The sequence below is a fragment of the Haemaphysalis longicornis genome, unplaced genomic scaffold (assembly GCF_048455015.1).
Source record: "Haemaphysalis longicornis isolate Haplotype H1 unplaced genomic scaffold, Haemaphysalis longicornis Haplotype H1 scaffold_6, whole genome shotgun sequence".
NCBI lineage: Eukaryota > Metazoa > Arthropoda > Arachnida > Ixodida > Ixodidae > Haemaphysalis > Haemaphysalis longicornis.
In genome coordinates, this window is record NW_027526407.1 from 143274677 (window position 1) to 143418855 (window position 144179).

General features: G+C 47.1%; 3 protein-coding genes across 8 annotated transcripts; 1 reads left to right on the forward strand and 2 right to left on the reverse strand.

Annotated features, from left to right (window-relative positions):
* Positions 1–1360: 1360 nt before the first annotated feature.
* On the reverse strand, positions 1361–30684 carry Taldo (transaldolase). The gene is made up of 8 exons (XM_077672719.1): positions 30493–30684; positions 29020–29143; positions 22412–22519; positions 20561–20692; positions 15013–15073; positions 8863–9107; positions 3481–3548; positions 1361–1811 (listed from the first exon to the last, which is right to left on the reverse strand). Exons 1-8 carry the CDS (start codon positions 30587–30589, stop codon positions 1651–1653), a joined length of 996 nt encoding a protein of 331 aa, XP_077528845.1. The 5' UTR covers positions 30590–30684; the 3' UTR covers positions 1361–1650.
* Positions 30685–31017: 333 nt separating this feature from the next.
* Positions 31018–79957, forward strand: LOC144141165 (E3 ubiquitin-protein ligase Mdm2-like). 6 transcript variants are annotated; one of them, XM_077672713.1, is made up of 11 exons: positions 31018–31251; positions 36637–36670; positions 38476–38553; positions 43074–43207; positions 48653–48708; positions 55640–55833; positions 57055–57318; positions 57740–57841; positions 58510–58653; positions 62249–62587; positions 74474–79957. In XM_077672713.1, the coding sequence occupies exons 2-11, from the start codon at positions 36647–36649 to the stop codon at positions 74816–74818; spliced, it is 1680 nt and encodes a 559-aa protein (XP_077528839.1). In that variant the 5' UTR covers positions 31018–31251; positions 36637–36646; the 3' UTR covers positions 74819–79957. The 6 variants fall into 6 exon arrangements, with proteins under 6 accessions (XP_077528839.1, XP_077528842.1, XP_077528843.1 ...); XM_077672714.1 differs by lacking the exon at positions 31018–31251 and adding an exon at positions 31275–31921; XM_077672716.1 differs by lacking the exon at positions 36637–36670.
* A 30469-nt stretch (positions 79958–110426) lies between these two features.
* LOC144141970 (uncharacterized) lies at positions 110427–118248 on the reverse strand. The gene is made up of 2 exons (XM_077673403.1): positions 118000–118248; positions 110427–112730 (listed from the first exon to the last, which is right to left on the reverse strand). The coding sequence occupies exons 1-2, from the start codon at positions 118117–118119 to the stop codon at positions 110757–110759; spliced, it is 2094 nt and encodes a 697-aa protein (XP_077529529.1). The 5' UTR covers positions 118120–118248; the 3' UTR covers positions 110427–110756.
* Between the last annotated feature and the right edge of the window lie 25931 nt (positions 118249–144179).

A 144179-nucleotide genomic window follows, 5' to 3' on the forward strand; every position in this document is an offset into this window, starting at 1 on the left:
AAATGAGCCCGTCATGTGCCAATCACCGCAAAAGTAATGGATGCATACAGTCAGAAGTAAATGGAACACAGCTTTATAAATTATACTTCCTCCACCATGCAGCTATGCATACTATGCGTCTGCAGGTCTTCGATTAAAAAGAGTGTTAAATAAAAAAAAAACGTTAGAGGTTATGACTAATTTGGGACATTTAAGTCAGTCACTTGGACGTGGCAAGTAAAACTTTTTTTTTACTTAAGAACCAAATTGAATCAAATTAGGAGCATTCATCTAACCAACCGTTGTACCTACAAAACTGAAATCTGTTTAAGAAAACCTTCCATACTTTTTAAGTTACAAGACTAATTACTTGGAAGCTGTTTTCAGCATAATTAATTAGGCAAGAACTCAACAAGATGTTTATGTCAGTGTAATCAGAAATGTATATTCTATGCAAGGAAGCTATTAGATTATTGCTTTATATCCTTTAGGTATAAAAAAAAATAAGAAAAGTTTAACCTTCCTTTCATAATCAGAAGTAGTTGCATGTTAAAAAGAACGTGAAACGTTTTCCTGATACCCTAAGGAAATAAAGCAAGAATCTAACAGCTTCCTTGCACAAATATCTTTCTGATCACACTAACATAAAAATCTTTAATTCTCGCTCAATTAGTTCGTCTCGGGGCAACTTTTTGACTAATTATTCTGGTAACTCGAGAGGTAAAGACATACTAAAACATATTTCAGTTTTGTTGCTGGGATAGGGGACTACATAGATTCTTCGAATTCGATTGTTTAGTCCATAAATAACAAAAACAGTTTTACTTGCCACGTCCCCCCTTAAAATGGACACCACACAGGCGACTAAATTGAACGCAAAGCTGTACCAGCTCCTCAGTGGGAAGAGAAAGGTCCTTAGTTTTAGAAATTTATCCGGCTGGGATTCATCTTGTTACATCTGAATTTGAATACTACAAATTGGAACTTCGAAGAAAAAAGTTTTTCCGCTCGCAGGTTAATCTGAATATTAAGAAAATGCGGTTTAACATACCGAAGCACATTTGGGCTACTAGGCACATCGTAGTGGACACTCCGGATTAATTTTGACTACCTGGGCACCTTTAACGTACACCGAAATCTGGACACAGGCTTTGATTTCTGCCTCTGAGAAATGGGCATCGTAGCTGGGAATTGAACCCACAGCCTCCAACTCAGCTGCGCAACACCTTAGCCAAACTGGAAATATGCAGATAGCCGTCCTCAGTACAGCAGCTCTCCACGACATCACACTTACAGGGACCTCAATATTATTCACTTTCCCCGTCACCTTGAAATGCAAAGACCCTAGTTTTACCCTCTGGGAAAAAGAAAAGCCAACAAAGCAACACACAAAAAATTCTTTATTCTTTGCAAACAAGATAACATCGTAATATATATTGCCACTGGGGAGGATTTCCATTTCCCGCGCCCTAAATCCTTTGTACATCAAAAAATAGTGTTCGACAAATTGGCCTGTCTTCATGTTTTGCAGTTATTACACTGTGCGAGATACATTAAGACCTCACACGATAGACAAATCTTCACCAATTCCGCAGAGAAGTGGAGTGCTGAAGTCGCCGGCACTGAGACTTTTCGTGGACGCAAGAGTCCAGAGTGCGACAGAGGAGGCCGTCACTTGAGCTTCTCGCGGAGTATGTTCTCCAGCTTCAAGGCGTCGGCGGCAAACTTGCGGATTCCGTCCGAGAGCTTGTCGGTCGCCATCTGGTCTTCGTTGAGCTCCCAGCGGAAGGTCGCTTCGTTGACCTCAACCTTTGGAAGGTCCAGCTTCTTGGCTGAAAAAGGAAAAAAAAAAAAAAAAAAAAAAAAAAAAAAAAAAAAAAAGGCAATCATTACAATCGCACTGAGTGATGAAGCCCTGTACCATAGGCCTGTTATGCCAGCTTGGTCCACACAAATTTCTTGCCTCCTCCAAACATTCCCGATGTTCACTGCCAATGGCTTGTTACTCCGGCCTGTGGTTTAAAGATTGGTCTTGTCAATATTATCCAACTATATACTCTCCACAAACTCTTATGCAAGCAGTATTCGTGCATGGGCAACACTTCCGTCATTTACTGCTTGGCTAACCGAGGAAGGATTACGGAAGGCGACAAGAAGTGTTGCAAGCAGCCGGAACGTGCGAACCTCTTCAGTGGTTACAGCAACCACAAGTGGCTAGAATTAGTTGCAACTAAGGAGGGGAGGGGTTAAGAACACCAATGAGGATTCATTATGCCAGTAGTAGAAATAGTAACAGGAATGGTCAATGTGGAGACATTATAGACTGAGAAGTTTTCAAAATCAACTGTAGTTGGTATAGAGTAAACCGACTTCTATTTACACAGCACCTAAGGTAAGCCGAATAAGTGAGGGCAGGTATGTTTTCCTATAACACCTACATTTTGTCCAGTCTTGGCGACATCGTTACGTTGCAAAGTTTCTGGACACTGGTACATTTATAGTAAACTTTTCTTGCTGCTGCAACTAGCAATTCAAGTTGACGAAATTTTAGTATGTACAGTCGCCAGCAAAACTGCATCGCTGCGCCATCTGCAGCCAGCGAGCGCCGGGTCGAGGCTCATGGAACTGGTGTGCTAGGAATGCGTTGCGCATGCCTGCCGTTTATTTGTTACCGGGCATCTCTGATCCCTCGCTTGCCCGTGACATACTTTCGATATTCGCGGCAGGCGTGACCATCGCCGTCGTTCTGCTATCACTGTGCTACAAAATACGCAGCCCACGGCTGCCGCGCAACATTGAATAAGTGTGATCCTCCAAGTGATGTAGTGCTCGACGACTCAATTTATTTTACAGGAGCTATTTAGGCTACCTGTTGGAAACTGCGTCCTTCGACGGGGTGCGCAGAAAAAAGTCGCGTCGCCAAATTTAATCTTGCGGCAAAGCAAATTTTCTGGTGAACAATCTAGCGCTCAGTTTTTTGTGGTCATCATGTGAAACATCATACTGAAATTGGCCGCGAGGACGACGTTAGCATTACGCAGAATCACATTTACTTGCATATGTAGTTTTTAGGGAAGCTGTAAACCATTCCCGTCTGCTGTCAATACATGGCAGCCTAACGAGGAGGTATGGTTACAGAAAACAGTTGTAAGGCCGGCTTCAGCCTGTAGCCGCAACTGTCATAATAACTCTGAAGAATGACGTTAATTCATGTCTCAGCCAACCCAGAACAGTGTGACACTCAGTTTTTACGTCCATAGATCACGATATGGCTTTTGCATTGGTACTCTAAACATAGTCTCTCTCTCTCTCATTTGGCCGATCTGATCAACCTCTTCCAAGACTGCACTGAGGAGTAGTCTTATCACCACTGCTCAAACATCTGTAGCAAAGGTGGACAAAAGTGGTAGTACTACTGAGGTACCTCTAGGTACCTTTGCACCTCCTCCCCATTGAGCCAAACAAAAGACAGCTGGTGACAGAAGACAGAGGCTTACTCACCCTTAGCCTCGGACAGGTGGTGGACAATGGGCTCTGTAGAGTTGGCCAGCTCAGACAGCAGGGCAGGGCTGAAAAGGCAGGGGAAAGAAGGGCTGGTGAGAACAGGTCCCTCTCTCTCTACTCAAAATCGGAAAACAAAAATGCGGTTAAAGAGAGCAAAACAATCCAAGAAATTGGCCACACAGACAAGGGGTGGCACAATGCACCACACCATGAAGCAGACTGTGCGGCCCACACGTACATTGTACCCCTCGCACAAATCCACTACAGTTGAACCTCACTATAACGAACACTGATAGAGCGAATTATCGGCTATAGTGAACTAAATGTGAACTTTGGTTGGTCACGCTTCATTTCAATGACACTTGTTCCTTTTATAACCACAGCGAAATTGTGATAGCCGCGCGCGATATCCGATACAACGAAGAACTCTTTGGTCCATGATGAAAAAGCCACCAGACGATTATCAGACCCTCCTTCAAATAAATACGAACGCAAGCCTGTTTTGCCAAACGAAAGTTGTTCTGCTGTAATTTCTCGTTCCTACGGTTCGCCCCATTTAGTTTGAAATGCTACCAGGAGAGAGGTAAGGATCACGTCGCTTAAAGTGGGTTTGAAGCCTCCAATAACGAGTTTTTGTATTTAGGATTTGAGCGACCCAGATTGCCGATTTGTTACGAGCCGATTTTCACTTGTACTGTTACAACGAACATCGGATATAACAAACTAATTTACTGCCCCGATGCTACTTTGCTATAACGAGGTTAGTTTGTAGTACTTCTGAACCCATTTTTCGTGACAAGTGTCTGGAACTCAGCTGGAGGGATTGACCCATAAACTACAACAGCGACACTAGCCCTTTCAGTCTCAAATTATTATATTCACTGCACAAAAATTCCACACTTGCAGGTTTAGCAGTGTCAGGTGTCTAGAGGTCAGAAAAAAAAGGTTCAGTCTCTCTAGAATGCTTATTATACAAATGGCGTCGCGTCCTCATACAGAGACACCATTACTCAATCTTGCTTTTCCCTATAAAAAAAAACGACAGTTAAACAAGGAGGTGAAATAATTTCTGCACATGAAAGAGGTGTTTTTTAGCCTTTAGAAATGATTTACGCCGCCGTAAAAGAACTTAGGACGGCAACACACCGGAGCTCCCACAAAACTTGGTGGCGTCCATTTTGAAACGACGTTTGTGAGTGCGGTTCCGCCATTCCACATCACACGGTGCTACCTTTCACTTCCGCAGGTTTCGAACATCAGCCGCACCGCTCTGCAGCATGAACTCGTTTCATTTTCATGAGGAAAATGACGAAGAAAGTCGTGTCTCCATATGGAGACACGGTGACTGAAAGGGCTGGACAACGGAAGGGAGTCAACACTGCTTGCAGCGGCACCTATTCGTTTGTCAAATTTTCAAAGTTTGGGAAGCCAGCACACTGAACCGACACTTGGGCCATGAGGCGCGCTGTAGTGGAGGGCTCCGGATCAATTTTGACCACCGGGGGATCATTAAAGTGGCGATATTTCGGCGCACCAGCATAGCTGGAATATGTCTGCAAAGGCAGACGACTGAACAAAAACAGAGGGGAGGGGTCCCAAGCACATCATATTCAGACATAAGAGCGCTTACACCCACCCTTTTTTTTCAGACAAACGTCTCGCCAGCAATGCATGTATGTGCGGTAGTGAAGCAGACTAAGCGATGAAATGGATAGTTCAGCATGCTGGTGGGTATTCATGTTTGAAATGTAACAGCGCAAAAAAGGACATGGCACCAATGAGCGTGCACTGCTGAGCATGTGGTTTCATGCAGCGTTTTGATGGATGCGACATTTTGTTTACCCACAAGGATGAGCTTACATGAGAAGTTGGTGAAGCTTATCATATAAACAAGAATATATGGGGAGGAAAAGGCACTTTTGGATACGACCTAGCCGTGTGAGCGGTTCCGATGCCTTTAGTCTGGTTTTATCTGATGTTTCCATTTTGTGTTTGCTTCCACCAAACCAGATTGTATGCGTCGGTTACATATGCGTGCTCCTTTCCAATAAAATATTAGTTGCGAGTCAGCGCCCGTCTTGTGCATTCTTCTGCATCCCTCGTCCTTTTTGCGCTGTTAGAACACCCCAACTGTAAAGGCGGGTTCAATATTCGGTAACGGTGAAATCACAAGGGAGAGAGAGCTACAGAAAAAGAACCCTGTGTACAATGCCCCAGAAAGTGATGGTCACAAATTCGAGATTAGAGTGGCCTCAAAGAGACTCCCAGTGAAGCGTAGCAATTTTGCAAGTTCGATAATGCACATGCGTGCAAGACGAATAAAAGGCATGCGCCAGCCACAACCGGTCCGCTAGGCAGTGGTTTCCCCAGGCATCGAATCAAGGGGGGGTGCCTCAACGGCTCTGGGGGGGGAGGGGGGGGTTCATAAACTAGAAAAGCTGTTTTTTTATCCCACTAGTTAAATAATAGACGTCTGTTAACCAAACGCTAATCCCTGTGACGTACGTTTTTCATTTTCTATATATATACACACACACCTGAGAGGCGGTGCTTTCTATTCAATCTAAGAAAAAAACAAATTTAGAGAAATTCATTTTTTACCATGTATTCAGTTTTTTTTTTTAATTTCTGGCCATTTTTCAGCTTGTTACCAGGGCCAGTGACGAAATTTGAGTTCTTGAAACAATGTTTAGGTAGTACACGAATTATGCAGCACTTATAAATCAGGCACCGATTGTACGCTCCCGATTTATTAAAACGCCAGGATTAGCTTCCGTAGCGCTTCGCCTCGCCAAATTGCCAATTTTAAATGTACATGCTGAAAGAGCTTCTGCAAAGATTACGGTTGTAAACAAAGAACGGCATCGAATCAATGAAGAAAGTAAATTATATGCTTGTTTACTGCCCTTAGTTCAAGTCAAAGGCGGCCTCAGTCGAAGTAATTTTGGGTGAGTGCTTGTAGATATATGCTTTGCTCGTACCTCCTCACTGGCTTGTTCTTGCTCTGTACCAGTGAAAATCGATACTGAAAAAGGTCCATACAAGGACTGACAAGAAAGAAATTTGGGGATTCAAGGGGGGGGTGTCCAGAAAAACTAGGGGGGGGTCTACACACCCCCTAAGGGGGGTGTAGGGAAATCACTGCCGCTAGGCCTTCTCTCGACTAGCCACACTCCGACTAACATGTAGCAATAAACGTCCATCGCCCCTGGACACATGCGTGCTCCTTTGCACGAACCATGTAACATGACGAAACCAATTTAAATGGCTGTTACAAAGGCCTCTTGCGTCGCAAGAGAAGGAAGAGGAAGTTAAAAAAAAAAAAGGAAATCAGTGTTGCTTTGGAAAGGGGATGGTAGCCAGGCAAGAGAGTACAGTCTAACAAACTTGGACAATACTAAAATACCACTAAAAAAGTCACTATAACTGTTATAGGCAAGCGAGGCAGGAAAATATATCGTTCTAATCATTACGTTTTTTTTCCCCCCAGCATTTAGTGAACGAAAAACATAACCGCGCGGTTGCCCAGACAAAGCAGTTTACGCACCAACAGGCTCAACAGTTGAAGCTGGCTGAAGCTGTCGCATCCAATTGTTATAACCAATAACTCAGAAAATTAGCAATGCGATAAGAGATTCATTTTACCATGCAAAACGTGAGGCGAAGTTGATGGTGCCGCAACTGCTCAGTGCTGTATCCGGTACATTGTTGCGGCCAGCATTGTTAGAAGTTGGTCGCACTCCGCAGTCGAACCTGACTACATCGAACCCGTTTACATCGAATTATCCTTTATATCGAACTATTTCTGGACACAGTACATTTACAATGAGAATATGCAGCAAAAGCTACACATATATCGAACAAAAATACCAGCGACAACAGATATATTGAACGAGAAATGCCGCAAAAGTACCCTTCCCTCCCCACAACGCTCTCCCTATAGATGACTTAGGTTCCAGTTAGACGTCTCCTGCCCTCCGATATGCCGGCGGCTATCAGGCGCGCGCGTGTGTTCATTTGTCACAAGGCGCTTACCCGTCAGATAAACGCCTAGTAGGGTCAACCATTGTTTGTTATGGAATTCCTGATGCACGAGCATTTTTTCACCCACTAAAAAACGATCAACAACAAGCACACGCGCGTTGAAAGACAACGGCACATGGGAGGCCAGGAGAGCTCCCGAACCAGAAGTGGCGGCACTCCGTGGCAGAAAAAAAGTGTACCCATGAGCCTTTGCGCTTTTTTTATCGGTCACCTATTGTTACTGCACCATATAGCTAAGGGTGAGTGATTGACACCACCCCGCTTGCAAAAAAATGATCCCGGCCCACCTGCAATGCCTTTTTTTCGTTCATTGTGTTTCTGTCGTTCGCGCTTTGTGCGCTTTTTCGAAAGTGTCGCTGTGGTGGCTAGCGCTCGCGTCACTAACTGAAGGCATATCCAGCGGCTCTAGCTAGCGTGAAGCGGCCAAATGTCCCTTCCGCCGTGGAGCTGGCAATTGTAAATCGAGTCGAACTTGGTGAGAAGTCAGAAGCCCTCATAAGGCGCTAGATTCCCGAGAATGTCTTGAAGTAGGTTCTAGGCGGATGTTACTAAAGAAGCCACCCAAAATTGCTTCAAATCTACAAGCTGGCAGATCTGAAGCAATTTTCGGTGGCTTCTTTAGTAACATCTGCCCAGAACCCAGTGCCGGTAATCACTTCAAATCATGAGGAGTGCAACAAAGCCACCACCAGTGCCGCCAAGTGTGGAGCGGGCTGTCGGAATTTCCAAATGACATTGCCGGATCAGTGGTCGGCGAGTTTGCGAGTGTGGATCATGGTGTCGCAGCCACGGGAGAGTTTGGAAAACTACACTGCCAACATCACACCAAGCGCTGGTGAAAGCAGGTGCAACGAGGAAAGCAACGACGAGCCTTTGCCCACAACCTCGGAAATGATTGGTGCACTTGCACCGTGGAGAAGTCTATACTCTTTCGGACATTGAGGTTCTCCAAGCAGAAGAAGATACAGGACCATTTCACATGAAAGTAAGGCAGTGTCACCAATACCGTGTCCATTAACGCCATGTGCTTTTACGACCTCCAGTTTCTTAACTTGCTTATATTGAATTATCCCCTACATCAAACTCCTAGCTGTTTCTTTGCAAGTTCAGTATAACTGGGCTTGACTGAAGTAGGTATGCAACAGAGTAGGTGCTGGGCAGGACAGTCGGTAGGCAACAGAGGAGGACAGTAGGCAAGGAAGACTGGCAATACCGAATTAGAAAAGGAAGTCTGTACGCAACAGAGGAGGACAGACAGGCAAGGGAGAAGGGCAATAGAGCAGCCACAAGGAAAGGCAGTTGGTAGACACCCCCCCCGGTGGTGGTTCCACCCACCTGATGGTGAGCAGGTCGCAGCCGGCCAGGGCGCGCACCTGCCCCTGGTTGCGGAAGGAGGCGCCCATGACGACGGTGGCGTAGCCGTGCCGCTTGTAGTAGTCGTAGATGCGGCGCACGCTCTTCACGCCGGGGTCCTCCAGGGGCTCGAAGCTCTTCTGGCCCGAGTGGGCCACGTGCCAGTCCAGGATGCGGCCCACAAAGGGCGAGATCAGGGTCACCCCGGCCTCGGCACACGCCACCGCCTAAGGGGTGGGCGAGGAAAAGGAGGCTCAAGCATCCAAACACCCATATCCCGACGTATAGTATTAGAGGAAATTCTGGCGCTAGAGCAGAGGCGAGACACGCTTCTGCGAGCGTGCTGTCATGTTCCGCAGAGAAGCATTCAACTTGTCCCAAAAAGTACAGGGGGAAAACTACCGCATATTCGCGCGTATAACCCGCACCGAAAATGAAAATTTCAGTGGGGAAGTAGGGGTGTGGATAATACGCTGGGTTTTACCTTTAGTGCAACTTCACAGCAATGCGTGTTGTGCCGTAAAGCTCCCACACACTAACACTGACTAAGCCTTCCATGGCAGTGACTGGAAGTTAAAGATGAGAGCAGTGAGACTGCAAAGCGAAAGTCACAATTCACTCTGTGTTCTACTTGCTAAATATACACTGTTTCAGACATCATAGTATGTGATGTGTTGCTTGAGCAGTAGCCTTGGTGCAGCCTTTCCTGTATCTTCTTTTCCGGCGGACTGAAAGTGGGGGTGCGGATTATGTGCAGAGGCTTGTTATACGCGCGAAAATTTAGTTAACAGACAAAGACAGAGGCAGGACGATGAGCACTCAGGGTAATTGTTTTGGCAACACATTATTATTCTGTGCACCATTACATCTTCAAATTTTCCTACGTAAATGTGCCAGCGCATTACAATCACGCAAATACAGTACACACCAAAAGTTTGCATATTGCGATTGAGCAATAACCTGGGCTAACCCGAACCACAAAAAATGTAAAACCATGCTGGCACTAGCAGTTGCTTCTCTAGTTTAGAGAGAGATCCCTGAATGGGTTTTGAGTTTATGCACAAAACACAGCGTAGTTAAAGACTTGCACTTACCAAAACGATTTCATCACTACTGGTCGGTTAGCTATAGCGAGGCTACACTGCTCTTACTGCATTGCGAGTAGCAAAATAAAAATACTGTAATGCGATGCCGCTGTTTTGAGAAAGCCAGGTAGACCTCACTTTCTGTCTTGCCCTTTAAAGATGTAATAAATCACTCGCACCTCTGCCACATCCAAAATGTGCAACTGCAACACAACAGGCACAGCTCAACAGTACTGTCTGGGTTACCAAAACCATCAACAAACAGTTGTGGATAAGAAGAAGAAGAAGAAAAAAGAACGGAAAGGCCGGGAGGTCAACCAGGTGTAGAGCCCGGTTTGCTACCCTGCACTGGGGGAATGGGGTTCAGGGAATAAAAAGGGGGGGAGAAGAGGAAGAGATAGGAGTGGGAAAGCGCGCACTCTAGTCCCGTTTCGGGCACTATAGTCTTTCAAGCAAGTTCGTTTCACTCAAGAAACGTAAAAGGGCTTTCGTCGCCTTCTGCGAGGTCGATGGTGAAGACCGATGACTTAAAATAGTTTCCACCGTAAATGGTCGATTGTCCAATCGGCTCAGCGCGGTGGCAAGCATGCTCCTCTCCGACGAGTATTCGGGGCAGCGACACAGCACATGTTCTATAGTCTCTTCCGCCCCGCAGGCGTCACAGTGTGCGCTGCTGGCCATCCCGATGAGGAAGGAGTAGGCTTTCGTGAAGGTCACTCCCAACCACAGTCTACAAAGTAAAGTTGACTGGGGTCGAGACAGCCCATACGGAATACGGCGCCGAAGAAGGGGATCCTGAATATACAGTCGGGGATTCGAAAAGTCCGGTGTATTCCATTGCTGCATGGTAATCTTGCGTGCAAGGGAGCGAAGCGTCCTGGCGGCATTGGTTCTTGAAAGCGGAAGTAGAATGGTGCGGTCGCTCTCATGGCCTGTACGGGCAGCTTCATCCGCCAGCACGTTACCGATGACTCCGCAGTGACCTGGAAGCCACTGGAAAATTACGTCATGGCCGGCTGTGATGGCTTGATGGAATTTTTCTCTTATCTCTGTCACCAGTTGGTGTAGGGGGCCGTAGCGCAGGGCTGCGCGTAAGCTCTGTAAGGCAGCCTTGGAATCTGAAAAGATCGCCCAATTTTGAGGAGTAGCTCCGATGATATGGTCAAGAGCCTCACGAATGGCTGCAAGTTCTGTAGCTGTCGAGCTCGTGGTATGGCCAATACGGAATCGAATTGTTGCAAAATCTGCTGGCACAAACACTGCACCTGCCGAACTGGATGACATTACGGAGCCATCTGTGTACACATGTTTTCGGTCGTTGTACCGTTCATGCAGTAACAGCAGCGTAAGCTGTTGAAGGGCCAATGATGACAAGTCGGCTTTTTTTCGAATTCCCGGAACACTGAGACGAATCTCAGGTTGTGCCAGGCACCACAACGGGGAGGTCGGTGTTGCCGCAGGGGCGTACCTTGAAGGGATTTCAGCCCTGTGCGCTGTGATAATGGCTGAAAAAGTAGATCGTGGTCTACTTTGAGGAAGCTGCGCCAGATGGTGAGAAGGTAGCCTCGTGAGGAGCCTGATGTACAGGCGTAGTGTTTCAGTAGCCACGTACGTTGCTATTGGGTGTTCCTGTGCGATGCAAATGGTGCCCACTGTTGATGCACAACGCGGCAAACCAAGACACGTGCGCAGAGCCTGCGCTTGGACGCTCTGTATTACCTGCAGGTTAGTGGTACAAGTGTTGGAAATTGCTGGCAAGCTGTAACGCAAGGCGCCTAAAAAAAAGTGCGGAGTACAGTTGCAGCATTCCTCTTACCGATGTTCCCCACGTCTTTCCAGCAAGAAATCTGAATATCTGGGCAATGGTGGCAAGTTTCTTCTTAAGGAAAGAAACATGTGCGCTCCAGGAAATGTCCCTGTCGATGATTACACCAAGAAATTTGTGATGCCTGGAGTAGGGAACCAACCTCCCATCGATCTTGATGGAATATCGAAACATGGGCTTGCGGGTAAATGCAACCAGCGCGCACTTGTCACCCGAGATACTCAGACCTTGTTGCCGCAGGTAAGATCGCGTTACATTGGCCGCCTTTTGAAGTCGTGCCCGTAGCTGTGGTCGGTTGACCCCCGAAGCCCAAAGGCAAATGTCGTCGGCATAAATGGAGACGCAGACATTCTTGGGGAGAGCGTGCACAAGTCTGACGATCGCTAGGTTGAAAAGCGTTGGACTTAGCACCGCACCTTGAGGAACACCACGGTGAACAAAGTGCTGTGATGTCGGGCCATCCTCCGTCATGACATAAAAAGATCTTCCGGACAAGAAGCTTTCTATCCATCGGTAAACTCGCCCACCAAGTCCGAAGTGCTCCAGGGCGTCTAGAATAGCCTCATGAACGACGTTGTCATAGGCGCCCTTAACGTCAAGGAAGAGGGCTGCTGAAATGCGTTTGCAACTTTTTTCTTGCTGTGCAAACGTTACCAAGTCCACCACGCAGTCTATGGAGGAACGCCCACGCCGAAAACCAGCCATAACTTCAGGGTATATATTGTTATGTTCGAGGTACCACTGCAGCCGCGCGAGTATCATTCTTTCCATAAGCTTGCATAGGCAGCTGGCCAGGGCAATTGGACGGTATGATGGAAGGTCGAGCGGAGATTTGCCAGGCTTGAGTAAGGGTACCAGATGGCTTACTTTCCACTCCGGTGGAACGATGCCATCCATCCACGCCTTGTTAAAGATGTCCAAAAGCGTTTGACGTGCTTGAGGACCAAGGTGACATAGTGTGGAGTAGGAGATTTCATCAGGACCTGGAGATGAGCTACGCCGGCAGGATGCCAGAGCCGCCTCTAACTCTTCCATGGAGAAGAGCACGTCCATTCGTTGATCGCGTGACAAGGGGACTTCACGGATCCTTGCAGATCGATAGCCATCAGTTCTAGAGGCAATCTTCATGCAGAAATCTTCTGCGACTTCTATCTCCGGACGGTTTTCATATAGTGCCAAAGCCTTGAATGGGTAGCGCTGCTGCACAGGTGTCGCCAGGCCACGCATTACTCTCCATATAGAAGACAAAGGCTTCCGAGGGTCGAGGGACTCGCAAAATGATTTCCACCGTTGTGCCTGAACCTGAGCGATGCGGCGCTGTATCTTCTTCTGTGTGCTTCTGGCTACCCTTAGGTCGTGTACAGCTTTTGTACGCCGGTACCGTCGCTCCGCTCGCCGTCGAATTGCCCGGAGGCGTTCGGTATCAAACTCTGTCACTTTGGGCGGCATTGTGACAGTACGCGTGGAAGCCTGGGTTGCACTGCCGATAGCAGTTTCAAAGCTTGTGGAAAGGCCCTCACAGCAGGCGTCCTCCATAAGAGATTCAAATTTCGTCCAGTCAGTATGTTTGGACACGTTGGGAGATATAGGGTGCTGGAATCCCTTAATTTTGATGTTGGAATGTGATCACTGCCGCGGGTTTCAATGTCCGTAAACCATTGGAGATGTCTTGCGAATTGCCTTGAAGCGAAGGTCAGATCCAGGCAGCTCGCATAGGTCGGGCCGCGGAGAAATGTAGGACTTCCATCATTCAGTACACAGAGCCCATATTCTGACGCGAATGATACAAGTCTTCGACCCCTGAGGTTCATCTTGGAGCTTCCCCAAAGCGGGTGGTGGGCATTAAAATCACCGGTGAGGATCCAAGGGCCTGGTGTTGTTTCGAAGATATGCTTTAGTCTCTGTCGATCAAGGATAGCTGATGGGGATATGTAGGCTCCTAGGAGCGTGAAAGAGAGCTGTCTGTCGTTTTTTTAACAGTTAAGCATACGTATTGGTTGGTGTCGTGCGGGCGTATCGAATGAACAGTATATGTGAGTTCCCGGCGTATGAATATCATGACTTTGCTACTGGTCCCACCAGTAGATGACTCGATGCCTTCATAGCCGGACAGTCTTACTGCAGTTGGTAGGTTCTGTTCGCAGATCACGAGAATCGGGAACGGATTATTGAATACAAACTGGCGAATATCAGAAATTCGTGGTTTTAAACCTCTGGCCTTCCACTGAAAAATGGACGCTCCACAGACTTCCTGGCGGAATGATGCGGTAGCACGGGCCATGATATTACGCGAGGCCTGCCAGTAGTGGACCCAGGGCATCCAGAACTTCCAGGGCGCTCAAAGCGGTCGGCGTTTTTAAGGTATTCAAAAGCGTACGAATGGCGTTGATCAACGCCCTGAGAACCGCGACAATCTTTACGTCATCCTTCAACAACGCAGTCGGAGTCTGGTTAGACCTCGAATCTGCCCGTCGGGGCTCCACCGGAGTGAGGGGCGGCAGCCTTGGCCACGGTTCCACTGGTGGCAATGACTTCCTGGCTTCGTTGATCTTTGCAGATGAAGCAGTGGCCGCGCTGTTTGTTGATTCTGCTGGTAGTTCTGGTGGTGGTCGTGGAGGCGGGTCTACCAGCGGTGGTGGAGGCAGTGCCTGTGAAGCCGTGGGATTCCCACATGAGTGGTCCTGGCTGTCTTTGACACCAACAGCATTCGACGATCTTCGCCGTCGCAATCGTCAGCGGCGTCGAACTTTCGCAGATGCGTCTTTAAATGACGAGTGATCCTTGACCATCTGTTGCAGAACCTTTCGTTCCTGTATGATGCGAGGACAGGTCTTCGATGAGGCGTCGTGTGCGCCTCGACAGTTGGCACATTTTAGCACACCTTCGTTGCAGTCTTTGGCATCATGGGACCCAGCGCATTTGGAGCATACAGTACCTCGTCCGCAAACGCTGCTAACATGTCCGATCCTTAGACACTTGCGACACTGGAGTGGTTTCGGAACGAAAGGTCGCAAGACAGCTTTGATGAAAAGCTTTGAGCAATTCTGCATTGCCAGGTGTTCAGTTCTTATCCATAGGCATGCTGCCTGGGCTTAGTGTTGTCATAGAAGCATATGCAACAGTCAAGAGATGACCCATACTCTCTCTCTCTCTCTCTCTCTCTCTCTCTCAATTACAAACACACGAGTTCCACTCAGAGATTAGCCTCCCTTTTGCACATACCTGGGTGAAGTTGAACAATAGGGTCATGTTGCAGTGGACACCATGCTCAGATTCCAGCACTCTGTAGAGAGGGAGAGAAAAATAGAGGTTGGGGGAGGAGCAGAAGCTCAAGGATAGGAATGCAAACACACATGCCAAAAATAAAAGAAGGCACGAGTTAAGCAGTACACTTAATTTCATAACCAAAGAACATCCACGCAAACATTTCCCACTCACCACTCGCGAGTGCACTCGCACCATTTTCAGGGCTTAAAGCACTGAGCGCCACTATTGCGTTTCTACTCACTGTTGGCTGTTCGTCGCAGGAGACGCTCGCTGTGATGCCTGTACATGGCGGGATTGCTTTTAGCTTCGGAAATATGTCGTCGCCGAGCTCCTGCTATGGGGCACCCTAAAATTATTTCTCTGGTGGCGTGTTAATTTAGGAATACTGGCACGAACCATGCATTGAATTTGCTTGTTTTTGCTTTTACCACCTGGCTGCACCCGGCTGCGTTATCTGTGTTCCACTCATGCCGTACAGATCATCTCATTTGATAGGGAGAATGTTTCGTCCCAACGCCACTAGCCTAGAATAGCCTTCGAGCTACAGTGTTCTCGATGTAAATCAACGGTTCAAGAAACACCTGTGCCAAAAGATAAATGCTCACACAGCAGATTCTGTGGCATTCGATTCACCGACACTCTCCTGCACACGTCACCTTGTTGACTGCTGCTTTGCCGCCTGTGTATTCATTGAGTGGTGAGGGGAGCACAAGTTCGCTCTAATAAACTTGCTTTTCCTTCAAGACAATTGCGTCGTCTTTCGCTACGCGATAATACGATTTGGATGGCCTTCTGATGCTGTGGACAGATACTGTTCAGTTTCACGACTCATGGGAGGATCTGTTGCAGACACTCGCGTGCGAGGGGAGACGACGACTGGCGAGCGCGACTGGGTGCGAGTGGTGGAGGGCGAATAGTGAGCACGAGTGTGAGCGAGTGCACGAGCACAAATACATTTTTCCAAGCAAGTGCGAGTGAGTGGCGCCAAGTTTTGCCGAGGTATGCCCAAACCGATTAAGCAATGAATTTATCGAATAACGCCACCCAATTATTCAGATTAAAATTTTTAATAGACGCCCAGCCGTAAATTGGACATTAAGCATGGGCAAGATGACGAGTTACCTTGTTAGATCAAAGGCTACTCAGCTTGTGTCATTCCCAAACCTTTGTAACTGCCCACACAGTGCGCACTCACCACACCCAATTTCGCAGACCTGCCAAAACAAACATGCTCGTGCATCTGTGTCTCAAGCTAACAAAGCTAACGCAATTCAGAAACTGCATCCAATGAAACTAAAAGAAACTACTAAAAAACTGCACCCAACGCAATTAACAAGGCCTACCCATTAGAACAGACGGCAAAGGATCTGTGCAAACATGGCATTAACATACCTGCCAGGTTCGCCAAGATGGCATAAGGGAGACCTGATCGGGGGGCGGGCTATAAAATTAGCAGCAACGGAATGGAATAACTTACACGCATTTTTAATTTAGTTAGAATATAGCAGGAACTGAACTGTCTCGTCCAAACTACTAAAAAGCTACACCACTTGCGAGTCGACGTTGCTGACGCCACCTTTTTCAGGAAGTCCTGGGAATACTGTGAAGTGTAAAAAATGTTTACTCCTACGTCACTTCCCCGAAAGATCGCGAGCGACGGTTGTGTCAGACATGGATGCTCTGAACTGGGCGCACTTTTTTTTTTTTAACTATGGTGAACTGCCTCTTGCATTCATCGTTTCTGTGGTACTAACCAGTCCAACTTACGCGCATGGCCCACTATGCCTTTTAAGCTCTTTACTGATAACAATGTCAATGGGTGCACGATTGAATTGTAGCTCGAATTGTAGCAATGTGGACAGACTGGGATGAAGGTACAGCCAAACATGGAAGCGTATTCGGGAGATTTGAGTCGTTCGTACACTCGTACAACAAAGCTACCAAAATTCGGGAAACCTGGCAGGCATGCAGTAACCTGATAAGTTGATAAAGAACCGTATAAATAAACTATAAATAACGAGTGCAGTACATCAGCGAGCGAATTCAGGAGGACGATATCCTAGCTCGTAGTGGAGTTGGGCTCGATATGCAAGGCAGAGAACGGACAACTGGAGGCCAAGACGGTCCTAGGAGAAGGCGATGGCTGAAAACTATGCAGGGACAGGATAAGGAAATTTGGTGGCAAACAATGGATTTGGACAGCGCGTGATAGGGGCCGTTGGCAGTCAGTGAAAGAGGCCTTTACCTTGCAGTGGACATAACTCTACGAATAACTGAAAGATAACAGGCCATGAAGACAAAATACAACCTTGTTTCATTTGAAAGGACTAGTCTTTGGAATGGAGCTGAGTGGGTTGCAAGCCACAAAAGACATTTTTAACTGAAGCAAGCATTAAAAGCACAGTTACCAGTGGGTTAACTGGGCATTGGCAATAGAGTGATCTGACCAAACAGAACCGGAGGTCCCCCCAGCAGGGTGTCTACCAATTCTAGATTTTAAAATTCCGACTTTTCCAGGTTTTCCCTTACAATTCTAAGCGTAATCCCTGACTGATATGCTTGCTCAACAAACACTCTAAATACAGATAGCGAGCCATCCAGTGATAAAAAAAAGGACAGGGCACTTGCATAAACCGTAGAACACACTACTTGATTACAAACCGTTGCTTGTAAGGATCCTTTAGCAGAAAATACAGTATTAAAAAGGCACAACAACTGATGTGCAATAACAAATGGAACACCTTTCAATCTTTCAGAGACTTGATTTCTCGCTGCAGCAAAAGTCTGAAGTTCTGCATTTTTCATGAGCTTTTGCATTTTCAATGCAAGTTCTCTTACAAGAGCAGCGGTTCTCTTCTTTCTTCACAGTCCCACAAATACAACCATTCCTTCATCACCACCGCCATCATCATCATCAACAACAGCCCATTTAGGTCCACTGCAGGACAAAGGCCTCTCCCATTGACCTCCACCCACTCCTGTCCTGCGCTGCCCAAGTTCATCCTTTTCCCCCGAATTTCCTCATTTCATCCATCCACCGTGTTATTGCCCTTCCCCTTCTTGTAGCCCCGTCTCTGGGTACCCATTCTGTTAACCTCTTGGCCCACTTTTTCTTTATTTTAAGCGACACCTTCTGCTCGAGTTTGCTCCCTGATCTAGGATGCGAAGTGTTCCTCTGTCATTACCCTGTCCAGGAGACTAAGTGTTACTCGTATGATTATTCGCTTCATGGCCCGTTGGACAGCATTCAGTTTGACATCGCCAGTAGAGCGCATTTGTTAAACTTCCTTTTTAGGGATAGAGGTAGCTTACTTTCATTATCTGTGAGTGCTTGCTGAGCGCACCTCAACCCATTCCTATTCTGCACCGGATTTATTTTTTATGGCTGGAATCAGCACTGGAATCAGTAGTTATATTCTTCAATTTGTTCAGTTGTTTCGTTACCTAGGCTGAGTAGGGCGCATTCAGCATGTTTGTTACATCGTTACTTCAGATTCATTCATATTTATTTTTTGTTTGACAGCCCCACTTTCCGATTGTAGTTCGAGCATTTTTGCCTGTGTTCTGCAGACTCATTGAGTAAGACCTTGTGGTCTGCAAACCTGAAATGGCTCAAGTATTCCCCGCTTTATTCATAGACCTGCATTTTCCCAGTCATGCTTCCTAAATAGCCCCTCCAGACATGCTGTGAATAATTCTGGTGAGATGGGATCTCCCTGTCATAGTTCTTTTTAGGTTCGGGAACCTGTTGGTTTGCTTGTGAGGGACTATCTTGCCTGTACATCCCTCATATTTCGTCTAGGAGCCTTACGTTGGTTTCCTCCATTTCTTGGTTCTTTAATGCTTCCAATACTGCTGTGGTGTCTATTGACTCAAATGCTTTTTCATAGAATATAAATGTCAAGTCAACAGGTTTATTATACTGTGGATTTTTCTATTACTAGATTGATGACATGATGTGATTCATTGTAGGGTATCCTTTTCTAAACCCAGCCTGAGCCTTGGGTTGTTGGAAATCTAGGCTGTCACTTATGCACTTAACTATTACTTTGGTAAACAGCTTGTATACAACTGACAGGCTGCTTGGTCTGCAATTCTCAAGGTCTTTGGTGTCCGCCTTTTTGTGAATCAGAACTATGTTGGCGTTTTTCCAGGCTATGGGCAATCTTTAAACATTCAGAGATTAGTTTAGCAAGCTTCTCCACAACGACATCATCTCCCTCCTCTAAAAGGCAAATGGTTATGTCGTTGTCACCTGCAGCTTTTCCTCTTTTCATGCTCTTGAGAGCCTTTCCAATTTCGTCTTTGGTTATTAGTGGGACTTTGTGAGCGAAGCCTGTACTCGTAGTCGTTTCCCCTGGTGTAACGTCACATGAATATGGCCTGGTGTAGAATCATTCCACTACTTTTATTATCTCTTAAATGTTGTGTAATGCTACCCTACTCATCTTTCAGTGCGTACATTGACTTTGCTGATAGCTAGCTTCCTCTTAGTTGCTCTTCAGCTTCCTCCTATTTCCAGTGCTTCCTCGATCACTACCATGTTGTACGCACAAATGTTTGTTTTACATCTGCTAATTTCGACAGCCCTGCTAATTCAATTTGACCCACTGTACTCACAATTTCATGTTCTTACATTTGGAAATAAGTTCCTTTGTTTTCGGTGTTGGTTTTCCAGTTTGTTTCCTGCATGCTGCTTCTCCCACAGCTACTGCAGGGTTCGTGACTGCTGTTGTTAGATTGTCATTTAGCATGTCAACATTGTCTTTGCTCTCATCAATTAAAAGCGCGAATTGGTTCTGAAGGATTATTTTGGCTCCTGCATCCTGGCTCTACCCGACTCCATGGTGGGTTTACTACGTTCCGCTAGTGTCCCCTCCTTCTCTTTTGAGATTCCGCCTTATACACCGAACCATCCTATGATTGCTGCTCCGAATCTTGGCGAGTACCTCCATGTCCTGACTTCCTGTTCAATTCATTCTTCCATCTTCTGTTAGCACTACGGACAATAGGTCCTTTGACCATCCAGAGAATTTGTAGCATCATCTAGCTTGCGCGTAGGGCTGTGCCAGCAGTTGGCAGTCAGCTGGGAGATAGAAGTAATTAACCGTCTCAGTTTCCATGACCGAGCCATGTTTTTGAAGAATTTCCCGACAATTCCATGAATTTTCCCAAATGTGCCCGGATTCCCTGACAATTCCAGGTTTTCTTTGCTTTCCAGGTTGGTATACACCCTGCCCAGTTATGTTTCTAGGCGGTGGCTTTGGTCAACAGCCAGCAATCTCTCAAACAGGTATCTGAAATCACAGAAATCGTCGGAAAGGGGCTGGTGCAGTCAGCACTGCTTCCTGTTTTCTTTAATATCTCAATTATTCGTTTGAAGTTTGTGATAAAATTGGTATCATTACCGAACCAAAGCACCCTCTTTCTGGCGAGTCAGACTTGTGTCTGGTGTTCGTGGCCCCTAAGAGGCGAGTGGACCCTTCCCTCCCGTCCCCCTCACCTGGCGGCCTGGATGCCCTCCCAGGTGGAGGCGAGCTTGATGAGGATGCGCTTCTTGTCAATGCCGTGCTCTTTGTACAGGCTGATCAGGTGAAGGGCCTTGGCAATGGACGCCTCCTTGTTGAACGACAGCCTGCGACGCATCAACACAAGGCCTCGTTGGGACCACAACTCTGCTATGCTTAAGGGGGGGGAACACTGCTCCTAAAACAGCTTCCTGTAATTGTCAAGTAAACTCTGTGAAACTTGTCAGTCTTGCTGCTTTTTCCCCACTGATTTCAAATATGCCATTATTTTTTTGCGTCAGAAGTTACCAGGACAATTAGAGATTAGCCATTTTTTGGAGGAACAATAGACAAAACAGTTTTAGCCATGAAACTAATCTTTACATTACATGAACCCTGGTGAGTGCAATACGAGAATCTTTTTTGATGCACCGCTTGGAACCAATTTTACAGCTCATTAAATCATTGGTGTTCGAAATGGACATTTAAAATGGTCCCTTGCCACCCACTGGTGCCACCAAAGTTTAACGAGCTATCAAATTCGTTTCAAGTAGTGCATCAAAAAAAAAAAAAAAAAAAAGATTCTCTTATTGCACTCACAGGGTTCCTGGTATTGGAAAATGTAAAGATTACAGTGCTATGGCCAACACTGTTTTGCCTATTGTCATTCAAAAATGCGTAATTATCTCCAATTGCCTTGGTAACTAACTGACTGACTCCAAAAACAATGGCATATTTGAAAAGAGTGGCGAAAAAGCAGCAAGACTGACAAGTTTCAGAGAGTTTACGTCACAATTACAGGAAGCTGTTTCAGGAGCAGTGTCCCTCCCCCCTTAATAAAGAAGCCGGAACTGCTGCTTCGATAGCTGCGAGATATGCACAGACAGCGGACGTGTCTGAATCAGATTTTTATGCACACAAAAGAAACACTGGAGACACCCAGCACTGTTAGCAGGGAAAAAACTGCCCGGTGTTTCGCAACAGAGGGGTTAACTCCGTCTGTTACGACAAAACTAATCGGCTACGACCAAAGACCGACAACGGAAGTTGCCCCTTGTGCCTGATCACCCCAGCCAGCTGTTTCTCTGAGAATCACAAAGAGTGCATTACGAGTATTTTGAATGCAACACGAGTCATGCCTGCAATGTTTCGCACTTATAAATTACAGCAGCGATTACAAACAGACTAGGTGAGAAGAAGCAGACAACATCACACTTTAAGCGTAATCTCTTTTCAAAAGCAAGCACACGCACAGACGCACAGGTTGTTCACTTTTGGCATTATCTGACCACATGACACAGCTTCCTATAAAGTGGGAGTTTTAGTGCAGCAAAGCTGACAGCATCACAGACGAGAAAACCAGTCTCAAAGCAACAGCCTGCTGCGTTGGCTAAAGCACTGCCCTATACACAAGGCCTGCCCGAAATGAAATCACACAAACGTTCGCTTCAATACTTGGCTATTCTACGCAAGCAATCGCAATGTTATTGTTCAATTAAATTTCACATTTCTGCCAGTGAAGGTGACGGGCCAGTTTTCAGTGCATAATACTTAGAACTACTCGATGCTTGAACGCTTCCATGCCACACTGTCCCAACACTGCAGTATTGAAAGGGAAACAACAACAACAACAACAACAACAACAACAACAACAACAACAGCAAAACCATCTTTGACATTTACTTCCAAATGCTTTTGTTTAACCTATCCTGGATTAAACTAAGTAACTAGTACAAGTAATGAACTAACTGGTACAAGGATCTCTAAATGGCACTAGGCACTGAAATGTATGCTACCATATAGCACCCCCAATACCTTGCAACCTCCAACCCATCTGCCCTCCTCACCTGGCATCAACCTCGGTCGAGACGCGGCCTGGGATGATCTTGAGGATCTCCGTGCCGAACAGGACCACCAGCTTGTCAAGGGCGTGGGTCACCTGCTCCTCGGGGTTCCTGGGGTGGGAAGAGAGAGGGGAACCACCCCAAATCGATCAGCTATTGATTTTTCCCCGTTAAAATCGCTAAGGAAAGACAAGAACACGCAACAGAATTAACGCCTGCTCAAGTCTCGCAAGGAACTCCAAGAATATGATCTCAGCGATTCCCCACGAGATGCTTCCAGACACTTGCACTACATATCTGAATGGATATACACAAAAGAGCGGATGCACTTCACCATTGGGGGTTTGCCGACCGTCCGAATAGGGTCATTTCTCCGTGACGTACCGGCAACTGTTTGGAGGACGTTGGAGCCGGAGATGAGAAAGCAGAGTCTACGGCTTTTTGCCAACGCTGCCTGCAATGAACAACTACGCCAGGGAATGTGAGAAGCCTGGAAGCCGTCTTGAGAGGCCGCACCCCATGAAATGGGATGAAGGAGAACTTCTCCAATAGCATCAACGCCACTGACACACCACCCTTACCCAAGAGGGTAAACTCTTGGGGGCTGGCTGCTCACATGAGTGATAGCCATGATAATCCACCTTCAAAGATGAAGTGCAGTGTGGTATAGACGTTTGAGCCGCCATGGCCAATTAGCACATACATCACACAACTAACATCATTTGTATCGCTTGCTGGGCCACAACGTACCACATATTAGTCATGATATATGTGAAATCTGAAATCCTGGGCTCTGGGCATGACACAATAAAAAAAAAAAAAGAACAAGAAAGATCACAAAAGAGAAGTCAGTCATGGTAATTGGAGAGCCACAAGTAAGAGCGAACAGTTCTCCAGCACCCACCACATCAAGCCATTGCTGCTCACTACTACACCAACCATCATCTGAAGATGACACTTTCTTTTACGATTAACTGATGGCATATTTCAAAGAGGGTATTGAATTACCAGAAAAGATCTACCTCGTTTCCTGCTGGATAGACAAAAGCTTCATTGAACACAGGATGGCGAGGATGAATCAGCTGTTTCGGTCAAAGCAGCCACTCATAGCCCCAACGACGTGGGCAGTCAGTTTCCATTGCTAGAGAGACTCGCCACAGAACGCGGGCCTGGCCTTCACGTTAAGGGACGACGGGGAAATTGCCGACAGTGTGCACGCGAGTCGGCCTCGTAAAATGAGTCACAGGTCACGGACTTATTCGGCAGTTTTTTTTTTTTTTTTTCAGCGACCATCCGAAGAAACTGCCGAGTCACTGCAGCGACCAGAGAGGACCCTCAAAGCCGCGATAATCTTCGTGAAGAAATAAATACAGCAAGCGACCGTCAAGCACTGCTTACGCGGAACTAAGCCCACGGGCCTAGGTTCAAAATTTATACCAGCCAGCCAGCGCTATCGCGAGAAAAGTAAACCATTAACTGCGTTTTTTTTTTTCTTTTTACACTGGAGTGCCACGAAATCGCGTCATAGAGTGAATGGCTTGCCGGCGCAGCAACGAGCGGCGAAACCGAAACCAGACGCGCCAAGCCGCCGCGCGTAGCGGAAGGCGTCGAAGCGCGGACACCGACCCCACTGCCCAGCCAAAGGTAAAAAAAAAAAATAATGAAAGAAACTAAATAAGCAGGCAAGGCAGCAGGAAACCGCAGGCAGCAGCGAACACCGTGACATTCAAGGAAACCACGCAGCCAGAAAACGAGGGACGGGAAGGGGGGGGGGGGGGGGGGGGGGACAGGCGCAGGCATGCCCTCCGGAACAATGGCTGCCCGGAATAAAGACCGGCGAAAAAAAAAAAAAAAACGAAAAAGAAAGGTGGCTGACTGCGCTTGGGAAACGACGTTGACGACGTCAGACGGCGAGGGGGCGGCGTCGGTCAAGCCTGCAGAAAGACCGAGGGCTTGTTTTACGAAACCAAGGACGCATCCGCGTTCGACGTTAGCGCTGGCACCACGCTCGCGCTTTCGTCGTCGTGCGCGGTCAAAGCCGGTCTCGAGACGCACGGCGGGACTGAAGGGCCTTAGCGCGTGTTTTTTCGTTTCGTTTTGCGCGGAAAAGTCAGCAGAAAGCGTCCGGGAGAAAAGTAGAGGTTTCGCTACAAGGTCACGCGTGCAGCACGCGTTCGGTATTGGAATTGAAAGGCGTTGAATTTTTTTTTTGTTGTTGTTGTAAGCGGTGCGCGGAAGTAATCAAAGGCTATCTCCCGATCACCAACACGCCGCAAATCGGGTGAGGCCGGCGTCGAAAAACGGAAAGTGGAGCGTGGTCAAACTCGGCACGTTTAACCGCTCCTTTACCAAGGAGAAAAAAAACAGGCGGTTAGCTGACCTGCAAGCTTTATAACTAGTTCGAACTTCGCAGCCGCACGTTTAGCAACGCGTCTGTGCGGACAATTGGCTCACTGTTTCTAATAAACAAACCCGCCGTAGTTTCGGAAGGAGAGGGCGGGGATATAGCCTTGGTGCAGCGCCAATAGACCTGCCCGTTCTCTGCGCAGTAAGAACGCTCGTTATCAAAAAAGGTCGGGTTAAAGAAAAAAAGAAATGCAAATATATAGCGTCCTACTGGTTCAGCAGAAATTGCCATGCAATCTAGGTGTTTCTTATTTGTTCCATTGTCGAAGTATTTATGCGCGAAGGAACATGCCGTCAAGCATGACAAAGTGTCTTGCCCAGGGCATGACTGCACGTCGCCCACGACGGTGACTCACACAGCGACCCTTGGGGACTTTCTATCTTAACTGGTGTGAGCCAGCAACTTTGACAAGGCAAATCTTATCCGAAGAAAAGTTTGTCGGCCTGGAGCTCCTTGGGAGACGTTTGGGCATGCACATATCTCAACCACCCCTCCCCCGAGATATCCTTTACTAGTAGCCCAACGGCCCAACGCACATATTCCGCGAAGACAGCACCGACTCGAGGGGAAAGCTAAATGACTGCGATTTTTTTTAAATAAGTAAAGTACATAAGTATTACTCATTTTTTTACTAACTGGTTTTAATGACGAGAGCTTCGAGTGGAAAGAAATTCTACGATTGCTCCAAATTTCCCCAACAAAAACCTTTTGTAACAACAGAGGACACCGTATAAGCGGTACCTAAAAGATCAGAAAAAAAAAAAATCTGCTCCATTTAGCAGTTGTATTTAAATCTGAAAAGTGGAACAAACCTTTCCAAACTGCCGAATATAGCCGCTGTACCCCAAAACAGATATTTAGTTTAAATGATGTCTATTTGCACACATTCTAGTGTAAAAAAAAAAAAAAAAAAAAAGCACTGCAAGTCGCTCACTCCTGCTGGCACCTTGAGAGAATTTTGGATTTATTTTCGAATACTACTTCGGATGCGATAACTGAAGCGCATGGCTAAAGCACTTCAAAGTGCTCAGCTCCAGTTTCAGCCACTCAGTAGACTGGAAACTGCAGAAATTCAAAGCCAAGACATAATAACCCGTTCCTAAACAGTGTGGTCAAAAATCAAAGTGACTTGACTCTGCATTTGTGCTGTCATCCTCTCTACCAGTGTCGAGGCCAAAAGCTACTCTAAGTTAACCGCTGTATTGTGGTTCAATAGAATCGCAACAGCAGACAACTGGTCATTGGAGAAACATTACACCAAGAACATGCAGCTACATTTTAAGTGCAGAGCACTTTAAGCGTTCGCCTTGTCATCCTAGCTCGCTCGCTCAACTGAAGTATATAGAGCACCAAGACGGCGTCCCGGGGTAACGCTGTTGTTCGCGGCGTACCCCAGAGGCTTCGAAAGCCAAGCAGTTTATATGGTCATAAGCGTTCGAAACTCGTGAAACGTTGGGGCTTGCCATACATCTTCCCGTTGTTTAGTGCAAAGAAAACTATAGGTACACTGGAGGAAAAAATATACGTAATTACCCGGCAGCGCCCGCGTTCCTGTAGACAAGGACGCCCGTTGGGTTGGTTTTTACCATAGTACACGCAAAATGTGGCAGTGCAGCGCCGGCACGTACGGGAGGAAAAGCAAGCACAAAGAGAACAGAACTCCCGCTGGCACAGTTTTAGGCGGGGGGCGCGCGAGCACTGCGAAGGTGGGAAATTTGAATTGCGTGGGGTGGTAGCAGTAAGCGGATAACGGCGGTACAGCCCATCATGGCGAATCACTGCTCTGCACTTCCGACAGCTTTCACATTGAGTGGAATGGCTTTAATTTTTGTATTCTGCTTCAGTGTCACACTGCATACACGTACACCGACCAGATGCGAATGTAAAGTAAATGTACACCTCAGCAGCTGCAAGTGCCTGCCAGAAAGCCAGGGAAAAAAAATTGCACCACTGAGCAACAGAATGACGATAAATCACATTGACAGGGGCTCAACAAAACCCAATGGCCGAGAACTGAACGAAAGAATGCAGATCTAACCTACTTTATGCCACAAAGCCATTGAATATGCTACCGTATTTTCGCGCGTATAACCCGCACCAAAAATGAAAATTTCAGCGGTAAAGTAGGGGTGCGGATAATACGCGGGGTTTTTTCTTTTAATGCACCTTCACGGCAATGCGCGTTTTGCCGTGAAGCCCCTACACAGTAGCACTGACTAAGCCTTCCACGGCAGCGATTGTGGAAAACATACAAGGACCAGGAAGAAAAAACAAGGATGAGCGCACTCCGGATTGAATTGAACTGAACTGTACTGTACTGAATTGTATTAGTGAACTGCGACTTTCGCCTTGCAATCAGCGTATTCTACTTGCTAAATATAAGCTTCTTCTGTCTACATAGTATGCGATGTGTTGCTTGAGCAATAGGTTTGGTGCAGCCTTTCCCGTATCAAATGTGCGGGAAATACGAGAGGATTTTTTTTTTCTTTCCCGGCGGGCTGAAAGTGGGGTGCGGATTATACGCAGAGGCGGGTTATACGCGTGAAAATACAGTATGTGCAGTACAATCTGAAACAACCGAACATTCCGCTGCTTCTATGTGCAGGTGTGAATGAGTGAGAGAGATTTAAATAGAAAGTGGAAAAGAAGTGGACTGGGGATATTCCGAACTCATGGGGTAGTTCACCTGTATTACTCGAAGCCACAGGCAAGAAACTGAGGATTAGAAACAGAGTTCGAGAGCTAAACCATGCTGCTTCAGTTCTTTTAAATATTCCATAGCGTCACAGCGATTTCAAAATTCTTGCCCTGAGATTACTCAAACGAGTGGATGTGTCAACAAAAGTGGGGAAAAAAAAAAAAAAAAAAGAGAAAGAGGGGGAGGGGATACCAGTAAGAACAGAATCCATGCCGGTTTTTTATATGACCAAAATTCAAGGACTTCAACGGCTCCCTCTTCGGGTATTGAAGGGCAACACTGCCAGTTCAAAAGTTTAAAAAGACTGAATTGAAGGATTAAAAATAGCAGAAAAATAAGAACATTGCTGGAGAACACGGTTCAACAAAGGGACATGTCTCCAGGCAAGACCCCCTTGTTGAAATAATGGCTCCAACCAAATTTTCTTTCTTGATTTCTAATCTAAAGCTAAAGCTGTAATCACTTTCAGTGCGTTATTAAATGCAAACTTGCATATGCTAAACAAGATCAAAAAGCAATAAACATTCACTTGGGTCTCCCTTATCCTTACGTTGCTTGCATGCCGATTAAAAGGAAAATTCAAGAAAGTCACGGATTTTCAAGGTTCTATAAAGACTCTAGGACGATTTTCAAGGCCTTAGAAACAAGCTTTTCAAAATCAAGGGGTATCAATTTTTTCAAGGACACACATGAGTACTGAAACATTGCCTTGGGCTCAGTCAAATGCGTACGCTGCCAAAACTAGGGATAGCACGGGATCGACATTACGTATAAAGCGAATAGGGGCTGGGACAAGCATAGCATGCTAAAGGACAGGCAAGAACAGGAGAAAAATGCAGATAATTGAAGTTTCCCCAAGGTGCTAGAAGAAAATGAGAACCTTTAAAACCTTTTTAGAAGTTCAAACATTTTTTTATGTGAACTGCTTATGTGTCTGGGGTTGAACCTTGCTCAAAAATCACATTTGCTGCTCTATTTTTGTCAAACACCAACTGCTGCCAACGTGGCTTACCTGGTTGCTTAGAAGTCAAATAAAAACACAGAACTGGCCATCACGACCACCGTGGAACCGCACCGTGCCACCAATCTTACCCAAAACGGAACACCTCACAAAAGGCTACAAGTCACTCTGGATGAGACTGCTGGGGGCCACAATGCCACAGTGGTCATGTTTCCATCACAGCAGCCACGGCAGAAGTATTCATTCTTTCTTGAAAAAAAAAAAAAAAGTTTAATTGTTGATAATTGGAGTGACAAAAATGAACCATTTGCCCCACATGTAACTATGCAGCGCACTCTTTCAAGCATTAAAGATGAACGGATTTCTGAAGGATGACACGTAAGTGTGTCACATTTAAAAACATGCATCCACACAATGACGTGGAGATTAAAATCGTGACTACAGCTCATGATGCCTGAATTAGGTTTCACACTGCCTCCGGAAGGAGGTTGCTCCTCCAACCAACGGGCAAAAATGTCGAAAAACGAAACACGGCCGCAACTCACTTTCCGTGGCTCTTGCCGTACTTGACGGCCTCGTCGACCAGGTGCGCATACTGGGGAAGCTTGGAGGCGGCAAGGATCAGTGAAGGATTGGTCGTGGCGTCCGTGGGCTTGTACTGCTTCATCACTGAATGCGGGAACAGAGGTCAAAGGTCGCAACATGCCGAACACCTCCTCTGCCGTGTTGTTGGCAAAGCAGAGCTGCCCAGTAGCAATATTATTTTGAGTTGCACATTCGTCAAATGGCAGACATTTGTGCTGACACACCACAATCAACCATCTAATCTAGTCCTCGCAACACATTCGCAAAGAATGTCACCTGAAATTCTCTAAGGCTAGCACAATATGAAGACGGGACATGCAGCAACTGAAGCAACAAGCACCTTGACAGGAAGCACTTGTAGGTTTCCACCCAAAGTTGGAAGAAACTCGAGAATCGCAACTTTGACCAAGTTCACCAGTGGAAGGTAGTGAAGTCACAACAGGAAGGCAAAATTCGTAAGTAATAAAGCTTACCTGCCTACACAACAGACTTGAAATTAAGGCTGGGAAATTTGAAGCTATATTGAACTATATTTAGTTTGCTCTGACAACCTGTAGTGCCCCATATAAAACGTTTCAAGCTTAGTAATGCCAGTGACCTGAAGTGCTAGTTCTAAGTTTGTGTGATTTTTTTTTTCTCTCTTTTTTTTTTTTTGAAACCGTGAAAGAAGTTAGGCAAAGGTGACTTATTTGGAAGCGTTCTTTCAGGACTACCCATCTAGCAGAGCACAATGATTTCGGCACAGCTGCAAACATCACGGTTTACGAAATAAAATTAAGGGGGGCGGGGTGTCATGCCAAGCGCCAACATTTCGGAAAAGCTGCCAGGCTCGAACAGGTGTCATATGTGAACTACGAAGTAAGTTTAATTGCATGCAAGGCAACAGTAATAACAATATAATTAGTGAGCGGAGTTGAATAGCCCAGCCCACTCATCGCAATCAATATTTAGCCACGCAGATGAGTCTCTTGTGTTTCAAATTAGGATTAAAGGTGTCCCGGCAAGACCACGCCTTTCGACGAGACAGTCACGTGATCGCAACCGCAGATAATCAAAACGCCGGCCTGAGCAAGCTCCTCATATTCGGTCACACAAAAATATAAAAAAAAGGAATCGCCGGCAGCGTACAGGCTGCGAAAGGACGCAGGCTTTTCCGCCAGGAATTCCCAAGCGGATACGGAGCTACCGAGGAAACTGCAGCGGGTATCGCATGCAGTTATCTACGGACGAAACCACAAATTCGAGACGCTCTATGCACGCTACCAACTTTGATGGCGTAAGACACTAAATAATTACGCTTTAACTACGTCCAGATCCAAACGAAGCGAAAGAAAAAACGACCCGGTTTAAGTGCAGCGCAAGCTATGCAAAAGCCGGGAGGGGAGATTGAGGGCACGTGGTGGGATTAGTTTCTAGGTGTTGGCACAACGCACCTTCGAAGTCCCCCGTGTCGGCGACCACGGTGGTGATCTCTTTTAGCTGATCGAGAGACGACGACATCTTTGCTCGTTTGATGCTGTCACCGGTCATCACAAGTCACGGTGGACGCGAGTTTTTATACCGGTACGGCGAGGCGTGCGCACGGAGCTTCCTTCTTCCCCCACCAAGCGTTTCTATGGTTGCGTGGAAACGAAAACACTAAGTAACGCCACTCCACGCTACCCGAACAGAGCCTAGGTCGCGGAGTGTGATTGGTTGAGAGGATCGCGCCATTTCGAATTCGAGAAATTTCATTGGCCCAATTTGGTGTGCTCACTGCGCTGCTTCACTTCAAAGTTGTGCTTGATCTGAATGTTTGGATTACTAACTAGCGTTTACAATATGTAGTTCTTTTTTAATTTGAAAGAAACAAATGCAGCGCCTAACTTCTGAAAGTAATGCCTGGTAGTTTTTTGTTTATAGGAAAGCACACACAACAAAACTATTTCGTCTCATTTTTGTGCACCTGGAACACAGAACCAACGAAGCGACCTACACAAAAAGTGTTTAACTAGCAGTTTAACGCATCAGTAAATATTTTCAAGGACAAAATTTGGCATATTTACCGTTTTGCCCCGAAAAAACATCAGTTTCCGCGCTAAAATAAACACCAGGAGCCAGGAACTATGTGCCTAGTGGCAGGAATACGAACTACTTGAAACTTTGGAACAAAAACAAAGGCAGTCTACGAGCCCTACCCTGAAAAATTGCTGGTAAGCGAAATTTGCTAGTTGGTTACTTTTCTTCTTATCAAATATTCGGCCCGAAGATCCTATGAGATCTTTCCAAGAAATTTGTACCGCGTTAACATTTTCAAACGCCTGCGAAAATCTTCGGTACACCGGACGGCAGTTGGAAGCCATCGCGATTACGGCATTTGTACACGTTTCCTTCGTAGATTCCGCGTAAATCGCGTTGACGAACAGTTACTAACGTGAAAATCGAACGTTATCGGGCGCATGGTTCGCAAAATAAAAAGCTGCCACCGTCTGAATAAAGTTATACGCCTGCGTAAACTTCCTCTCACAACTGCGGCGCGTGATGAGCCAACCTGAGGGGCGAGACGGAGTTTGAATTTTCAAATTCGAACGTTTAAAATTTCGAAAAAGTCGAGCCCGTACATGTCAGTGACGGCGCTGTGAATCACGGCTCTTGTTAACACAAGCCGGAAAGGAGGTCTGGATATTGCGAGGTAGATGGTCAATCCCGACAAGAATGCGAGCACTCGCGGCGTAGCGTACGAGCGCGTCCGGGCATGTTCCGACAAGAGGGCATAGTAAATAGGCCCGCGGCCTCCCTCCTTTCACGAGCCCTGGCTGGCGCTGGCTCTCACTCCGTCGCGGACTGCCGTCTTGGTTAATGCAAGCCCGGATTGCCGTGAACGTAAGTTTTCGAGCTTGGATTTAAGGTTTTTATTAGTAAAAGGTCGAGACAGTGGACTTGAACTCTGTTTGTGGTGTGTTGTGTCACGGACTTCGCGCGTGGCACGCTGTTGGCTCAAGTCGGGCGTCCTTTGTTGTCATGACGCCGGTCGGAACGTCTAAAACTTCGCATTTGTTTATGTATTCGTTTATATTTCAGGCCGTGGATGACTGCCGTGATGATTTTTTTCAAACGACTTGCTAATTTGATTTTTTCAGCGTTAGCTGTTTTCTCGCGCGCGCGTTGGAGGCGATTTGACGCGGCCCGTCGCTAAGTTCGCGATTGCGCTTTGAAGCGTGGTCGCTGCTGTTTTGTTTTTTCTTTTGCCCCAATCGCACTCAAGTGTAATTTCGCGCATGCGCGAGTTAAAAGAGCGTGTACAAAAGTGAGTGGAGCCATTCGACTCCGCCCACGCGTGCCTCACTATGCAATTTGCCGCGCTTTTTTCTTTCGCTGAGGGGTGGGGACAAAATGGTCATCGTTTAGACGAACTTACTTGCGCATGTGAACTCGTTGCGTCCGCTAATTTGAGAACTGCCGTTATTATGCGTTCAACGTCCATGCCGATAGTCTCCTTGTGGTGTCAAAAGTCGCGCCGTTCTTCAGGTTCAGGTCCGGCAAAAGCTTTACGGTGCGAGTAGCAAGAAATCGAAAAGGCTGTTTTGTTGCTCAGTAAGATGAGTCTGCTTATATAGTGGCTCGTAAGCCCACGTATTTAGGTGCAATAACAAGGACCTTGACTTGGGAGACCTTCCTGTCCACATAAATAACAGGGTTCAAATGCAAATGGTCCTCTCGTTTTTTCGCTAATGAATTGCTCTACGCTGATTGTGGTGCCTTTTTAATTGGGTTTGAAGTACCCGCCACGGCGCCTTAGTGGCTAAGGTTTTGTGCAACCGAGCACATAGTTGTGGCTTCAATTTTTACGGCGGTTCTTCAGGCGGTGGTGACAGAGAATAACAGCCATATCTAAATTTCGGTGCACATTAAAAGAACTCTTCGTGGTATAAATCAATCGGTAGTCATCGAGTCTGACGCACCATGTAGCCTTGGTATAGGTTTGGTGCCTAAAGCATGAAGTAAATTCTTTCCAATTAAGCTGTAAGCTTTATAGTTGCCTCCTCTGATACATATACGCTCTATAAATTGTGTGTTCCCTGCTGAAAAAACGAACCATTAACGTGTACAGTCATGCATAGTTTCTGAGTCACTTGCTTTCATTGCCTGTTCAAACTCGCCGCGGTAGGGCACCCTCTGTAGCCATTTGGAAGTTTGCACAATTTTTATGCCAACTCCCGTTGCTTTTTCTCGCCCTAAAACTCGTACACACAGGTGCACTCTTTGAGGCGTCATGTCTTAAGTTTACTGAGAGGAAATCTCTGCATAAAAACAAAACTTTCTCAGAGTTACCTCATAAGAACGTAACAGAGAAAAAGATTGTTACACAGAATGTGTCCCAAGAAAATCTTCTTTGACAATGTTGACAAAAGCAGTAATGCTTTATTAATCACACAAGGCAGGCCAATGTGGCTGCTAAATTGTCATTTCGTTTGATTACCTTCGCCAGCACCCAGCCTTGGGAAGTGAGGTTTTTGGGTAGTGTAGCTCTCTTTCATACGAAGGTAAGTCATGCAAACAAAGTGGAAAAAAAAGAAAAAGCCATCACCGTGCTTTAAGCATCTGCAGTAGCCAAGGCAAACGAATAAGATACAACGGATGCATTGGCTCTTCGCCTGGTTTTAATTACCTCGTTTGTGGAAGGTCATTGAAGTCCAGCAACTTCAGAGTCAGCTTACTAGCAATATTAGAGGGACACTGGACGCAGGCAATTACTTGGTGTGTATCGGTGGATATTAACACACCAGTAAAACAGTTTCGTAAAACCCACAAGAAAAGGCTAGTTTTGCCCCCAATGTTCCCGACATTGAAACCCTGTAGGAGTTGATTGTTGAAGCTCCTTTAAAGGCATTAATTAGTAGACATCCCTACCATCTTTTGAATGGTGAATCTCAATATTGTTTGCAGTTAAAATTACTGGGCCACTGCAAGTGTGGCAGAACAAGCTCGTTTCAGTGTCCCTTTTTAAGGTGCAAGGTTATCCCGTACATTCTGGGTGCTGAGATATACCCTGAGGCCTGTTTCGTTCTTCTTAAGGCTGTGATTTCCGTCCACATAAGGGCAGTCTTTCATATTCAATGCCACTCGATCAAAAAAAAAAAAGGTCTTCCCCGTCGTTTGACGTGGGTCGATGCATGGTGAGAGTGCGAAACCGTGCACACGTGCAGCAACTGTTTCTAGACGGGCAAATGTGAAGGCCGGCTGTTGGGACAACGTGCGAGACATCTGAGAGCAGTCTCAAAACTCGGCGAGGACAGACGATTTCTCTCACCCATTTATTTCAAAGCCCTACTGGTAGTGTTTCAAGGAATTGCCTTGAAACACTGGCATACATTGAAAGGCAAGGTAGCTTGAAAAAAATAGAAAATCTGGAACAAATGATTGGAAATTAAAAAAGAAATCGGGGCAATGAAAGTAGTTTGGTAGGCCGAGTCCTCTTCCTGTATTCTAAGACACTGAAGATATTCGAAGGAAAGGTGCCTAAGGGGGTTGTTGACGGTACTTGTCTAAAGCCAGAAAGGGATTGCAGTCTTGTGGACGTTTGTTATTTCAGTTACACCCAACGCACAACTCAAGGACCATTTGCGGTGTCTCAATTTAGCAGCCTGCCTGACTTGCTTGCTTAGTCACTACCCACACCTATTGGAAAAGGAACGTTTTCAAAATTGAAAACAGATTGGTGTGTGTGATACCAAGGCCGTCTTTGGGCCATGGCGATGGTTCCCTTTTGTCTGGAAACGTTGGCTGCACGAGTGTTCAGTGTGAGAGTGGCTGTGATTGGTCTGTGGGCCATTGCTTTTACCATTTCAATTCTTCACTTGCATTACTCAGTGCTTGCACTGCCTTGTCGGCTGTTGGTGCGAGCACGTTGGAGCGGTTGAAAAAGCCAGTGCCACTGCCCTTGAAAGGAGTACAGACAATAAACTTCGTACCCGCAAGAGGGGTGCCGAGTGCTTCATTTCCTGCGACCTTAAAGGCCTTTTAAAAAGCCTGCGGTCAGAAGCAGACCTGCATCAACTGTACTTTATTTCTAGTTTGGAGTCACTGTAGCAAGGCACCCTGTGTCTTGCGACATGGTCGTTTTTGATGTTTGCTGTATTTGCAAAAAAAATAATAAAAAGAGAGGCCTTAAGAAATCTTATTGTCAAAGGTAAGTGGACCAAACCTGGCCACTTGGTGGCCAATGGCCGGTAGCCAAAACTATCCGGTAAAAGCCTGTTTATAATGAGCTGCAGCTTAGGACGCGTGTGCCTTCTTCATGAACAGTTGCAGTGCAGTAATGCAAAACCTCTTGTTGCAAATTCCTCTTACCAAGAACAGCGTTTGCACGGTAACGGGGTTCATTAAAAGTAAGCTAAGTAATACCGAGGTAAAGTATTAATGCTTTGGCATCTTCTTGAAATTATACTGATTAGTGTATTATGCTGTTACAGAAAAAAACAACACGCGACGGTCTGGTGTCTGTACTCCTTTGAGTGTTGTGTGGCCATTAAAAAAAAAAAAAAGTGAAGTTCGGTGTATGGTAATTGTGGCTAAAGTCCCCCAGCAACTGAGCCAAGCAAAGTTGAATAGCATCACAACATTCTTTAATGTTGTACTATTAACGGGAATGCAAGTTTGCTGATTATTGATATGTTGAAAAATAATTGCGAAGTTTAGGGCTAACTTAAACTGTTAGGCCTAATTAGGCCTAACTCTGTTAGGCCTAACAGTAATCATATTTAGGCCTAGCCTAAACTGATCATACTCTGATGGGCTGTTTTCTTATTTTAAAACGTTTAATTAATGCACACATGCAAGCTGTTAATTATGTGAGGGAACAATTCTTAATACATACAATACAGTTGTCATTTAGCCGTGCATCTCTGAACTACAGGTGTACAGCTCAACAACGTGGGGAGGCCAATAAATTTTGGTACTTTTTTCTCCGCCTAGCAAATTGCATTCCTGTTAATGTCTTTTCTTTACTATTAATAATAAAGGGGCTGTGAAGACAAAATGCAAACTGGTTCAGTTTAAAAGAACTAGCCCCAGGTAACTCAACCCACTCAGTTCCAGCCACGAAAAATATTTTAACCAAAAAAAAAACGCTGTCAGTAATGAAAACTCAAATTTCATTCTCAAAGCCAGCATGCTGTCGGTGGAACACTGAAACCGTTATCATTAATCATGCCGTACGTATATAGTAAACGCAGTGATCACCATGGCTTAATATCAGAGTTCTTTGAAGTTTTCAGTGAAACTGGTATGATTGTTCTCGGGAGAAACCAGTCCTTTCATTGAACCAACCTCGTATTTTGTCCTTATGGCCCCTTTAAGCATATATAAAAGAACTGGCAAGTGCTGGCCTGTACACAACTCCTCAAAGAACAAAAAAAAAGGAAAAAAATCTAAAAAAACGCTTCCAAATTTTTCTGAGGAACAAAAATGAACTCAAGTTCCAAAAAAACAAGCATTGCCAAATTACGGTTTTTATTTTCTTTTCTCCTGAGAGTAATTTCGTCCCTTCCGAGTTCACTACCCGTGCCCTGTATGTGTGTGTGTGTATACTGTTGCAGGTAGAAAAGCATGAGCCGAGTATCGCTCGACCAGGTAAGAAAAGGGACAAAAGGGCTCCGATTTCCCCAATCGCCAGCCCTTTTCCCTCCCTTTTCCCTACTCTCTCGCCCGCACTGGTTTTTGATTCGTCCCTCCCGATTCGTTTCTTCTCTCCATTGGTGGTGTCTGGGTGGCTCCGATTCTGCGCGTTTTCGTGCCGCAAAATGGCCGGCCATCTGTCGGCCAGGAGTAGTTAGTGGCTCTCTGGTGGTGCCTGCGTGTTCCGACACCGTAACTGAGCTTTTCTAGGTTCTGCATGCTGTGTTCCGTGTCCTTAACACGTGGTAGTTCCTGCGCTAAATGTGCTTATCTCATGTTCTTAGCATCTCGTATACATCTTGTTTTTGTGTGTGTGCGCGCAGGGTTTAATGGCATTACACGACGATAACAATTTGGCAGGGTCAGTTTACTATTCCCTAAACAACCATGGCAAAAAACAGCGCACAGAAACGGAACGGAAGACAAGAAATAGGCGCCGTTTCTGTGCACTATTTTCCGCCATGATTGTGAACCAACTAGCCCTAATAATCTTCACACCCAAACAAGCTTTTGCAACTTCGTAGCAGCATTTTTTTTTTTTTACTGGTGGAGCCCATTCTTGGCAGGTGGATGAAACGCCAAGGAAAGGTCCAGTGCTACTGTTTTACCTTAAAAGCGTGCAGAAGAAAAAAAGATGCTGCTAGCTACATTATAAATCATGTGAACATCATTTACAATGTTCAGATCATTTGAACATTGTAAATGATGTGAACGTCACGTGCAATGTTTACGTCATTCGAACATGTGATGTTCGAATGTTGTGAACTTCGTTTGAACATGTTCACATTTGTGAGTGGAGGTTTACTCCACTTACCTGCCCAGTAAGTGGAGAGAACACTTACCGGGCACGATGACAGAAAGTGGGTTAGGCCTAATTGTCATCATCGGAGTAATGCCATTAAAAAGGGTGTCTGCAGGGGGTTGTCACCGATTTTTTTTTTTCTTTGTCCATCTAGTGGTGACCAGCAGTGCGACATCACAGCCAAAATAGAAAGTAGCGCCTTAGTTTTTTGTTGCCCTTTTTCTTCCTCTGCCATTTCCTACCAAAGATTCTGGTCCGTGATTTGCCTAGACATAGTTAAGCCTATTACGGTGTTTTTTGCTGCTAAGTTGTTTCGCGTTGCTTCGCCTGAATCGCCCAAAACAATGTGTCTTCTTTGCGCAAGTAATAGATGAAACCTCTTTTTTTTTCCAGCCACTAGCCACTGCTACGTTTTGTTCTAACTTGCTTTTGTTTTTGTTTTCTGACAATTGCCCTTCTTTTGTTTCTTTTCTTTCTTTTTTTCTAACATTTAACGAAATTCGCCGTGTGCTATAGCATTTTGACATCACTTCAGCCTCCCGCCTGAATTGAAACACGCTTCAACGCCAGCCTTGCGCTTAACGCGAACGGAAAATGTGTGGTAGGCCCTTGCTTGGTAGGAGCTATTTTCTGTTGACATTTTTGTTGCGTAGCCTAGCTTCATCTGTTAATTTCTCTCCAGAAAAACCAAGCTATGAAAGTTAGCTCTAATTGCTGGTAAGCAGCTAACGAAGGGAGTGGAGCTCAGTCCCTAGCAGAAACTCTGCCCACACTTCAAGAAGTGACTGCGTTTTGGGAGCCGTGGAGGCCTAATGCAAGCGTGGCGAGTTTCCCAGTGCTCTGAATCGACCACCGCTGCGCGCTGTCTTCTAGTCAGGAGCGACCGTGACTGTTGTGGGGAGGGCGCAGTGCTTGGCTGACCGTTGTGCCTCCCTCCGTCTCTCCTTCCTGTGAACAGCTGTTTTTGCCAAAGGATGGACTCATGGAATGTCTTAAGACAGTGGGGGCTAAGCCGGGGCCCTTGAATTTTCAGCAGGTAAGGACGGGACCTTGGGGGGTGCCAAAGTGTGTATGGGTTTGTGTGTGTTGTGTTTCAGTGAGCAATCGGGAGTAGTTGGTCAGTAATTCCTGTGGGTGTGCGTGTGAACGTTCGTGACGGGGAATAGCGTTTGGAGAAGAAAAGTTTGAGAGATGGTTCGGGTGTGGGAGCCGGAGGTTATCGCGCAAAATCAGCATAAATTCCTTGTCAAGTGTAGTGCAATATACCCCACAGCGGTTATGTGGTACTTTTAGGGAGTGTAGCACTTCCGTAAGCTTTGGACTATGGCACAAGTTTCTTGTGGCCGCTGCATCTGGTGCTTCCACTCAAAGTAGTATATTGATTGCATGCAACAAGCCGATCCTGTACTGCAGGTGTGGGGCTTTGTCACTGTGATGAATAATAGTGGTAACTTTAGTAACGTCAGCAGGTACCGGCAGCTCAACACACTATAACCACAGTGAGTCTTTTCCTAATAGGTACCAATTCATGACATTAGGCCTTAAAATGTGGCATTGTGCCCAACGTCCTATTTTTAGGCCTAATGTTAGACTACCGTCAAATTGAGCCTTATGACATGCCCAGCATCAGCGTACTCATTGTACGACGAGCTGCAGTTACCAGTTGACAGCGTTGGACCTTGAGGCATGGCATTAGGCCTAACATTAATCCGCCACGTGTTTGCATTGAGCACGAACTTTGCACAAGCGAGTTATAAACTGAAAAATACGAGACTCTTGGCAATTAAGGCTTCAGGAATGTCCTGGCGAAACCAACAGAGGTAGAGTAATACAGCGCTTTTGAACTAAAAGACAGTTTTGTTTGTGCAATGCAAGATGCCTGGGCTGAGCTGGACTGCTGGGGCCATCTTGCGGCAGTCTGGTTAAACAAGTGTCAAATATTTTGCCTACTACAGAGGACAGCACTCCGTGTTGTTGCGGTTTAATTTTGTGCAGTGCAAGCTGAACATTGTCTTTCAGGGCTGGTCTTGGCATCTTCCGTGAGGCCACAGCATGTCTTGTCTAGTTATTTGTCGTCGTGGCATTGATATAATCCCCGTTCATGGGCAATATTAATCCTGGGATCACAGTATGCTACAAATAATTTGAAGCACTTCACCACGGCGCACCTCATGGCTGAGGGTTTGCTTTGGCGCATTAAACTGCAGTGACAGCAATTAAAAACTAACTATGATTATGAAAGTTTATAAAACAAAAACGTTTCGGCTTCTGCACGAGAGCATTGTTCGCCTTTTTTTTTGTTCTTTTTTTTTCTATTGCATTAAACTGCAGCGCGCACTTGTAGACAAAAAAAATTACCATCTTCCCGTAGGGGAACCCTGAGTAGTATGCGAAGTCGACTGAAGTTCCCATTAGTTTTCAGTTTGTCGTTTCCGTTGACGTTCAGCTTCGCGTGCCTTCGTTGTATCAGTAGCTTCTTGACGTAGTTTGAATGAGTGAAGGACATAAGGCGCGTGCGTAGTACACGCTCCCATCTCGGTTTGCAGCGCAGTGGGAAGAGCGCCACGTACCTCCCGTTGCGGCAAGAGAGTCGTGGGATCGAAACCAAGCGCCACGTAACTATTTCTTTTTTATAGTGGACTGCGCTGGCGTCAGCCCAAGCGCTGACGGGGCTGAAGAGACGCGCATGCGCAGTAGAGTGCAGACGGCGGACAACAACAAGGGAGGGAGGGAGGGACACAGCCCTGAGCATGAGATGCTCCGCATCTAAAAAATCTTACTTGCACCCTTAGCCAGTTGTATGGGCCAATTTAAAAGTGTATTGTTTGTGTGTGGTTTTGATGTGCAGTTTTGTTGTGTAATTGTAACCACCCACCTCTGAGTCTGGGACGAAGCATCGACGGATGCTCTGGGGCTCTAGCTCGTGGCTGTGTCACCACAACTAATGATAAAATTTAAAGTAGTCCCGCCAGTAGCTAACGTGAGGTATTCAACGCTGCCTTGGCTTTTGTTCAAAAACATCACCAAGCTTAAATTTCACGTTTACCATTACTAGGGTAATTTCTTTTTTTTTTGGCAATTTTAGTTTATTGGGGGGATAAGTTGCATTGTACGTAGCCCAACCCATGTTATAGTGTTGGGCTCATTTGGAACGCAGTAGAAGCCCATTGACACGTTCCCAGTTCATACGATTTCCCAGTTACTGCACTCTCAATTGTGAATACTAAAAATGCCCTATAGTACGGTTCTCCCTCACAGTTCTTTTCTTTTTTTTTTTTTTTGCCGTATCAACGAGGTTTTGCTATATTACTGTAGTAATTATTACTACTGTGTACTGAAAAGATATCAATTGAAATGTGATGGGAGCAAGTTGGGGAATCTTAGGGCTACACAACATTGTTTAGTGTGACATCTAAGAGATTGCAAACTTGTCTGCTGTAAGCCTCTCAGGCAGGGTAACAGGGTTCGCACAGGTCCTTGAAAACCTTTAAAACCCTTGAATTTAGAAGTGTCAATTTCAAGGCCTGGGAAGTCCTGGAATTTTTACATCGTCCTTGAAAACCCTTGATTTTTCCGGAGTGAATCAATGGCCCGGTCTTTTCACAAGAATTTAAAGTGTTTATCGAGAATTTTAGGTAAAGAAACATTGTAATAATAAGTTTCAGTGTATTGCGTAAAAGTAGAAGTTTGGTGGATTTTCATTATTACAAGGCAACATTGGGAGCAGGCACTTGTCAATCCAATCCATGTCACAATGGCTTGTATCTTTAGCTTGTATCTTCCATCTAGTCTGTGAGTAGTCTTTGAACGCTCGCTCATTGCATGTTTTTTGTGCCTCATACGCTCCATCAGAGTTTGCTTTTACATGCAAATGGTGGACGTGTACATTGTTCATCCTGCCTTGCAGCAGCACTTGCGGATTTAATTTCAGCTGATACTGTTGCTGACAAAGCAGGAGATGCGGGCAATGTTAACTAAGTTTTGAAATCAGACAGCCTCAGCAAACATAAAGGAAAAAGAAAAACCTCTAAATACCAGGCATAAGGTAAAAAATAAAGCTGGGGGAGCATTTACGAACCTGTTAGCACCCATCTAAATGTGCACTAATGTGCAATAAAAACTTTTGCATTGTGTTGGAAAAGTTATAAATAATCCCAGATATAACATTAGATGGGGACCTTGAAAATGTAAAACCCTTGAATTTTTGCTTTTGAAGCCTGTACGAACCCTGGTCAGTAATCACTTTCACATGTGCCAATTTGATTAGGTGGGCATTTTGTCTGCCAGGTTAGTAATTCAAGAGGCGCACAAGTTTTCTGTGCTTCTTTTTTATTTTCCTTTTTGTTTATTTTATGAGGTGTGTGTGCTGCTTGTTTACTGTAAAGGAGAAGGCAACAAAAGGACCGCTGACAATGGCTCGCGCCAATTGTCACTTTTTTTTTTACGCTTACCATTTTGGAGTGCAGGCTGACAAGGCTGCTTCTTCGATAGTGGGCAGCTATGATCCCCCTTTTATTCCCTTGCCTATGGCTTTGTTTAGTCCAGTCAAAGTGCCTTTTCAGCAGGCACGCGGCAAACACTTTATTGTGTGCGTGTGTCTTCTTAAACGTTCAGCACTGCAGTAAAATGGAAAGCAAGACTTTCTGCTTGCAGCTGATGAGGAAAAATGAAACAATCCAGGCTAATTCCTAGTCCTGATTAGGGGTGTTTCTTATTTAAGATACTGATTTCGTGGCACCAAGTTAATGGAAGCATTAAATATTGCACGTAAAATGTTCATACCTCGACTGAAGCAATGCGTCAGTGCAACCAAACGTACTTGATTTTTTTGTTTTACCTATATGACCTATGTGACACCTAATAATTGAGCTTTCTTTACTCACACGTCAACATTAATAGGCATGTATATGCAGGCAACCATCATCTCGGTAATTGTCCCTCTTGTGACATTGAAGGTTCCCATTTTTCTTTTCTTTTTGTCGGCCAATGCGTGGTAGTTTTTGTCTTTGTTTAGTTGTGGCAAATTTCGTCTTTTGGTTCACGTATGCTTTGCGGTAACTCAGTAGAGAGATAGGGCAATCTGATGGCAAATCATGGAATCTGGCAGTGCAGGATAGAAGAAGTTGGAAGTCAATGGCTGTGCCTTCATCATTTAGCGGTGGACGTAGCGGGCTAATGATGATGGGGATGACTTAGCTCTGATTTACAGAGTTAAGTGTAAGCTCTGACTTACACTTGTCAAGATCAGCGTCCCTGGCCGTGTGGCGTCTCCCCGCGTGTCAGCGGCCATTTCCATGCCCTCTGTTTAGGTGTCCGCGTAGATTGTGCCTTCTCAGGACGGGAGTACAAACCTCTTCCAAGCGGTACCCTCCTACGTACCCTCCTAGGTAGCTTTGATTTAAAATTGTCGCTGTCCAAAATTGATCGATGTTGCCAGCTGAGTATTAATTTAGACTTCAGCGTAAAAATTTTACGCTTCTGGAGAAGCTGTCTTGTTGTTGGCCGGCGTTCTGCGCGTGCGTGTGTGAGACGCCCCCTCTCCCCCGCCCCGTGCAGGTGATGGACTTTATGAAGGAGTACATCATGAAGCGGCAGCTGTTTGACCACAGCTGCCCTTCGCGCATTCTCTGCGGTCAGGACCCTCTGGGCAAGGTGTTTGGGGTGGAACAGTTTCTAGTCAATGACGTCATGTAAGTGGTCGGGCCGGAAAACTTCTCCCTCTCTCTCTCTCTCCTTTGTGTGTGTTGTTGTTGATGTGGTTTGTTGCGGTAACACTCGGCACTGCAGCTTTGCCTAATTTGTGTTTGGCCGTGACTTGGAAAGGCCTGTAGGTACGAAGGTTTGGGCCACATTTGTGGGACCCGTTTTCAAATGCAGTTTCATAATTGTATCGTACTACCAACGTGAGCCAAAACTGTGGTGTCTCGGCAGAAACTGTGAAGGAAGCATTGTGCTTTGGCAAGGATTAAGGGGTTTTGTCACCAGTAGGCATGGTGGGCCTTGTTACATGAACGAAGGATTTATTTCTAATCTAGTAAAGGGATTTGTTTGTTTGTTTGTTTATTTATTTATTTATTTATTTATTTTTACCCTCGGGACATGCAGCACTTTAGAGGGGACGGGGCTTACATAGATTAGCAAAAAAGGAGTAAATAGCACGCGACAAGTGTTTAACATTTGTACACACAAAATGCAATGATGTTTGAAGAACAGAAAAAAAAAAAAAAATGTGGTAAAAAGTTAGCGCAGCCATAAACACAATCAGACTCTGCTGAAAGCAAAAACAAACGGTAAACGCACTCTGTTTGCTGTAAAAGAACAACATATATCTACACAGAAACGACGAATCGATAGAAGCTTACAATACACTAAAAAAGAAACACTAAAACACGAGAAAAAACACTCCTTACTACAAAGTGTTAGTTTGTGTTAGGAGCCATAAAAAAAAAACTGTGTGGCAGGGTCGCCAGTTGAGGCAGTTGCTGTAGTAACTGAAAATTTTTGTAACTAGCGTGAAGCCTGTGTCTAGACTTTGGCAGGAGGCCTAGCAGCTGATAGTAGTAGACGGTAGTGACTTCTGCATGAATCTGTTGCTGCCCATCGTTCTTCAGTGCGTCAGAAAGATCTGCTGGTTCAAGTGCTTCTCAAAGTTCTACAAGAGCTACAAATGATGCAAAGAGTCGGGTTGACACAGTATTTAAAACCAGTATTCAAGAAAAGTTGACATTGATGTGAGTGCCAGTTCCCTGTGTCGGGTGCGAGTTATACAGTGAGTTTAGGTTGCAAAGAAATTTAATTAAAGATCAGTGTAGTGTTTTGTAACTGCGTAGTGTGCCTTTTCTTTTTCCCTGTTGTCTCAGTTGAACCATGCACAGTGTTGTGTTTTTAAAGTCAAAAGCGGCCTAACTGGCCAGCACCAAACACATCACATAGGCAGTTACTCATGGGGATCTACCAAGTGATAAACACAGAAAGTGTACTTTGGCTGACCTTAAGCTTGAGGGTGTGCAACTTTGGCCTAGAAAAGAGCGACAAAAATCTGCAGCCAGTCTGATTAAGCATTGCTGGAGTGCCGAGTGTAGACAAACTGGAGATGATGATGATGATGATGATGGTTGAAAATTTCCCCATTGTGATTGATTGTAGTCATGCAGTGCAGGGAGTGGAGAGCAAACCTAGAGGATTTTTCGAGGTGCAACGGTCATGTCCGTTGTTTCTATTCCTCACCACAATGCACTTTTCTTTGTTGAATGATGCATTGCAGTCTCATTTGAGGGGGTGGCAACTTTCGTGTGCGAAGGCTGTGCGATTAGTAAGTCACTGGGGCGAGATTTGGAATTTTCTTGATTCGGCCGGACTTGCGGTGGCACTAGCAGCCCTCGAGTTTTTAGTGCTGGTGTTTGTAAACTCGCGTACGCCAACAACAGCAGACAAAAGCAGTGGGAGGGCTTGAGGCGTTGTATTACGTTGCATTGCCTTTTGCTTATGGTGGTAGATTGGAGTGTCATACAAACGTACAGCTCGGAGCAGCAGTAATTGCGTACTAATGCGGAAGAGGCCAGAAATATGAAAGCAGGTATCAACACCTTGTACACTTTACTGCACTACGTTTTGTGACATTGCAAACGCATTGGGAAACAGGTTCGGCAGAGCTTGCCTAAGCATTTATCTGAAACAAGCCCTGGAGCAACGAGATGCAAATATAAAATAAATGTATGCGAGAACTTTTGCAGGGGGTGCGACTTTACAAAGATACAAAGTTCAGCCAGCAAAAGAAATAGATTCCTCGTGAATGATGGTAGACTTTTTTCTAGCTTCAATTTTGGGTTAATGTTTAGTCTTGTACAAGCGCATTCAGAAGACGCATGTTGGGGGACTGCAAACGACCATCATTCCTGCTTACCCAGAAACGTACGACAACCAGTGGAAAAAAAAAAAAACGAGAGAATTTTAGCACAGTTGACTGCGCTGCTCTTGCAAGACAGCCATGAGTGTATGTATGGCCTATCGCCTGTGTATTTTCTCTGCCCTCTCCCATATGGCAGTTCCTCGATAGAGCTCTTGGCTACAGGTTGGGTTTTATTATCTTCCAGTCTGGGGCACCATCATGCCAGGATAGCACCAAAAGCTCGTTTCTAATTGACTTTCCGTCCTTGTATTGTTATAGGGGCCAATCAACAGGCTTTCATAAGGTAACGACGATCGATTTAAGTCGAGAATGTGGCCCTAGCTTACACTGGGTGCTTTGGGATGTGCTTGTTGACATCGTAAAATGATGGGAGAAATTCCAGTTTTAATGGCTTATTTCTTAGCAAACAAGGCATCAATGGACAAAACCCTAAAGATCTGTGAAAGTTATGATCTTTCAGTACAATGAAAAGTTTTTCAGCCTTCAGGGCTGCAGTATTAGTGCATATGGCACGATCTTTGGTTACATTGGGAGAACTTTGTGAACAGTTTCTTTAGCCCTGTAGGCTGTTGCACTCTCGAGATTTTCTCTAGGTTTTTCCCACTTAGCTGGGGCTTAACTAGTGAGCCTAGTAGCTGTACGAGACCAAAAAAAAAAAAATAAAGAACCGGGACTATTTTGGGATATCCGCTGCAAAAACAAAAAAAGCGCAGTTTTTTTCTTGTTTGCCACATTTTCAACGATCAGTCCTAATTGTGCAAGCTAAATTTTACTTATGCATTTTTCCCCCCTCTCACAAGGCCTAAAAAATTCTGCTCGGCCTCCTGGTGCCTTTTGCTTGAAATTTAAGGGGTACACGTTGAAAGGACAAGCGGTCAATACGAAAGAAGCGTGGAATTGATAACAAATTGATGTGCCCAGAGGTTACTATCTTGAACCTGTTCTCGTGAAAGTTTTCACAAAGTGGTGCAAAAAAGGTGACGATAGGAAGAAAAACCAGAAAGAAAAATACCTTTGTGTCAGGTTGTCCTTTCTCACTTATTAGTAAACCAGTGTACGTTGCCCAAAGCCCAATTTTTCCAGCTTGTAGTCCTGCCATAGCCTCGAGGTGTGGTTTATCTACTGATAGGGCCCAGAAGAATGGTCAGGTCAATTTTAATCTGGCAGCTGCTTCCTGTTGAAAATGTGGCAAACATTTCAAACTGTTCCGAGCTTGGCTTTCTCTTTCAGTGCGACACAAGGTTTGTATAGTGATGTGGGCGCTTGCTGGCTCAGCGCCATTTGAAATTTATCTGCCTTGCCAACGTCATGTCACCTGCTGCCCTCTGGTTAAGCATTTGTCATAGTAACTGAAATGCTGCGCTCATGTATTTATTGGCATGGATGCGCGCCAAACATCTTGCCTTTTTGGCGTAGTTCTAAACACAGCTTTCCTAAGGCACCAATCTGCCTCGAGAGTAGTTTTAACTTCCCATTTTACAAATGCGCAGTTGGTTTAGGTTTGTTAGCGCTGTAATGGTGACATGATGGGGGCAGTGTGTGAACATGCTTGGGGAGTGAAAAGTGCCAGATCGGGAAAACCGGTTAGCAGCCACTCAGTGTTAACTGGCTCACGTGCAACAAAGTGCATGCCACTACACTGGCTATGGAATAGCGAAAGATTTACTGAAATCTAGAATGGCAACTCTTGAAAGAAAACAAAAAGAGGAAGAAGCTTTCAGCGAAAACATTCGCCCTGTTAAAGGGGCCGCGTAGACAAAATACAAGTTTGTTTTATTCGAAAGATTTTGTGTTTTATAGCACCCCCAGCACTTGTCTGGAAGCAAACAATGCTTTATTCGCAGAGAAATTAATCGGTTACGTTAAAATTTTGATTTTCTCGGCAAATCGTGTTTTCATGAAATGACATCACAAGAGCAGGTCTTCAAGCTGCTGCAGAGCCTTGTTTATCGTTAGTCAACCTAGATGGCGCCACCGTACCGCGGCGGGCCATTTTCTGCCTTTGCTGTGCTTTTGACCATATTTGTAGCTGGTTTGCGTTTGCTACAGTAGAAAATAATCGTTTCGTGAAACATGGTGCTCGCTCGACAAATATGGTCACGTAAGACATCGTCGCAAGCCAATCGGCCAGTGTCGTCTGAGACAACCCCAAAGCGCCACGTAAGACATCGTCGCAAGCCAATCGGCCAGTGTCGTCTGAGACAACCCCAAAGCGCCGCACTGCAGGGCAGCTAAAACAAGCATGTGCACGCATTACCAACAGCAGTACGCATCGGTAGTTCTTTGTTTACGTGTTCTTGCGGCCATAAAAAGAATGTGCCCTAAATTTAAGTTCAAATAGCTCATTCGGCGAGCTTTATAAGTCCTGCCTAATTCACGTTTGCTTTTGCCGGCCTCAGCCAATCGCAGAGCTGGCACATATGACATCATAGGTTCTGTTGTGGGAAATGAGCTATTGGGTCACATGGCTGCTCCCTTTTTTCCTCGTAGCTTATTTGAGTGAAGTTTACGTAAAAATGGGGTCAGTGTTGTTCTAACAAGGCAAATCTTTCAAATGAACCAAATGTGTTTTGTCTGCATAGCGCCTTTAAGTAACTGGCTACAGAGCCTTCCCTTTGCTATTTCTGGCACGATTAAGTGGCTGTTCCCGTTCCGGCACCTTTCACTCTGTTTAGCGCCTGTCCCAAGGGCTGAAAAATGTTTGGCACTGCTGCGATGAGAATGCTGTATTTTTTTTTTCTTCCCTGTGCTTTTTTCCCCACCCTCAGGGACTACAGGGGAAATGCTGTTATCAAAAATAATTCAGCAGACGACCATGCTCTACTACTCATCGTCTGCATCTTCAGTGCAAACCTCATCTTCTGTGTCGTCCTAGCTTTTGCTGTTGTGTCGAAAAAAGCCCCCTCAAAAAGAGAAGCTGTGGTGGTGTCAATCAGATCATTTACCCTCGCTGTGGTGTTAAATGAATGAAAAGGAGGAGGGAAGCTTTGGAGTGGAAGACGTCGTTGTGTTGGCAGCAACGTATCTGCTGTGGGAGTGGAGACGGAAGCCGTCGTCTGCTGTGTCACGTCGTCTGCACTGCTGGCGGACGGCTTTTAAGCGGGGACGCATCTTTTTGGAGGAGGAGGAGGATGTGATGGGAAGAGACGGGAGAGTGACAGAACTTCATGGACTTGGGAAGGAAGCGAACGATGTCACGTGTTTTTTTCTTCTTCTTCTTCTGTAGCGGTCTTCTAGTCAAACAAATGTATGCTGTGCCACGGCAGCATGTAGTTTCTCAAGGTAACTATAGCGGTAGTACCACTTTTTTTTATAGTAATGTCTTAGCTTGCTAGTTCTTTTGCTTTTCTTGTGCTGTGCTTGAGATGCGACTGACAGCCAGAGAAGGGCTGGCTGTGCTGTTGCTTTGTGGGGCAAAAGACAGACATTTATTGTAGTTTACGAGCTGTGGTGCAACCTTGGGGCTTTCAAACTGGCGACAGCAGCTCTCTGCGCCGGCATCTGTGTGTGCCTGCGTCTCCTCTTGAGACGCCTGATGAATTTAGTTTTTCGCATTTCGGTGCATGTCATTTTCGCATTCCATATCACATTGGTTTGTTATTGGATGTCTGTTGGACAAATAGGTCACACTAGCAGCCTAACGTTTTGGTAGTTCCTTCATGTAGGGTTCCTTAGCGTTGTCAAGAAAAAGCAACGAGGGCACGAGAATTGCTCTGGTACTTTTTGAATAATTGTAGGTTTTAATTCTCTATAAACTTTTTTCTTGTGCAACTCAGGTCATGGAAATCTTATGTGAACTTTAGAGAAACTCATTTCTCTGAGTGGGAATGTCTTCTTAACTGGTATACCATTTCAAATTGAGGCTCCGTTTTCGAGTGGGAATTGTCTCACCTGATATTGTTTGCAAGAGACTTGTTTCTTTAGTGGGAATCATGCCAAGTGGTACTGTTCACAATGAAGACTCGTTTTTCGACTAAAAGTTGTCTCCTCAAGTGCTACTGTTTTTAACGCTCGTTTTTTGACTGGGAATGGCCTATTCAACTGGTATCGTTTGCAATAAGGCACTCGTTTTTCGACTGAGAATTATCCCCTCAACTGGTACTGTTTGCATTGGTGGACTTGTTTTTCAATTGGTAATTGTCTTAGTTTGTGCTGTTTGCAGTCGAGGCTCGTTCTTCAAGTGGTAATCGTCTTCTCTTAGCCGGTCTCGTTTACAATAGATTCGTTCTTCAAATGGGAACTCTTTTCTCAACTGGTACCGTTTGCAATAAAGACTCGTTCTTTAAGTAGAAGAGGTCTCCTCAGCTGGTACTGTTTGCAATGGGGGACTCATTTTTCAAGAAACAATTCTTTCCATGACTGTTACCATTTGCAATGAAGACATTCTTAAAGTGAAAGCTGTCTCCGCTGGTACCGTTTTCGATGGGGGGCTCGTTTTTCAAGTCCGAAATGTCTCTTCAAATGGTACTGTTCGCATAGAGATGCTTTCTTCAAATAAGAGGTGTCTCCTCAACCGGTACCGTTTGCAGGTAAGGTAGTTTTCCAGGTGACAGTTTGCCAGGTGGCAGTTGCAAGGGTGGATTTGTTTTTCAAGTGACACTCCTTTCCGCAACTGGTATTTTTTTCAATGGGCGATCCATTTTTCAAGTGACAATTCTCTCCTCAACTGGTAACGTTTGAAAAAAAATGTAGACTCGTCCTTCAAGTGGGAGATGTCTGGTACCATTTGGAATGGGGTATTCGTTTTTCGAGTGACAGTTTTTTCCTCAGCTGATACCGTTTGCGATGGGGAGATTGTTTTTCTACCGAGAGTTGTCTCCTCAGTTGGTAGGTACCCTTTAACGGGGAATTCGTTTTTCGAGTGACAATTATCCTCAAGTGATACTGTTTGCAATACGGGGATTGTTTTCTACCGGGAGTTGTCTCCTAAACTGGTACCCTTTGCAACGGGTTATTCGTTTTTCAAGTAAATTCTGTCCAAATGATACCGTTTGCAATAGGGGGCTCGTTTTTCCATCAGGAGTTGTCTCCTCAACTGGTACTTTTTTCAACGGGGTATTCGCTTTTCGAGTGACAATTCTCTCCTCAACTGATACCATTTGCAATAGGGGGATTGTTTTTCGAGTGACAATTCTCTCTTCAACTGATACCGTTTGCAATAGGGGGATCGTTTTTCTACCGGGAGTTGTCTTCTCAACTGGTACCCTTTGCAACGGGAGATTCGGTTTTCGAGTGATAATTCTGTCCAACTGATACCGTTTGCAATAGGGGGCTCGTTTTTCCGCCAGGAGTTGTCTCCTCAACTGGTACCCTTTGCAACAGGGTATTCGTTATTCGAGTGACAATTCTCTCCTCATCTGATACCGTTTGCAATGGGGGGATCGTTTTTCTACCAGGAGTTGTCTCCTCAACTGGTACCCTTTGCAACGGGGATTTGTTTTTCGAGTGACAATTATCCTCAACTGATACTGTTTGCAATAGGGGGATCGTTTTTCTACCGGGAGTTGTCTCCTCAACTGGTGCCGTCTGCAACGGGGGATTTGTTTTTCGAGTGACAATTCTGTCCAACTGATCCCGTTTGCAATAGGGGGCTCATTTTTCCACCACGAGTTGTCTCCTCAACTGGTACCCTTTGCAACGGGGTATTTGTTTTTCGAGTGACAATTCTCTCCTCAGCTGATACCGTTTGCAATAGGGGGATCGTTTTTCTACCGGGAGTTGTCTCCTCAACTGGTACCGTCTGCAACGAGGGATTCGTTTTTCGAGTGAATTCTGCCCAACTGATACCATTTGCAATAAGGGGCTCGTTTTTCCACCAATTGTCTCCTCAACTGGTACCCTTTGCAACGGGGTATTCGTTTTTCAAGTGACAATTCTCTCCTCAACTGATACCATTTGCAATAGGGGGTTCGTTTTTCCACCAGGAGTTGTCTCCTCAACTGGTACCCTTGGCAACGGGGTATTCGTTTTTTGAGTGACAATTCTCTCCTCAACTGATACCGTTTGCAACAGTGGGATCGTTTTTCTACCGGGAGTTGTCTCCTCTACTGGTACCGTTTGCAGTGCTCTTGCCGATAATTTTGGCCAAGCTGCTTGTCTCAGTTAAGGTTCAAAGCTTTTGTGGACAAATGTTCCCAGTGCAGTACGCCCTCGGCAACAATTCAACATCGGTTGATACAGGGGCGTGCACTCCAACTAAGTACAGCACTGGCATTCCAATCTTTGACAAGGCTGAACTTGTAAATCGCATAGCTTCTCACATTCCACACCGGCAGAACCGCTACTTCTATGAAAGCGTTTGCATTATGTCATTACTATGAGTTGGCGCAGGCTTTGGAACTTGGAAATGCAGCATGCTAGTAGTTTTCCTCTGTCCTGGCTTGAAAGAGTGATGTGAGGTCTGCAACACAGTCCACCTTACTATAAGCCCTTGGCACATTAAAGAAGCGGACTGGGTCTATAACTGAAGCTTTCATCCTTACCTCCGACTGTTTCCCACGAATCGTTGTGACCTCAAATTTGCCCCCCGAGTGTGCCAGTCACTGACAATGCAGCTGCTGTCGTCACTTTGTTTGGGAGTCCCTCAGGTTGCACCTGGCCTGTGCTTGTTACACTTGTGCTTGCAACCAGCACCAACGACTTGGTCGCAACGGTAGAAAAGTCCGAGGCTGCGGGCGGCTTTTACTGACCGCCCCGACCGCAGGGTGTCCCCAGAACATCCCCAGAACGTCCCCAGAACGTGCTATCATGGACGCGCGTGTGCGGCTTGGGTCTTCTGCTTTCAGGCAGCCTTGACGCGGCGTGCGTAGTCGTCGCAAGCATCCCTCCGCACCCCCGAGTTTTGAATTGAGTCGCAAAATGAAGCAAAGTACCGCCAACTCTCTGCACGAACTCCGCCTGCCCCCCTGCGAGACTAAGCTGCGAAGCTTATCAAAATCTGCGTGCCGAGAAAGAGCCTCTTGGGAGTCTTTTTTTGCCGATTTTCAGACCAAGTCGTTGGGTGCACACTAGTGCTAGACATGCCTAACAGATTCATTGTCTTGAGCCTGCTTTTGCTTGCTGTTTAGTGGTGGTGTCTGTCTGCCCCGTCAAGGAAACACTCCTTTCCCGTAGTCTCTGGAAGATTTTTTTCAACTCAAGTATGTTTTTTCGAGGGTGTTTGTTTTTGGCAACCCCGTGGACTGGCTTAAGTGGGTTTGGGAAAGGAGTGTTGCCGCTCAAGCCATGCACTTTTTTCTCGTTTCCTTTTGTGAGCTTGGTGCAGAGAGCAGCAGAACTGGAAGGGGCCCTGTTTGAGGTTCAAGCTCTGCCTTCAAACAGGCAAACTTGATTTGTCCTTTCAAGTGTGAACACTTAAATACTGCGTCCCTGCCATCGTCATTACTGCACCGCAAAAGCAGAGGAGAGAGGGTCACGCCCTTTCTTGTCCTTGCCTCAGTTTTTGGGGATTGTGTCCATACAACTAACATCACTTAATGTCATTCAGAAAGCTTCGGCACACAACTTCAGGCTTGTAAGATTACTAGTCTGCGCCCACTAACAGAAAGGCAAAGTTTATTTTTATTCGCTACTCGAGAGGGCAAGTAGATTCGTACTCGTAGAGTAGAGTGGTGTAGCCACCAAGGCCGTATTTGCACAATGTTTCTGATTTACAGAACGGGGACTAGTAAAAAAGGAAAGTGTTTCGTATTGGTTGTTACAGCCAGCATGAGTTGTTTTAGAGCTTGCTTTTGCCACGGAGCTAAGCAATGCTTTGAAACATTGAACCTCTAAAGTTGTTTTAACAGAAGCGTTCATCCTGTAGGCAAAGAACGGCAACACTGGTGTGCATGAGATTCTCGGACACGCGCGTTCAGATTAACCTGCAGCCCTCCACAACACCGACCTCATGTGGCCCATATGCAGCATCTATCAGAATCTCAATTCGAACACTTAAAGGGCTAAACAACCAATTATGTGAAAGCCAGTGTTTTATATAGTGGCGTAACCACAGGAACATCTTAATAAACTGGCGGAGATAGTTTTTTACAGGGGGGGGTAACCGCAAGGAACGTCTAAATAAACTGGCAGAGGTAATTTTAATTTGGCACTAAGCTTTCTGAAGTCTTGGAAGGTGGCGCCATATAGCGTCCAAGTGTGACACTACCGTACTTGTACAAACAACTCCGTTGGTTTCAATGCGGGATTCAAAAACTGCACAGCGGAATAGGAAATACTACTGCACGTTATTGATGCTTTAAAGTTTTAAATGCCTCTTTTATTCTCGCGTGAAGTTAAAAGTATGTTGCCACACGGCGCAATGTCATGGTTGCCAGCATCCTTTTGGTGGGAGACTTAAAGCTCGTAGATCTAAAAATTTAAAGCTTCTAGAGCACTGTCAGCAAAACCGTTTCGGTTTAAAGTGTTTTAAGTGATCACCCTTATATTTGGGATAGAGGAAATATACTCGATAAAAATGGGTTGTCTGTCCCTTAAAAACATTAGGGATAATTACTTTACAATACACCTGTACTTTATAATACATCTTATAATATTGTACAAGCTCAATTGAGCTCATTACTTGCCTAATTTTGGTCGTTTTTTTTTTGTAACGAAAATAACAATTTTTTGCAAGTTTTCGTAAAGAGACTGGCAATTTTGTGAAAAGTACAAACAAGTGTATTTTTTTGTACCTAATCTGCTTAAAGAAAAATTTTATTTGGCCGTGCAGTGGTGCAAAGAATACAAGGTTTGTTCCAGTGACGCCTTTTCGGCGTGCAAGCCTGTTCATGGAACCATTCAGTTAAAAATGTGCACAGAACACATTTGCCAGTCTTTTTATTTCGTTTTGTTTTTGATGCACGGAGTACATTATGTCTCTTAAATCAAGTAATAAAAATTGAAAATGCTGAATTTTTTTGTAGAAGGCACTTAAAAGAGCTGCACAAACAGTGAACATGCCATTTTGAGACCGAACTGGCGATGTAACCAAGTTTTAATGTAGAACGCAGTGGCAATGCATGGTAAGCAGTCCCGACTTCTCGGTGACCCCGAAAGTGCGTTTCAGTGGCGAACTTGTCAAGGGTGACTTCAATGGCGAGCTATAGAAGTGAGGGGTGACGTGTAGTGCGTGAAGGCCATCCACCTGTTTGAAAAACACGGGTTAAATTTTCACGGAAACTGGCATTTGCTCCTGCATTCACACTTTCCAACATTGCAATTTAAATTATTCAGCTACATTAAGTCACGCTAAAGCATTTTATCTCACCAGGTTATGTAAAGCAGAGCATTAACACAGAGGTAGTCTGCACAACTCAGAAAAGAATTCAATGGGTGGGATTCTAATTCCCAGTTTGGGAGTGTGAAACACCCTATATATCAAAGCATATGCTTCTGGTGCAGAAGTATTGTACAAATATATATATATATATATATATATATATATATATATATATATATATATATATATATATATATATATATATACACACACATACATACATTTATATATACAAGAGTATATGCAAAAAGTTTTCTTGAAAGGAGTAAGGTGTAGCAGACAAGAACCCTTTGCATGCATTAGAAATAGTGGACTAAGAAGCAAAGGACAGGCAGGCTCTTCCAGGTTTGCTGCTCTCGAGCATCTGGATAGGATTGACGCTACGACATTTGCACAGACATCGGGCATTTTGCACTTCAGAAGCTTGGGAACGTCACACCTAGACTAACCTCTGCAGCACTTTGCGTTACCACACCGGTTACTTCCTCCCACCGTCTAGTCCTTTTTTTTTTTTTTCGTGTGTGTGTTTTAGGGTGCGTGCGGCTGTCTTTAACCAGAAAGAAAAAAAAGGCACGTGTTGCGTGTGTGTGCGCGTGCCGCATGAAGAGGCGTGCGTTGGTCGAATTGCTTAAAAAATGAAAATTGCAACACTAACATCGCTGGGGATCTTGGCATTGGTACGCACCCTCGCGTTCAGTTCATATCGACTGCTTAGACCAGCGCACGCCTGTTTTTTGACTGGAGTGTGTACTCTTTCGCGGCATGGTTGTGAATGCGTGTGCGTGTTGTCTAGCCTTTTTTTTTCCTCGTTTTTATTTTTTCCCCAGTTGAAGAACAAACACATTTTGAGTGTGTGAAACGCTTCGTGGCCGACTTGGCTGACGCGCTGTTTCCTCCTCTCCCTCTTTCTTCTTTCCCCTTCTCCTGTGGTGGGTGGGTGTGTGAACTGTCTAGTTCAAGCAATCAAGCGGCAGCAGACTCAGCAGGCGGCCTGCAGCGACGTTGCCACTGCCACTGAGACCACCAAGCGAGCGCGCCTCGAGCCCGGTTCGACAGAGGGCGCCACCAACGGGACGTCTCCGATGCGCCTGTACATACCCTCGTCACCAGTCTACAGTAGTGGTGCTGAGACGGAGTACAGCGTTCAGGTTTGTTTTAATCTTGGTCGACGCATTCGTGGGACCGAATGTGGTGATGCTGGGGACATGGCCTAGTGAGGAGGAGAGCTAGTGGCAAGCACAAGTGCAGCAAGTTAAAAGAATGCTTGAACGAGGCACTTATACAGGCAAAGCTTTTTTCTAAACTAGTAAATGTGGTGGCAATGTTTACACTTGTCAACATTGTTGAGCAAACACAAAACGTTCGGAATATTTGAAGGGAGTCATCAACACATAAGCGATATTTGCAGTGTCCTTTTAATTAAAAACACATAGCTGCTTGGTTGTTATGATTAGAAATAAAGAAATATGCGGTTTGAAAAAACGAGAAGAGCTTGTCGTGCCCCCTTTTGGCAGTATTCCAAGTTCAAAAGTGACAAAAGGTTCCGGTAGATGGCACGAGCAGCGGAGCATGGCAAAAATGAATTGACGCAAATGGGAATTGATCTGCTGGTGTTGTGAAGTTCGAGGAAGCGTAGCCTTGTGATTAAGGAACGTCAGGCAGCTTCTTAGTTAACATCAGTTTACAAACGTGCTGAGTGGCGCAAATACACGAGGCGCACCGGTGCATATAAGGTTGAAGGGAAGTAACTGCGTTAGTGATACTTCGGTGGTATTGTTCAAAGCTGAGGGGCGGTTTTTAGATAAATTCTTGCGCCGACACTGTGGGCACGTCTATTGCGCATGTCGGGATGTATCTATAAATGAGCGTTGCTGTCGTTGCTATTAAACGGTTGGCAGTGTAGCGCCTGTCCGTGTCTTCTTTCTTGTGTGTTGTGTATTTGCACCACTCAGTATGTTCGTAAACTCAAACCAACACGCCCAGCAACACGTTCTCTTAACGTCCGTGTTCAAAACATTAAGTCAGTGAGGCTGGACTAGCTTTTTCACTGTTTTTCGTTAGCAGATTCAGAATGGTATCATCTGCAGGGAAACATGGACCTTATGGAATTCAGAACACACTGGAGAGTAGTTCGATGCATTGGTAATCTGAGACAAAGAGGTGTGACATGTGGCTAAGCTCTGGTTTATTGAGGTAGTCGAGGCAGGAAAGCTTTTGCCCCATGCAGACATACTCTGACAAAACTGCCGGGACCAGCACATAACTTTTAATTAACCAAAAATTTCAATTGACTTCGAATCATTGAGGTGGCGACTGTACATGGGGGGGAACTGGTGTCCATTGAGTGACTGTGCTCTTTGGACCGCCAGGGTCGGGAGACGGACTGGGTGAAAGACACGAGTGATGACCTCTGGTTCCTGGAGGAGTCGTCGGACGAGGGCACTTGGTCTGACGATACGGCAGAGCGGCGAGAGGTCCTGCAGGCGGCGGCCGTGGCCGCCGAGTTCCTGCGCCGCGAGGCGGGGGGCGAGGACGACGACAGCGACTGCCCCTTCGAGGTCGAGTACGAGATTGAGGAGTCGGACCAGGAGGGCTTCAAGACCAACATGGTCTCCTCCGACAGCGACATCGAGGTGGGTTGTCTTGCGCGGAAGGGCTGGGAGTCTGGCAGTGACCAGTGGGCATGGAGTTTTCCAGACAACACAAACACATCCTCAGGACGTTTCCAGCACGTCCTACTGAGGACCTTAAATGGATGTCCTGAGGACGTCAATTCAATGTCCTCAAAAGATACTCGAGTGATCCTATTGTCCGGCCTCAGGATGTCCTCGGTGCATCCTAAAGTGGGCACCTGAGCATTGCCTCTGTACATTTTACGGGTTCAGTTCTTATTGTTCTTTTATTTCATTACTAACATCATTGTAGACACAAATTATTCTACACACCACTTGTGTATGTGATGATGTCAACAACGAACATGGTGTGAACTCGCACGACCACGGCAGATACAGTAAAACAGTCGTGACATGAGGGTGTTGTGTGTGGTGTGTGCAGGAGGTGGGCGTGGCGGAGATTGTGCTGTGCGTCGACGACGACGCACAGTTCTGGGCCGACTCCTCGGACAGCTACTCGTCCGACTCGGAGATCGGCGAGCCCGTAAGTTTGGAGATGGACAGCCTGAAGATGAACAGCCTGTGGGACTGGGAGTGTGGTTCCCCTAGCTTGTGGGGAATGCATGGATACATCGGAAGGAGTGCAAGCACAACCGGACTTGTTTTTTTTTTGGGGGGAGCTGCGAACGTCTGTAAAAAACAAATTGTTGGTTGGGGTCCTTATCGTGCTAGTTCTCTTTTTTTTTTTCTGCCTCTCTGGGGAAATATTATTCGTTTCGTCGTATATCGAAGTTTGATGTGTATTAAAGGTACCTATATTGAGAAATGTCCGGTTTGCTTTGCAGACCCTCACTCTCATGCTTTACGAAAGTTGGGAATTAGGCCTCTGAAAACCTGCTTCCCAGCGTGGACGGGAGCTGAGCGTTTTCAGTTTCAAAGAATTCCTCCGCACGTGTTGTGGTAGGGGGGGTCAGAGTCATTGTCTACTTATCAAAGTGTTTGGCTTGACTTCGTACAGTCCGCAGCATTGTGCAACTGGCCAAGGCCGCAAAGGTGGTTTTTGGTTCGTTGCACCACGGAGGGTGTCTGTACTTTTTCGCAGATAGCTACTCCACAGCCGTATGATGCCATCCGTCGTGGTTCTTTCTGTGACACGTAACACTAATCTGAATTTGTCCGTCACTTTTTTTTTTATTTCCCGACTCTCGTTAGGACTTGCCTAGACCTCCGGCTTCCGTTCCGTGCCACCGAGAAAGCGGTCTTCCAAGAAAACGAGAACCAGAGCCGCTTCGGGCCTTCAAAAGCCGTGGACAGTGTGGATGTCTTCGGGAAACGCGGGGACTTCTGAACTGCTCTGTAAATATGGGAGGGGGTAAAACAGTCTCGGTAACCACTTTGTCCCACGGAAAAAAAGAGCAACTCGTCACGCCGTGACAGAATTGTAAGTGGGACGGAAAAATGCACAGCAGGGTGGAGAAGTGCCACCTTGGGGAATACCGTATTTGACAGACTTGCTACGTGTGGTCGCTGTGAGCAGAGGTACTATAGTAGGCTGGCTGTTCTGTCAAGTATAGTGTAGATGAACTCGGTGACAGTCAGACTTCCCACTGTGCTTAAAAAGGAGCCATGAAGACAAAACACAAGTATGGTTCGTTCAAAAGACGGCCTCGTTAGAATCGTACTGACACCACCAGTTTTAACATGAACTTCGCTCAAATAAGCTATATAATTGGGAAAAAATGAATGGCCATGCGACCCACTCGCTCATTTCCCGCAACAAAACCTGCCCTGCGAATGGCAGAGGCTGGCAAAAGCAAACGCAAATTAGTCAGAGCCTATAAGCTTGCCGAACGAGCTATTTGTGCTTAAATTTAGGGCACATTCTTTTTGAAGCAATAAGTATGGTGGGACAAACAGTGGACGTTATGAAAGCACATGTAAACATAGAAGTACTGATGCGTACTGCTGTTAGTACTGCGCACACTATGCTTGGTTTAGCTGCACAGCACTGCGGGGCTTTGGGGGTTGCCTCAGACGACACTGGCCGATTGACGCAAGCAACGGTGTCTTACGTGGCCTTATTAGTCGAGCGAGCACTAGGTTTCACGGAACGATTATTTTCTCCCAGAATAAAAGCAAGCCAGGTTTGAGTACAATTAAAAAACAAACCAAAGGCAGAAAACTGCTTGCCACAGTGTGGTGGCGCCATCTAGGTTCACTAACGTAAACAAACACGTGAACGCCGTCGTAGGGTACCTCAATGACAGCACCGCCGTACAGGGTGGAGACGCCCTTTGAACGGTCCCGTGCCGCCGCAATTGGGTCAATGTGCTCAACGCGTTGTTCTTTCCGTTTCCCACAAGACCCAGCAACGCAAAACACATAAGATGATCCAAACTTCGCCAGTAAACCACGTTGCGGCAATAATTTTAGCGCGGTTTGATACAATGACTTGCTTCGGTGGCGAGCAAGCGACCCAAAATGGTGGTGCGAGCGTATACGTGTCTTCACCCTCTACGGAGGATGTGTGAATCAAGGCACCCTAGGCTGCAGAGTGGTCGGTTCGTGTGATGTCATTGCAGACCACGAAAACGCACGATTTAGCGGGAAAAACAAAATTTCAACTTAAATTGGTTAATCTCTCAGTAAATAAAGCATCGTTTGTATCCGGACAAGTGCTGGGGGCACTATAAAACACGAAACCTTTCGAATAAAACAAACTTGTATTTTGTCTTCATGGCTTCTATGAAAGCTGTGCTTTCTGTCAGTGATGGCCAAAGGGCCGTCGCTATAAAGAGGTTTTGTTACCTTCTAACCACTTGGACCATTAAACTGACCGTCCTTCGTTAAGGTTTAGTTCCCGGGTGTCGCGGCATGCTGCCGTTAACTTCGCTGATTCGTTTGTCGAAATTAGTGGGAAAATGGTGACACGTTCCCACCTGAAAGGCACATCATTTGAGGGAAGTACGACGACTGTGTTACTGAACTCGAGTGCAGCCTTTCAACTTTGAAGTCATCGTTCACGGTTCTTGAAGAGCACACTACAAGTTGTTGACTGGTTGAGGACTGTGACCGGTTGCTGTGACCGGCTTCAAGTGTGCCAGCACCCTCGGCCAATCGAACCTCGCCAAGCCATCCAAGCTGTCAACATCATCGGCACTGACTCCAACCAGCTCTGTGAATGAAGAGAGTGACACCATTGTCAGCCAGACTAGAGCCTCTGCAACTGCTTACGCGCAAGCATCTAGCCATCTATGCTTGCAACAGAGAAGTCGCAAACCAACACCACTGCCGGTCACAAGAGGAGCCGAGATGCTGATCAAACATACGCTACCAACGAACCTGTACCGACACGCACTCAGGTGATAAGATTCTCGTGCGAGGGTTTCTAGGAACCTGGCTGGGCGCTGAAATGCATAGGAACATAAAGGAAGGGGGTTTGATAAGGCCCGAAGCGTAAAGCTTAGTTCTTAACTAGTGACTGTTGTGTAGGAAGGTGTCCTCGTTTCTTTTTTTTTTTTTAATAGTTATTCAATCCCTTTAGCTAGCTTGGATATGTGTTGCCGGGAACTTGGGTGCCTTGCTCTTGTTTTGTGTCGGATCCAAGCCACATCGGAATTGTTCCGCTGCCAATTTCTCATTCTACGGATGGTTTCTGGAGTCATGCACACCGCAGAACTGCCCTGTGCTCTGCACAAAAAGGTTCAGTGGTGCAGATACCTAGTTTAGGTTTTAGCATATCATTACAGAACCTAGAGAAAGTCCAGTGGCCTAAGAAATGCCCTATCTGGGAACAACACAGATGAAAGTGTTTTTGTGGAGATGTTTGGAAGGGAGAAAGCGCTACAGGAGGGAAGCGTGTGCAGCATTCGGTTGCAAAATCCAGTCATGTACAAGCAGCAGCTCCAGTGTTGATTGGAGCAGAAATTACCGCATGAAATGGCAGCTCGTCTGCAGTTACTAATGAGAGGAGCAAAAACAAAAATCTGTGAGCGACATGGCGGTGAATTTGTTTCACTTTGTCGTCAGCAGCAGCTGATTTAAGGGGGGACACTGCTCTTAAAACAGCTTGCTTTAATTTTTAAGTAAACTGTGAAACTTGTCAGTCTTCCTGCTTTTTTTTTTCCGATTTCAAATATACCAGTATTTTTTTAGTAAGTCAATTAGCTACCAAGATAATTATACATAATTAGTCATTTTGGGGGCAACAACAGACAAAACAGTGCCAGTCATGGAACTGTAATCTTTATATTTTCTAATACTATTGACCCTGGTGTGTGCATTAAGAGAATCAGTTTTTCGATGTGCTGCTTTGAACTAATTTTACAGCTGAATAAACTGTGGTTGCAGCAGTGGCAAGGAACCATTTTGAGTGCCCATTTCAAACACCAAAGTTTAATGAGCTGTAAAATTAGTTCCAAGCGGGGCACCGCAAAACCGATTCTCTTATTGCACACACCAGGGTCAATAGTATTGAAAATATAAAGATTACAGCTTCATGACTAGCACTGTTTTGTCTATTTTTTCTCCAAAAATGACTAATTCTTTAATTATCTTGGTAAATAATTGACTAACTCAAAAAATAGTGGTATATTTGAAATCAGTGGAAAAAAAGCAGGAAGACTGACAAGTTTCACAGTTTACTTAAAATTAAAGAAAGCTGTTTTAAGAGCAGTGTCCCCTTAAATCAGCTGCTGCTGATGACACAGTGAAATAAATTCACCGCCATGTCGCTCAAAAAATTCCGACTCCGAATTTTCCGAGTCGGGAAAAACGGGGAAAACAGGTCGGGAAAAACAGGAGTCGGGAAAAACAGGAAAAACCCTATGGTATGCCCAGTGAAGTCCCAAAGGTGGCTGGTATTTTGAGTAGGCTTCTGTTAGTGAAAACAGACAAGGGTAAAGGGTGGAGCTGTTGACGCCTCTTTCCCTATTTCCCGTTTCCCCATCAGGACCTGTGGCAGTGCCGGCTGTGTGGCAACCGGTGCGAGATGCGGGGCCTGTCGGCCGTGCAGCGCTACTGCGCCGCCTGCTGGCAGAAGCGCTTCGGCTGGCTGCCCGACCGCACCGAGCGCCACCCGCCGCAGAAGAAGCGCCGCAGGGTCCGCGCGGGCAAGCGGTCCTCCTCGGGGAAGAGCGTGGCCTCGCTGCAGGTGACCACTATCGAGGTCCAGCAAATCGGCAGCGCCGCCAAAGAGGAGGAGGAGCAGGAGGAGGGCAGTCGGCCGGCGTCGCGCTCGGATGAGAGCGCCAAGTCGGTGGCTTCCAAGAGCAGCGAAGAGGGCACTTCGGTGAGTGAAGGCAAAGTGTGACCTCGTGAAGTTTGCAAGAAGTACTTTTCAATGACCCACCCGGCTCAGTTCCAGCACTTGCTGTACCAGTGAAATGCAGGAAATGTTGAGAGGAGAGGTTGAAATTTCCAGGGTGTCTAGCGACCGGGAAAACGGAAAAGTCAGGGAATTTTGAGCCACTGGGAAAAGTCGGGAAATTGTCAGGGAATTTTTCAATGAAGTAGTACCAGTCAGGGAAAACCACTTCAGGGCCTGCCCACACTGTTTTAGAATAAGGGAAACCAGTGTTGGAGCCCCCCAAGAAGTTACGCGAACGCAACACGTTCGCGGGCGACGAAAGCGTGATTTGCATGAAACGTTTTCTCGGCACGGTGTGTGCCGAGCGGCAGGCGCCGGCAACATGGCGGCAGCACCGGTCGCAAAGTAGTGCGGTAGCTCCAACGGCCGCTTTTACCGCTTATTAAAATCTTAAAATGCTACTCAAGGCACAAACTCGCTTGTGCAGGAAAGGAGCCACCGCATGCACGAAATCGTCGACGCGGCCGTGAAAATACCGCGCACGAATCGCGTGCAGCAACTCGGGCGTGCGGGCGTGCCCAAATCACACGCACAACGCGCTTTTTTTCCAGCGAATTTTAAAAGGCAGTGGTTTTCAGGAGCTAATCTTGAAAGAACTTCTTTCTTATGACATCAGGAGCCAGAATTACATAATCAAAAAGGAACATGACATGGTTTAGCGTGAACCGCATGCGGCGTTTTCTGCTCGCGAAAAAGCGCCGCACACGGCACAGGCGCGCCGACGCTGCCGCGGAACCACCCGCACGCTGTGCGCGGTGCTGCCGGTGGCGGCAATAAGCGGCGGCTTCGTCCGCAGAGCTCGAGCGACCGCTTCTAAGCGCTCTCTAAAATGCCGCACAAGGCACGCACGAAGTTGTTTGTGAGGCAAAGGAGCTTATAATGTGGGCGAAAACGGTACTATAAAACATCGTCCTCGCCGCTTGTGAAAGCGCCATGCAGCACCTGCGGGGGTGGTAAGCCTAAACATCTCTGGCTGAGCCAGCCGGCTGTCTCGAGCGCTTCGAAACTGCCGCCATGAGGCGCGCGGCTCCCCATTGGCGCAAGGCGTCAGGCTCCTCCCACTACCGCTCGCCACGCGCGTCATTTTCTGAGCGAGGCAGAAGCTGCCGCGCGCGCGAATCGCTAACGCGGGCGTCAAAAAATCGCACGCGCAACGCCGACGCGCCCGAATCGCGTGCAAAAACGTTTGGTTCACGTTGCATGTCGAGCCAGGACAATCAAGAAAAAAAGCAAAAGGTGCTCGCTGAAGCGCGACTTGAAGCTTCTATCCCGCAAGACTCTCTGAAGCCGTAACTGAAGGCAAGCAAACCACAAGCTGAACGAACTGAAGTTAATCAAAGTGCAATTTGAGAATCAGGGCACTTGCAACAAATGTGTTTTTCCCTACAATAGAATGTGCTTTCTGTACGCTTTTTGTATGCTTCACGGACCATTTCCATAGAATGGCGCCTGTTGTATAAGTCAGGGAATTTCGACTAAAATGGTCATGAAAAACACGGAAAAGTCAGGGACATTGAATTAGGCAATTTGCTAGTCACCCTGTTAAAGGAGTACTGACACTAAATTTCTCGCTTTCAGTTTTTATGCTGTAAAGAATACCTATTGGCCCAGTAATTACGAAAATAGAACCGAAAGCCGTCAGCCGCCAGCATAGAATTAATTATAGCACGTTTATTGCAACCAGTTTCAAATTCGGGCGCCGCGCGGGAAAATGGCCGTTCGAAGGCCAGGCTGCAAGCGGGCCAGTCTGACGTCACAATCTCACCCGTGACATCAGGGACGTTCGCCGCATCGTCTGCTACGATTGCACATGGTCTGCACTCGCCTGAGCAGTCGACATGTCGTCTGAATAGTCGCTGCCACCCGACAGACAGAGCAACTTTATTTGGCCAGGCGATTAGGCCGGCGATGTCTTCGTCGTCGTCCGTTTTTTAATATCACTGCAGCTCGAACCGGCGCAGACCGTGATAGCAACAGCTTGTCACCACTCTTATAATCAATCTGATCGGCAAAAAGAACTTCCACATGTGAGAAAGTAGATGTTAGTGTGGTGAAAAATTGTGCTAGGGGTTGTTATCAGCACTGAATTTGAAAGCGGCGTTCAGATATTTGCCATGATGGTAAAAGCCTACGCTGACCGGCAGCGGAGGTTCGGCGCTCCAACCCAGCACTGCCGGCACCGCGGTGCGGCGAGCGGCCGAAAGATGGCGCCACCTGCGCGTTAGAATCAAAACAGGCCACGGCAGATGTCTTGGTCACCGATCGCTAAATCGGAAATTATCGCCAAAAGCTCCATATGCGAAAAAGGGGATGATAGTGTGGTGAAAAGTTGTGTAAGGGATGGTCATTCGCAGTTGTAGAGATACCAGCGATCAAATAGTCGTCACGGTACTAAGCTTAAAGTTCCCAACACCCAAGCTGACCAGAGCAACGCCGAGCCCGCTGGCTTGGGCGACAGTTCTTGCGGCCGCCGCTGCGCACGAACTCAGTCCACGTTTAGCACTGCATGTCGTCGCATGGATAATAATGCATCTTGGCGACATCGTCGATTTGCTCGGACAGGCTTCCACGAGCAGTACTTCAATGCATCTTGGCGACGTCGTCGATTTGCTTGGACAGGCTTCCACGAGCAGTACTTCGCATTCCGCGAGCTTGCCATAGCACAACTTGGGCGAGCTCGGCGACGCGCACCGCGCGGTGCCGGCACCGCGAAGTTTTCGGCACCAGTGCAAGGGAACACCATGCACCGGCCACGAACTGAAGAGCAAAGACGTCGAACACGCAAAGGGCGCAAAGTTTACAAGCATTGCTCACACAGCTACACCCATGTCTCCTGCCCAAACGAATACCATCGACAACAGCAGCGCAGGATATCGTTTCCGGTTCTGAAAACGACTACGTGACGTCACGCTGAACCGGCCAGACACGCCGGCCGATGTTTCGTCACGCCGAAAGCGATTTCACTAGTGCTGCCGATTTGTGGAAGCTCGCGGCCTGGACAATCAAAATCGATTTTAGATGTGATTGCGGCCTCGGATCGCTGCAAAAATTTCTGTGATGCATCTGTACAAACTACTGAAGCCAATTATGTCATTTTTTGAGCATCAAAATTTGGCGTCAGTACTCCTTTAAGTGACCTGCCTGACCTTCTAATGTCCCGTTCTCCGCGCTTGGAGGAGGAGCAGTAACATTTTATTTAATATGTTGCTACCGGTAAAGCACTCCCGGATCAACATAGTCGTGCGTGAAATGAACTTACTGTGAGTGGTTAGCTGACCGATCCGCCCTTGTGCTTTTCCATTCACCTTAAGCCACCGTTGATAATCCGTAAAGCGTGCGTCATTCTGCCCTCGTTATGCTTGAGCCAGGGATGTGTGGGCAACGACGACTACTCGACACGGCTGCCGTGAAGAGTGTTTATTTCGCGCTAGGTTCGTGCCACGCGAGAGAAGATAATGTGAGATGGCTGCGACCGCCAGACGAGGTGAAGTGAAGGCCCCCTCCTGAGCGCGGCCACAGCCGGGAGCAAAGTCCAAGCCAGCCTCCTTGGCCACAGAAACGTTGCCGTAGTTGACCTTGGCATGGAGACGTAAAAGCTACCGACGCCAGCATTTGCGCTCTAGACCACAGTGGGGATTTGCTCCTGTTTTGTGACGCAATGGCTACGTCCCGAAAAAATGAAAGGGAAGCGGGTGAGAGAAACACCAGCTTTATTTACTTATTTCTCAGCAAATAACGCATCATTGCACGTCGAACAAAAGCTTAAAAGGGAGCTACAGAACATGATCTTTCAGTCAAAACAAAATTTCCTTTAGCCTTTAGTCTCCCTTTAATGGTAAAAGGGACAATGCGTTGGTTTTCTTCATTCTGACCTCACCGCCAATTTGCTGGCGTTTTCCGCGACAATTTGTTGGCAATTCCACAAGGCTCCATTCCGTGGATTGCTAGGCTACTATTAAAGGAGCCATGAAGAGAAAACACAAGTTTGGTTCATTCAAAAGATTGTCTCGTTAGAATCATACTGACACCACTTTTAACGTAAACTTCGCTCAAATAAGCTACATAATTAGGAAAAACGGGAATGGTCATGCGACCCACCAGCTCATTTCCCGCAACAGAACCTGTGATGTCACATGGGCTAAGCTCTGCGATTGGCGGAGGCTGGCAGAAGCAGACGCAAATTAGGTAGAGCTTACAAACTAGACGAACGAGCGATTTGCGCTTAAATTTAGGGCACATTCTTTACAAAGCAATAGGAATGATGGGACAAACAGTGGAAGTTACGAAAGCACATGTAAACATAGAAGTACTGATGCGTTCTGCTGTTCGTACTGCGCACAGCGTGCCTGGTTTCGCTGCACAGCACTACGGGGCTTGGGGTTGTCTCAGACGACACTGGCCGATTGACGCAAGCAACGGTGTCTTACGTGACCCCATTTGTCGAGCGAGCACTGTTTCAGGGAACGAATATTTTCTCCCAGAACAAAAACAAGCCAGGTTTAAATGCGGGCAAAAACAAACCAAACGCTTGCCACGGTATGGTGGCGCCATCTAGGTTACGGAACGTAAAGAAACGCGGGAACAAACCAACACCGCTGTACAGGGTGGAGACAACCTTTAAACGGTCCCGTGCCGCCGCAATTGGGTCAACGGGCTCAACGCATTATTCTTTTCGTTTCCCACGAGACCTAGCAACGCGAAACATACAATATGATTCAAACTTCTTCAGTAAACCGCGTTGCGGTGATAATTTTAGCGTGGTTTTGACACAATGACTTGCTTCGGCGGCGAGCGAGCAACCGAAAATGGCGGCGGCAGCGTATACGTGTCTCTACCCTGTACGGCGGATGCGTGAATGAAGGTACTCGTATATCACGGCACTAACGCACATTGTGCTCAGTGCGAGCATTTATAATTCCCAAATCGCTCATCTATATGGTAACCTGCCGACAAGGAAGCGCGCGCCGGAGTGCGGGCCGACCCGCCGCGGCATTGTTGATAACAGAATGAACGCACTTCCCTTGCGACGTCGGCGTGCGGCATCCTCCACTTTATCATTTCTTTTCTTTCTATTTGCTGCCGATCGAAAGATAGACGCAACTTAGTGCCCCCGCAGGCGTAATCATATCGCTACGCTATCGTCTCGGCAGCCCGTGGTACTCTAGGCTGCAGAGCGGTCGGTTCCAGTGATGTCACTTGGGACCACGAAAACGCACGATTGAGCGGGAAAATCAAAATTTTAACCTAAATTGTTTAAGGGGAGACGCGGGTCTTGGAATCCCGAAATTTGGCCAAAAAATCGATTTTTAGAAATCGCCATTTTCGGAAAGTAGAGCTATTTTTCTACCGGTTAGCAAAATATCCAGACCCAGGAGTACGTATTTGAGCCATAATATCAATTTATAGCACCGACGCCCGCTAAAATCGGCCAAGATTCGACGCGAAAATAGCATTTTTTCGACGACTCGCCCCTCGGGTTTTACATGCCCCACGGCGTCCATCTTGGTCTCATTCGAAAGCGCGTCTTTTCGTTTTCAATTCCCCGCCAGAACCACTCCGTTTCGTCCATTGGTTGCGAGTAAAACCGGGGTAGAAAAGAGACGCAACGCGCCGCCCAATTGGCTACTGACTGCACGTGACCGCAGGGCGCAACCTCATTGGCTGGGCGCCGTGGGTCGTCTGCTCGGCACTCTCATCACAGTGCAACGGCTCATGTATTCATCTATGCGAGGACCGGCAAAAGCCCCGCATGGCGTAAAAATAAAGTAAATATGTCTATCGATAACTGAAAGGAAGAACTAGCAGTATTAAAAGCGCCTGGAGTACGATTTTCTGCGTGTCTGACGACGACTTTTCGCGAGAACGGCGCCGAGACGGAGGTAGGCTTAGCGCCCCCGCGGGCTGCCGAGGCGATAGCGTAGCGATATGATTACGCCTGCGGGGGCACTAAGTTGCGTCTATCTTTCGATCGGCAGCAAATAGAAAGAAAAGAAATGATAAAGTGGAGGATGCCGCACGCCGACGTCGCAAGGGAAGTGCGTTCATTCTGTTATCAACAATGCCGCGGCGGGTCGGCCCGCACTCCGGCGCGCGCTTCCTTGTCGGCAGGTTACCATATAGATGAGCGATTTGGGAATTATATATGCTCGCACTGAGCACAATGTGCGTTAGTGCCGTGATATACGAGTAGATTAGACCGAAAACGTGGTTATCCCACCTAGCCAAGCACATGCACGTTACAGAACAGTGGCGGGCATTCCGTTCAGCCCCTTCGCTGCAACTCATTTCACGCGATGCAAATCCGATTTGATTGCTACAAATGAAGCAGTAACATAACAAAATAAACGTTTACAACTGTGGTGCACGATCGGCACCTGAGCCCTAGTCGCCAAAGAGTGACGGCGCGCTGCCAACAGCATAAAAATTGAAGCAACGTTCTGGCTTTGCTTTTGTTCAGTTTTTCTGCCAGGTGCCATCTGTAGACAGAGGATTTCATAATTTTCCCACCAATGGATTTCAGCAAACTTGGTATGCTCTTGTTGAGCGAAAAGCGAGCTACATTCTAGAACCTTTCTTTTTTTCATATGCTCAATAGATAAAACTGTCACTTGTAGTAAAATTTCAACTGCGATTTTCTCAGCTTCCCTTTTTTTGCATATGTGCCTAGCCTTACAGGGGTTTTAAGGTAGTTTTTTTCAAAGGATTTCTACAAGTGTTATACCGTTGAATTCGGGATAAAATGAACTGCATGCTGAAGCTATTTTAATTGGCTCATTTTGCCTCAAATAAATGCTATGAGTTGTAATTAGAGGTCATTAAGTTTTCAGAAAACTGTACTTGGCATAATTTTATTAATTCTATCCAATCAACTATCTTTACAGGAATATAAATAGCTTCAGCATGCATGGCAGGTCTTAAGCTACACATCCATACCATTTATTTTAAGAAAAATTTAATAAAAAGTTCCTTAAAGGCCCGTAAGAAATTACTTAATTAGGCTCTAGTGTTTTCTTTATAACTCAAAAAAGAATTATACCACTTGAAAACTAATTACATATTTGAAATGAGGAAGACAAAACACATATGGACAGTGATTTTCATTATCACAGACCAATTAATAAAAAAGTTCATTTCAAGACCCACGTCTCCCCTTAATTTCTCAGTGAATAAAGCACCGTTTGTATCCGGACAAGCGCTGGGGGCACTATAAAACACGAAATCTTTCGAATAAAACCAACTTGCATTTTCTCTTCATGGCTCCTTTAACAACTTGATATTTACGATGAGATGGTTGAAAGTCAAAGTTTTTACAGCAGTCGTCGTAACTAGAAAACGCATTGCCCACTTGTGTGGCATCATTAGGGCAGTTAACGAAGGTACCACAAATGGTGTAAGGTACTTTTCCTTCTACCGCGTGTAACCATGAACTGAGCCTGTAGATGTCTGTGAAATAGCCAGTTAGTGAGTTGCGTCTGAAAAGTGCCCAATGCAGTCCCAGGTAAGACTTGAGAAAATTCAGTTCAGTGTCCCATTAAAGGGGCCCTGCAGCACTTACCATTGACTACTCAGAATGTATTTTGGGTAAAGTCTCAGCAATCTCTTCCTGCAAGAATTATGAAAATCTGTTTCTCTATCACCAAAATTACGCATGATGAGAAATCGCACATAATCGTTCCCTCTAAACTCGACCACGCGACAAAAGCTGTGCGCTCTCTCCCAGAGAGGAGGGCGGCTCGCAGTGTTTTTTTCCGTGCCTTCGATATATCACAGGCCAGGGAGTTTTCCCCTTTTCTCCGCAACGTGGAGGGGTCTATTTCTGGTCTGGTGACACAAAAAAAGCAGGCATGGGTGCCTGCTCGCAAGCACGCACTTGGGCTGGTAGGGTGTTTTTAAAGCAATAAACGTTTATTGTCGAGTGGTCTGGTTGAAAGGGAAGTACAGTCGAACCCCGCCACAACGAACGCCGCTACAACGAAATTTTCGCCACAACGAAGGTTTTTCGGTTCCCCGTCAGCTTCCCATAGAAAGTAACACAAAACAGCTCCTTAATAACGAATGCGCTTTATTAGATATTTCCGCTTCAAAGAACTTTTCGAGAACGAAACTGGCACTTCACTGAAATGGGCATTGCCGAGCAGTCAAATTAGACGGCCCTTCCAAAGCTGCGACGATCGGATTCACGCTTCAACGAGGTTTTCGAAACCGAAACTGGAACCGCACTGAAGTTGAGTGGCCGCCATATTAGAAGACAAATCTAAAGTGCGAATTTGAGCCACTGCAATCCATAGCCACCCGTGGTCATCACACGGCCGCGACAGCGATCTTCGATTTTCTCTGTGTTGTGTCGGTGTCGGTTGGAATGGCTACAAAAACGAAGAAGCGCAAATTTCTCTCTCTCGAGGAGATGGCAAAGATTATTGCCGAGGCAGAGGGCGGTAGGAAGAAAGCGAACATTGCCCACGATTTCGGCATTTCACCGAGCTCGCTGTCGACGGTGCTGAAAAACAAAGACTCCATCCACAAGGCTCTTGCTTCTGGTACGTGTTCACAGCACAAGAAAGTGACGCTGCCCAAACATGACGAGCTTGACAAGGCCGTCTACACGTGGTTTGTGGACGCACGAGCAAGAAACATTCCACTGTGCAGCAGAAGGCCCTTCAGTACGCGTGCTTGCTTGGCCTCGACGCTTTCAAGGCCGGCACGGGGTGGCTTGGCCGCTTCAAAACCCGACACGGCATTGTTGGCAAGGTGCTGTCTGGCGAGTCGGCGGCCGCTGATGAGGAAGCTGCATCGGAGTGGATTTCCGATAGTGCCGCGAGCTTGCTTGAGCAGTGCAGTCCGTCGGACATTTATAACGTTGACGAGACTGGCTTGTTTTACGAGATGCTACCGTCAACGACGCTTGATTTTAGAGGACAGCGTTGCCACGGTGGGAAGCACAGCAAGAAGAGAGTTACGGTGCTGCTGTGTGCCAACATGGACTGTTCAGATAAGCGCCCACCCCTGGTAATCGGCAAAAGTGCTAAGCCGCGGTGTTTTAAAGGCAATCGAGGACTACCGGTAAAGTATGTAGCGAACAAAAAGGCCTGGATTACACGCTCAATTTTCACAGAGTGGGTTGTCGCCTTCGACTGCGACATGAAGAGGCAAGGCCGCAAAGTTTGTTTACTGTTGGACAACTGCTCAGCCCATCGAATCGACGACGACGTTCTGACGAACACAGAGGTGAAGTACTTTCCTCCGAACTGTACGTCTCTAATACAGCCGTTGGACCAAGGGGTGATTGTGAGCCTGGAACGAGCGTACCGCAGCCGGTTAGTGCAGCGCTTTCTGCTGAACATTGAAACTGGCCGAGAGACGAAGATCGACCTGTACATGGCGCTTCAAATGATGGCTGCTGCGTGGAGCACTTTGAAGCGCGAAACAATATTCAACTGCTTCAAACACTGCGGTTTTGGGAACAACCAAGCGGCGACCAGCTCAACCGAAGCCGAAGATGAGCCCGCGTCAGAGCAGGCTGAAGACGCACTAATCGCTTCACAGTGGATGGACCTTGAGGACAAGGGATTTGTGGCTGCCGATCTTCAGCTGGACGACTTCGTTAACGTCGACGCCAACGTAGAGGTGTATGAAGAGTTGACCGATGCTGAGATAGTCGAGAGCGCGCAAAAGCGTGGTGATGTTTCGTCGTCCGGGGAAGATGATCCCCAAGACACGCCTACTCCAGCGACTGCTTCCAAAGTAATGGACGCTTTTGATATTATCAGAAAAGTTATAGGAGCACACGACGATGACATTGCGATGGCTCTTCTGACTGACTGTGAGGCTCGCGTAATGCCGTTGCTTGCTGTGAAGCGAAAGCAAGCCAGGCTCACCGACTTCTGGAAATAAAGTTCCGGTAAGCGTAAGCTTGCCAAACTTGCTGATTTTCATGCATATACAGTTAAATTTTGATAATTTAAACCGCTTCACTGCGGCGGTGCATGTGCCGTAAAATGCGTGTTTCGCGATCGCCCGGGCACGAGCTTTGAGTTAGCGGTTGGCCGCAATGTAAGAAAATGGTGTAAGGGCGACGCTAAATGCATTCTCTGGTGAAGTTAGACAGTTTATTGACCGCCTTAGGTATGTCAACCTTTGGTTTCCCCCCTCCCGCCATCGCGGAAATTTCACGGACGATTGTTTCGCTCGCGGCTTGGCCGTTTGGCGTACATATAACAGTAATTTTGCATTAACGAAGTTCCGCCATAACGAAATTTTTCGCGTGTCCCGTGAATTTCGTTGTAGCGGGACTCGACTGTATTGCGCTCATCACTCAAAGCACAAACGAACTGGCAAAACTGCCTACAGGTTCAGGCATAGAAGAGGTTCGTACACAGAACCGACGACAGTGGATCGTCACAGGAAATGCAAGAAAGTAGCCACGAAGCTGACCAGTGACAGCCAATAGGACAGCCATGACCTCATTGACGTCGTTTAGGCCATGCCAGGGATGCATAATGAGGAGAACTGGAGAGAGCGCGGTTGGTTTTTCCGTGTCTTTCACAGCGATTTGTGCGTTCACCGCTTCACGTGTAATATTTAGCACAGATATTTCTGGTAGTGTAAGCTAAGCATCGCACAGGTTTACTTGCACTGCTCAAAGAGTGTTGCAGGGTCCCTTTAAAGGCTGCTTGACAAGAGGTATGTACCAGTACATGTTTGTGAGCCTGTACAATAAGACTCCTCCAGCATCACTTCAGTGTCCTTTTAAAGGTACTTGATTGCTAACTGATTAACAAAGAATGAAAGATAGTATGTGTAAGTTAAGGCAGGAAATGAGTGTTTGTGACCAGGAGACAAACTCCAATGGAGGATAGAGTTCAGATTAAGTGGCCAAAATGGGCTTTGGCTGGACATACGATGCTGTGAAGCAACAACCAGTGGAGCACCAAGGTAACGGAGTGGCTAGTTGGGGATGGGACTAGAAGTAGAGGAGGACCTGATGGAGGGATGAGATAGGGAAATTGAATGGTTTGGTGGCAGAAGTTGAACTTGGGCCGAGCAGGGTACGAGTGTTTGGAGAAGCAGGGGGGGGGTTGCTGCTGCTGCTGGTGATGATGACCGACAAAGAAAACGCGTGACAAGTCTTGGTACAGTACAAGAGCACAATGAATCGGCCACAAGCGCAGCACCCTTGGCCATTCCTAGCACCACTGGGACCTTTTAAGTGCAGACCACTTTAGGGGCTGGCCTTGTTGTCGTAGCTCGCTCGCTGGACCCTAGTAGAGCCACGCGGCGTTCCGTCGTCGCGGATGGTGTTGCGGCGTCGCACAGAGGCTTCGAAAGCCAAGCGGTTTATGTAGTTATAAGCGTTCGAAACTCATGAACGGCTGGCGCTTGTCATACATCTCCCCGTTGTTTAGCACAAAGAAAACTGCAGTTACATTTGAGGAGGCAATATACACGTAATTAGCCGCCAGCACCCGCGTTCTTTTAGGAACGCTCGTTGGGTTGGTTTTTACCAACCCAAGCGATAAAAAAAATGGCAGTGCAACGCCGGCATATGGGAGAGAAAAAGCAGGCACCGAAAGAACAGAAGTTCCGCTGGCGCAGTTTCAGGGAGGGGGCACGCGAGCACTGTGAAAACGGGAAATTTTAATCGCATTAGGTGGTAGGAGTGAGCGGATAACATAACGGCATTATGGCGAATCACTGCGCGGCACTTCTGACAGCTTTCACATTGAGTGGAATGGCTTTAATTTTTCTTTAACACAAACCCAGCACCGTGCACCATGGAACATCCAATTTTCATTTCTCCTCAATTTGCAGCAAGGCAGCGAGGGCAGCTTGTCAAGCGGCCCGAACTCGGCCACCACGGCCGCTTCGAGCCAAGAGGCTTCGCAAGAGGCTTCGCAAGAGGCGGATTGGTCCCGGCCCAGCTGCAGCACCACTGCTTCAGCTTTGGATTCGGCTTCGGTGTCCCCGTCGGCAAGCGCGGCCACCGAGATGTGCACCATCTGCCTAGTGCGGCCCAAGTGCGCCGTCCTGGTCCACGGTAGGCTGGGCCACCGCCTGACCTGCTACAAGTGTGCCAAGACGCTCGAGAGGAACAACCTGCCCTGCCCTGTTTGCCGGAGGCGCATACAGCACATTGTGCGCATCTTCGACGCCTAGAACGACGGCCTCCTGGTCCAGAGTTGCTTGAAATGCACACGTTTGCAGTTTGCCTCCTCTGCTGGGGTCCTGCATGGGGAAAGTTGATTAGCCGGCCATCTGCCAACGGAAAGTTGGTGTAGTAGTACTGGTTGGTGTGTGGTGCTGCTTAGAAAAACAATACTGAAAACGATACGACAGGAAGTGCAGTGTTTGTTGTTTCTTCTTGTTGTATAATTTTTAAGCGCAATTTTTCTTAGTAGTAGTACTCAAAAGCTTGCAACCACTGCTGTAAGTCATAAAAAAAAGAAAAAACTTGGAAACTTGAGTAAAGGTTGCCTAATTTAAAGTTTCTAATTTGAAAGTGAGCTTTGTTTTATTAGGTTGTGTTATTAAGTAAATGTTTCACAATGTTCAGGGTTTGTGCCCTTGATGCCACACCAGTACGCTTTCCACTCGGCCTTAATGAATCAGGGGTGTTTGCACAGTCCGCATTCCAAAGCGGAGTTTCGCGACTGTTGTGTTCTGAGAACTCTGGGCCTTGTCCTCTCGTTTAAAGGCTGTTGATGCTTCGCTATGTTCTTACATTCAATTGAAACCAGTCCACTGTAGTGCGTTTTTTAAAAGTCACTGCGCTTGTTGCGAAAGTATGACGGATTGGAATATACGTCCTTTAGATACTCATTAGAAAGTCCTGAAGGTTCTTCGGATGGACTCAATTTCTGGATGCCTTTTGTGGGCTGGTCGGCGAAGAAAATTTGCCCTGGTATAAATAGTATATACATAATTTTTATAATAAAGTAAATATATGGCACTACGACTATTATTTTTCTTTCAATTATCATGCGTCTTTGTAGTTGTAAGACTGTCATGTCAGTTGTCTTGTGTGTTTGTCTCTCTCTCTCTCTCTCTCTGTGTCTCTTTTTCCCTGTGAAGGTTTCGTTTTGCAGACAACTTGGCATGCCTCAGAATTGTTGCTGCATTGTTGAGGAATGCCTTCATCTGCACATTACAAGGCACAGTTAACATTGTTACTTTTTGCAGCTGCCCTAGTGAAAAGCTGTGGGGAAAGAATGTTTATTGGCGCTAACAAGTTTAAACTAGCGTTCTTTTTATGTTTGCTTGTTATGTATGTGTGTGTGTTGTCAGATACAGAAACCCCAGCGCTGAGCTGACACTCCAAGCATTTTATGTAGTAGTCTCTTAGAACACTCTGACAACAGCTGTGAGCAAGGAAATGTTGAAAGGTCATTGACATCAGCCAGGGCTATAATGTTAGCTTAGAAAAGCTAAGCCTAAATGTGAGTGTAGCGTAGACTGGGCACGCATCGCTCATTGTAAGCCAAACGCGTGCAACAATTTTGCTCTGTTCTTGTGAAAAGATGAGGGAGTTAAACGTCTTTGCGCCGCGACTTTGTGTCCTTTTGTTCTTGCGCATTTCATTATATACCCGTGCAATAACACGTCCAAACAGGCGTGCTCTGGCAGCGTTTTTGAGGCAAAGTTTTGTATCTCACTTGTCTTGGCAGAAGAAATTTCTTGGCTGCGGCAGTGTTCTGTTTTTTGGTTACGCAGAATGCAGTTATGAGTAACTTTTCTGTAACATGTTCTGGTCTTGTGTTTGTGCTGTTTTTTGTGTGTTGTTATAGCCTTTCCAGGAGGCATTATCTCTTCATCATAGACGAGGCTTGGTTTTCGCTGACGCTGCTGAAAGCTGGAGGCATAGCGGTTATTGGTTTCACCTCGAGATGGCCAGATATCATTCAGTGGGGTCAACTGTGAAGCCTTTGCGTCCACAATTTCCTTTATATAAATATGTGTCGATATATGTATATAGTTTACAGGGGAGCGTGCTGTTGGCCGCCTGTTACGCCTTCACTGCTGCGGTGTGCCGCGTTAAAGACTAGCAGAATTCAGAGCACCTCCTTTTTTCCCTCTCTCTCTTTTTCCCCACAACCTGTCCCTAAAGATTATAAGATGTTTCCCTTATAAAAATAAAGTAAGAAAAAGCTTCATCAATTACTTTCCCGATACGATGATGCTTGGTTTCAACAACTACAATGAAAAAAGAGCGATAAAAGCAGCATACAATTATATTTAGGTTTCAAGTGTGTTGGCTGTCATATCTGTCAGCTTTACTTGTGTGCACACGCTTAAAGCCAAGTTTTAGCCGTAGTGGTTAGTGGTAGAAGAACACCACAACTACGGCTCGATATGTGAGCTGGGTTGGACCACTTTTGCAAGCCCTGGTGCCTTTGTATTGTACATAACATGTCCGACATTGACAATAGTGGCTTCAGCACCAATTTCGGCAGTTTTGTTGTTTTGTAATAACAGGTACACACTGTTTTGCGAAGTGCATTCATTGCGGGCACTTTTATTGTGTGCCACAGACGTCCATTGTTTGCTGCGGAAACATACGGGGCTCAATGGCGGCAAATATGTTTGACACTTTGTATATGTGGTCTGTTGATATGGGACAGATTTGCCAAGAGGTGTACAGTTGCGCTGCTTGCATTCAAATGTCGAATGCCGCATTAACTTATCGTGTATAGCCGAGAAGTTGTACGTATGTATTGCCAGTTTTGAGTTGCGTAAGTTGGCAGTAAGGCCGGAAAGGAATTTATGTAAACTTGTACTATTCTTTGCCCCCAGAGCTGTGTAGTAATAGTTCTTGCAACATTTTTCGTTCTTTTTTTTTTTTTTTGCGTGTAAGTACGCGTTTCGGGTGTTTTTATGTCTGTCGTGTTGTGGGTGCTTCACCAAAGTTAAGTTCTATGTGTCGGTTTTTTTGTGAAATTGTTTGTGTGGCACGTCGAGTTTGTTACTTACGAAATTTCTGCGTTAAATGTTTCGTGTGTTAGCATTCCGCCCTTCTTTTCGTGTTACACTTTTGCACACTGGGTGGTTATGTGGCTGTTCAAATTTTGTTCTCACTAACAACAGTGCTGTTGGTACATTCACAGTACAAAGGAAATGTGAGTGACCTTTCCACTGCATCAGGTTGATGTTTTCCGGAGCTTACTGACTATATGTAGAAGTGGTACAGGGTTCGCTTTCTATTATCATTCACGTCTTCCATCTCTTCAGGATGTAGCAAAAGCTCGTTAGTTAAAGTGGCGTTCAGGCTAAACTACCATAAAAAAAGAACGATCAGAAAGGAATTTATATAATAAACTTGTACAATTCTTTGCCTCCAGCTATGTAGTAGCAGTTGTTGCTCTACTTTTCGTTCTTTTTGTGCGAGTACGTATGCGAGTACTGAAGTGAAGGCAGCTTTTCTAACTACTCCAAGGCATGCTTCAGTACATAAATTTTTCATGGGCAAAGTCCACTCGGGAAAACTTTTCTCGCATAAGTACAAGGACTTGGTTGGCATGCATTGTGCTAGGTTTTTTTGCTCTACGTCAGAAAATGGTCGGCACTGACTCGACTAGTGTCTTCCAAATGTCGTAAAGTTCCAGACGCGGCTGCTTCGTTAGTGTTTCCACCTCTGGCGTACAAGTGTTTGAACTTTGGGTCGTTGGTTGTGTTTGGGAAACACCCTTTGACAAACCAGATGGCTTCCACACCTGCTTGGCCTGATTGAAACTGTCTGCAGATACAAAACTGTACTGAATTCACCCTCGGAGCTATGGTTGCGACTCTTCTGTTTAGCACGTGCCGAAACTGCACTTTGCCGTTGGGAATAGCCCCAAATTGTGGTCAAAGTTGCAGGTTCTGTGCTGTGGAGTGGATGTGTTGCTCTAGAACCTCTCGAAGTTTCACGAAAGCTGCTGTTCGAATTCAGAGCCTTTTTGGGCACAGAGACTGGCACCTGTTGGGTGCCATTCACACGCAAGTCTGTAGACTTAGCAGCGGTTTCGACTGCAGTGTTCTCTTGTGGAAGACCTCTGGGTACTCCAATTCTGACCGACTTTTATTTGAACGACCCTGTTTGTCGACTTGGTTGTGCGAAGTTTAGACAGCCCGTTATTAACCTTGTATTGCCACCTACCCTTTTTCTCGTTTTCTTGGTTTTGATCTCTTTAGGAGATTGATTTCTTGTGTAAGTTGGAGGAGAAGTTACTTTTGTGCCTGCTGAACAACGTCCGTATTAACTTAGAACTTTCGAGCTTTTGCTGTATCCTGTATGAGTTGCGAACTTTCGGCTGTAGAAATTTTGCGCTTGTGTAAACTTTTTGTGTGTTGCCAGAGTAGTGTGTGTCCTGTTTAGTGTGAGACTTTGATGATGGGTTTTTATTTTTTGTGTTTGTAACAAGCCTGTAAGAAAGCAAACGGAACAAGCAGTTTTACCTCAACTGGCACCACCAGCTGCGTTATTTACAAAATGTTGCGAAATTTTAATTGGAAACCTCACGAACGGTGGTCAGACAGTTCTTGGCGGGTGGAAAAGAGAACGTTAGGTGCGACCACGCGCGATTTCGAATTGAAGTTTTTGTTTTTGATGTTTATTTTCAATCATGTATTCAAAAGGGTTTCATTGTTGTTTCTTTTGAAAATTTGTTCTCTAAGTCAAACGTGGTAAATAACTTGACAGCTGTATTTTTTTATGTCGCTATATATTTATTTAAAGCTTTGTACTTTATGCTGGTGTGTACTTGTAAATGTGTACATAGGGTGTTTGATTAAATATGAGTGGCTCATGGTTGGATGTTGGAAATTTTAGAGAGAAAGTTGGGAGTGTTAAAGTTTAGGTAAGGCTGCTTGTTCCAAACGTGTACTACTGAACACTTACCGTCTTTTTTACCTTTTCTCGGGTTTCCATTTAACCACCTTGCACTTCCTCTCTTTTGTACAGCTTCCGGTTTTGTTCTCTTGCTTCGCTCTCTGCGGTTGCAGGGCCCCTTTGATGTAAACTTTATTGTCCCATATGTCCACATGTCACACGACTCTCCCCGACTTACTGTGATACCTGTGGTACATGTTGATACGGCTCTAACCTTTCTCCGATCGGAATCGCCCTTCGCCAACCTTCTGTGATAACTGTAGTGGAAATGGCGGGGAAGGGCTTTTGGCACGTTGGCGTCCCCGATTTAAACTCACTCTGGGACATTCTTGGAACTGGCGAGGCTGTTACGCCTGCTTGGTCACTAGACGGCGCTCTCTCTGTGGACTGGTGAAGTAAGGAATAAAAAAAACAGAAAACAATCTTTGCTCGTGTAATTTGTCTCGTCGCTTGAAGCTGCCATTTGCTTCGTGCATGCTAGATGGGGTTGTCTCGCCATTGATGCAAGTGCCTTTCTTTGAATTAAAAGTCTGTGAGGAATTTATGTCAATTTGGACTTTTCTAGGGCCCCAACTGTCTAGCAATAGCCATTGCAACCTATTTCGTTTAAGTATTTTTGTGTGTAACCGGCAAACTAATTCAGTAGGACTGTATTTAAAGAATTGCCAGGAAGAGACTGATCGAGACAGAACTGGTAAATGCATATAGTGATATAAATTGAGAGTAGTGACAAAGTATGTGCACATACAGTAAAGCCCGCTTATATTGAACACGGATATATCGAATTATTGTCTACATCGAACCCTTGTATAATTCTGGTAAAAATTACATGCATTGAAAACTTTTTATATCGAACGCGATTTTGCTCACAATGGTTCTATTGAACTCTCCCGTGCGGGATTTTTCGCTCTCCTTAGGCATGGGGCAGGCTTTCCCGAAATACATTGGCGCAGCCGTAGGGCAGGTGTCGCTTGCGACTTCCGCGTGATCTCGGGCGCGTCCAAACCTGCCGTGGCAGAATGGACCAGCTCCACGCATGCATGCCGATGGAGTCGAAAGCGCTATATTGGGCGCTGTGGAATGTGGTGTCACCGAACTTCAAGTTCGCGCCACTTGCTGCCGGCACTTGCTCAGTTCGCTGGGTTCGCCGTTATTCGCCTGTATCCATGCTTGTCTCCGCTCTGTCGAAGACGCCGAGGACTCCGTACCGCTTCCGAGCACGAGCGAAGCCGTCGCTGCCGTGGCCCTGCTACGGCGATACTGCAGTGCCATTGAGGGCAGCGGTATTGTGCTTGTCGGCTGTTTAGATACTGTAGAGCAAGCAGTCACCAGCAACGCGTTGTGCTTCAAGAAGCAGCCTACACTCGCGCAGTTCGTCCGCCCCAATAAATTAATGTTTTCTTTCCGAGAAAGTGTCGTATCAATAGTGAACTGCAGGGTGGTAAGAGCTCGGCGTTAGCTCGTGACTCCGTCGGCAAGATTGCTCTCATTTAAGTTTTTTTTTTCTTCACTTTCTATATAGAATTTTTGCGATATCGAACTATTTTACAATCCTCGCACTGTTCGATATGAGCGGGCTTTACTGTACAACGTAATGAAGGTAGTGTTTCATCGCTAGAAATGCGAGTGTCGACGCCATGGCATGTCAGTGTTACAATACATTGAAATGATGTCTAAGATGAGGTTTATGGACGTATCACTACTGGGAGTATGCATAAGCTTGCCGAATGAAGCTGTTGGTATGAACAATGCTTACACCCCTGTCACACAGGCACTTTCAATCGCGATTGGGTAGATCCGGATCGGGCGCTGCTACACGGCAGTTTCAATCGCGATCGAGTTCGATCCCGCTTGAACTGAATCCTGGTTTCTCAAGCACGGTCGACATGCTCAACATACTCAAGCACGGTTTGGACATGCTCAACAGAAATGCTTGGGGGACCTGCAGAACTCCAGAAAAGCACTGGCTGTGTTGTGCACATGGGGTGTGTAGAAAAACGGTTTCTGCGACAGGTCGGATATGCCGAGGCCGAATGCTCTAGTTGGCCAAAAGTGCATTGCTGAGCGCCAAGTCAGTCACGGTTGGTGGTCATTTTTCTGGTGAAGGTGAGAAACCAAAACGTGCGCCATCTGCAGGTGGTCAGAATTTAGCTGGATCCCTCCAGTGCCCACACTACCAAGTATAAACAAAGCCCAATGTGGAAAATAGACAATGCTCACAGGAAACGAGGCTGAACCTCATTTCTAATGGGTTGCTAATAGATCCCACTAAACACGAAGCCAAAGAAGGTAAATTAATACTAAATTCAGCAGTTCAGATTTATGTTCTGCATTTTCGTTTAAATAGGCTGCTATTGCAACATGGAGGAGTATTCTTTCCTCCATGTATTGCAATATGTTTTTGAAGGAGGTGGTGATGCTGTGGCCTCAAGGGTTTTCTCCAACCTCAAAGTTGAGGCCAGCCAAACGAAAAAAAAAAAAACGTGGCAGATGCACGCTCACCTCTTCCTTGCCCAGGAAGTTAGACTTACCATTGCCGGTGTTGGCATAAGCGATAAGGAATCAGGTTGGTCAGGACCACACTCAATGTCACCCCCCCCCCCTAATATATATGATTCACACAACCTTGTCACGCGGAAACCGTAAGAATTAAATGTCTTCCAAGGGTGAAAGGGAGATTCCAGGACAATCAGGAGCTTGAAAGCCCAAGTTTCAATTTTAACAGTTAAACGACCTGGGTGCACATCTATGTTAATGGACATCAGCAGCACCGCAATGACTTCTACTTGTTCTTGTAACATGCTCCATTAAAATTTTCAGTCAACTGCTGACAGCTGGTGCAGCTGATCACTATTCATTAACCGTGGTCGTCACAGAAAGTGATCAGAGCGAGTACAAGTGAGAACACTGCTTTTCAATGAGCACTAGATTTATAGTATTGAAGGTGTATTCAGTGCTCAAAGATACTTAAAAAAATTAGAGCCGCTGTCTTTCGCAGCATAAGATTGTCACTGGTCTATACAGTATCATAGCGAGGACCACAAACATTTGGAACTGAGTCAGCTCAAAAGCAAGCATCAAAGTTTGATAACAAACCTGCCTTTAAGATATTGTGAGTCATCCATGCGCGGCAGGTTTAGCTTTGTTCCATCTTCTCATCGGAGTCTGTTCATCCGGAAATCATGCATTAAAAAAGAGTTTATTAAAAAGCTCACCAAAAAGGGAACCACCCTATGTAAAGAAACAATTTGCTAAATAAATATTTTGTCCTGTACTTTCGAATTTTCCACAAAACGAACTACTGCTGTTGACGTTAATAGCTCGTTAAATGAGATTCGCACTTTCCAGCAATGGTGGCGCCGCCGCGCGCCTTTTTTTCGAAGCTGTTTGTAGATGATCGGCGTCCCGGGCGAAGCCAGCCGGAGCGTTCGCATACGTGGGGATCGAAAACGCAAAACCAAAAAGCAATCGAATGTGCTGTTTACCGCAGTGTAGAAATCATGCAGTGCCGGGAAAAGCCAGCGTTCATACCTTTCCTAGAGATAAAAAAGCCCGAAAGGTTTGGATAACTATGCTCCGCATTGGAAAAGGTGTCGGCAACACAATGGGGTTTGCAGTAGTCACTTCACGAAAGCTGACTTCTTCTGGAGCAATATCCCTAAGTTTAGTTCGCTCTCTTGTTATTCGTGGAGTGTTTTTCGTGCAAGTTGAATGTGTCGTTTATGAATAGTTGGTTTGCAGCCACTTAAACCGCGGTTGAAGTGGTGGTTGAAGAAAGACGCCATGCCGCCACATAACATTCCTATGTGCACGGACGAGAAGGAAGTGAAGCCAAGAACCAACAGGAGAGCGCCATTGCTCTTTTATTAACGTGCTGGTTTCTTTTAAAAAATGCTGCATTCCAGTTGAATTTTGTGTTTTGTGGGGTTGTTTGTGCTTCGTTCTCTTACTGTTCTGAACTTACTGTTCTGAACTTGCAGCTTTTTTTCTTTCTCAAACCCCTCACAGGAATAGGCGATGTAGGTGTTTCTAATAAATAAACTTGTTATCGTCGTTTCCGACAGCGCGCTGAAAGCACAGCACAGCGGATGTAGCAGGCCCTGCCGTAGAGGCGTCGGCGTTTGATATTTAGTTTCGGTATTTTTATTATTACCTGTAACCTGCATAAACGCCGTTGGATCTGTGCCTGTAAAAACAGCCCACAAAATTATAATTTACTCGCATTATTCGCACTTAGCCCGACACAATTGCGCAAGTGGCAATAACAAAACGCTGCTCTGCTTGAACAATTTTACGAGCATAAATGGAAGTGTAGCATCCTTTATAGAACCTGCAGTGCCAAGAAACGTTCACGCAGTGCGGTTGGCTGGTGACGCCATTCGGTTGTAGGCACTATCCCTCGATGCTCAGCATGTCATCGGTGGCCTCCCTGATGCCGCAAAACACTGTGTGACTGGCGTTATAAACTGATTCGCCTTCGACAAAGCACATTCGTGCTCATCAGCAAGGGTAAATATGGTCTGAAGAGACACTAATGGGCCCGGATCGGCTTTTTCCTCCAGACGCGCGCGCTTACGCGACGTCCCTAGCCACCATAACGTCCCTATCATCGTCCCGTCCTCCATCTCGGATACCCCGTCGCGCCACCTATATTCGCTGGAAAGTGCGAATATAGAACAGGTTTATCCGCTTTCGTGCATTTCTCAATAGTCCCATGCTGAGGAGATACCAGCCTGCAACATTCTGCAGCACAATGTTAGAGTGAATACTTCTAGTTCACTCTAACAATGTCTTGCAGAGACCATCGCATTAACCATTTCACTTTAAAAAACTGCGAGATACTCAGCTGTTCAGAAAGGCTTTCTTGGGCTTCAGAGTTTAAAAAGTTACCCTCTCCTTCTCTTACACGCACACGAACTTTGTGCACAAATCAACTTTAGCCTATTGGTAATGCGTACTTGTGCAGCCCCAATCAATTTGAAGGTTAAGCGGTGGACACATGTACGACTGGTGCACGTGATTCGCATGCGACTGATCGTTACGATAGATCGTTAGGACCTGTTTTGGCGTAGTTCGCTGGTCGGAGGAGACTCACGACGTGCGACTGGCAAGCCAGATGCAGTCGTGCCGTCGTTGAGATCGTCGTGAGGCCACAGCCAATGAGAGCCCGCTGAGCCCGCCACCGGTTTGTGTTGCTCGGGCGCTCAGGCCGGCTCGGGTGGTGGGAACTTTAGGCTTAGCATCCTGGCGGATATTTGATCGCCGCTATCTATGCAGCTGCGAATGACAATCCGTAACACAACTTTTCACCACACTATCATCCCCTTCATCGCATGTGGAACTTTATTTAAGCTATAACTGCCGTTTGAACGATCGGTGACCAAGACATCTCCGTAGCCTGTTTCGATGCTTCCGCGCAGGTATTGTCATCTCTCGGCCGGTCGGCGCATAGCGCGCCGCGCGAACGGTCAGCGTAGGCTTGCATCGCGGCAGATATCTGATCGCCGCTTTTAAAATAAGCCCTGACAACAATCCCTAGCACAATTTTTCACCACACTAACACCTACTTTCTCGCATGTGGAACTTCATTTTAACGATCGGATTGATTCAGAAGAGCAGCGACAAGCGGTTGCTACCGTGGTCTGCGCCGGTTCGAGCCGCTGAGTGTGCCGAGCTGGCAGGCGCGGCCGGCGTTTGCGCTGACTGTTTCCGAAGGCAGAAAACGCTTCACGATTGCCTGCTATCCATTTCTTGTGAACAAACGCGCGGAATATACAAATTCAGCTAAGCGATCGTCGTAGTTGACCATGGAGCAAAAACATGGAGCATCGGGTCATATGTGTCTCAAATTCACGCGTACTACTAGTCGTAGCGACAGTCGTAACGATCAGTCGCATCCGAATCGCGTGCACCAATCGTACATGTGTCCAGCGCTTTATTGTGGGAGCACCGATAAGGGGCCCTTTCAAGCTGCACGGCAGCCGTTTTCAGAATTTTTTTAGTTAAAGATTAAAGATAATGTACACGTAAAGGAAACGTAGTAACACTTCCTGCCACATTCTCAGTACAGAAGCCTGAAAACCGGCATGTACGTGAAACTGTTTATCTCACTGAACCATACCTGGAGTCAAGTCTGGTCTCTTATGTTTCGTAACAAACCAGATAGCCTATCAAAGACGATCGAAAACTGCAGTCCATAGGTTAAAAACAGATATATGTTGGCTCAATCCTTATATACTTTTGAATTTTTGAAGGCCTGCCGTTTTCTCCTGTTCCGCTACCCAGATAACGCAAAACAAACCTGGGTAAATCCTCAGGATGTCCGGCTCTGGACATTTCAGCATCCTCAGGTTGTCCATATCTTATCCTCAGCCAGTCCAATCGGGGTCCGTTTGTCCGTCCAGCGTACATCCTCAGAACGTCGTCAAAATGATGCCGCTGGACAATTTTCGTACACCTCCAGGATACAAACTAATGTTCTTTTTTCTCGGTCTTTTTTTCACAAGCTAATGCAACAGGCCTCACTACAGAAATCGGGCACGTCCTAAATGATTACAGTAGAACCTGGGGAAGCCGTGCCTGGCGGGAAGGCAAAAACACTGCATCCGAAAAGACGGCACGGGTAACCCAAGAAAACTAAAGCGGCGTATATAGGCTAGCTGAACCCCAACAGACAAACCCTGGAAGTTCGAGCAGAACCACATTACCAGTTCTTGGCGTCAAATTTTGTTTGTTTCAGGCAAAGGGAAGAATCTTTAAGGTGCCCCAGAGAGGCGTGGCTTGTACGAGCACAACGTAAGCCCCCCTGAAGGTGAAAGGTATCACGGGACTTCTCTAGCTTAGGAGAATCATGGCAGCTGCATGAAGAGTTGAAGTACTTTTCCGACTTTTTGAGGATATTCCAAGATAAAGAAAAGGCAGCTGTTGAAGAGGAAGAGTGCGGATGTTGCCAAGAAGACACTTCTGTCCACATCAATCGTGCTCTCGACACCCAGTGACCTCAGTTCCAGAGCAGCAAGGCATTGCCGCTGAAAAATGAGCCATATTACTACTTTTGTGCAGGTTACTTTAAAAAGCCCTTAAGTGATACGTTTCCAGCCGTTATTCACTCGCAAAGACCTGTGCAATTAACAACTTTTCATCCAAAGTGGGTCAAATCCTGCATGTCACATCAATGTGTGCCAGATCCGAACTTTACAAGTACCTACCATTTAGGGAAGTAATGCAGCCACATTTCTATTTCAGCGCTCAAATAAGATCCTTTCCTTTAGGAGGGCTTGTAACTGGGCTAGTTGGTTCATTGCATGAAGTTGAACAGCGCAGGGACGGGACTAAGAGCAGAGGCGCCCGTGTTTGTCGCCTCTGCCCTTAGTCCCGTCCCTGCACTGTTCAACTTCATCCTTTCCTTGCTTCTACACCATAGCAAAAAATTATTTCAGCAGTTGCCACCGTTATTTTGGGAGCAAAAAACGACGTTTTTCTCGATTCCACACCAAAGTGGACTTAGCTAATTTTGAAAAAAAAAAAGAACTTCTGATAAACTTTTTAACTGTTTTTCTTTTATTGGCGAAATTCTGATACAAATTCTAATACACGTACATACTTATTGCCGCTAATAGACCTTAGTCTATTAGGTCCATCAGTCTGTATTCGTCTATTAGATCTATCAGTCTGGTAGGTCTACCAGAGTGTACTAGTTCTATCAGAACCAGTGGCAAGTTCAAACAAAGCAATGAAACATGGCAACACGTTTTATTATCAGGGTACAGGGGCGATTAAAAGAAATGCGAACAGCGGTGCACACAGCTACCGACGCATGCTGCACCGTCTGGCTGGTCTGGCTGCAAAGTCAGTAAACGGCGCGCATGCGCATTTCTTTGAGAGCGTTTGAGAGTGTGGCCTATATTTATGGGAAATGCTTGATCAAGACGCGACCCCGATCGTTTATTGAGAGGCGTCTTTTCACGCTGCGTCGCCACTGAGTAGGGTGATCGTTCAAGGGCATCATGCTAGCTGCAATCAGCCTGCTGCGAGCTTGGCTCCCGAATGTAGTACATAACAATATGTTCAGTGGCGACAGAGCATAAGAAGACGCCCCAAAATAAATGGCCGGCGTCCCTTCTTTATCAAGCATTTCCACTAACAGTAGGCCACACTCTCAAACACTCTGAAAGAATTACGCATGCGCGCCGTTTACTGACAGCGCAGCCAGACGGTGCGGCATGCGTCGGAGGCTGTGTGCTCCGTTCGTATTTCTTTTAATCCCCCCTGTACACAGGCCAAGTCCTCTGGCTGACAGAAATCTGGCTGAATAATTTAACTATGCATACTTTCGTAACCTGATTAAGAACAAACGAATAAATTGCAATGCGAATCCACAAAATAGCCGCAGCATGCAATCAAAAAAGCTGAAGTCAAACCTGCACGGTCCAGTCATAGGCACCATCGAGCGCATTAATGGCCGATTGAACACCATTCCCATTGTGATGCAACTTCAAAACGGCATTCACCCTTCCGCAACACGCGATTAGAATGGAATCTCTTCGGCGTGAGGCATTCCCTTGAGAATCAACAAAAATGTCCGCAGCGGCGAGGTGATGGGTGAAAGATGGGTCGGGCGGCGGCCCGGATTGTAATTGTAAATGTTAGGCGGGCGCTACACATCTCCAACACCTCTCGATGACGTGATGCGCACGCTTTCTTCCATGTCAGGCGTTCGTTACACAGCATAGCAGAAGGAGCAAAGATGTTCGAAGCGGCGAGGTGACGGGTCCAAGATGGGTTGCGCGGCGGCCTGGTTCATACTTGCCAAAGTATGCGAGCGTTAGACACATCTCCAACACTTTTCGATGACGCGATGCACACGCGTCCGATGTGAAATAATGCTACAAGCTGTTTGCTTCTAGCCGTCTTCTTCCTGAACGTTCACACACGCCAACCGCACTTTGATGTTTGTCGCCATATTGGCTACCCAACGAAGACCATGGCATGGCTTGGCTTGACTTCGTTGCAGTCTTTTCGGGTTAGATTCTTGCTCTTCTTGCGGCCTCACAGGCGCAGCACTTTTAGCGCTCTTAGCTCCCATCAGCTCTCTTCATGTCTGATAGCAGCGCATTTTTTAGGAGCGAAAGTAAAAAAAAAAAAAAAATGTTGGCCTATTTTGCATAATAATTTGGTTAGAGATTTACGGAGATTTAAACTGATAAAAGTTTGTATAAGACTAATAAGCGTCTTATATATACACCCAATACAAAAATGTATAAGACTAATACAAGTTTCTATCAGAATTTTTGCTAGGGATACGAGTGTAATAGCCTTTCCTCCATGGTAACGGCAGCGTCAGACGTCCATACGGATTGTGATCCAAAAGAAGTAATACAACGGATCATTTAGGGATCATTCGCAATCCATTGTGGTCCAAAATAAGCTCTAGGATGGACCATTGAGGGATCATTTACAATATCTAACCCTGTGGATGTCCCCTGGACGCCGAGTAAAGGATCCAGGACGTTTAGACCATTTGAGGACGTCCTCAGGACGTTTTGCGTTTACTGGGTAGGGGCGCCACTGAAATCCCCCTAGCGCCCCATTTCGAAAGCAGCCGCGGGAGTCGCCGTCCCGCTCCCTACCGTCGCCGCTGCTTTTGCGGCATGTTCACGACAGAGATTTACCATTTGTGGGCGTTGTAAATCCATGTTTATGTGGAGCAGTCACTGTTCGCAAATGGGGTGTGATTACGAGAGCGTAAATGTTTCTGACGCGATCTTAGTGTGGTACATTCGGCTTGCATCAGCGCCAGGTGTGTTTCACAGGCCAGCGTCGCGGAACCGGCGTATGCATGGAGCTGTTTGTAGATACCCTGCCCTGAAATTTACTAACGTCCGTAACCAGCGTTCCTTTAGATGTTCATGCTACGGCTATACACTAAGATGTAAATCGGTTTTGTGCGCTTACATAATCTTGCGGAGCACTCATACCTGACAGCACGCCAATTACGTTTACCAATATCATACTTCATGTATTGATCACCACCATTTACAAGCCAGTGCGTCTTAATTTCGCGAACATTCAACGAAAGTACGATGGATAATGCAGAATTATACTCGGGGATCAGCACACGACAAAGGGTCATCTTTTCGTGAGGTGAGCGCCCGTAAACATTCATCTGCTACATACTCGTGTATCCTCCGCAAGCATCGCGGAGACGAACTTAGAATATAATCCGCGCCCGCGATTAAACGCTTCTTCGAAACATCGTCGTATGGCACAAGGAGCCTGAAAAAGGCACAAACTGAAACCAGAGGTTATCAAATCCCACACTTCTCCAGTGACACCGTTAATCGCTTGTGAACTAATCGCTTGTGTGCTAATCGCTTGTGTCACTAATAGCGTCCTCGATAAACACGCACCGGTGTTGCCCCCAAAACCGGCGCGGTGCACAGTGCCCCACGACGGTGCGTACCGGCACGGAGCGTTGATCGAGGACAAACGGGGCGGTTCTACCCAGGCGCCATCTCTTAATCTAAGAAATCAACTCATAAAAACGTTCACAAGTAACAATACAGCATTGTAATGAGACACAGCGCTATTTGAAAGTGGTATTTATTGAAGGCCAATGATTATATGTACGCACAACTTAAATCCGTCACACATGCGGAACAACGTACCGCCACCGCTTCCACTAAACAGCTACATACAAGCTGCTTCTAATCTTCGTATGAGCCATAATGCGAGTGCCTGTTTTGTTCCGCCCTTCCGTTACAGCAAAACAAGTAGGTCTTCATCGTCTAGGCGCTCCGGTAACAGTTCATGACAATTCGATCGAACGAAACGAATGTCAATCCCCAACTTTCTGGCAATGCATGCAGCCGTCTTTGAAGTACACAAAGTTTGCGTCCTCATTTACAATCACTGGCCGTTGTTACCGCCCGTTAGGAGACTGTCGCATCGTTGCCCGATGAATTCACAAGCACGCCATCCTTGTCAGCAACAATACACAGCTCCGTCCGCGTTGACACGAGTGCGGCGATGCGCCGTCGCTGCAGCAGACGGCGGAGGAAGCTCCTTCGCCGGCATCGTCCGCGATGCATCTCGGGACTGCACGCCGGCGCACCGTCGACTCTCTCGGTGCGCGGCGGTGCAACCAAAAATTGCCCCGCGACGGTGCACCCCGGTTTATCGAGGACGGACGGTGCACACCGGTGCGGTTTATCGAGGATGAAAAGGCGCACCGGTGTGCCCCGGTGTGCACCGGTGCAGTTAATCGAGGATGCTATAAATAAGCCTTCCCTGTATAGGGTTGCCACCTGAACGGTTTTGGACCGGCCCTACCGGCTTTTTAGACAGCGGACCGGTTGCCGGTCTGTACCTAAATCTGGCGGACATTGGCCGGTTTTTTGGCCATCGTGTCGCGGTTATTTCCTTTTGGCCTTTTATAAGCGTAAATACAGCAACTACGACAATAAATATGTATCGACAAGCTGTGCAAAAACACGCTAGCAGAGGAAATACGCGGTCGAGCGCTATTCGGTAGATGGAAGGGTTCCAAGGGGAGGAACAACACAACGAAATGCCGCCGGCGCGGTACCTGCCCTTCAGGAGAGGAATTAACCAACCTCTTGGGCGGGTGAGGAGCATCGCTAGGCGGATGTGACGTCACGTTTGCTCGCAGCGTTCCCGCGCGCAGGGGCGGATCCAGGCTTTTTCTGAGAGGGGGGTCAGCTTCTATCAGTGACGATGATGATGATGAGGATGATGATGATGATGATGATGAGGAGGAGGAGGAGGAGGAGGAGGAGGAGGAGGAGGAGGAGCCTTATTTATCCACTGAAATTTCGGGAAAGCAAAAACACAAGGAAAACAACAAGTAATCAATTCACCTTTTTCTGCGACCTGAGTGGTCATCTTCTTGGAGGTTTAAATTCAAAAATTAAGGGAGGGGTCAGGACATCCGGACCCCCCCTCTGGATCCGCCAATGCCCGCGCGGTATGTTTACATTTTTCCGAGTGCTGCCTACACGGAGTACGTGCCGTAGCGATTCAAGTAGTCGCGTTCGACATGCGGTCGACGCAAGAATTCATAAACTGGCGATGGTTATCGCCCTGTCAGTCGTCGTTCAACAGCTCCAGCGTCTTCTGGCACTACAGCTTTGCAGTTATCTGTGGGCGTTCAACTGTCCACCATCGGCCGACCAGGTGAGTGTTTTTTGGCGGGTTTGCAATCAGTTCGCATATCTCCTACTGCAAAGCTTGCTTTCTGCTCGCGGCAGTTATATTAGCAACGTTTACGAAATTCTTAACGGCGCGTTCTCACCGTCTTGCATTATTGTCGCTGTTTATGCTGCTCTGTTCGCGTCTGTCGGCGATCGCGAGCTGTTGACGGTTTGTTGCACGGCGCGGAAACTCGCTCGCATTGCAAACCCGTCTCGCCCATGACGTTTCCTTGTCTCTTTAATGTGGCGTCATTAACATCACTTGTTTTCCTCGACGCTTTTTCTAGACAACGTGCCTTGTGCTAACCGATCTTAATATTGTAACGAAAATGAACTTGCAGTACGATCTGTTGGTGAAGTTAGGAGCGTGACAGGTCCCTGTTGGCAAGGTTTTCGTGTGTGCGTGTGGTTCGTGAGGGCGTTGTAACACGCTATTTTAGCCTGTTGCACTCGTTGCTGCATCTAGCACTTTTGCTGCCAGGAGTGCCTGCCAAGGGATACTTACGTCGTTATGTGTTTTCATCTTTAATAGTTGGGCCAATCGGCGTTCAATAACCGTAGGAAATTCAGCGGGAACGACCCGGATAACGCAGGGCGGGCAAGAACACTGCTTGTGTGGTCTTCGCTTTCGTTTGCCCTTTTTTTAATCATCCTAGATTGTTTATTTACTGCTGCCTCAACGGTGCTTCATTCCTCATGTTCCATTTCTTTCTCTTGCAGCATCTCCTGACTGCAGTCACGGTGCCCCTAGCCTGCCTGCAGCACTCATCCTGCCATTCTAGTGGGAACTGCCATTCTAGTGCAGGCCACTTGTCACAACCAAACGGGTTCCCGACTTTTCCTGGCTTCTATTTGATGGTATACTTTAGATCCACCAGTGCGTTCTCACTCCGTGTACACCCGGCGTCAATATAAGCCGGGGCACGCGAGCGCGTGGCAAAATGCATCGCCGCGACATCTGACGTTGCACATCTGGTGTCGAGACACCGATGTGCGTGTGCGCGTCCAACCACGCTCGCTAGCCTGTCTTTTCATTCTCTTCAAACGGCAACGCTTGTAACATTCAGCGCATGGCGCCAGGGGCCACTTTCTTTGGTCAACCCGTCTTGCTCGCTCACGCTTCAGCGGCCGAGGGCGAGGGTGAAGGTGCGTTGCTCGCTCTGCGCTGCTCTGACAAAGGATACATGGCAACGGGACTGCTATCTTCAAAGATTCAAAGATTTTATTTCCTCTGAAGTACGAGGAGGCAGGCTGGGACTAAAGGCTACAAAGCCTGACAGAGGCCCCAGCCCCCTTTGGTACAGTACAATGATGAGGCAAAAGATTTAAATACTGCATTCTTTTTTACAGGAAAGCTGTTTATGGCTGGGATCCAGCAGATCGTCTCCGGTAATAGAGCGATGTAGACAAGAATGTAGACAAGAACTGCGTCTTACGCCGGGTTCAGAGTGTTGTCGCAACTGTACCTTTAAATAATGACGTCAGTTGACGTCTCAGCCAACCGAACTGTGTGAAACGCCATTTTTTTACGTGCATAGCGCACGATACGGCTGTTACGTATTTAGTCTGAACATAGCATTAAGGGAACGCACATCATTGTCGCGGGAACGCCCCCCTCACATTTTCTCCAAGCGTCGAGCGCCTCGTGCAGGCACAGCATACTGCCCCTTCCCTTCCCCCACCGCACACTTTCGGAGAGCGCTGGCTCGCGCCACCACGGCGAACCTACTCCCCTCCCAATTTCGCGACATTCTCCTCCTTTGCTTTCCTTCACTCTTCGGTCTTCCCATCGTTCGCTCGGTCACGACGCCGCCGACGCAGCTGAGCCCAGAGAAGAGCGCCAAAGGGCTGTTCCCTAAAATGTCTTCCCAACAATTCCTTTGAGTTAGGAGGTGAAGCAGACATTAAGGGAATCGTTGTAAGCTTGATCTTTGTAAGATGGCTTTCCCACATCGACTGTTGAACAATGAATCACGTCAATCTTCGGAGGGAATACGATCACAGAAAGTGGCTCTAACGCTTGTTTCATTGAAACTATACCGAAACAAATTATATGACAATTAGCCGTTAAGACGAATCTAACACAAAGCCGGGTTTTATATAATTTTCAAAATTGCATGATTCACAGTGAAATTGTAAATATTGTGGAATTCTCGTGCGCTGTCTGTACATATGGGGGATTCGGTAGCATTTCGGCTGGCGTACCCGCAAATTTTCCCGCCATTTTTGCTGGGGGCTCCTTGGTTGCCAGACCAGGACTGCCCACTGTTGATTAGCTCGCATCATACATTCGCGGGTACTACAAACGTATTGGGGCCCGTAAAGGCCACGGATCTGTCAGCCCGCTCTGGTTACAAACACTTGCGCGCTCGCGCCGCGAACTCAGGCTCGAGCCCGGGTTCGTTTTTTTTCCGCTTCGTTCCCACGGGAGATACTACAAACGTATGGTGTGGCAACCTGGCGAGTCCTGGTGTGGCAACCATGGTAGCCCCGCGAAAAAATGGCGGGAAAATTTGCGGGTTCACCCGGCCCCGAGCCGCGGCGCGAGCGCGCAGGGGTTTGCAACCAGAGCGGGCTGACAGATCCCCGGCCTTTACGGGCCCCAATACGTTTGTAGTACCTCCCGTGGGAACGAAGCGAAAAAAAAAAACGAACCCGGGCTCTAGCTCGAGTTCGCGGCGCGAGCGTGCAAGTGTTTGTAACCACAGCGGGCTGACAGATCCGTGGCCTTGTAGTACCCGAGAATGTATGATGCGAGCTAATCAACAGTGGGGAGTCCTGGTCTGGCAACCAAGGTAGCCCCCAGCAAAAATGGCGGGAAAATTTGCGGGTACGCCAGCCGAAATGCTACCGAAAATGTCACTATGGTTTATAACGCGGTATGAAAAGTTTTTTACTATTTTCACAAGCTCACCCGTTATTATGCACGTTCTGGCTAATGAAACTTTTAGTTAATTCAAAAGGCTCCAAGAACGTGTTTTACGCGAACGCTACAGCGACGCAGCTCGCTTTTACCGCCGCATACTACATGTCGCTACAGCATGAGCGTGCCGCATGCCACACGCACAAAAATGAAAGCATAAGCGTGCGGCAAAACGCGTGAAAAATTACTAACTTCAAGCAACTGAAACCAAGTTCTCCGCAAACAGAAAGAGTTACATTGGGCGCCTCAAAATTGCTCCTGCAGTCGACTGCAAAAAGGGCTCCCGCTCAGCAGAGCAGGAATTTACGTTGCTAGAGACTCCAAATCGAAGTTACGTTGGAGCACCACACTATTTGAAGAATAAAGGCTGCTCGTCATCGGAACCGGTAACTGCGGCACGAAGCAAGAGCACGCAAAGTTTCCATTGAAAGTGCATGTGGCGCCGCCGTGCGGATTCGACATAAACAAGGACAGCAGATCTTGACCAGTGAGCCCACTGCCCTCTTCTAGTACACTGTAGCCGGGCTGGAGGAGCGGCGGGCGAGGCGCGCACTTTCATGAAAGTGCGCGCTCGCCGCCCCTCCAGTCCGGCCATGAGTCCGGCCGTGGTGCGCCGTCACTCGTTACGTCGGGCTCCGCGGGATGGTCGCACTTGTCCGTGTTAAGCACGACTGTGAAACACATGACTGTGTTTCACGTTGCGAACTCTTTGCCGAACACAAAGCATTGCGTCGAGTTCACTGTGAGTGCGATTAATAACATCTTTGTTGGCGCCACAGTTTAGAATCGGATTGAAACGGAGCAGGTGACGCACGCCGGTGTCTTTTTTTTCTTCGGCGTGCGGCCGCAGTGGCCCACGCTGCGCCGTGTCCGTGGCGCATCGGCCATGTCTGTGGCCGTTTCCAGTGTTGCTAAGCGAAGAAATTCACCGCTAAACTTTTCAACGAATACCGTCTATATATTCGAAATGAAGCCGCATTCGTTGTCCGCGCTGCAAAACGAAACCAACCTCTCACTGTGCCAGTATCAGGTCTAAAGGAGGGGACAGTAGAATTCACTTGTGCCTGACGTATTCGGCGGTGACGGTGGTGATATGCTGCTGCTGTCGTCTACGCCCGGAAGAGCGGTGGCGGAGGGCGCAGAACCGCGTCCTCGGGTAGCTCTTGTTGGCGTTCGAGTACGCCGCGAATACACAGCTGCACTTTGCATGACCTAAGCGTACTCTTTGCTTATATACGTGATCATAAAAAGTGTTATAGGGCGCGGAAATGCGAAAAGAAGCGAAACAGAACCAAAACACTGCACGAGCCCCTATCAGCCACGCAGCGCGAATCCCGTAAACGCCGTGGAGAAGCGGCGGCAGGCTTCTCCGCGGCGTTTACAAAATGGTGGAACATACCCTGTACTGGATCATTTGCTGTGTGCTTTAAACAACAGAAATCCTTCGTAGGAAAGTATGACGGGTGTTGAGATGTAAAGTCAATTGTGCTTAATTCAAACTTTTCATTTATTCAAACGGATGCTTTGGTCTTGCCAACATACGTGCATGTTAATACGCAAGAATGCCCAGTAATTCAAATGAGCCCAAATAGACGAGTAATTCCAAAATACTGCACCACTAAACGCCTATCAGCAGTGGACACACAAACAGGGTGCCGCCTTTAACTAAGAAATGCAGCCACTATATGTCATGCACCAGCTCATGTGCTAGGTGCCAGCCTGTACAGGCCATATTTTTGGACCCTTCGGCAGTCAACAGCGAAAATTGGGATGACAGCAAAGAATTGGTCTCCCCTTCCCCTCTCCCCGAGTGCACTCAGTGTGCATTGGAGCTAGCTTGCAAGTCCTAAGTGACGTTTGCTGAGTCACAACACAGCAATTGAACGCAGGGACGCATGACTGATCACTTCAGTTCATACCTTACTCTGACCCACCACTATAGAGCCAGATCAATCGACATGGGAAACCTGATGCAGCACTACCCATTAGGGTTCCATTTTATGCTTCAATATTGAATTTCAATTTTAAGTGTGGACATATATGTCATGAGCAACCCCCCAAGGAAGTTATCAAAGCAACCGAAGAACAACAGGAAAATCACCAGAAGCTCTACGGGCTCAAAGGAATTGGAATGCGAGAGCTCATGTGAAAAGGAAAGGAAAACTGAAGAAAAAGAAGACCAAGCTTTGCTCCTGGAACTGACGGTATCTACAATTTGGGGATATCCCTAACAGTGCCGGCTATACTATCGTTCGGGGCATCCGAAACGTGGTTCTGCCGCCGGGGTGTGTGCTCTGCCCTCCTGCGCTACATTGAAAATTCCAAACGATTCTCTTTATGATTGCAATTGGTCACCCTCACTTTGATTTTTCAGTTTTTTTTTCAAAACTCCTTCCAACCGGTTCTAAATTATCTTTTCCTAAACGTCTCGTGATTAGATAAGAATGCCATTAATTTTAACCATCCTCTGTTGATTGGCCGATCTCCTTATTGGGTATGTGCCATATTTAAAGGCGCAACAACAACAACAACAACAACAACAACAACAGCTGCATGAGACCCTCGCCAGGGTCCGACAACAACTCAGTCTGCGATCCTGGAGTGAGACCCCCTGCAACACTTCGTCCGCTTCAGACATTGGAACCAGAATCAGCTGGCCTACTGGGCGAGGACGCTTGGGCTTTCAAGTGACAGAGTTCTGGAATGCGCCAGAGACTATATCTACCCCCGGCTTCTGGCGGCGACGGCTGTGCTTGCTACAACAAAGATTTAACCACATGATTAATGACCGCATTGGCACTTCAAAGACAACCTTAAAACTAACTACGACTGTAAATGTGAGGTACCACTTTTTTAAGGACTATATATATATATATATATATATATATATATATATATATATGTATATATATATATATATATGTATATATATATATATATATATATATATATATATATATATATATATATATATATATATATATATATATATATATATATATATATATATATATATATATATATATATATATATATATATATATATATATATACATACATATATATATATATATATATATATATATATATATATATATATATATATATATATATATATATATAGTCCTTAAAAAAGTGGTACCTCACATTTACAGTCGTAGTTAGTTTTAAGGTTGTTAGTTTTAAGGTTGTTAAGCATATATATATATATATAACGGTGACTCTTAGGACGTTTTAGCCCACCACACCGGTAACTGTCCCGTCTCAACTTGCAAAATAATTTTCTTTGTGAATTCTAACCGCTTGGTTCATTTAAGTGACAATATATGCACGGATGAAGGCATGTCCACAAAATCTGGCAAAACAAAACACGCACGTACCAGGACAGGGTAATCGCCATGGCATGGAAGTATACATCTTGCAGAAGAATGGTGAGCTAGACTAGTTGGTGTGTATGCATGAATAATCCTTCAAAAAGCACAACACTGAAATGACTAATCCTGTCGTCCTTTTAGTGCTGCGTTTTTTTATGTGCTTTTCAAAGGTTTCGTCATTAGTATACATTGTAAAGTAGTGAACATTAAAATAATTTAATACCTTTGTATACCGCACAATTAGATTCAGAGATAAGCTTCCGTTAATTTAAACTCCATTTATGTCAAACAAATTTCTGGTGGCCATAGCATTTAAATTACTGAGATTTGAATTTTACCGTACTTGGTCGTTTTAAGCAGGCTTTCATTAAATTAAGCGTGTTTCGCTCATGTTTCCTCACTGGCCTTTATGTTTTGAAGCAAACAACGGCCATGTGCTGGTGGTGGCGAGGCCTTGCTCAAAAAGTTGACGACAATAAAACCAAAAGAGCAGAGCCCACACCATACACTTTGGCTACTACTGCAATTACGAATTCCTGATCCCAATCAGACAGAATAGTTTTGCAACTCAACTTTGCATCAAATGCACAGTTAATGAAGCCAAATAAAGACACCTGCCACAAAATAACTACAATGCAGTGCAGGGCTGGGCATGAGATTGCCTTGGCCTGCACCAGAAGCTACATGGGGCAAAGAGGTGAACAAAGCCACATCTCAGTAACACAGCATATGCAAAATTTAAAGACAAGGGGAAATGAAGCCCTTAAGGGCGGTGGCACTTAAGAAACTAACATGACTGGCAGACACAATAATCAGGATGCGAACAAGATGCCCGCAATGTAAAACAAACTGCACAGTTTTTATTTGATACGGGCTCAATTTTACGGTATGCAGAGGGCTTGTTTGCATAGGTGGGGTGACATCTTCATATTACATGCTGTTCGGGATAGGTCTTCCCCAAGTAAAAGGTGGCGGCCAGTCTTGTTACGCGTTTAATATTACGTTTCTACTTCAGTGCTACACACTAAAGAAACACCAACTAAATCGCGGAAATAAAGACACACAGGAAGCAAAAATGTAAAAGCTTGGCACTCGCGTTCATTGCATCACCACCGCGCATCAGGGTTTCGCCGTTATGATAAACACTCACACGTTCTAATGTTTTTTTGTTTCATCACAGTACAAAAGGCGCCTTCTAATCTGCGAACACATTGATCCCACGAAAATTTTCTAAGGCGTAGTTCCTTTACGCACGAGTGGGATACGAGGCTGTGCTAAAGAATATGGTCACAAAGTTTACGCAGCTAGACCACTAGGACAAATCAGCATCGCGTCGCTAATAGGAGCAATAGGTGTAGCTGGAACTGCGCGAAATGATAAAGTGTTTACATTAGGTGGTGTTGCGATTCCTACTGAATGTTTACCGGTTTATGTTTAGCGGAATGTTTACCGTTTAACTCGCAACAGATTTTTCTTTATTGAGGGCGTCACCGAAATATCGAGGTGAGCCCCTCGACATCTGTTTGTTGTGGTAGTGTATATTTGTGTTTATGCCTAATAAAAATCAGCTCCGACTTAGCGCCGTCGTCCTCGTCTTCAAGCGCTTTTTAAGATGTACGAGACCATTTTCTAATTTTCGGCCAAAATTTGTTTTTGCCGGTTTTCTTACTTGCCGTCGCAAAAATCAAGCCCACGTTATTTTTAATTAAAATTACACTGAAAATATTAGTTTAGTAGTTCGGTTGTGCATTATATATGCCTAACGTGGAATTTTCCTGAACAGTGTTGCTAAGTATGAAGGTTGCTATCAGATTTAGTAGTGTCAAGGCTTTAGCTATATATTAATTTCAGGTTGAAGCATTCTTTCACCTTTTAACCGAGCGGCTGAATTTACAGACAGACAGACAGACAGACAGACAGACGTACGGACGGAGAGACAGACAGATGGACGGACGAACGAACCACAATTTTCGCGTTTAGGTATCCCAAGAAAGACTGCCACGTTTAAAATGTCCCCTGCGTGTGGGATTGAACCTAAATCATTGACTCCAGCAGCAGACCGCCTCAGCCACTAAGACACCGCGAGTGGCATATTTAATGATTCTGAGGGCCACCCCTCACCGGAACAAATGCGCGGGCACGACGAGGCAGGAACAGGATCAGAGTGGTTTCTTGGACGAGTTGGTCATTCATCGTGTAAGTAAGCGCGAAATGAACAAGGACGAACGAAGTGAACGGGACACGGCGCTACTATCAACTCGTTTTTATTTTCACTGTGATTTCCGATATCAGATTTTACCGTGCAAAAGTTCCTTTGTAACACGACCATTTGAAATGTCATCCTTCACTTTTAGACGTGACGCTGAGAGCATCTCTTGTCGGCGGCCCTGTCCTTCCTGCATGCGTCCGTCGTCGTCGTCGTCGTCGTCGGCGTCCGCACTCTCCTCCGCTCACCCCCTCTCCTCTCCGATAGCGAACACTCTCGCGAGAGGCATTGAAGTGTATTCAATTGGATTGGCTTGGCTTGGCTTGGCTTGTCTTAACTTGGATTGGATTGGGTTGGGATTGGATTGGATTAAAGTGGATTGTGTTGGATTGTGTTGCGTCATAGACGCGGCAGACGCACTGGCGCCGGCGCGTGCCCAGATGAGAGCTAACACTCTCTCTCAACATCTGCGGGTGTACGGCCCAGCGCGCTCTCACTCCGCCGGTGGGCGGCGCTGCGCGCGGTGCTGCGCATGTGCAGTACTCTCTCTCTCCGCGGTCTCCTCGCCTTCGGGCGCGCTGCGCATATAACTGGTGTGCCGCTCTCCGGCGGCCTTTCGGTCGACGGTTGCTCTCCGCTTGCTCTTGAACCCCCCTCAGCGTTGCATGACACCAGGTTTCCCGCGAGGGGAGGTGGGCGTATTTTTTTTGTTTTTTGTACTTGCTTGTGCTTCTTCTCCTTTCCTCCTTTCTTTCATTAGCTGTGTATCTTCCGTATAAAATCGGACATCACAGTGAAAATAAAACGAGTTGATAGCAGCGCCGTGTCCCGTTCACTTCGCTCGTCCTTGTTCATTTCTCGCTTACTTACACGACGACGGAACAGGAACCACTGCGCACATGCACAGTCTTGTCCCGGTACGCGCCGCCGGTAGCGTAGCGTATGCTTTCCGCTACGCTAAAGGTCGCTACTGCATGTGCACGTCCTGTAAACAAGTCCGAGGACAGTATAGGGTGAGAAAAGAGGATGTAACGTTAATGACTGCGGCCAAATGCAGATATTGGTTGACACCAAAAGGATCGAGCGACAGGTGGTCCCTGCCGCTCCAGGATCGAGAAGACATGAGTACACGCCAAGCACGATTAGTACGGTGTACGAGGGACGCCCGAAAGAGAAGTTGCATTGCGGAATAATTAGGCCGACAAGGACTGCGCATCAGGCGTAGCCTCAAGTTCACGGGGAGGGAGGTGAGATACTCACGAATCCACCACCACCACCACCAATCCACCAATATCCACCAATGAATCTCCAACTTATGTATTGTGTCACATTTTCCGTGGGCATGACCCTCGTCAGGCGTCGGGCCGTTGTTGGACCCGAAAAAAACGCAGCGGGCATGTGAAGTGCGAAAGCAACCTAAATAGTACTTAATAAAGTGCTAGAGTTTGGACCACGGCGGCAGCATACCTGAAACTGGACGGCGTTTTCGGACTCGGCGACTCCGGATTCCGGGGTGTTTTTTTCTGCGGACTAAGCAGCGACGACTTCGGAACCTGCGGCATTATTAGCTTCTTGTTCTCGCCCTTCTTTCTTTATTCATCATCTTCGTATTCATCTTATTCTCCTCCTTCTCCGTCTCAGTAAACTGTTTCACAGCGACTGTTTCACAACTGTTAACTGCCTGCCCTGTATAGGCCTCCTGCGCTGGAGTTTTGGCGACATGCAGCGCCCCAGCGGCCGACGCCTCTGGGTAGTACAAAAGCAGACGACCCTCGCCGCCCTCCATGTGTTTTCAATTACAAGCCAGAGTGAAAGTTGGTTGTGGCGTTTTGTGACGTGTTTAAATGACTGCATACTGTATGAAATAGCCCTTAAAGTAGTTTAAGGGGCTAAACAAAATAACATCCGCTAAAAGAAGCTGATTTATCGGCTTTCTTTTGAACGAGCTGTCGCGGTGGTCGCGGCGTGGGACAGTATCGCCAGGTCGGGTGGTTTAACTGTTTGATGACAGTTACAGTTTTTTCTTCTTGCGTGCGGTCGACAAAGGAAAGTTCACGAGTAGCATAAACACGGAACGCTACTCATCCTGTATCCTGAGGTAACTGCAAAAGGTTGCTTCAGCAGGAGCATGGAAGCGAACGCAAGAATTGCGCAGCGGACTCAGCTGGCACTGCTGGCCTGGCACCGCCTTTGAAACGAGTGGAAATTTTGTTTCGTATTTTCGCAAACTAAATGATTCTTGCGTAACGTTTTACGCCGCACGATTTACGAACGGCAGTGTACATGTATACTAGCGAGTAGGTGAGGCAATAGTGTCAAATAAACAAATTAAGCGCAAGGACGCAAAACATGCACCAAATCACACGCCCGCTGCCTGCAGAGATGTGTACTTCTATAACATCACATAACACAGCATAACATAACACAGCCGCATACACGGCGCGGGGCCCCGAATATTTACATACGATCATCACTGAGTGTGTTGCTTTTCTAGTGCAGGGGTCCTCGAATCTGAACGCCGACACGCCAGTTTTGACTTCAAATGGAGTTAGACAGCCAGACAAGAACAGAAAATTGGCGTCCTCTAGTTGAATTGCCACCCATCTTCACACTTCGCCAGATTATTGTCAAATATTATTAGAAATTCGTTGAATTTTTTCTCTTTGCATTAAAAGCCCCCATCCTCCTCCCACCCGATTTGCCGTCCAGCCCTCCGCCGTGTCGGCTGCATGGAACTCGGCCGTTGCTGACCCTCATTCTAGGCTATTAAGTGCGAACTGGGAATGTATGCTGCAAGAGCGTAATTAAGTAAACTGAGAGCAAACAAGGAAGGCGAGCGGACTCTTAGTTCGCCCGACCAGTTTGTTTTACGGCCACTAATTTCGGAATCGCAAAACAGATTTCACGCTTCTGACGGTCGCGGCATTTTATCACTGAGACACGCAACAAAACGGCAAGCTAACGCTGCACCATGTATTCGTAACGGCGACGCAAACGAGCACTGTTTAATGAAAGCGCATGCATAGTGTACAGGTACGCAAAAGAGCGGCCCACCGCGGCAGGCGAGCCTGCGGTCCGCCGGACTCGCTGGCTTTTAAAAGCGCTATCATCGCCGATTGCGTCACTCTTCTTTTTTGATCGGCTGTTTTTGAAAAGTCTTTGCCACCTAGAGTATTAGTTTAAACTAGAAATTTCACTGAAAATTTCACTTCGTACGTACCATCGATGGGTGAACATGCGAGCAGCAGACGCCGTCACAGTCCCGGCACTTTCGTCGGCGCTGTAAACGTGTTTAGCGATGCAAATCTTTTTCCCCTAATGCCAAGTTGATCGCTGAAATAGATCGGACGCGCCGGGGATGAGCTGGTGACCACGTCGCAAAACAATCGGGAGCGTCGAGCTCATTTTGCTTCTGTAAACACGGGATCCTATGAGACCCGCGCAGCTTTGTACTACCCGGAAGCACTGCCCGGAAGCCGCTTGCGCAGCGCCCCCTGGGCAGCGCAGGAGGCCTCTAGCGCTTCGAAGATAGCCTGCGTGACGACACCTTACGGACTCCGGACTCTGCATGTGAGGGCTGTGTCAACTCTATGGCTCTGTCCCTCTGACTCACGACGTCATTGCTTTCTTTTGCATTCCGTTCTTGTTGTTTTATGTTTGCTCTGGCACTGTGATACGTTTTGTGTACTTTTTAACACGCAAGGCTACGCACCTCGTGAAAATCCCTCGAGGTTTGATTGTTACCACGCTTTCATTGCATAGCACTTCCCGGATCAAGCGAGAGATGCCATCGCAATTAGGTACCATTATCCATGTTCTGTAATCAACAAGCATGCAAATAAAAGTGCAGAAGCCGGCTTATCTCAGTCCACTAATGTAGTGGACAGCGAGGAAAAATGTTCAGAATGTCTTACTATTTGGCGTGGCCTACTTTTAAACTAGACATTCCTTCGTTATTTTTCACGAGCCTTGTGTCCAGAAAGTTTACCCAGGCTTTCGCACGCTGCTAAATTCTCGAAGCCGCTGTGTCACCGTCGTGCATGTTTTTAAAGTATGCGCGTTAGCCGGCATGTTAGCCAGTATGTCTTGATCCAGCTCTTTTCTCGTTGCCGGCAGCAAACAACGCGTTTGCGCCATTTCTTCTTTTTTTTTCGGGTTGCTATCTACTACGATTTTGAGAAGACGAGGACGTTCTGAAGAAGGCGAAGTAAAACAACGAGTACCATAATTGGATAAGAAACTTTTTTCTCCGGCCACTGATCGGGAGATTGTTAAATCTCCCGCTGGGTATGCGCCATTAGCGACCATGATCATCATCGTTTAGACCCCTCGCAGTGAAGTGATCATCATTGGTTTGGGCAGCCATGGCTCCGGTCTCGCTTCCGTCGTTCTTTCGTTACATTTTGGTGCGTTGAGACCCGGGAAGCTGACTGCACGCGACGAAAAAGACTACCAACGTCCCCTCCAGCGTGAGGTTCGCAGAACCCCGGTCTTTTGACTTATTTACGCTGCTCAGCCCCGCCCTCAGCCGGACGTCAGCATGGCTGGACCTGACCATCTAGTGGCGACTCACGGAATGCGTGCAATGAATTAGCTGCGGCGAAAGCGACGTATCCTTTGTGGCGGAAGCACGAGACTGCGCAAGGCAGAAACGCATCTCCTTGAAGCAGCCTCAGCGACTCCGCACGAACTTAAGGAGGCCATTGACCTTCTCGAAAGTAAGGGGACCGCGCTTTGTGAAGCAGAAAAGACGATAATCGAGCGTCTGCACTAAGATGAGGTTGAGCGAGATTACTCTGACGTATTGGCTTACCGAGGAACCATATATCGTGCCATCAACCGCCTGCACTCTGCCTTGAACTCTCGGAAGGAGAGAGAGAACAATCTTTAATGAGTCTGGCGATGTCAGCCGAGCTAAACCACCTGGCTTGCTACGCCAGATGAATGCTTTGACAATGATGATTATAATGATGAAGAGGAACACATGATTTGAACTATTTACAAAGTCTGATAAGGCTTGTGGCTTTTAGATAGGCCAGTAAAGCTTTTGTGGCACGAAAGGCACGTTTGGAAGAATTCCAGGGACCTAATACGTCTCTCAGTTCTAGCCCTACGGAGAGAGGCCGGTCCAGAGACACTGCAAGGCACACTCTTTGCGTACTAAATCGCGCGCAGTCACAAATGAGGTGTTGCAGATCTTCACGGACACCACATTGTGGCACAGAGGCGAGGTGGACTGATTGATTTTGTAGCAGTAGTATCGCGTGTAGGCGACGTTCAACCGTATGCGGTGGAGTACTGCTTCATCATGCTTCGATATTCCAGGTGGCATGCCGCATGATAGTCACAACCAATGGAACACCCGGCAAGCAAATTCGCCCCTACCCATTGACTTTTGTGTGCAACGGCGTTCGGCTGGTAAAAATTGAAGCGACCTCTTCTATGTGCGCTCACGTCCATCGACTTCGGAAGTTACCCTACCAACTTTGCAGATCCCCGCATTTAAAAGGGTCCTGAAATACCTTCCGCCGATGCATGGATGTACATGTAACCAAATAACACAGTGTATTAGCAATCTCCTCCCGCAAGAATTTTGTTAAAGCGATGAGTATTAGCTGAGAAATCGTAAATCAAAAACCGCGCATTATCGTCGCGCCGCGTTTCCTCCTCCTTTCAACTTACTCTCCGCTGTTGACGGCGCACCAGCCTTCCCTCCCGTGATGCTGCGCTCCTCGGCGGTGACGTACTTCCGCTATCGCGCTGCTCATACTGCCGTCTGCTACGGGCAAGCTTTGTTGACACCTTGAATCCCTCATTCCGCTCAAGGCTGGAAAAGCGAACGAAAAATCTGGCCGCATTTGTGCGGCGGCCTGGCCTTGCACTTTCGCGGTGTGCGTTGCTGCAGGGCAACACGTGACTTTCAATCGGCGGCGAACTCGCAGCCGCTCGGGAAGATCGTGAGCTCGGTCCCTCATGCCCCTCATGCACCGCGCACTGTTTATCCAAAAAGCGCCGTATCAGATGTGGCCCCGCTGGTGCCGGGTCTTATTTTGCGGTGGTGGTAATTCCTGCCGGCGGCATGTGAAAAAGGCATTTTAAACCGATACTGAACCCGTGCACAAAACGCTTCAATCATGTGACCAGTTCAGCTTAGGGCGACGCGTGGTGGAGAGCGGCAACGTTGGTAAAACATGCTCCGGCGCTGCTCTGAGCTTTCTAGCGCTGGAGCGAGCGCCATTTCTTTGACAATCTCAAACATCGGTTGCCTTGGCAACAAGGCACAAACCGCCCCAGAAGTCAGTTACGGTTGCGTGATCCCGGTTCAGCTCGGGGCCCCACCTCGCGACATGTGGGCACTGCAGGCGTACCACTCACTCCCATTGGGAAGTGCGATATGCGTTTGGCATTACAGAAGGCGATGGTGTGTGTGTTGTGGACGCCTTTGTTTCACGATGAAATGCGACGTTGTGTTTCTGCGGGTGCATAGTGCTTCCCATGGTCTGGATAATCTTTTTCAAGCGACGTACGACTCAACCTCGCATGGGGTATGTCCAGTGTGCGTGGCTAAAAGCCATCTCGGCTTGCGCGACTTGCTGTTCGTCCCCGCAACCGCGCGCGAGGTGAGTGCCGAATTTACGACGGGCAGGAGGAGGCAACCCATCGTCTGTCAATCGCGGTTCAGACTTGCAACGAATGTTGTGACGTTGTGTTCGTTCGAAACGCATCTCTGGATTGTTTTGAAGTGGAATAAAATGTATCCGTCAAACCCGGGCATTCGACTAAGGGCGTTCTCTGCGATTGCACGAAAGAAGTGCCACGGGACTTCAACGCTTTCTTTATGAAACGTACTCAGGTAAGAGAATATCCATGTCGTGTTATGGCCGTGTTGCATTCAATACGAACGGTTAAGCGTTTGTTTACACTTGTTTCGTTTGTCGTAAAATGTCCAAGCACTCCGACACTCCGCTGGCAGATCAGCCGGCGAGCCGACGCTGAGCAGACGACTCATCTCTTTGCCGGAAGTGCGTGAAAAAGCCGCCCAATAGCAGGATGTCTAGCTCATGACGAACATCTGGGAATCGATGATGTAGACATGTGAAGATGGCGGCGTCCAAAAACACGAAGGAAAGGGTGAGAAAAAAGCGACAAACTTTGCAACAAAAGTGTGAGCTTTCCGCTGCGCGTAAAAGAGTAATACTTGGTCCAGATGACCTTGACGACCCAATCTAACGATTGCGCTACTTCGTTTAGTGTGCTCAAAACGCCTTTCAGGGCCCCTTTAAGAGTGAGCCACCTGAACCGCAGAGGCTTGGGAACAATTGCGAAGGGACTAGGCGCGAACACAGACACTTGTCCGACGTGGAGCAGACAGATACGTGGTCGTTAACGTCTAAGGCCTAGAAAACGAAGGAAGAGAGCACACCGCGTTGTGCACATGACGACGTACGTTACGAAGACTCGAGATAGCGTGAGTTCAGCAGGTCCGTCGGATTAAAGCTGCTCCATGATGGTGATGCACGGACCAGTTTCGTTTAACGCGATACGCGACGTGTAGAGGAGCCTATTGTTGCAAACAGAACAGGAGAAGACAATCAAGGCTTTGTTTGTCCGGAAACGTCCCGCCAATCTCCGTAGAGTTACAAGTCTTCGTTGCAGCGCAGGATTCAGCGTTCCAAAATGCCGACGATGAGGCTCAGCGCAAAGACTTGCAAGTGGGAGCCTGCTGCGGGGTAGCATCGAGCATACCAACACAAACCGGGTGTGAAGAACGTGAGTCTACGCCTGCCGCAGACAAGGACGACACGGCAACTTCCTCCCAAGCAGGCGACGAAGAACGTGAAGTTAAGGACGTCGAAGAAAACGTAGAAGCGACACCGATCACGTTCGAGTACATCTTGGTTGCCGAATTCATGAACAGCGAGTCCTTACTTAAAGTTTTACAATCCGTGGTAGGCCCAAGACCGGCCTCGGAGCCCGGCTAGACTCGATGCACAAGGGCTACCGCAAAATCGAAAGTTCGAGAGTTTCACATCACCAACAGCAAAGTACGCCATTGGAGGACTGGAAACGTTTCAAAGAGCTTGGAGCGCTGTTTGTTTGGCAACAGCTTCAGATTGCCTCCCCATGGCTGTCCTGAAAGCGGCAAGACATCGCAAGCACCGCTGAAAACGAAAGAACAAAAAGAATTTGCCAAAAGCTTTCCCTGTAATGACCTGGATCGAAAACCAACTTTTAGGAGTGTGGACATACTGCTCATCGTCGCACCGATTCTCTCGCACGCGGAAGTGAGAGATGTGGTCAGTCGTTGAAGCTGTGATACACAAGATTACAGTGCATGCCCGTGTCTGATAACTTCGGTGCAACCCTACCAGGCTGTCTTCTCCCGCTATCTCGCTGTACTCGCAAGAGACCTGAGCAGAGGCATCGGCCTGCGGGAAAAGAAACGCCGTGGCAATTCGCTCAAGAAGAAAAGTGCGCCTACGTGGCACGAGGTACGTGTTAACGATACGGGCGCTCAAGAGGCAACCGAAACTCAGCGTTGGCAAGTCTGAAGCACAGCAAGAGCGGCGCTTCAGCTCGTAACGAAACAAGGAGTTGAAGCTACCCATCAAGGTATCGGTCAACCTAGGAGGAATCGACCGATAGGGAACGCGTTAGAGCAGTACGGAAGAAAGGGATCAAGACGCGGTACAAGCTGAATTCCCCCAACTGCCAGAAAGTTCGCTTTGCGCTGAAATGCTTGTGTCGGAACATTGAAGGACGCCGCTTGTACACTGCAGGACGTTGCTTGCTCGATAGCAGACGTGAACGGTGCGTGCACAGGGATGTGCACAGGGTGCGTGCACTGGGTATGCGTCAGTAGTGACCATGATCATCATCGTTTAACCCATGACAGTAAGGTTATCCCCGTTTTGGGCAGCCATCTCGATTCCGTCGTTCTTCCGTTTCTCTGATTGGGTATGGGCAAATTACAGAGGCACAACAGCAGCAGCACCAGCGGCGATAGGCAGAACGACCGTCGTGCAACTCATCGGTGGTATCGGCGAACGTCGCACCTCGTCACAATTTTCAATGAAGTATACTCCCGTTAAGGCGAACTCGAGGGGACCTAAAACATGTGTTCGTATTATCAGAAATTCGTCGTAAGCGAAGGTTTTATGCACTGTGGACGTTAAAACATGAAAATGTTGGCCAAAACTTCGGTTTTGGTTACGGTTGTCAGGCGACGGCAGCCGCTGTAGCCGCTATAAGACCGCAAAAAAACATTTTTGATAATGCTTACAATCACAAAAATACATTTGTAACTATTCTAAGATGTTTCTGTTTGTGCCCAATACTTCTGGAATGGTGCATTTCTTTTTGTGGCCAATCTCTCCATTCTATCTTACACCTTTGTCTATCTAATGTCTATTTTAGAGACATTAGTCTTAGCGTATTGATGCCTAGCATGGCCATCCCAAATATGGGTCATTCGGTTTTTTGCCAATAAACAATCATGGCATCATTATTGTACGTGTACCACGGGTATTCTTTCATTCTTATTTAATTCTACCTTAAATGCCCTAAACCAATCTTAGTCCAGTCAAATCTACATAGTCCTTTATTCATTTGAATCCACATTACTCTTTATAATTCTTACTAACGTGTTCTAGTTTATCTCAATCTACGCTAGTATATGTAACCCATCCAAACCCGCAGTATTACTACCTTCATTCAACTTAATACACCTCATTCTACCTTAATCAATATACTTGATCCCAATCAAGCCGGATCGACCTAAATACCTCTTAATTTAACGTAATTAACTCTATACCATCTAAGCTTGCTAACCTAGAGTCCCTTAATCTATCTCAATATATCTGATTCTACCCTTAAAACATTACGACACCATTTTCGCTTACGACCTCATGTCCAAAAGCGGTGTAGGAATCGTACGCATTAGTAGAGAGTCTCCTGAATTTCAGCAGATTTTTTACAGTAAATTTGGACGAAACAAATCAAAATAAATTCTCGTATCACGGCAGACAAATGTTTTACAAAACCGCAACAGATAATTATTCCCAAGTGGTGATTCGACAAGCGATACGAGCTGGATTGTCTCATAAATGTAGGCGGAGAGCCCGCCCAACTCGTTGAGGCATTTAACTAAAATAAATGACAAGGCAACTTTTCGTCGAACCTTTTCTTTAAACCACCCGCCATATCTTTGGAAAAGGCCATCGAAAAACACGTGGCGTCAGGGAAGCGACATCAAATATTATTCCGGAAAGTTCTCAGAACCCATTTATGAAAAAGCGAGTCCGGTTTCCTCCGCTCCCAGCTCCAAAAGGCGGTCTACATACGTGACGCTTCTGTACTGTCAATTATACTGTAAATTATACTAGATTTACTAATACTGTAAATTATACTAGACTAAAAGTTCAGTTTACCGCCGAAACTGGCGGAACAAAAAACACAGCCAAAGTTCCTTCACGTGGTCGTAAAGGTTCCTAGTGTGCACAGCAGCACAGTGTCTCAGAAGAAACGGCACTTGTCCACTGGGTTGAGCGGTGTTCCTGGACTACACCCGAACGCCTCGCTGAAGGCTTCCAAGTGGCGCAGCACTCCACCGCAGTAATCGGACAGCCGTTGTGATCGACCAGGGCATCTGAGATAGCACCACGCGATGAACATCAGCTGTGGCGGACTGAACCAGGAATTCTGAAGCCGCTCACTGGCACCCGGGGCTTCGGCGAAAGCGTCCTTCAGCACAACCACAGTCGCCAGATCCCGAGTGGTAAAATTGTGAGGGCGTTCAGTGCCTGCCCGCATTGAAGCATTCGCAATGCACTCTGCTGCCTCTCGGATTGCAGCCGTGGCGAGACTGTTGCGCTTGTAGTACCTGATGACGACCTCGGCCAACGCCCGCGAAACCTCGCCGCCCAGGCCTCCAAACTTTAGCGCGTCTACCAGACTATGTTCGTAGATTGGATAGGAAAGGACGTAAGGCGTCAGCTTGAATTCCTTGTCCTTGAGGACGTAAGAGAAGAAGCTCTTGAACACCTTTCCGCCCAGCGTCTTCAGGCTCGGGGCGGCATCGAATATACGGCGCACTTTCGCCGCGGCCCTCCAGTTACGGGAAAAAGATGTGCCCATGTCCGGAAGAACGCTTAGATTCGAGTAAGACGACGGCGTGGGTTCGAGGACGGAGAAGACGGACGCCAGGGACGCCCAGCTGGTGGACACGGGCAGATCCAGCGAGAATGGCTCTGTCCTGGAAAGCGCGGCCAGGAACTTCTCTCTGACGCTCGTGACGATCCTGCCGACATCTTCCCGCACAAGAGGCGAAAACACGTTCCCAATGTAGGGAGCGAACACCGCGTCTCCAACGAGCCTGTACGTTAAGCCGTAGCAAAAGAGGCCGTGCTCGAATTGCACCTTGTACAGACTTCCCGTGTCATGGTAGTTGGCGATGAGGTCCTTGCTGCAGAACTTGGCCGCGTACCGGACCGCCACCCAGGACACGAACAGGTGCGTGTCCGCGTCGCCAAACCGTCTCCAAAGGCGGAAGAAGGCGAGGGTGAACCATGACACGGTGCGCTTGTACCGTGTGGCCGGGGTCAGGTTTACCTGGGCAACCGCTCGCTGCCACTCTTCCACGCGAAACAGCGTCGACCACTCGGGTACGTCACTGGTAGGCAGATACTTAGCGTTGGTGGAGGACGCAGCGTCTAGGGCTCTGAAAAAGGCGTCCTCCAAAGGGGCCAAGTCCTCTGATTTGATCGAGCTATTGTCCACACGGCCATCGGCGAATCGCTCCTTGAGGAGGTCAAAGGTGCGCTGCCTCTTCTGCGCGCTTGCGAGCAGCCTCTTCTGTTCCGTGCTAGTCTCGGTGAAGGACGGGGCCCTGAGCACGAACAGCTCGCGCTTCTTCGTCACGCCGACAGTCAGGACGGCTGGCCAGTCGAGCTCGGCCGACAGGAATGTCAGCGTGCGGGGAACGTCCGGTGTGGCGGCGCGGTGCGGCCAATCGACGCCAGCGAGCCGCAGCTGCTCCCTGATGGCCACCATGTCGTCCACGTCCTCGCGCACCACGGCGTCGCAGGAGCGGTACAGGAGCGCCACCTTCTGCGGAACGCTCTGACCCTTGGGCGGCGGGTCGGGCCCCGTGCGCACCGCCTGCGTCATGGCCTCTAACGTTCTCAGGGCCACGGCGCTCCGGACAGACTCCGCCTCACTGCGGCGCCAGCCAGCGCAGACGAAGGCGTCGAAGTCGTGGCACGGGTCGGCGGAGTAATTGAGCGAGGCCTCGAGGATTCTGGCGTAGTTCACGCAGGCGTCATTCGAGCATCGCGCGGCGGGCGTCTCCCTGACGTTGCCCAGGAGGGAAACGAGCAGGAAAACAACGATGCCAGCCAGGACGACAGCGGTGACCAACACGGCGGCCAGGCACAGTGGCGAGAAGAGGCGCCTGTTCTTGCGGTGGCAAGCCTGCCGGATGTCGCTTTCCTGAGGGATGAACCAAAGGGAAGAAACAGTCAAGACGGGGAAGGCACGATTCCTCAGTGAATATGCACATGCAAGCGTCCTACAGTGCTCACCCCCCAGTCCAATCTGATAGTAACCAGAAAAAATCGTCGTCTCACGATCACGATTGTGCAACTTGGTTGCCAATACCACACTGCGAGAGCGTACTACCCTGGTGGTACCTACCACTTTTCTAGAATACCCGCCGCAATATGTTTGGTTTGGGGGTCTACGGCGCGATCTGCACCTGCTGCTTGGCGTTCGCTTATACCATGTGGAAGTGGAGCAATCAGATAGACGCCGGCTTCATACTGCGAGTGACCCAGGTCCGATTCCCGCCAAAGGAAGCATTTTTTGTTCACTTCACCGACGACCATTTCTCATCATCGTCATGGAAAGTTGTCTTTCCTGACGGTTCGTATTGGTGTACAACGGCATCTTTGAAGACACTAAAGCTTCCTTTTGAAAGACTACCGAATCAAGAAAACGGAAATATTTCGGTAACTCCGAAAGGCTACACTATTCACCCCAGCTTCTCACTCAAAATTCTCGCACTCACTATCCAAGCTATAACCAAGAATGACCATACAAAGCGTAACCTCTGTAAAGTTACAGGTGAAGTAACACGAAGGATTCGCCGTATCACCAACAGGCATCCAGGCATGGAAGAGGACACAATGCGCTTAGTTCAAGCATTCGTTATACCCCTACTCACCTACGTCGCACCTTAAATAGTATTAGCCGATTCAGACATCGACAAAATTAACAGTCACATACTCTCTCAGAAATCACCGCATGTGTTCTTTACCAAATCACTCCAGAACGACCAATCAACGTGACTAAATGTGAAATTTCGCGAATGACGAGACACAGCATGCCATTAGACCAAAATATATTATCTGAGCTCTAACAACAGAGCAAGGCTTGCATCTGCGCTCTTGTCACAGCGCAGATAATATATTTTCATCTAAAGGCATGCTGGGACTCGTCATTAGCCGAATTCGCACATTTAGTCACGTTGATTGGTCGTTATGGAGTGGTGTGGTAAAGCCCACTTGCGGCGATTTTTAAGAGTGTACGCAAAGCCCTCAAGCAAGGCACTCGGTTTACCTGCAATTACGTCCAAAACAAAACGACTTCAAATGGGGCTTCATAATAGCATACAAGAACTTTTTTGAAGGACACCTCTCGAGTCAACGACTTCGTCCAGCGCCAACACGAGCTGGACGTACAATACGTTACCACATCAAGTGGCCATGCCCAGAACACGCTCATCCCCTCCCAATACCAGACGTCTGGAGTCAGCACATTTCAGTTCGGCCTCTTCCAAAAAAACATGTACCCGGACCTCCTTGAAGGTCGTCGGAGATGGCCTATACTGACGCCGCTTGCTACATCGACCACAGGACCATGGCGGATGTGGCAACTCACAAAAATGCCCGTGTAACCTGCGCGTCACTCCGCACGTCCTCCGCGAAGGACTCAGAACTGGCAATCGACCTGACCGTTACCCAATCCTCTGCAAGGACTCTAATCACAGACTGTCAGGAGCTTGCCGGAGTTTTTTGTCGGGACAGGTGGCTCCCGCATCTCTCAGGGGCTTCAACAACATTAACCTAAACACCAAGTCCACATAGTGTGGACCCATGCCCACTCCTGATTTACGGGTAACAGTTTTGCCCATCAACAGGCTCGAGATCTGGGTAACCAACTTCTGACTTTCCGGCAGCCCTCACACCTCTCCTAACCTATCAAGAAATTACTCAGTATTACCCAGCACTACAAGACAGACTCTCCCAAACCCTCTTACATCTCTCGGAACCAGTGAAGAAATTACGCTAAGACAAATTCAAAGAGGTTCTCTTGTACACCTCGTAAGAATGCATTTATTGCTCCCGCCACAGTACGCAGCCGAATCTGAATTATGTAATCAACTAGGCACGCTCCGCCATATCATGTGGACTGCAAAGAAAATTCCGACCTACCACTCCTTCCAAATCCCCTTTCCCCTGAGAAGTGGGAAAAACTTCTGACTAGCGGTCGTCTGGGGGACGAAGAACTTCTTGTACCCGGGCTACGATGCCGCGGTGGGCACAGGGCCTTCTGACCTGAGGATACGCTTCTACGTTTACAGCACAATGAACGTTTCGCTCTCTCTATCCTCTCTATCTCTGTCAGCCTTGTGGACAGACCCTATGACACACATCCATGCACTCATTTCATGAATTACCCATGAGGAGCAGAGTAATCACTGTTCGCAAGCGCAGTAGCTGGCCATTTAAACATCGCAGTATTGTCAAATCAAATCAAATCAAATCAAAAGTTTATTTCGCTCATAGTTAACATCGACGTGCAAAAGGTACATCGAAGGGGCAAGGAAAAAAGCAGCCAGAAGCAGCTTGACAGGGCCCTTGCCCCCTTCCAGCAATGAACGGCGTGTGCGCTAAGAGGGTATACGCAAAACAAACGCACTGAAAATACACGTTTTTCATATGTCATAGCAATATAAAACCATAAAATACAATATATTCAATTTTGGCGGCACGACAGGAGTACATACAGTGTACAGTAATAAAAATACTTATACATGAACTGCGACATGCAAACTGAGTACAAAAAAAAAAGAATTACGATCGCGTACATCCACCATACCAGTATTCCGAGTTTTACAATGTTCGAAAAATAAAACACATCGTGTTCGAACCAGTGAAATCACATTTTGTCATCTAAAAATAGATTTAAAATGCCATGTCTGTTTAACAATAAAATGTGGATTTGTTCTCGGTCAAACTTGTTAAGTAAAATAGGCAAGGTGCTCTTAATTCGTTGGCACCCGTAGTCAGCACGTGAAAATGGGACTTGCCATGGGGACCGGTATCGATAAGAATAAAGGCTATGAGTCATTGTTAGGGCAGCTTCAGTTAAAAAAGAACTTTGTTTTTCTAGTGATACTTTCTTGAACCTCCGCAGTAGCTGATAATTGTATGTATCACCAGCACGGAGCAAGTTATGTTTTTGAAAACGTGGCTGAGTGTGTTCTAAGTACGAGACATTATCTATAGCCCGCACGGCCTTTTTTTGTATTAGTACTAGTTTCTGTAGGTTCTGTGAAGTGGTGTTTGCCCATACTAATGCGCAATAATTGAGGTGGGACTGCAGGAGGGAGTTGTACAGAAAGTTTCTTGATGTTACTTGGGAGTTCATGGCGATGTCTGCTAATGACACCAGCAACCTTCCGTGCTGTTGTGGTTTAGCATTCCCCCTGCATCACCGCGAGAAAGAGCGAGTAAACGTGGTTATTGCGAAAAGCAATGAGGAGGTGTCCTCAGTCCAAGACCCCTTGAGCTTTCCAGCCTGAACAGCTCTCAACACCAGCAGGCGCCGATCATTAAGACGGAGCTGGTCAGAGCTTTCTCCCAACAGAGTTGATTTGGAGGCAGGTCGCGTAGGGCACACAGTCGCAATTCACTTGAACATGGATGTTGTGAGTCCGCGTTTATACGAGACGGTTAAAAATTTATATTGTATATCTCTACCTATCATCAATTATTTAAGACATTAGAGATAAGGAACAGCCGAAATAATGCAACAGTGAAAAGTCGGAAAGAGCCAAAAGCATTGAGATAAGAAGAGCTTGAAATGGGACTAGTTGGTCTTTGACTCGAACCATGGCCATATGCCGAGTGTCTACATCAGCCAATCTGGACGCTGTGTTTATGAAAGAATTAGAGAACATAACATTCTGTGCAAGCAAGTTTCAGCACCACGCCTCTTGGTTGTCCACTGCGCCAGACATGGTTGCTCCGCGCAAGTTGAACGCACTGTGATCCTCCTTAGATTTAGTGACACGCTCACCCGGAAGATATGGTAAGCCTTTGCAATCCGGAAAGAACAAGGCTGTCAGTTCGCCATCGATTTCGTTAACGACAATGGAAATTGTATTACTCGACAGTTCGTCAGCCAACGCATGCGCAATGGCGAGTATTGTATATATTTTGATCGAGAATGATCAGCCCCTCCCGCCACGCCACCGCAATTTTTTCTTATAAGCTGTGTTTTTTGTCGTTAAAAAATCAGTTGGCAATGTGCGCAGCACTGGTTTGTGTAAATCTTCGTCTTTGTCCCGCTTAGCGCCAGTAATGTTTCTAGCATTGATGAATCCAGAGAAGTATATGGAGTGCACATAGAAGCGTTTTTATTGCTTCACAATTTTTCTACGGAAGTCCTTACATTATAAATGTGATATGTCATGGTCCAGCCGATGTGGTGTTGCATTGTTCCCGATGGCTTTTTAATTTTAAATGTTAAAGAAAATAAAATTTGTAGACCAGGAAATGGCATACCAACATCGCCTGGTCCTGGTGACAAGCAGAAGCAGTGTGTCGAACCTAAAAAAAGCTATTGGTTCGATTACGGTTCACTTTGGGGTGAATTTATTTAGTTCCGGTTAAATTTCGTTTCGGCTTAATCACAACCCGAACTGGTACGCGAACCGGTTCGCAAGCTTGAACCGGTTTGCGAACCGGTTCGATGAGGTAAATTATTAGCGAAGCCCGAAAAAAAATGCTCTGATGTTTAAGGTGATCATGAAAACTAAATACAATTTTTGGAAATTCCGTTTGTTTTCCGGTAAACGTTGTGCAATTTTACAGACAAAAGTAAGTAATTAGGCCATATATTAAGGAGCAGAGATGCCCTTATGTTGTCTTAGAGACTACTTAAAGCAATCAAGCGGTGTCATGACTTTCTGTGGGATGTATTTTCTCCCACTGCCTTTTACACATACATACATACATACATACATACATACATACATACATACATACATACATACATACATACATACATACATACATATATACGTACTAAGCCGGTAAATTGATGAGGCACAAGCATGCAGCATTAAGCAATATGATGCCACTGTGTGTTCATTATGCGAATTAAGAGAGCAGCCAAGCTTATGGTCATCGCGCTAGGGATCATGCATAATCACTTTTTTCGGGTGGATTGTACGACTTCCTTCGATAATACATTTCCATTACGCTTGACATTGAAGAGGAGAAGCAGAGGGGACAATCTTGACAACCCCATGGTGTAACCTTCTAGTGGCCCTAACAAAAATACTGCAACTCCAGCAATGTTTCAAGCGACGGAGATGATGATAAAACAATAGTACAGATCATTGGCGCACGCAGTGGACATCTAAATAATCGACTGAATCACTGTTGACACCGGTCAGGACTCAACTCACCTGCCCTGACATGCGGTTGCGTGCTACCGTGGCTGACTCACGCCTCGCCGTCCGCAGATTGGCTGACGACTGCGGAGAGAAGATCAGATTAGCCCATATGTCACTGTTGGCAGTAGACATATTGGTTACCACGACCTTAACGTCATTGCTGCTTTTGCAAGCGCTGCTTTATCAGAGTGAGTGTGTCTGAAGTTCTGCCAAACGCACAAAATAAACAAAACTAGGGAAATACTCGAAGCCCACGCCATCAGAAATTTATGCGACAAATGATTTACCAAGCCCCCCTGCACTACCGCAACAATAATTACTGCATTGAGCACAATACATAGCATCAATGGGTGACATGCGCCGTGACTGTGTTTCTTTTTTTTTTTCAAGAAAAATTTCATTTGTGGCAGGTGTGTACCTCTGTATTTTTGTCTGTGCCTCATTGCACTTAGTGAACGTGAACATAAAGGAGATCGCCAAGCTCTCTGTTTCGATGCAAATAAAATGTATTTTTCAAGGTACGTGGTAATATGTCTTTTACCTCTGTGTGGTAGAATCGGTTGCAAATTTTTTTTTTCGAACATTCACAAGTGAACTTGCCTATGCGTCACCATCAGGGGCGATTTAGAATTGTGCAAATACAGTACACATCTCGCTTTTCCGTTTCTCATTTCAATCGTGATTTTTAATTATATTGCCTTGCAGAGCTTTCTCTAAACGAATCTTGCACATTGACAGATGACCTCAACAGATGAACACTGCAAGCCGAACTATGTTAGCGCGTAGCATAAAATCACTCCTGGGATTAAAGCCGCCCACCTGGGGAATGCAATGGAGCTTCCTTAGATATTCCCGACCTCACACGATAACGCTGTAGTAGGTGTTTCGCTAGTTTGGTGGTTTGGGGTGGCATTCTTTTGTTTCAGATAAATATGTTGTTTTCTCGAAGCATAAGCACTTGAAAAAACTTGAATTCTTGTTTCTTTTCCTTTTGAAGAATATTTATCTATTAGCCACAGGAGAAGGGAACTATGGATTGTAACTTTGTTTTTGGTTTGCTAAAGATTCGGTAGTACTGTTAATGTTCGCTTAGTTCAGAAATCAGATATTTTGTGAATTGCTCTGACATTTTTTAAGTCACGAAAATAACATCCCGGTGCAAGTAAAGCAGAATCATCCTCTTCCTATGCACCTCTCAATTCAGATACGTGCGGTTTCTGTCGAAAAATACTTATTGGAGCTTTGCAAAGCACTGAACGTAGTACAAATAATGCCCCGAGAATGGGGACACTGTTTTTGTATGTGCCGCTTCTATTTAAGGTACTACAACAATATTTTGTGCATAGAAACAATTGCGCGTGTATTTGCTTCGGGACAACTTTCAATATTTCAACCTATTAACTTTCCCTTGAATGGGAATGCACAAAGAGACAGTACAGGATAGAATAAAGGAGCTGGCTTGCCTTGCTTCCACCTCAACGCAAAAAGAGTGAGTTCAATTGAGGTTGAGGGCACTCTCGTAAAGGTATACCATCGTCAGAGGTCATTACTCCTTCTCGATACAATATTGGGCAGATATAACCATTTCCCTTAGTGTAGATCACTTAGGAAGTGAGGCTTGAAGCAGAAGTCAATGACAGCATCGAGTGGTACTGCTATTCGTACCCCAGTTTTCGACCGGCTGCCTCGTGGTGCTGAAGCGAGTGTTACGGAGCGGCGCCGGGCTGGGGACATCGGTTCGGGTGACGCTGAGCGCTGCACGAGAGAATACAGGGTAAGAGCGGGTATGAATGGTGGGCTTTCGACAGCAGAGCTGTTTAACCTTGAGCTCGGTCCGGTGGCGTTCGCAAAAAAAAAATAATAAACACAGCTTGCACAACGCTGCCAGCTCGATACCACGGGAAAGCTGTGTTGGTCTCTAAGCTAAGCTCCACGAGCGCCATATAAGACACCCACAACCATTACTCTGTGAATATAATGGCGCTCGTCAGCAGAAGACCAAATCAAATGCAAAGCGTATGAGTGCTTAACTTGCACATTGCCCTGTTCAGTATTCGTGTTCTTCATCGTTCGCCGCAGCAAAGTCTCCTTCGAGCGCTTACTCTCCGCTGAAGGCCTGCACTACTTCTTTTTGATCTTGTTCTTCTGGACAATTGCATTCTCGCCTGGCATCGCGGCGCGCTTTGCTGATAAGCCGCCCCTTATTCGGACGTCCGGATCTTCTTTGGGCGCCCCATACCCAGTGTTCCCGGCATACAATCAGAGGGAGTCCTGCCGCCGCCGTGGCGCTTGCGAATATTACGGGCGCCGGTAATTGCCCCTAGCAACGCGGTGCGAGTGACGTCTGGAGCAGACGAAAGCCGTTTTGTTGGCGACGCTGTTTGCTCGAACGCCGACTGGCACGTGCACCCGGTATTTTTAACGGCGGCGCTGTTTTACAAGCCGTAATTTCGGTGTTGCAGGAAAAAATACGTAGAAAATGCAGAGCGGTCATGAGCACGCGTCTCGCGCAGACCACCCAGTGTTTGGCCACATGCACTGGCTCTAGCAAAAAAACAAGCAAAAATTTCGATGAGCGAGGAAACGTCCAGCGCTCGTGAGAGCGGGCCTCGAGGCAGCCGGCAGGGCCCCGTCTCGCGCCGTGGCATTAGCAAAAAAAAAAAAAAAAAAAAAATTGGCCGCGTATCTGCTCCTTTCGTTGCAAATGTCGTCAAAAGACGATAGTCTTTGTAGACATTTGCCAAGGAAATGCCCCCCTTTGCTTTCCTGCTCCCCTCTCATGCTGTTCCTGTTCCGTCGCGCTCATCCTAAGGTAAACACACTGGAGGTTTTCTCAAGGCGATTTGAATTTACCGCGTTCCACTGCTACAGGCAGGGTTCCTAAGGATAGATATGCCTTAGGGGTTCCTCGATGCCAGCGCTGCAGTACGGCGGGGACGCGCGTGAATCGAGGCGGCCGACTTCAAGGTTTATAGAACCGTGTTGCCATGCTCCACGTGCGTTCCAAGCAGAACGTAGAACTTACCCTCACAAAAATGGATTATGAATTTCTGAAGAGTTTTCATGGAGATCTTATGGCGTCACAAGAAACACGGCAGAAACTCATCATGAACTCTGAGCTTATGGAGTTGCCACTATAAAAAAATCTACAAAATTTTTATAGCTACTTCTCCACATAAATTTATTAAGAGCTAACTCTTCAACACCTCTATAAATATTCTGTAGAATTTCTACAGTCACTTTTCCATAGAATGTCTGTGAACTTAAACAACTCAATGCCTCTAGAAATACTCTGTAGAATTTTTGTTGTGACTTCACCATGAAAGTTCATTAAGAGCGAACTCATCAAGATCTCTATGAATATAATGTAGAATTTCTACCGTCACTTATCCATAGAAGCTCTGTGAACTTAAGCAACTCAAGGCCTCTGTAAAGACTCAGTAGAATTTTTGTTGTGACTTAACCATAAAAGTTCATTAGGAGCGAAGTCTTCAACATCTCTATAAATATTCTGTAGAATTTCTACCATCACTTCTCCATAGAAGCTCTGTGAACTTAAACAACTCAAGGCCTCTATGAAGACTCTAGAATTTTTGTTGTAACTTCACCATAAAAGTTCATTAAGCTTCCACTCATCAAATCCTCCATAAAGACTACTGAATTTCTACAGTTAGGTCTCCATAGAAACTCTGTGAACTTTAACTCAATTATAAGCCAGCTCTCCTCGTCATAAGTCGTGTGTAGTATAGCTAGTGGAACCTTTCTTTGCCGTTGCCGCGTGATTTCTTTTATGTCGCCAGGAGGTGGCGGTTTTCTACAGTAGATGTAGAATATCATTTGCTATCGAAATACCAAGCATCCAGTAATTTTTTAATAAAGGAACACTGTAAATACCCCCTGTGTACTAATTTACTGTCTTAAATTTCCACAATATCTTGTTCTTGTTCCACAAAGTTGACAAGTATGAACATATAAACCGGGCTCAAACGTTTACATTTGGCTTTGAGTATATAAGACTATTGCGCAGCAAGTATTTTACTTTGACCGGGTGGCCGAATCGAGTTATAGACAGACAGACTGACAGACAGACAGACCAAAATTTCTGGGTTTGAGTAACCCAAGAAAGACTATCGTCTTTAAAAGACAAGAAACTCCAGCGCGGTCGACAGCACTACCGCGCATTGATGCTTGGCATGCGGAACTCGCCGATATTGATGCTATGACGATGACTAGTACTAGCATATGCATAGTACAAAGCAACAACGAAAGACCTAAATAAACTATTTCAAACGTGTACAAATACGTGGTGATGTGTCCTTTAGTGTTCACGCATGTAGAAATTCTGCACCGAAAACAGCTTCTCCACTTGAGTCTTGCGTGGTAGAGCAAGCTTTTCTGATTTTTTCTTTTGTTTTTACGAGCTCCTCACGAGGTAGAAGACCACACGCTAGCCTAGACGACGCCGGCCGCTCCTCACGAGACGCACGCCCACGTGCGTTCGCTATTTTTAGGTATTTTGTCTGTTTATGGACGGCGCAACTGAGAGCTTAAACAGCTACGCTGTTAAAAAAGTTGTGCGCAAAACACAGAAAAAAACTGAGATAATGTGAACGTGTGCCTCGTAAAGAGCGACTGGCGTCGTTCAAGCTTGCGCATGGGCTTCCGCCACGTGAGAACCTCGCAGAGAAAAATACAAAGAAAACAGTTCGCCTGCGTCCGCGCCTGAAGTGGGGCGATCAGAAAACCTCGCGCAACAAACGCCCAATTCGCGAAGCCGGTTGCCGCCGATTCTAACGCGTGCTCACGCGGCCTACATTTGCACAGATGCGAAAGCGTGCAAACAAAACTATCCGGGCCAGCCAGTCATAAAGAACTTTTAGCGGCAAGTTCGGAAATCTATGTGAGGTGCACGACCGGCTCTGCTGTTTCACCACTAGAGCAAGCGGCGCCGATTGCTTTGGAAAGTTGTGACAAACCGATTGGGGCATTCATTTATGCAGCTGAATTTGCTCTCGGTGCAAATGACAGGAACCAAGTGCGCATTCGTGCGGTTGGAACATGAACCACGGTGCTGGTAACTTTCTCTTCTGCGGTACGTTACAAGGTTGGCTGGGGACCTTGGCTGTTGAAGTTGTAGTTCTGTTCTGATGAGGGTCTGCAAAGGGCGCGGCCATAGTGAACGCAATCGTCACATCGGTTCACTTGTACTCGTAATGTATTAATGCGAAACAATACCTGGCCCATTGAGTGAAGATTGCGACGTGGGTGTTGGCGCTGTCTGGCGTCCGTTGCGCATTCCATTGTGCTTGCGTCAAAAGAACACAGACGAACGCCATTATGGATTATAATACGGATATGCGCAAGTCTGACGTCCTCGTTGGCTGTAACCCAACTCGGCAAGAAGGAGCGCGGCGTCCAAGTGGACCGTCAGCGGTGTGCGCCGAGCTTCGCACTAATCCCACTGCCGCACCCAGCGGCTCAGCAGTTACCAGTGAGCCAGCGGACATTGTTCGGTGGATGGAGGAGCCCACAGTACTCTTCGAAATTGAACGTTCATGCTGCTGCATTCAAAACACCTGACAAGTGCTGAGGGGTCCCTGGAGTTTTTCTTTTAAAAAGCTTGTTGGTTCCTGCTGAACTTTTTGGTACCAGAGAATAATAAGGCGAACGCCTTACGAATTCCCCATGCTGCGAAAAAACTTCTTCGTTGTTCTAGTTGTTTTCTGGCCTGGAAAATGGCCCGCATTGCAATGATCAAATGAAAAATGCATTTGTGATCCAATGGAATCTGAGCACGAGTCTCCCCAGTAGCAGTCCTACGCTCACCTCGGAGCCATTTGAGCCTGAACAAAAGTTGCAGTTGTTTTTTTCAGGAATCGGGAGCTTTGAGGAACCAGAGACGTTAATTTTGTAAGAAAATGTCTGCAGCGTCTCATTTGAACAAGATGGCCCGTCAGTAGAACAGGTGCAAATCAGCCGCGCTGAACCATTACTCAAATAAAGCTGTGGCGTATGCCCGTTCCCCTGAGCAGTTGAGATGCCGTTGTATAGCGGTCGCCTGGAGGACCAAGCGCTCCCCGTAACCCGGGCTACGAGGCGCAGTCAAGACGACTTCCTGTACTAATGATCCCCTCGTCCGTTTTCAGCTCAATAAATGTTTCATCTTTCTCTCTCTGTTCCCTGACGAAATTCCTGCTGTTACACTAAGAAAAGAAAGCGAGTAAAGAGACGCATGCACGGTTTAAGGAAAAGAAGATGCTCGAAGCAATTCGAGCCAGTCACAAACGAAGCGAAGAAAGGGACGCAAAAACTATGTGGGAGTAACGAATTGTTAATATGACACAAGCGGACTTAACGGCCCCGGGAAATTCGTTTACATGCACCGGTGATTATCATCATCGTTTGCTTACGTAGGTCAACTGCAGGATGGAGGCCTGTCCCATTGGCTTCCGACCGCTCATATCCTGAGCTGCTCGAGTGCACTCTTCGCGTACTGGGGACTACGGGCCGAGAGTTGAGTTAGCCAGTAATGGGAGGTGGGGACCAAATACTACCCAAGAGTAGCCAGGTCCTTCTCTGGTGAGGGAGTGCCGTTTGTGTACCAAAAAGCTCTCCTAGAGTGGTTGCACCTATCTATACTCCGTTTCATACATCAAGTGCAACGCTGTGAAGGCTACGCAAGTAGTCCGCAAAGAAAGAAGGTGTATCGCTCTGCGCGGTTTTGTAGCCGTGTGGTCTAACGCGTCGCTCTGGAGAAAAGACGCTGAATTTTTAAGTGCATGGGTTCGACACCGCGTTCCGACATTTCTTTTTATTTTTTATCACATCTTCTGCGAGTTCAATTCTAAATCTTATTTCGTTCCCAGTAATTTAATGCGCACATGCGGAAATGAACTGCACGTATGGGTTCATTGGATGCATACCGTGCTCATTTGTGCGGGCCGAAACAAGCTCGCACCGATGTTTGACCAGCAGTGGCGATTTTTCGCGATTCTGCCGGATCGTCAGTTTAACTCGTTGCTTCTATCGAGAACTTTGTGTAAGAAAAACACGTTAATTCATTGATTAGTTAGCACAGCTGTTCTAACCAGCGTGAATTACCAACAGGTGCTCACTTTCAACTTTCGTTTTTGCCGTTGCCCTGATGATCCACTTATTTCTGGGCCTGTCTTAAAACACTCAGCATGTTACTGATTATACCAGGCCGCCAGCAGAGCAACGGGTTCAGTTTTTACCGAAACAGCTTGGAACTGACTTTGGCACTGCACTGTGGAGTAGCCTGAAGCACATGGTGCGAATAACGTACCATTTGTTATACATGGGAAAGGCCACAAAGCAGATTTATGTACCTTAGAATACTGATTTATGGCACAGAAACGCATAATACATATTTTAAATTTGTTATTCGCCCCTTTCCAGTCCGAATATATGCAAAATTTTTTTTGAATTCTAGTGCGTGATTTATTTATTTCTTCACTACAATGTTTCACATCGGAAGCAAGAATTATATTTTCTTTTGTGATTGAAAATGGAGCTCTTTAAGCTAGGCTCTTATTCGCAAGAGAATCATAGATAGGTCAATTGTTTTTACATACCGAACCTTGATATGGCCTTTTTTTCTGTGTTAAGGAAATGTCTATGGTATACGTTAATGCTGTGACAAAAAACAGTACTAGCTCATGAGTTGGAATTTGTTGCCATACATAAATGCATACGGATTGTGTGTCGTACACAAATATTGCAAGAGGAGGTTGACTTTCGCAGTTTAAAAAACAAACTCAAACTTTATTTATAGGAGAGCACCTCTGGTCGATTTCCTGGTGGGTTCCAACTTCTTCCTTTCGTTTCTTTCTTCCACCCAGTTTTGCAAACGTTATATGACTGTTCCGGCTGTATACACTTCACGACCGAACAGTACAGCACTGCAATGTAGCACGGGTCATAGCACGGGTCGCTTGGTGACGTTAAACCACACAACGAGGAAACACAGTTTCCTTTGTCGCGGTAACAAAGCCTTCTCGGGGAATCGGCTCAGCATGAAGCAGCCCGAGCAGGCTGGACAGAAAGGTGCCCACGCTCCAGCTCTGCCAGTTGCCCCTCGTGAACAAAGCCGCCACTGCGAGGTCACACATTCCTGGGAAGTTCATCAACGATTCCCCCTGCCCTGTCTTCGGAATTCCTTGATCGCCCGCAGGTACCTGCGGTGCCAAACAATGATGCCATATTCTCTGATCATAGGTGAAGTTCATGTCCTTCATTAACCTCCACAAGGTGGTTTTCGTGAAGTTCGGCAAGTCGTCGTCTTCGTTGACAGCCTTTCGCACACTGCCCAGTGTCGGGATCTCCCTCTTTGCGTACATGCTCTGCACTTTCAGACGGATAGCATGGACTGTGAAGCTGTCATGCATGACGGTTCGCGTGCTTGATATCGTCACGTCGCGAGGTCTTCTCTTTGGAGACACCAAATTCCCACGCACTCACTCCGCCTTCAATTTCGCTACGGTACGGGGAGATACTCCAGTGTCCTCGCTCACAACACTCAGTACTTCCTGCACACATTTCGCCGTGAAACGCATCCTGGTACGGGCGTACACATTTGCAATTACTTGCTTGGCGTTCTTTGACAACCTTGATGTGCAAACCCTCGAAAAAATGCGCACAGGAGACGTGGCCGAAGCCCGAGAGCTGGACGCCATTTTTTCAACGCTGCCTCAAAGAGTAAACAAAAAACGGCGTTCAAGGTTGCGCGGAGAGCGAAAACCTGATACGAAAGCGACAAACATAATATAAAACTCGCATATTTCGATCGTTTGTCCGGCAATACGGGTGTTTTTTGTGAAGCTGATGATAAATATTTATGCTTTAAGGTTGCCGGAGAAGCATTTATTGTTTCTGGCTCACCGCAAGCAACCCACTACTTTTGGTCGCATAAGCACACAGCGCAAACAAGAGCGCTAGCTTTGACAGCGTTGCACTTGATGTATGAAACGGAGTATAGTTTGGCCTCCCAGGTGTCCGGAATGATGGTTCCTTCCAGAGCAGGCAGCACTCCGCACCGCTTCATGTCGGTACGATATTTTAGCTAGGCCTTTCTGCGAGCGTCACCTTCTCTTCACTAAGACCTGTGTGTGAAGACGAACCGTGATGTGAAGTTTACTGGGATGTGTATGGAATCTGAGAGGACGGCACCACTGTTACGGACTAGCACTACAGCAAAACACCGCGTATAGTGTTTGATAACACGTAACGGGTACACTTACGAATGGTATACTCACGCGCTACAGTTACGGTCGCGCACAGACCAAACTTTGTTACCGTAGACTACTGCAATTTGTGTTCAATATAAGCCCCATGAATAAAGAAGCGCCCGTACTTGTGAATTTGGGGACTCGTCCTCGGGTTGCCGGGTGGGGGTTTTGGGGATGTTCCCAAACTGCACCTTGGATGGCGATTCGCCCCGAGGTGACTGCGCCTAGATGACAGGAACGAAAAGTGAAAGTTTCATTTATTTCTAATTACTGCACAGGGGTCTAGTGCCACAAAGGATAACAGAATTTAATTCAACATGCAGTGGTAAGTTATCAAAGGTGCGGGAGCATTTCACCCCTCTCCCTCGCTAACTTGGCGTTAGGCCCGATGCACACGCCTTCCTCCGAATTCGGAAGCCCGCAATGTGGCGTTTCTTTCACGCACGTCGTTCACTGTAACGAGCGTGCTTAGCTCTCTAGCTGTCTCAGTGGTAATGTCTGCTTGCTTTAGCAGCGGCATTGGCTGCATGCCGGTCGCTCGTTTCGTTGCCCACCATGCATCGGGAGTAATTCGCCGTTATTCCGATTCCTTCCTCTTTTGCAGCCCGCACTGGCTCCAGACTGCACTATACAACACGATAGCTCAAGGCAAAGAAGCTCACAATCCATGCTTCGGCTTGTTTCTTTGACAACGTGCAGGAGTCGCGAAGGTACAAGTCCTAACTGTCGAAGGCTCCTTCCACCTCTTCATTGCCTTCTATGACTAGCTATCACCAGTATCACTAGGTGTAAGCAGAATGACGCGAACATAGCATTATTCCTAGTGCAGTAAATCTAGGGATCTTCAAACAGCGCCGAAATTTCCTTACTCGAGCCCTTCTTTTTTTCGGCTCTATGTTCAATAACTGACAGCGTTTCTGGTCCCATCGCTGCAAATGGCTTTGAAATGGGACAGCCTTCTGCACTTTCTCCCCCGTGACTGTCTCTCCTTCCTCCCCGCCCGCCTCTCAGTCTTCCCCTCTCGTCTGCTCCTCCCTTGACAAAAGCGGGGGTTTCTCAACTCCATTTAATCTTCCCGCGTCGCGCTGGTCACGCATCATCTATTGGTACATTTCGTTACTGCTGGACTTCGAGTGTCGCACGAGGTCTGTGTAGAGTCAACAGTTGGGCTAGTTCGTCCTTGTACATCGTGACAGGCTTTAAAATGAGGTCAAGACGACGAGACGCACGACGGCGCTAGCTCACAAACTATTTATTTTATTTAGGGAGTCACCGAAATATGGAGGGGAGCCGCACGACTTCTGTTTGTTGTGGTAGTGTACGTTTGTGTTTATGCCTAATAAAAATCAGCTCCGAGTTAGCGCGTTCGTCCTCGACTTCAAACTCTGTTTAATATGTGCAAGACCATTTTCTAATTTTTGGTCAAAGCTTTGTTTTTACGGGTTTTCTATTTGCCATCGCAAAAATAAAGCCCACGTTATTTTTAATTAAAAGAACACCGAGAATATCGGTTTGGTAGTTCGGTTTTGCCTTATATATGCCTAAAGTTTAATTTTCCTGAACAATGTTGCCAGGTATGAAGGTCGCTACCAAAATTATTAGTGTCAAGGCTTTACCCAAATAGTAATTTCAGGATCAGGAATTGTTTCAGCTTTTAGCCGAGCGTCTGAATTGACAGACAGACAGAGAGATAGACAAACAGACAGGCAGACCAAAATTGTCGCGGTTAGGCATCCTAAGAAAGAATGTCAATTTTAAAACGGCCGCTGCATGTGTGATTGAACCCGAATCATTGATTCCAGCAGCAGAACGCCTCAACCACTGAGCTGCCGCGAAGGAAATATCTAGTGATTCAGTACCGTAACAATGGACACAGCTAGCCTGTGTAGCTGACATAGGATATTTTGTTTCCTTGCCCGTTAGTCGGAAAAACATCGCAACAGTGCTGGACCATCAGTATTATTATTGCTTGAGCAATAGATGCGCCGTAGCAACATTTCCGCGTCGATTGCGTTTTTATATTACATAGCGAGCAGGAAACCGCACAGAATGAAAGCACGAGAGAGTACGTGGAGAGAGCTGCCTTCGAGAGTGGGGAGAGAGGGAGACGTTTCCAAGGGGACGCACAGGCGCTCCAAAAATAATACGGAGCGCGGCAGCGGTGGCCGGAGCGGTCAAAACTAGAGTTCCTGTATATAGCTCCCCTAGGGGAGCAGAGTTGCGCGTCCATCTGCCATCTTGCGTTCCAGGTCGTGCGGCAAAGACACCCTTCTCGCATGTAGGAGCTGCCGCCGAGCCGCCGCGCCAGCGACAGCGGCAAGGAGGAGTGGCGAGGAGCAGCGCGGCCAAAAAAATTGGGCCCATCTCCCCGCGAGGGGGACTCGAGTAAATGCGTCGCATAGGGGGTGGGTGTATTGCGTTAACGATTAGTGTTTGGGGAGTTGGTGGTAGTTAATGCGTTGTATCAGCAGCTTCTTGACGTAGTTTGAATGAGTCAAGGATATAAGGCGCGTTCATAGCCTCCCATTCTGTGTCGGCTTTGTGTCGCAGTGGGTAGAGCACCATGTACATTGCGTTCCGCCCGCAGGGTCGAGGGATCGAAACCAGGCCCCGTATAGTATTTTTTTTATATAGTGTAGGGGGAGGTGTGCGGACAACGACGGTGCGGACTACGACGGACGTCAACGCGGGTGACATCGTGAGTTACTGAAATGCTCTGCATCCCCGCACGGGGCACCTTGAGCAATCTTGGTGACGGTACTGGCGATACCGCGGACCCCGAGCCCCCAAACATAAGCTGGATCCAACCGTGGCGATGTGTTTATAGGTGGAGGGTTAGAAACCACGAACGGTGGCCGTCGGAGCCCAGGTCAAGCTCCGGCGGATGGGCTACCTGTCTGTTTACCAGGCAGGGAGCTCCGGGACCTCTTTGGCTACCAGGGTAAGGTCAAAGAAGAAAGTACCCCAGTCTTCCTGCTTTTATACTATGCTATATGGCATTTTCAAACCCCCCCCCCCCAAACGTGATCGGCCCCCTAAAAGGGGCCGCACCGAAGTATCGTTTCCCCCATTGCCATCTTTAACATTTTTTGAACCAGATCATTACTCTCGATTTCTTGTCATGGAATCACTCAATCCAACCCACCCTCTTGCATCTCAGTCAGTCTTCTTGATCGCCAAGTATCTTGAAGCCATAATAGGAAAATCGTATAAATGCAAAAAACAAAGATCTGGTGAACTCCTAATCGAAATAAATGACAAGCAGCAGTCCACAAAGCTTCTAGCTCAGACAAAACTGGCTGATCTAGACATCAGGGTCACACCCCATCGGAGCCTAAACAGCTCGCAGGGTGTGATATCAGAGACAGATCTCTTGAACGAAACCGATGCGGATCTCCTTGCCGGCTTGAAGGATCAGGGCGTCACTGCCGTGAGACGCATCACCATCCGCAGAGACGACAAGGAGATTCCCACCAAGCACATCATCTTGACCTTTGACCGCGCAGTTCTCCCACAACACATAAATGCAGGTTTTATCCGTTGCTCCATCCGTCCGTACATCCCGAACCCGCGGCGCTGTTTTAAGTGCCAGCGGTTCGGGCACGGTACGAACTCTTGCCGTGGCCGAACGACGTGTGCAAAATGCGCGGCGCACGATCATCCGAGCGAGAACTGCCCATCCGAAGCCCTCACTTGTGTAAACTGCGGGGGGCCGCATGCAGCATACTCCCGCAAGTGCGAAAAATTCCAACTAGAAAAAAAGATCATAAACATTAAGGTCACTGAGAACATCACCTTTCCAGAGGCGAGAAAGAGGTTCGCCTCTTTCCCTCTGGGGAGGTACGCGGACGCAGCTCGCCGGGGGGCGGAGAGGCGTCTGGTTTCCACAGGGACCCAGTTCAGCGAGTCTGACTTGGTCCTTCCCCCGCCCCCCCCTGGGTTGCCTGTGGCAGCCCAACCCGCCACCACGCCGCTTGCTGAGGCAGCAGCGGTTGTGGTGTTAACATCTTCCGTCGGGACCGGTGCCGCTCCCGCCTCTGTCTCCCCATCCTCCAGTGCGTTGGAGGGTACCGAGGTGATGGACACCACGGGCCCCGCACCGGCTCCCACCGCCACCGCACCGCCCGTGCCACCTCTGGCGCCCCGGATGCCCTCGGCGGTGGCGGCTCAAACGAAGGGCTCCCGAGGGGGGGCCAAGTCCGGGGGGCCCGGTCCGTCGGGCACCCCTCGGACATCCGACGACGAGATGGATGTCGGGCCGTTCCTGCCTGCAACGCAGCGCAAGGAACGCATCCCGACGCCAAAGCCTCCCGACAAGCCAAAAAAGGCGAGAGTCACAGCCCCGAAAGACGACACATAAACAAACACACACACTCCAGTAGCTCTCACACTAAATAATGGGAAGAGAAAACATAATTCAATGGAACTGTAGAGGCCTTCTTAAAAATCTTGACGATGTATACGAACTACTGCATGCTAATCAGCCAAGTGTAATGTGTGTTCAGGAAACACATTTGAATTCCAAGCACACAAATTTCTTGAATAGTTACATGGTCTTCAGAAAGGACAGGGATGGCTGCACACACTCTTCTGGCGGTGTGGCCATAATTGCCCGGAAATCCTTAGCCTGCCACCCTGTCACTCTGAACACTGTCCTCGAGGCTGTAGCAATCCGTACGATAATATTTAATAGATTGATAACGGTATGCTCCATTTACATTCCTCCTGATTTTGCACTTCTGAGCTCTGATTTCGAGGCACTGGTTGACCAGCTGCCCGAACCATACATACTAACAGGCGACCTTAATGCGCACAACTCTCTTTGGGGCTCCTCCAGAACGGATGCCCGAGGTCGCCTGATAGAGAAGTTTCTTACATCCTCCGGAGTATGCCTTTTCAACAAAAAACAGCCTACATACCATAACTTAGGACACAATACATACTCGCATCTTGACTTGGCGATTGGTTCTGCAGTTCTCTTTCCATGTCTTGAGTGGGGTGGGGGCACAGACCCATATGGTAGTGACCATTTCCCCACTTCCCTAACGTACATAGGTAAAGGCCCATGCAGTTCATCTTCCCATAATAGGTTTAATGAATCAAAAGCAAACTGGAGTACATTCACAGAAACATCTAAACTACACCACGCAACCATAAAACACCTACACGTGGAGGAAGCAGCCCAACTCGTCACGGCGCACATACTCGACGCCGCCGAAAAGTCCATGCCCCAGGCCTCCAGTGCGTCCCGCAACCCAAGGAGGCCCTGGTGGAACGAGGACTGTAGGCGGGCGCGAGAGGCCCAGAACAAGGCGTGGGGTGTCCTTCGCCGGTACTCCACGTCAGATAACCTAATTTCTTTTAAACGGGCAAAGGCTCTTGGGAAGCGAGTGTGTCGTGAGGCGAAAAGGGAGAGTTGGCGCACCTTCCTCACTTCCATCAACTCATACACCGACACTCACAAAGTCTGGACACGAATACGCAAGCTAAAAGGACAACAGACACACAGCCTGCCCCTGGTTAGCACAACAGGGGACACACTCCAAGACCAGGCCAACACGCTTGCACAACACTTCGAACACGTGTCCAGCTCAGCACACTACACAGACACTTTCCTGAAACATAAAAATACCTCTGAAAAAAAGTTCCTAAATGACAATAACAGGTCAAAATCTGGTTGTAATTCTGAATTTACACTGTATGAGTTGAGGGCTGCCCTGAGCACATGTAAACCTTCAGCTCCAGGCGCAGATAAGATTACATACACCATGATACAACACCTACACCCAGCTACACTTGAAACACTCCTACACCTATACAATAACATATGGCTTTCGGGGCACATCCCAAAATCTTGGAAGGAGGCTATTGTAGTGGCGTTTCTGAAGGAGGGTAAAGAGCCTTCTTCTCCTGCCAGTTATAGACCTATCGCCCTCACAAGCTGCCCGGGCAAGCTTCTCGAAAAGATGATCAACAGGAGACTCGTGCACTTTCTTGAGTACAATGGTCTTCTCGAGAGCTGCCAGGCGAGCTTCAGGGCGGGGCGGTCTACAAATGACCAACTAGTAGCGCTAGAATCTTACATTAAAGATGCCTATCTTCATAAGCAGTATTGCATGACCGTGTTCTTTGATATTAGGTTGGCGCACCTTCCTCACTTCCATCAACTCATACACCGACACTCACAAAGTCTGGACACGAATACGCAAGCTAAAAGGACAACAGACACACAGCCTGCCCCTGGTTAGCACAACAGGGGACACACTCCAAGACCAGGCCAACACGCTTGCACAACACTTCGAACACGTGTCCAGCTCAGCACACTACACAGACACTTTCCTGAAACATAAAAATACCTCTGAAAAAAAGTCCCTACATGACAATAACAGGTCAAAATCTGGTTATAATTCTGAATTTACACTGTATGAGTTGAGGGCTGCCCTGAGCACATGTAAACCTTCAGCTCCAGGCGCAGATCAGATTACATACACCATGATACAACACCTACACCCAGATACACTTGAAACACTCCTACACCTATACAATAACATATGGCTTTCGGGGCACATCCCAAAATCTTGGAAGGAGGCTATTGTAGTGGCGTTTCTGAAGGAGGGTAAAGAGCCTTCTTCTCCTGCCAGTTATAGACCTATCGCCCTCACAAGCTGCCCGGGCAAGCTTCTCGAAAAGATGATCAACAGGAGACTCGTGTACTTTCTTGAGTACAATGGTCTTCTCGAGAGCTGCCAGGCGAGCTTCAGGGCGGGGCGGTCTACAAATGACCAACTAGTAGCGCTAGAATCTTACATTAAAGATGCCTATCTTCATAAGCAGTATTGCATGACCGTGTTCTTTGATATTGAAAAGGCATATGATACTACATGGCGCTATGGCACCTTAGACACCTCAAATCCTTTGGTATATCTGGTAACATGCTGAACACTCTGTCCAGCTACCTATCTTTACGAACATTTCGTGTCAGAGTTGGTTCAGCACTCTCAAACGTTCACGTGCAGGAGAATGGCGTGCCTCAAGGTGGTGTTTTGAGCTGCACTTTGTTTATAGTCAGAATGAATTCAGTTCGGAAGGCATTGCCACCAACAATCTCCTGTTCGATGTATGTGGACGACATACAAATATCATTTAAATCGTGTAATATGTCCATATGTGAACGACAGATCCAGCTTGGGGCAAACAAGCTTGCTCGCTGGGCGGATCAAAACGGTTTTAGGGTTAATCCTGGAAAGACTACCTGCGTCGTTTTCTCAAGGAGGCGCGGTATCCAACACGACCCTGAAATTAAATTGAATGGTGACTCGATTCCTGTAAAAAAGGAACACAAATTTCTAGGCGTCGTATTAGACGAGAAACTAACATTCATCCCTCACATCACACAACTAAAACATAAATGCATCAAAGCAATAAACATACTTAAGGTCCTTTCACACCACTCCTATGGCGCGGACAGGCAACTCCTCTTACGTGTCTTCACAAGCTTGGTGGGGTCCCGCTTGGACTATGGGAGCGTGGTTTATGGGTCAGCAACAAAAACAGCGCTGAAAATGCTAGATCCAGTGCTTCACTTGGGCCTCCGCCTCGCGTCGGGCGCTTTCCGTACAAGCCCCGTACAAAGCCTATACGTCGAGTGCGATAAATGGTCCCTAGATCATCAGGGAACATACATAGATCTTCTGTACGCTTTTAAAATTTCGTCTATAACCGACCATCCTTTCAAACCATTTATTTGTGATGCACCCATGTCCCAACTTCTTCTTAATCGTCCATCTATCTCTGCTCCGTTCTCACATAGGGTGAGACAGGAAGTGTCAGAATTATCTATCACCTTTTCAGACACCTACAAATCAACCCTTTCCGACTTTTTACCACCGTGGCAGCTTCGCCCCGTGTCGTGCGATTTGTCGTTTGTAGCGATTGACAAAAAACGAGTACCCACAATTGTAATTCTTCAGCACTTCATGTTCCTTCAAGAAAAATACGTGTGCAGAATTTTTTAGCGACGCGTCAAAAACAGCCCGTATGGTTTCGTGTGCTGCGCACGGACCTGATTTTAGGGTATCTAACACCCTAAACTCGAAAAGCAGCATTTTTACGGCTGAAGCCTATGGCATATTTCTGGTTTTAAAGCACATAGTTCATCATAAAATTCCCAAGTCCATCAACTTTACAGATTCCTTGAGTGCAGTACGTGCATTGTCATCTAAGCAGCTTTGTAAAAACCATGTTATTCATTTAGTTTACAAAACCATTATGTCAGCATATGCATTAAGTCTTGAAGTGACCATATGCTGGGTGCCAGGTCACTCGGGTATCACCGGGAACGAGACAGCAGATCAAATGGCCGCTGCTGCTGCACTTGCAAACACAGTGGACATAAGAACAATACCGTACACTGACCTTAAGTCACTCATTAGACAACACCTTCGCAATACATGGCAAGCACACTGGAATGAACAGGCAGACAACAAACTACACGTTATAAAGACAGTCGTGGGAGCATACACCACTGACACACACAACAGGCACAATGAAGTTACCCTGGCTCGATTACGGATAGGCCACACGCATGCAACACACTCATACCTGCTCACGGGATCTCCAAGACCCTTGTGTAGCAGGTGTGGAGATGGCCTATCCGTGATCCATGTGCTACTTCAATGTAAAGCACTCCACACAACACGACAGAAACACTTCGCCGACCTCTACAGACAACACATTCCACTACACCCAGCATTGTTTTTAGGGGATGACCCCATGATTCCTGTACAACGCACCTTTAGGTTTCTTAGTGACATCAAGTTTTTACACCTCGTTTCCTATTACGCGTAGTTGCTTTTAAACACGATTTCATGCCACGCACAATCACAACCTGGCCTTTTACACCAGCCATCCTCATTGTCTTTTACTGAATTCATTTGTTTTTTGTTGAACGGTTTTAGCGTTTACGGTTACATCCTTCATACCTAACCACCGTTTTGGCGCTCTTTGCCCTCGTCGGCCTTGCGCCATAAAACACCAAACATCATCATCATCATCAAATGCTCTGCATTTAAAACGCGCACGATAGTCGGCTGCTTATCAGCTGACCGGCCGCCGCGGCCGCCGCTTTCGCAACCGCGGACGCTCAGAGGAGCAGAACTGAGTGAATACGGGGTCTTGTGCGCAGCACTGAAAGCGTGCTTTCCTGTCGAAATGGAACCCGCGGCATGTGGCAATCAGACGCGCAACTTTTGCGCTATGCGATATACAGGACCTCTAGTTTTGACCGATCCGGCCATCGCTCCCGTGCACCGTATTATTTTTGGAGTACCTGTAAGTCAAAGGGCGGCTTGGCACTGGTCTCTCCTGAAGCGCCGGTTTGATTGTGTGGCGTCTCGACGGGTCCCGGGACTCCCGTCAATAGAGAGTTTTAGAATAGAGAGTTTTATCATAGCGGCTACCGGAGGCTCACGCTACGGTGGCGGGTTACCGTTAACCGACTGTGCAGGCGCGCGCATTGAGGGCGAGGAGGTTTCCCCTCAGCTGAACGAATGCGCGGGTATGGCGAAGGCTGGCCCGCGGAAACTATCCACCCTACCAGAACGAATATGCACTTGCCCAGTCGGATCCCGCTACCCGCCGCCACTAGCTTAGCGTATGCCAGTTGTTATGCTAAAACTCTCTACTAGAGAGTTTTAGCATAGCGACTAGCAGTGGCTCACGCTACGGCGGCGGGTTACCGTGACGCAACTGCGCTTGCGCGCGCGGGGAAGGGGCGGATGTCACCCCTAGCAGAACTAATGCGCGGGCATGGCGAGGGCGCGCCGGCGGAACTAATCCACCCCACGAGAACGAATGTGCACCTGTCCAGTAGAGTCCCGGTCCCCCCCGCCGTAGCCTTAGCGGACGCTACCGGCTATACTAGAGAGTTTTAGAATAACGTACGTAGCCGCACGCAAACAGTGAGCGAACGCTATTTTTTGCGTCGTTCCCACTGCGCATGCGCCGTACGTTAAGCCGCTTCTGCGTTTAGCGGACGGACGAATAGCGCACGCTATTTCAGCGAAATAACGTGCGTACGTCAGGCCGCTTGCGTTTCCAACATGGCGGCAAGTAGCGCGACAACCATACACGGTTCCACTCTTCTGTTGACAGTAATTTGCTTCTGATGGACCAAGTTCTTTGCTCCTGTGTTTTTATATACGTCGAGTGGTTAGCACGTCGCCCTCGCGCAGCTCTGTATCGTCGTAACATCGCTGACTGTCCGAACGAAGCTTGCAGCCAAGCAAGCGACCGAAGCTAGAGCTTCCCATGCTCTGGATTATCTTTCTCGAGCGACGTACGACTCAACCTCGCATCGGGTATGTGCAGTGTGCGTGGTTAAAAGCGTTCTCGGCTTGCGCGCCAGAGTTAAGTGACTTGCTGTTCGTCCCCGCAAACCGCGCGCGAGGGGAGTGCCGAATTCACGACGAGCATGAGGAGCAACCGATCGTCTGTCAATCGCGGTTCAGACTTGCAACGCATGTTGTGACGTTGTGTTCGTTCGAAACGCATCTCTGGATTGTTTTGAAGTTGAATAAAATGTATGCGTCAAACCCGGGCATTCGGTTAAGGGTGTTCTCTGCGATTGCACGAAAGAAGTGCCACGGGTTTTCAATGCTTTCTTTATGGAACGTACTCAGGTAAGAGAATATTCATGTCGTTTTATGGCCGTGTTGCATTCAATACTAACGGGAAAGCCTTTGTTTACATTTGTTGGGATAGTCGCAAAATGTCCAAGCACTCCGGCACTCCGCTGGCAGATCAGCCGGCGATTCATTTCGCAAAACAGTCGACAGATGGCGCCGTAAGCATTAGCGTGTCGCTACGCAAAACAGAGGAGACGCTCTACTAAAACTCCTCTCGCGGTGTTTACGTGGTGTGACGCAAACATTTAGCGTTTACCGTACGCAAAGGCAACAAACGCTGTACTAAAACTCCCTATTAAAACTCTATATAGAGAGCTTTAGCTTAGCGGCAAGCGTACGCTACACTACCGGCGGAGGGCACCGGGGGTGGACTGCGCAAGCACGGGGCCGGCGAGGCGGGCAACCCCTCACCGGAACAAATGCGCGGACACGCCGAGGAGGGAACAGGAACCGCAGCGCACATGCACAGTCTTGTCCCGGTACGCACCGCCGGTAGCGTAGCGTAAGCTTGCCGCTATGCTAAAGCTCACTACTGCATGTACACGTCGTGCAATCGAGTCTGAGCACAGTAGAGTGTAGAATTGAGGAAGTAGCGGGGATGTCTGGGACCAAACGCAGATATTGCTTGAAATCAATAGTATCGAGCGACAGGTGGTCCCTACCGCTGCTGAAGCGAGCGCAATGTGGGTACTGAGACGGTTACACGCCAAGCACGATTGGTACGGCGTACGAGGGACGCCCGAAAGAAAAGTCGCGCTGCGGAATAATTAGGCCGACAAGGGCCGCGCATCAGGCATAGCCTCAAGTTCGCGGGGAGGGAGGTGAGATGCTCACGAATTCCTGAATATCTACCAATGAATCTCCAACTAATTTAATTGGGTCGCGTTTTCCGGGGGTATGAATCTTGTCAGCCGTCATTCCACTGTTGGACCCGAAACGACGCAGCGGGCGTTGTACAATGCGAAAGCAACCTAAATGGCACTTAAAATGGAAGCGTTCGGACCTCGGCAGCAGCATACCTTCGGCGGAGTGCGCAGCGACGACTTCGGAACCTGCGACATTGTTGAGCTGCTTCGTCTCGTACTTCTGCCTTCTTCTTCTTCTTCTTCTTCTTAATATTATTATTATTGATCCTAGTAGGGACCGCACCCATGGCAAATATATTTTCGCGCCCCTCATGATCATAATGATAGTAATTATCAATATTATAATATCACCATTATTAAAAGCCGTTGTAGAAACCCTAAGTTCGGTGTTCCAGGAAAAATTGCCAAGAAAATGCCGAGCGCTCGTGAGCGCGTGCCTCGCGGCGACCGCCCGCAGAGTCCCGGCTCCCGCAGTGGGTTTAACAAAAAAATTCCAGCGCTGACCAAACCAGAAGAAGACGAAGACAATGGAAACAGCTCTCGTCCAGTGTCTGCGCAAATGTCTCTTTTTAGATGCGGAGCATCTCATGCTCGGCGCTGTGTCCCTTTCTCCCTCGTTGTCGTTGTCCGCTGTCCGCACTCTACTGCGCATGCGCGTATGTTCAGCTCCATCAGGGCTTGGGCTGACGTCAGCGCAGTCCACAAGAAAAGAAATAGGCGGCGCCCGGTTTCGATCCTACGACTCTCTGGCCGCAACAGGAGGTACGTGGCGCTCGTCCTACTGCCCTACAAACCAAGACGGGAGCATGTGCTACGAACGCACCTTATGTCCTACACTCATTCAAACTACGCCAAGAAGCTACTGATACAACTACGGCACGCGAAGCTGAACGTCAACGGAAACGACGAACTGAAAACTAATAAGAACTTCAGTCGACCCCATGGCTGCATCGCATACTACTGAGGGTTCCCCTACGGGAAGATGGTGTAATTTTTCTCCACCAAACTGACTCCTCGCCTCGCCCGCTTGGACGATGGTCGTCGTCCTCCACAATCCGAGACCTCCTACCTCAAGTCATCACCAACGTCCGACCTTCGGGACCCATACCTGAACCCCCTCGCAAAGTCCCATCCCGACCCACACCATGACCTCTAAGCCTCCCACCATTCTTCAGTGGAACTGCAGAAGTTTTTCGACCGCCAAAACAATAATCGTAGCCAAAGTAAAATATATCACACCAATCGCCCTCCTACTTCAAGAAACCCTCACCACCCCTCAGCTGCAGGATACGTCTTCATCAATCCTTCTGTTCCACGCAACTCCCATCTTCCCGTCATAGAGCTATCCTGCTTGACTCCTCCATCCCAACTACTCAGTTGCCTTTGCCGCTTTCTACCTCACCCCTCTACGAAGTTGTTCCAATCATCGCCCCTCCTCCCAGGGCCAAGAAGCTCATCCTCGTCTCCGCCTACAACGGACGCAGATATTAAACATGCTCAGATGCTTTCTCATGGCTCCAACATATAAGAAATGAATAGCCTTCCTTTCCCATTCTCATCGGTGGTGATTTTAACACCCCCCCAAACTACCGGGTTATCCCACCAATTCCGGTAGGGCAAAATACCTCCTCGACTCTACCGAAGTGGACAACGTTCATCTCATCAATGGTACCACCTATTTCACTCAGATCGCCCTCCATGCTATTCATACCGACACCACCCCTGACTTAACATGGGCTTGGGCCCCCTACTCCACTACTTGGGGTAGTGATCATCTATCTATACTAATAGCTCTTCGAGGAAAACGCAAGCGAGACCGAAAGACTACTCGCTTTCATTTGAACTGGGCCACTTTCCGAGAGAAACTTCTACAATACGATCCCCGGTCCTCACTGGACGAAATGACTGGAATCATCCGGAACTCGTACTTTGCCTCAGCAGAGACCATAACTTGCGAAGAAACTTCCCCTCCTTTTGAAAACCACTTGGCCAACTTGAACGCATGGAGTACCTCATGGAACTCTATCGTACTTCGGGAAGAAGACATTCCCTTCTATGTCGCATACGTGACCAGTACAGAACGATCACGGCTTACCAAAAACAACTGACCGCCGACAACTGGGCTGCACTATGAAACGACCTCGGCAGAGACTCCCTGAACTCTGTTCTTTGTGGAAACTTCATGGCAGCCTTGGTGACAAAAAGCGCAGTCGCACACCAATAGTGGCAACTATAGTGCTCCCCAGCAAGAACAACTCCCATACTGAAGAAACTCCCCTTCGCAGCTTCTCTCGTCGCGCTTCACTTACTCCGCCGCAACCACTACCAAATATTACTATACACGACCCAGTTCCCGAACTTGAAAGCCCATTCTCGTTTGCTGAACTCACAACAGCGCTCCGTCAAGGAAGGCCCGAATCCACCCCTGGCCACGATCGTCACACTGCTGCCGTTTGATTTCTTAAAATGCCGCCAGAAGCTATAGTGGTGCGTTCCACAGGAGGCGACAGAGGGAATTTTCTGCAGTGGATGTAGTATTTAATCTCCTATCGCAAACATCAGGCTTCCATGAATCTTTTATAAAAGAACACCGCAAATATCACTCATGTGTTGATTCTCTGCCTTATATTGGCGTTATGTCTTGGTCATGTTCAACAATGTTGACAAGTATGAACATTTCCACCGGACTTAGACGTTTTGATTTGGCTGTGGGCATATAAACCTATTGTGCAGCTTCTGTTCCACTTTGGCCGGCTGGCTGATTCGAGGGACAGGGAGACAAACCCACATACTGGTAGAGCAAAATTTTCCAGTTCAAGAAGCCCAAGAAAGACTATCGTCTTTACAAATCAATTCACCTATCTGGCCCTCGAATGAGAACCACCAGCGAACTTTTTTAGCACTTGACAGCGAGGTGAGACAGAATTTAGGAACAGGTACGCGGAAATTTTATTACTCTTGAGCATGGACAACCGTAATTTTGGGGAAAGACACTTACATACGCGTACATGCCTTTATTTTGACCCCCCTGATTTTGAAATCGGTGCTCAATGATGTAACTGACCCAATCCAAATGAAAGTGTTTAGACGCATAAGCCTGAGTGCAAGTCACATGTTGAACGACGTATGACTTTGGCGGTGACTGCGTTCTAATAGGACACACACCGTGATGTTCGTTTTCCAATGTCGCGCCCTTGGTCACCTCGTCAGCGACTCACTAAGTCACACACTATGCCACACATTTGCGAATAAACATAGCTCCGACTCGAACGGCAATGTGCGTTTGCTTTCGCGATTAGCTTTGTCTTTTTAAGCCGGCTTTCCCACATTCTCCTTTATCACGGAAGCGTTTGATTCTGGGATTCCCGAAGATTTCAAGTTAAATATTCAAGTACAACGAAGCAAGCGGCCTGTAAAGGGGGCACCTCTGCACACAGGTTTTTTATGCGGGGAAGCAACCTTTAGTACTAAAGAGCTCTGTATACTTCAGGTTGTTCATTTTCGGGTTGTATATTTTAACACGAAAGTCTGTTATGGCGGGATACACCAAGATTTTACTGACTTCATATCCGTTACGGAAATAACGCCAGTACACCTTTCCCGAGGCGACCCGCCAGGAGGACGTCGCTCGCCAAGCAGACCCACATGAAAGCCGCCGACCCGCAAAATCATGCTCAGCTGCAGAATTCGCTGCAGATATCATTTTCGTTTTTTACCGATTCCTATGGTGGAGATATCAACCACAGTTTTTTTCTGTGCGCCCGCAGACGCCACAAAATCCCATATCCTAGCCCATTACCAAAATCCCATATCCAAAATATCCCATATGTTGCCCAATTTAGGTGATATTCAAATATGGCTATAAGAAATTCAAAGAATGTAACCATTTTCCAAAGTTTCAAGCGAATCCACCGCCCTCACGCAATGATTTCGAAAGCATAGAGAGAAAAAAAACTTTAAACAGTTTGGCAACTGTATTGCTTAGGCGTCGGCCGTGAGCCCTTGGGCTCTGGAACCGTCCTGAGAAAGCTGGACGGCCAAGAGGTGATCTTCCGGGCAGGAGCTGAGCATCACGGTCTCCCACTACTCACTGTTAGTGATTGTGCGACCATTTGCGATCGCCTGCGGACATTGCGATAACATGTGCATCAGTTCCCCTCGTTCCTGGAATCTATGGCACTCAGGGGAGTAGTGCCCTGAGTAGCCACAGCTATGCACAAGCGGGTTTGGATACGAGTGGGTCTGTAGGAGTCGCCTGACCACCGAACGCCGCTTACTGAGGGATGGGCGTGCGGGTGGGAAGCGGGCCCAGCATAAACGGTGATGACTAGTAATGCCACTGCATGACAACAGCCTATCCCTGCCTGACATGGGCACGAGTTCCGCATCTTAGGTGCCGTCCGCTCGGTTCGTAAAGCTTCGAGCGGCTTCGTGCGCAGACTCGTTCCCTGCAAGACCGGAGTGGGCGCAGGTCCAAATTAAGTTTGCTTTGCCTGTCCGGTTTTCGAGGGAGAGACGAGAAATGAGAAAGTTAAAAACAGGAAAGGCGTCACCAAGATTAGGCAAGCTTGGTGAAACGGAGAAGCGGCGTGAGCGCGCTTATGGATTAGTTGCCAAAGAGACGAAAGCCTTTCTGGGGTGACGTAAACGCGAACGTTTTGGTCAATCTGTCTGCTGTCGTGTTACTTGACTCAAGTACTTTCCGCAGGAACAAGAAATTGGCTCTGTATCTTCTCGCTCCGCTGCGAATGAACTGCTGCCGTTGCTCATGCGTGTCCACGTTATTAAGCAAAAAAAAAAAACTAAGCCAAATACGACCACATAACCCAGGGTATCAGCCTTATTTCAATTACAAATACACGATGGATTGCCTGTGACGGCAGCAAACACAGAATGACACACTGCGTTAAAGACGGTGTCGAAATGAAGCGAGTTTCTCGGGCGCAGTGCGAAGGCGGGAAGTTTGAACAAATATCCGGGGCAGTCAATATGGGGTGGTTGTAAAGAGGAGTGGACGACTGTGGAGTGTGGGAGGTAGGAGAGGAGAGACAGTTGCTCGCACGGGTAGCAGAAAACCATAGTTTTTGGATGGCACGTGCAACAAAGCAGTCAGATAGGCGGCAATTTTGAGTTTAGCAGAAGGCCGCATTGGCCCATAGCCGTCAGATATAGAGATGTTCTTATTTCTGCCAGGTACCCTCAGAAATAGCTGAGCTTATTTCGTTCTACTTTCATTTTTGCAGGGACTTTCGGAAGCATCGTTGGCCCGCTGCCAGTCTTTACTTCTCTATGGGATGCATGCATCTTTCTCTGCAAGCCATATGGTACGAAGCGTGCAGTAGGCTTCTAACACATTCTGTGAAACCATTTGTTGGCCTGCGCAGTCACCCAGT

Coding starts and splice junctions, on each gene's coding strand:
- Taldo (XM_077672719.1), bottom strand. CDS start 30,589: ATGACCGGTGACAGCATCAAACGAGCAAAGATGTCGTCGTCTCTCGAT. Junction 22,520..29,019: donor TACGGCAAGAGCCACGGAAA/GTGAGTTGCGGC, acceptor TTCCCACCCCAG/GAACCCCGAGGAGCAGGTGA. Junction 9,108..15,012: donor TATTGTTCAACTTCACCCAG/GTATGTGCAAAA, acceptor CCCACCCCTTAG/GCGGTGGCGTGTGCCGAGGC.
- LOC144141165 (XM_077672713.1), top strand. CDS start 36,647: ATGAGCCGAGTATCGCTCGACCAG. Junction 38,554..43,073: donor GGCCCTTGAATTTTCAGCAG/GTAAGGACGGGA, acceptor CGCCCCGTGCAG/GTGATGGACTTTATGAAGGA. Junction 55,834..57,054: donor AGACGGAGTACAGCGTTCAG/GTTTGTTTTAAT, acceptor TTGGACCGCCAG/GGTCGGGAGACGGACTGGGT.
- LOC144141970 (XM_077673403.1), bottom strand. CDS start 118,119: ATGTCTACTGCCAACAGTGACATATGGGCTAATCTGATCTTCTCTCCG. Junction 112,731..117,999: donor GCAACCGCATGTCAGGGCAG/GTGAGTTGAGTC, acceptor TTCATCCCTCAG/GAAAGCGACATCCGGCAGGC.